At 36.9% G+C, this 144,179-nt stretch overlaps 3 protein-coding genes across 3 annotated transcripts; 1 reads left to right on the top strand and 2 right to left on the bottom strand.

Annotated features, from left to right (window-relative positions):
- Positions 1–34,743: 34,743 nt before the first annotated feature.
- Positions 34,744–45,739, top strand: LOC129274367 (sushi, von Willebrand factor type A, EGF and pentraxin domain-containing protein 1-like). Its single transcript, XM_054911190.2, has 6 exons — positions 34,744–35,080; positions 36,085–36,258; positions 36,709–36,900; positions 38,674–38,823; positions 39,585–39,767; positions 43,861–45,739. The coding sequence occupies exons 1-6, from the start codon at positions 34,981–34,983 to the stop codon at positions 44,049–44,051; spliced, it is 990 nt and encodes a 329-aa protein (XP_054767165.2). The 5' UTR covers positions 34,744–34,980; the 3' UTR covers positions 44,052–45,739.
- Positions 45,740–50,168: 4,429 nt separating this feature from the next.
- On the bottom strand, positions 50,169–106,821 carry LOC129274787 (formimidoyltransferase-cyclodeaminase-like). The gene is made up of 16 exons (XM_064108992.1): positions 106,665–106,821; positions 100,317–100,400; positions 99,755–99,938; positions 93,635–93,763; positions 91,170–91,258; positions 88,291–88,470; positions 86,511–86,648; positions 83,621–83,752; positions 83,278–83,339; positions 82,451–82,577; positions 80,058–80,219; positions 79,320–79,363; positions 77,543–77,681; positions 68,135–68,230; positions 55,494–55,549; positions 50,169–51,612 (listed from the first exon to the last, which is right to left on the bottom strand). Exons 2-15 carry the CDS (start codon positions 100,380–100,382, stop codon positions 55,514–55,516), a joined length of 1,584 nt encoding a protein of 527 aa, XP_063965062.1. The 5' UTR covers positions 100,383–100,400; positions 106,665–106,821; the 3' UTR covers positions 50,169–51,612; positions 55,494–55,513.
- An 18,451-nt stretch (positions 106,822–125,272) lies between these two features.
- Positions 125,273–142,030, bottom strand: LOC129274788 (cation-dependent mannose-6-phosphate receptor-like). Its single transcript, XM_064108885.1, has 8 exons — positions 141,828–142,030; positions 138,475–138,568; positions 133,460–133,575; positions 132,315–132,399; positions 131,364–131,461; positions 129,944–130,070; positions 129,070–129,152; positions 125,273–125,349 (listed from the first exon to the last, which is right to left on the bottom strand). Exons 1-7 carry the CDS (start codon positions 142,028–142,030, stop codon positions 129,078–129,080), a joined length of 798 nt encoding a protein of 265 aa, XP_063964955.1. The 3' UTR covers positions 125,273–125,349; positions 129,070–129,077.
- Between the last annotated feature and the right edge of the window lie 2,149 nt (positions 142,031–144,179).

The following is a 144,179-nucleotide window of genomic DNA, read 5'->3' as shown; positions in this document are numbered from 1 at the left end:
TTTATTATGTTTATTATTATTGAATGAAACCATTCCTTTCAGATAAAAACAGATGGATAGAATTATAAAGAAAAGATTCCAGAATGAAATAAAATAACATGTTCATGTTAAGTCGAAGGTTAAAGAAGTAGTTCAAGGAGATTCACCCATGCCTGAAGCCCATGGAATCTGTTTCCCCTTTTAATTTCGGAAAGTAATTTATTTTCTTGTACGTGGTGAGCACGTCTTGATTGTGCCAATTAATTCACAATTTACAAAGTAGTTAAAAGGGATTCACCCTTTATGCCAATTGCCCATAGAAGCTGTTTTCTTCTTTCTTTTTTTATATACCAGAGATGACTACATTATGAATAGGTTTTTCTTTGTTTGAATAAAGTTGAAGATTAAAGAAGATTTCGTTCAAGGACACTTACCCGTGCCAACTGTGCTTGGAATTATTCCAGTTTAATTTCAGAATTAATTATTTCCTTTGAACTCGTTATGGTCTAATGAGTTCTGAACAGGGGAGGAAACCAATCTGTCAAGAGCTTGATCTAATGATGATGATGATTATGATTATGATGATTATCAGTTTCTTGTATGCTGATGCTGTAAGATTTCTTATAAATACGAAGTGTTTGGTTCGTGAATCTTTAAGCTGTTCAGTTCTTCGAACAACGAATATCCACCAATATCAGGTAAGCATTTACTTTATCTAATAGAGCAGGGTATTTGTTCATTGCACAAAAAGATAAAGAACAAACTTTAGTGTTCACCAGCCTATGATCTGGTGTAGATATGAGCACACCAGGGATGCGTGCATAGATTTGGTTTTATTATCTGGTGTAGATATGAGCACACCAGGGATGCGTACATAGATTTGGTTTTATTATCTGGTGTAGATATGAGCACACCAGGGAAGTGTACATAGATTTGGTTTTATTATCCGGTGTAGATATGAGCACACCAGAGAAGCGTACATAGATTTGGTTTTATTATCTGGTGTAGATATGAGCACACCAGAGAAGCGTACATAGATTTGGTTTTATTATCTGGTGTAGATATGAGCACACCAGAGAAGCGTACATAGATTTGGTTTTATGATCTGGTGTAGATATGAGCACACCAGAAGAGAGTGCATAGATTTGGTTTTATGATCTGGTTTAGATATGAGCACACCAGAAGAGTGTGCATAGATTTGGTTTTATTATCTGGTGTAGATATGAGCACACCAGAAAAGTGTACATATATTTGGTTTTATTATCTGGTGTAGATATGAGCACACCAGAGAAGCGTACATAGATTTGGTTTTATTATCTGGTGTAGATATGAGCACACCAGAAAAGCGTACATAGATTTGGTTTTATGATCTGGTTTAGATATGAGCACACCAGAAGAGTGTGCATAGATTTGGTTTTATTATCTGGTGTAGATATGAGCACACCAGAGAAGCGTACATAGATTTGGTTTTATGATCTGGTGTAGATATGAGCACACCAGAAGAGAGTGCATAGATTTGGTTTTATGATCTGGTTTAGATATGAGCACACCAGAGACGTGTACGTAGATAATTGGGCTAATGACAGATTCATGTTTAAAGACTACCAGTCAGTCTTTAAACATCAGCGTGGTAATTTTGATTCTATACTATCATTTCTTTATCACGTTTATTTCTTCATCACTTTTATCACGTGGTCGAAAATATCAGTCTGTTTTATTTTACACAGGCGATCAATTTTTTTTTCAGAGAAAGAAGAATGTGGTTATTTATAAGATATACACTTTAGAAGGGTCGTGATTTAATGGCATGATTAACTGTTCATTTTTTCTTATATCGGGTAGCATTCATCAATAAAACAATATTTGTGTTCTTTTTGCCAGCCAGATATTTCAGTTTACAGAAGCAAATATCTGACAACCCCCCTCATCCACCCCCATCTTATCTTGTGGAGGGACATATTTGTGTACTTCATGATTTTTCAAATAACTACAATACTGTATATATTCTACGATCTGTGGAATACGTTTTCAGCTTTTTTGAAATGCAGATTTCTACAGATAAATTGTATTTTCTTTTACAGACAGAAACATTCCAGAATAAAGCAACCATGTCTAAGGTTTTCATCTTCGTTCTGGCTGCTGCCCTCATCGTCGCGGCCGTTGCCTTTGAATTTGAGGATGACTTTGAGAACGATGCCTTGGATGTGGAGTTTCTGAAGAGAGATCCTGAACTACAAGAATATCTTATGGCTGAGAAGAGAGGAAGAAACATTAAGAAATACAAGGGTAAGTTTGAACTAGAATACTTGTTAAATTATGTAAATATTTTTAGGTTTCGCATGCAAGGGGGTGGAAAGCGGCAACTCCTATGAGATTTTAGGTAGTGTAAGACGAAGTGTTACCCCCCCCCCCCGAAAACCATGACTTTGCCCCTAAATCCATGTTAAAGCATTAATTTATATCAATTCTGTAAGCCCTTTTATAGCTTTGATACAGGGTCGATATTGTCAATTATACTCAAGTATCATTTAAAAATGCAAGCCGTGACTGCGATTCAGTAACGTAAATACGGGGAGGGGGGCACGGAGGGCACGTGCTACCCCCCCCCCCCCCATTGGCTGGCCAAAAAAAAAACAGGAGAAGAGGAGAAAATGAGGGAGAAAGAAAGAGTTACGTAGTGGGAAAGAAGAAATTATTGTGCATTATGATATGTTACATTATATTATGTTATATTGCATAAGAAATACCTTTTTTCATAACTTTATGAAACATAATTTGCTCAGGGCCTACGTGATCATCGTTCTTGGTGCTCGCATTGTCTGTTTGACGAGATATATAATCCTGTTGTACTAAAACATCCCGTTTTCAAGTCAATATACACTAAATATATTACCTCGCACTTCGATTTATCAATGTTTTATGTAATGATATATGCTTCTTTTTCATGACTACTTAAAGTGATTGCCCCCTTTTAAAGACTGAATATAAAACATTTCCAGTCCGTGCTTACGTTCGCATTAGTGGATTGATGAGATATGTCTGCTCTTCATGAATTCCTAAAATCAGTCCTTAAAATGTCTTTTTTTTTCTGATCTGAATATCAAAAATTTGCAGCTCGCGCTTCGCGTTTGCATTATTTGATCAGTGAGATACATATCCATTTAATGGCACAGTCCTTCATATGTCTCTATTTAATAGGTCAGTATACCTGGCAATTAGCGCGCTTCGCGCGCCGACTAAGTGACGCCACTGCTGCGATATAACGTAAAAGGGAAGCCATAAAGGTGCATGCATATAAAACTCATTAGTACTTTTTTAATGAAAAATAAAGTGATTGGAAACACCTTTATAATTTGATTCCATATAATATTTTTATTACGAATAAGATCCCAAGCATCGAAATTAAATTATCATTTTTTATATGAGCAACTTAAGACACACCAATCTGCCAATGTTCATAAATGTTCATATTTTTTTTTAATCATCTTTTTGAATAATCTCTTGAATGACAGTCTGCGCTGGTGAAATGTTCCGGAACCAGAATTGCTGGTGTATGAGGAGGACCAATAAGCTTGTTTTCTGCAATGGTAAGTCTATCATGTTTTATTTCTTAAACACGCAAACCCTCAATGGAACAATCCCTTTTACTGCCCAAAATACTAGAACTCGCTCTGTAATGATGTGCACACAAAGCTCAATCAAGCTGTAAACATTTTTAATCATGATTATGCAGTAGGCCCATACAAATTACTCAATTCAAATTCAATGGTCAAGACCCAACTCCCTTTCTTTCTATATATATGTATCTCTCTCTCTCTTTCTCTTCCTCCCCACTTTCTTCATAATCTCCTAATTTGCATCTGCTTTTCTTTTTTCACCTTTCTTTTTGTAAACACGGATATACTTCTTTCTCTCCTTATTCTCTTATTCAGCATGTTCAGTGTTTCGTTTCTCTATCTCCATATTCGATATATCACATTTTGTCATTTTCTTGCTCTCTCCTAATTTTTGTTTACTCCCCTCCCCCACTTCCCCCCTCTCTCCCCCTCTCTCTCTCTCTCTCTCTCTTTCTCATTTATCCACTCCGCCCTCTCTTTTTTGTCTCTCTCTCTCTCTTTTCCTTTCTTTCTTTTAGTTTAAATGGATATACCCCTTCCTCTTTTTACACTGACTCATTTTCTCTATCTCCAGTGGCGTAACTACGGGGGGATGTGCCAGTAGGTGCATCGCGCTTCGCACTCGAAAAACTTGATTAATGAGATACGTATCATGTTCATTATCACAAAATGCTCTAACAATTTCCTGTGCATTGGTCTAAATCTAAAAAAAAATGGCACGCACTTCGTATATGCTCTTCATGAATTCCGTAAAAGGGTCCTTCGAAAGTCTCTTTTCAGGTTTGAATATAAAAAGGTTCAGCTCGGACTTTTTGCTAGCAAAATTTGATTTATGAGATCATAATCACTATTATAGAAAGTTCAAAAAATTTCCTGTATTTAGGCCTAAATGTAAAAAAAATCGGCACACGCTTCGCGCTTGCATTAGTTAGCCACGATTAGATAACATGCTCTTCATGAATTCCTAAAAACAGTCCTTAGAATATCACTTTTTATTAATATTTACAATTATTTCAGTTCGCGCTTAGCGCTCGCATGCTTATTGAGACACGGAGCACGATGTTAAAAAAGATACAAAAAATGCTTACACTGTCCCAGTTTCATGAATGAATGCACAAAAAATTCAGCTCGCGCTTCGCGCTCGCTTTAATTGATTAGTGAGATCTACATCCTTTTCATCAATTCATACCGAAAGTCCGTAAAATGTATCTTTTCAGGTAGGTATACCTATATAGCATTAACTATATAGGTATACTTATATAGCTATTAAGCGCGTTTCTCGCGCTCAGTATTTGTTGCCTAAACGTTTTGCTCGTGCCCATGTCATGAACCACGGTACGCCAATGTCTATCTCAATAATCCATTTATCATCTTCACACAATGTATTTTTTGCGATTTTCTTGCCCCCCCCCCCTCTCTCTCTCCCTTCATATCATTAAATTGAATTTGCGACAAGCACCTATTATAATGGTCTCATGCATGCAATCAACTTTAGCAAAGATATATCCCAAAACTGAATAAATATAATGTGTCCGATGGGATTGGAGATTAACTATAAGTTTATGAGTTTTTTTTCTGAAACAGGCGATATCCAATTCAACTGTTCCATTTTCCATCATATACCCCCTGTCTTTATTTCAATTAATTACAACAATTATATCAGCAAAACGCCCAGCCAGCGGCTTGGGCATCTAACATGGTGGATATGTGCACAATAAATACACTAAACTGTATTATCAGTAGTAGTAGACGAAATAAGCGGATCCCTGCATCTGCCCCCCCCAAAAAAAAAAAAAAAAAAAAAAAAAGATAAATGAATATTCTGCTACCCTGCTTCACATCTTCATCCGTAATGATTTTGTTTGTATTACATCCGGGATATTTCATCCATTTTAAAGTCTTCGACTGTGTAAAGATTTGCTTTGATGTTGTTGAGTCTTATGAATAAAGCTGAACCATGAAAATATCAAGATCAAAACTTTTTTAACATTTGGTGTAGACTTATGAGGCAATTCCATCCAAAAAAAAATTATTTGGATAAAAAGAAAAAAAATAACATTGAAAGTTTTATCAAAATAGGATATAGTTTCATTAATTTTGCAAAACAGTTACGCACATCATGATTGGTATGCGAATGAGCGAACCAATAACGTTCCTCACTTTTTCTTTTGAATCATATTATGAGGTGAAACGAAGCTCTATTTTTCCTTATCAAATATGTTTGATTGTTATTGCTGCAACCTACTGGGATTCAATAATAATTATCAAATTATCATATCTACAAAAAATGAAATTTTCTATATTTCGTATGATAAAATCAAAACAAAAAAGCAGTATGCGTCATCATCGTTTCTCTCCAAGGGGTTGTGCCTAAAACTGTTTTGAGAAGAAAAAAAATCAAAACTTTGAAAAACCATTACTTTAGTTATCACCATCTGATTTTGTTGAAATTAGCAGCTGCAGTATGCTTGGATGATTTTCATTTAGTTATTAAAGTCTGTTTTTTGTTTGGTATGGCATGCCCTTTAAAAAGCAAAATAAAGTAATATAATGCTTGTTTAAAGGAGAATGAAACCCTTGAAACCAGCTGAATCCATATCAAAGAGAAAAATCAAAGAAACATATTGTTGAAAGTTTGAGGAAGATTGAATGAATAATAAGAAAGTTATGAGCATTTGAATATTGAGATCACTAATGCCATATAGTTCCTCCCATTGACAATGCGACCAAGATCTGTGATGTCACACACGTACAACTCCCTCATTACTTTAGTACTTATTTCACTTATATTCTCACTTTTATAGAGTCTATCACAAGGTGAGGTGTTCTCTTTATGAGAGGACAAGTACAGAGGTTTCACAACATAATCATTGATGAATCGTTTGTCATATGATTAGAATGAGCAAAAAGAGATGTTTTGGGGTATATTTTCAGTGTCCAAAAGGGGAGAGTTGTTCATCAGTGACATCATAGATCTTGGTCGCATTGCCAATGGGAGGATCTCCATAGAATTAGTGATCTCGACATTCAAATGCTCATAACTCTTCTATTGCTAGTCCTATTTTACTCAAACTTTTGTTGATCTTATTCTTTGATTTTTCTGCTTTCACAAAAGCTAACTTGCTCCAAGAGTTTCATTCTCCTTTAAGTTACTCCCTTTTTCTCCCCAATCACCATACCTTTTTTAATTGATCGTAATCATCTCTTCTTGACTAATTACTTTGCAGGAGCTGGAACCGGTGACGCCGTTGCAGGAGTTTTATAAAGCAACAATCTCGATGACACCTACAAATGCTGACCTTTTTGATATCGACAACCAATCCATCTGAATATTAATAACATTTATGTTGTAAGCAACACCATTTGACAACATGTTGCTACAACATTATTAATTGTGATTTCGGTTCATTGCTCAGATAATACTGATACGGGATGAGACCATGGCTTAATAAATTCAACATATATGTATATATACTGCTATGGCTTGTTTCTGATGTTGCCTTAGTGTTATAGGTTTCCTTGATATGTTTCTAGAGATGTACATGTACATGGCTTGCACTCTTAAAGATAAGCTGAACTGAAGAAGAGGTCAGAGAAGATCAGAGAGGGGTAAAGTTACAAATAGACCAGGGGTTCGAGGGGAGGGCTGATCTCATGTATTCTTAAGAGTAAGAAGATTGAGAGAGAGATAGATAGAGAGAGAGAGAGAGAGATGAAATATGATAGAAATAGAGAGAGGGAGAGCATGGGGGTTAAAACAAATGATAGAATGAATTCATATTTCGTGAAATTGAGACAGCTGGTCGCATGTGACGTCACAAACCCCAAATTAAAAACAAAATCATGGATGTTTTCTTATTCGATGAAGTTTTCGTCACCTTTATCAATACGCCTCAACTTTTTTTTGCCTTTACTAATAATGCTATTTCAGGGATTCTGAAATTGTAGGAAATAGCATTGAACACGGACATGACTGAATCTTTTCAACTTCTCTCAGATGAGTGCATGTAGAAAAGCTTCAGAATGTACACTGTAAAAAATGAAGTGCTAATTTAGCACTTACTTACAGTGCTTTGTATAGGGACTGCACTTTTAGTGCTGATTTTCTAGTTCAAATTCAAACTAGAAAATCAACACTCGTAGTGCAGTCACTATACAAGCACTGTAAGTGCTAAATTAGCACTTCATTTTTTACAGTGTAGGCATTCTTTCTGATTTTGCAAAACAAAACACTAATTATGACATGGCTGTAATTGGAAGTGAAGTTGCAATCTAGTCCATGATAATATACGACGAACTTAAAATTAACATCACTTCTTGTAATATAAAGAAGAACGGAAAGACAACAAGAAAAATATTTCTGTAACTGTAGTGCATCATTTCTGAAATATTTTCGATTCAATATGTGACGATACTATGATAGCCTGTGGATATCAAAGACGTCAATAATTGACTTACAAATGATTAAGATCATCATCATCAAGTATAGGAAATTCCCCCCCAAAAATATGAAAATAATTCGACCTATAGCAATTTGCCACTGAAGGATGTCCCTAATGACCCAATACCGCAACAAATAAAGTTTCATTACTAAATCGTATCTCTTGAATCAGGGCACGTTTTTTTTTATTTGAATCGACGTTACATCTGTCACCCGATTTAGTTGATTAGATTTGATGATGATTATTCTTATTGATGATAGAAGTTATATCATAAATAGAAAGAGATTGGATTACGATTCATCAACTATTCTTCTCGTAGACTTAACATGATGTATCGCTTTTATTTTATTGAAAAGAAATCAAGAGTTCTTGTCCGTCATAGATATAGGTCCCGTCTCTTAAAGGGTTATCACATCAATCAACATCTAGAAATCATGTTGCCTGTCAGACTGTCAAAGGGAGTTCTTGTCCGTCATAGATATAGGTCCCGTCTCATAAAGGGTTATCACATCAATCAATATCTAGAAATCATGTTGCCTGTCAGACTGTCAAAGGGAGTTCTTGCCCGTCATAGGTCTCATAAAGGGTTATCACATCAATCAATATCTAGAAATCATGTTGCCTGTCAGACTGTCAAAGGGAGTTCTTGTCCGTCATAGATATGGATCCCGTCTCATAAAGGGTTATCACATCAATCAATATCTAGAAATCATGTTGCCTGTCAGACTGTCAAAGGGAGTTCTTGTCCGTCATAGATATAGGTCCCGTCTCATAAAGGGTTATCATATCAATCAACATCTAGAAATCATGTTGCCTGTCAGACTGTCAAAGGGAGTTCTTGTCCGTCATAGATATAGGTCCCGTCTCATAAAGGGTTATCACATCAATCAATATCTAGAAATCATGTTGCCTGTCAGACTGTCAAAGGGAGTTCTTGTCCGTCAGAGATATGGATCCCGTCTCATAAAGGGTTATCACATCAATCAACATCTAGAAATCATGTTGCCTGTCAGACTGTCAAAGGGAGTTCTTGTCCGTCATAGATATAGGTCCCGTCTCATAAAGGGTTATCACATCAATCAATATCTAGAAATCATGTTGCCTGTCAGACTGTCAAAGGGAGTTCTTGTCCGTCATAGATATGGATCCCGTCTCATAAAGGGTTATCACATCAATCAACATCTAGAAATCATGTTGCCTGTCAGACTGTCAAAGGGAGTTCTTGTCCGTCATAGATATAGGTCCCGTCTCATAAAGGGTTATCATATCAATCAATATCTAGAAATCATGTTGCCTGTCAGACTGTCAAAGGGAGTTCTTGTCCGTCATAGATATGGATCCCGTCTCATAAAGGGTTATCACATCAATCAACATCTAGAAATCATGTTGCCTGTCAGACTGTCAAAGGGAGTTCTTGTCCGTCATAGATATGGATCCCGTCTCATAAAGGGTTATCACATCAATCAACATCTAGAAATCATGTTGCCTGTCAGACTGTCAAAGGGAGTTCTTGTCCGTCATAGATATAGGTCCCGTCTCATAAAGGGTTATCATATCAATCAATATCTAGAAATCATGTTGCCTGTCAGACTGTCAAAGGGAGTTCTTGTCCGTCATAGATATGGATCCCGTCTCATAAAGGGTTATCACATCAATCAACATCTAGAAATCATGTTGCCTGTCAGACTGTCAAAGGGAGTTCTTGTCCGTCATAGATATGGATCCCGTCTCATAAAGGGTTATCACATCAATCAATATCTAGAATTCATGTTGCCTGTCAGACTGTCAAAGGGAGTTCTTGTCCGTCATAGATATGGGTCCCGTCTCATAAAGGGTTATCACATCAATCAATATCTAGAATTCATGTTGCCTGTCAAAGGGTGAAATTTAAAGTATATATTTCTGTGTTTGAAGATGGCGCTGTTGGATAGTTTGTTGTGTGCCATAGACGCCCTCTTCATTATGAAGATCATCGGTGTATACCGCTTCCAGGAGCTCGCTGGTCCCGGGGGGGGGGGGGGGGGCCACTTACATTGGCGAGTGGATACCATGCGTGACCAAAAAAAACACGTAAAAAGGATGTCTTTTTTAAGATAGGGCACGTTACGTACGTAACGTAATAAGGGTGTCAAAAATACTAAAATAATGAAAAAAGGGTATCTATTTTCGCTAGGAAAGCTACGTGTTTAGGGTCAAATTTGCGAGGGTGTAAAAAAATTAGACTAAAATGTTTTTATAAAGGATGTACTTTTTGCGCCAGAGTCAACACTACCGACTAAGTTACGTGTTTAGGGTACGATTTGCGCGAGATGTAGGAGGTGGGGTTGTACTAAACCCAATGATAGGTAAAGGTAAAACCGACGACCGACGTCCGTGACATAACAATAAAAATATCGCTGTACTTGTTTAGGGGGTCAATTTCGGGAATACTTGGCAAGAGTATCGTTTTGTTGCCAATAATTGTTAAGGGTAGGGTTTCACACGCCAATACTTGTTAAGGGGTGCATTTTCAGAATATGGAAAATACGTGTTTAGGGTGCTTTTCGAGACCCCATGGTCGAGCATAGTATCCACTCGTCAATGGAAGTGGCCCCCCGGGTCGCTGGTCTAGACCTTTCATGTGCTAAGCTGTAAATTTCTGCAAGTTTGTGAATGGCGCGTGCTGAAATAGTCTGTGCCATGCCCGGGCTATTTTGGGATATTTTGATGCTGCTTTTATCAGCACCGGGTATCAGCACCAGACCAGCGCCATCGTAAAAGCAGCTTAAAAAGTCTCTACTCCGGTCTCTTCCCCGAACCATTCAAGTCATCTCTACTCCTTCCTTCCTCAAGCCTACACTCGACCCAAATTTGCTAAATAACTCCCGTCCATTTCAAACCTTCCTTTCCTCGATAAGTCCTTGAGAAAATTGTATCGTCACAGCTCAAAGTTCATCTTGAGGGATTTGGCAAGTTTCCTGTGCATCAGTCTTTTTTCTGTTATGATATGAGTTAAGTTATTTATTTGTATATTTAATATGTTTTTAAATGTTTTCATACTTGTTTTTATCATGTATTCCTGGGCCCCATGGGAGAACAGTTTATCGCCGAGTGGGCTACCTTGGTTAAATATATTAAAATAAATAAAAAAATAATATAGGAACCATCACCTTAGCTGCCTTGGGGACATTAAGATTTGGTCTCAGATTAACAAACTCTGCCTTAATGAACGAAAATCTAAGATTATACATATACTGTATCTTCAAAATTCAGAAACGCTACTCCATTCCCTGACTTATCTACTGGTAATGTTTCCCTGAAGGGCAGTGAGTGTGTACGTGACCTTGGTGTAATGATTGACAACAATCTTACACTTCAAGATCATATCAAGCAAATTTGCAGGTCTGCGTCATATGGTATTTTAAAATTGGAAAGATTAGGAAATCACTTGACCTACAAACAACTGCCAAACTAACACATGCATTTGTTTCCTGTCACCTAGATTACTGCAATTCAATATTTTCCAACCTCCCTCATACATACTTTGTTCCACTGCTAGATCAGTCTCTCTCAGTAGGAAATCCGAGCACATAACCCCAATTCTGCGTTCTCTCAATTGGCTCCCCATACATCACCGTATCTCTTTCAAAGTTCTCCTTCTCACCTACGAAATTCTCAATGGCCAACCCAAAAAATATTTACAGATCTCATTTCCTTACGCTATAACAGTGCGTATAAAAAAGGGACACTTTTGAAATTTTTATCAAAATTTTGTTTCAAATTATGAAACAAATTATGATTTTGATCAAATTTTCAACATTTTGCTCTGTGAATTTGTACTATATTTATTGAGATATAAATATCTTCAGCCTGTGTGATCCCTTTAAAGACAGTTATATTCAAATGAAACAAAGTGGTTTGTGAATCATGAGCCTCGTCTGATTTCGCGATGAATTAAATGTGCAATATAATCTTTTGAACCCCATCATCCTCATGGATACTCATGCAGTATTACCCAAGTATCATATTTAGGCCTACCAAATATGAATATAATTGGTGCAGAAATAAAGAAATAAGAGCAAGTTGAGCAAACACTTCAAATAAGGATGGATCACATATCATTTGACTTTTTTTACCTATAGATGACATATGACCTCATCATTCTCATGAACACATATGTGGTATTACTCAATGATAATTTTTACCACGTATGAATATAAATGATTCAGAAATAACGAAATTAGATTAAGATGAACAAAAACTAGCAAGAAGTCTGATGATCAATATTTTATCATTTTCTGCCATTTGGCGCAAGCCTTTTTTTAACAACTGACAAAAACGTTTCGTGTTCGCTCAAGAATGAACAAAACTCATTTTGTTTAATGACATTTGAAAGATAAGACTTCAGAGCATCTATTAATATCAAAATATATGCATCATAATTTGAAACAAATTGTTGATAGTTTTTTTCAAATCTGTCCCGTTTTTTTTTTTATTGATACGCACTGGAGTATCAGGCGTAGTACCAAATGTGTGGAAAAGGGCCAATGTCAGTGCCGTACTCAAAAAAGGTGATCGTAAACTCCCTCCAAACTGCACACCAATAAGTCTTACATGTATTGTATGTAAAATTATGGAGTCTATCCTGAGGGATGATATATATGATCAAGTGAGGAGCAACAACCTTCTCAGTGCAAAACAATTTGGATTTGTATCAGGTCGATCAACAATGTTGCATTTACTCAATGTGTTAGATGATTGGACAAATATGTTGGAGGTTGGTGGTGCAGTTGATGTCATCTACCTAGACTTCATGAAAGCCTTTGATAAGGTCCCACACCAGATACTTTTAGCCAAAATTGAGGGATTTGGCATATCTAAGCTCATATGTGAGTGGGTCAGGTCATTTCTTGTTGGTTGACAGCACCGTGTTTGTGTGAATGGTGTGTTCTCTGACTGGGCTGATGTAACCAGGGGAATACCGCAAGGGAGTGTCCTCGGACCCCTGCTTTTTGTAATGTACATTAATGATCTGCCAGATCAGATTTTGTCAAATACTGTTCATTTATTTGCGGACGACACCAAGTTATACAAGCATGTAAAAAATGACAAAGATGCTGAGTTATTACAAGCGTCAAGCGGACTTAGATCGTCTTGTTTCATGGTCAGACAAGTGGCTATTAAAGTTCAACCCGGATAAATGTTGTGTACTTATACATTAGGTAAAAGAATGATGAATTCAATGTCTATACAAAAGACACATGATAATGCCTCACGTAATCTATCACAAGTTGAAACTAGTAAAGATTAAGGAGTGATTGTCGACACAAAGCTTAGTTTTGACCAGCACTTTCAGTTCTTACTCCCATACAAAGCATTGATTAGACCTCATTTGGAGTATGCTCATGCAGTATGGAGTCCATACTTAAAGAAACATATTCAAGCACTAGAAAATGTACAAAGAAGGGCCACTAAGTTGGTAAACTAAACTAAAACTTCCTGCATTAGCATATCACCGTGCGCGAGGAGATATGATCGAAACATACAAGTTATTTCACAGGTATGACCAGGAGGTAGTGCCAGATTTGGGTCAGGTGCATGGACCTACCAGAGGTCATGATAAAAAATTGTACATTCCGAGGTCAGTAACGGAGAAACGTAAGAATTCTCTTTACATAAAAATGAGGAAACCTTGGAATAGTCTAAGTAATGAATTAGTAAATGCACCCAGTGTCCACAGCTTCGAGAATGGACTGGATAAGTATTAATGGTTATGTGAACCAGTGAAGTTCAAGTTTGATGCTGACCCACCAGGACATAATTCGGCCAACCTAAAGAGGAGACAGAATTTGGAGCTGAATATAGTCCTAGACTGCGTTCAGAAGCATCCATAGGTATCCATAGGAGTACCTCATCAAGACCTCTCCGTTCATCGTCTACAATGCAGTTAACTCCTGGACCTCGAACCTCTACAAAGTATGGTGACCGCGCTTTTTCTTCAATTGCCCCTTCCCTCCTGAATAAGCTACCATCTTACATTCATAATGCCAAGTCTGTGAATCAAACCTACATGTTTAATAAAATTATTCACAGCTGTGGGTCTGTCAATTGGAGGTGCACACAGTCCAGTTTTGATTATTAGAAGTAATGCAGCTGTGCCACTTTCCCCCTCCTACATTGTTTTTCTTTGTTTTTCAATCCCAAGTATAATAATAATAATAATAATAGCGGTATATTTACCCAGGGTAGCCGCTTCAGTTCCGAAAACTGTTCTCCCAGCGGGCCCTGCTATTATTACCCCGGCTTTAGCTGGGCTGCCTAGGCGCTCAAGCATTCAAGGAATTAATCCTGCCGGGTACCCATTTACCTCACCTGGGTCGAGTGCAGCACAATGTGGATAAATTTCTTGCCGAAGGAAATTACACCATGGCTGGGATTCGAACCCACGACCCTCTGTTTCAAAGTCCGAAGACTAATCCACTGGGCCACAACGCTCCACGTATAAACCATAAACAGCACACAATCCGCTTAGAAACACCAATAGTAAGCGCCTTACAAATGTTGTGTTTTATTATTATTATTAAAAATAAAGTAACTGAACGCTTGTGGTGCGGACTATTCTAGTGCAGGCCGCCAGGCCCGGTGCGAACCAAAAATCACGAGTTACTGAAAACGGTAGTAGTTTGCTCGCAGCTTTTAATTATCAGTTATTCGCCCAGCACATAGGCTGACTTTGCGTTGCTTTTGGCTTCTTATCTAGACGGAGAGGGGGGAGAATTTTCGAATTGCGGAAGCTCCGACGTTTCTTTGAGTCGTTCCTTGCCTGCATCCGATCTTCTCACGTTTTCTGCCTTAAATGGGGAGGGGCACAGCCAAAAATTTCCCGTTAACTAAGTCTAAAATTAGTGGCGAAGCTAGGATTTAATTCAAGGGGGCGGTAGTCAGCACTCGAAGCGTGTGAAACAAGGGACACGGGAGCAGACAAGGAACAATTCGAAGAAAACGTCGGAGCTTCCGTGCTTTGCGCGGGAAGGGGAAATCTCCCCCCCCCCCTTATAGGGAGCGCCTTTCGCGTGATCACTATCGCCCCCTAAAATGAAATCCTAGCAAAATGATTCTGGACTTAGTTACCGGGAAATATTTGGCTCTGCCCCCTCCACCCCCCCCCCCTGATAACAGGCATACGCCGCTGCAACGAGGCGCCTTAAACCACTCGGCACCTGATGAAGGAAAAAAAGTCGGTCTCGCGGGCCTTCGGTCAAGTGGTCGGACCCCGGTAACCAGTCCCAAAGTATTTTTGACCCTTGAAACTCTCGTGTAGACACCAAAATGATATCCCCAAATTAACAACAGTCATTTAAAACACCAATTTTTTAAGCCCTCTTCGATTTTTGGACATACCACACACCTGACTGTCCTTTCAACTTAACCCAATATATTACTTGTCCTTTCAACTTAACCCAATATGTTACTTGACCCTTTACACTCTGGTGTATCTACACCAAAATCATACCTCAAACATTGTCTAAGGTGTATTTCTAATGAACGATGTATACTTTTAAGTATACATTTTGTAAAGCGCTGTGATACAATCACTGTGAAGAGCGCTTTATTAATACTTATATTATATTGTATTGTATTGTATTGTATTGTAACAACAGTCAATTTACACCCCATTTTTCTGAAGTCACCTTATAAGTAACATCGGACATTTTTTTTACTCCTTTTTTGGAAGCCATCTTGGAATTTTTAACATACTAGACCACTGACTGTCATTGTAACTTGTCCTGATCATGCTGATATATCATTTTCAGTCCTAAACCTCAAAAGAACTCCCGCTTCGATTTGCAATAATCTTTTGGTGGATATATATCTTGTTCTTTATTTAAAACGTCCATTAAACTGTTGTTTTTTTCAAATCGAAATATCAAAATTTTCAGCTCGCGCTTCGCGCTCGCATCTATTGTTTTTTTAGATACCCATCTTAATCATTGGTAAGTGGTACCAAAAATGCTTAGAATATCAAGCTTTCTGGTCAGAATATAAAGAAATTTCAGCTTGCTCTCGGCACTCACATTATCTGTGTAGTGACATACATGTATCTATCCTCCTCTCCTCATGAATTACTACAACCAGTCCTAAACAGGTACCTTTTTTGTTTTCATGTCAGTATACTAAAAAATTCAGCTCGCGCTTCGCGCTCGCATTAATTTGTTGGTGAGATATGTGTCTATTTCTCATGAGTCATATATATATATTTAGGTCTAGGCCTATGTGTGTGTGTGTGTAGGGGTGAGTTTGTTCGTTTTGTGTGATCGAGCGCCTTAGGAACGTTGATTCATGATTTTGCCCCACCCCCAATCTGAAAATGAATCGAGGCCCCTGTCATTTTGATGTATAAATATATCATTTGTGACTGTGCACTGTTAAAAAAAACAGGAGACTTACAGAAGAAAACTTTAAAAATATATTTTACAGACAAAAATAACCAATCATTCTGGAAATTGTTATAACAGGAAAGATTTTTTAAACAATTTTACAGAACAGATCTGTTTTAAAAAAGGGAAAACAATTTTCATACAATAAATTTGTAAGGTTACATACACCAAATACCAATTTATTGTATTTTTACACAATTGTATGTAAGATTATACAGCGCAGTAAGATTACAAGTGTTTTCGAGACTCTGCTGTAGGATTTTTTTTTTCAGTATAAATTTTCTAACAGTGTGATATTTTTCCCCCATGCATTTTTTTCTGTTGTAGAGTCTGTCGACAATTTTGTGTGTGTGTTTTTTTATCAAAAATGACATGGCAATAAAATGAAATGAATTGATTTTTTAAATAGATGAGGATGATTCGAATCTGTCTTTTTTTTTTCATGGAAAAAATAAAGGGGGTGCGCATCTACCCCCCCCCCCCCCCTCCCTCCCAGCCTATATCCGTCTATGTTGTCTGTTTCGAATTTCGGCTAGAATTTGTAATTGGCTCGTTGCCCTGTCCATCCACTTCGTTTCTTCTATATACACGTCGAGTGTGCAGTGCATCCGTCCCCCGGGCAGCTAACTAAGCACTCCTTTTCTCTATCACAGTTATTCATTCCGAGATAGAATGACGCAATGACACGTGCGTTTTTACGTAATAATATATGGTTGGCCACCGTGGTCATTATTCGCATGATAGATACGTATCCCCACATCAGATACGTATCCCAGTTGACGAATCACGAGCCTAAAGAGATAGAAACGTAACGTTATATTAGGACTTACGTTCTAGATACGTATCCAATGTTTGGGACACGCATCCCTTTATCATGTTTATTTTGGGATAGGTATATCTTGTTGGTTGGTGATGCGTATCCCTTTGTTAGTATGAGTATCCCGTCGTTTCGGAACCTCGTTCTCTGTTCAGACTCGATCCCTACGTGGGGAAATAAAGTTGACAATATCTGGCCTATTTAGAAAAAATAATGATTAAAAGAATTCAATTCAGATCTACATGAGCCAAGGTATATGATGAATAGTTGTAAATGGAAACTGACGTTTAAAAAAAATCAAGCATTTGCCCCCAAGAACAAGAGAAAATAGGCCAAACATTGCTAACTTTATTTCCCCACAGGGATCGGGTCCTAACAGAGAATAAGGTTCCGAAACGACGGCATACTCGTACCAACAAAGGAATACGTATCACTAAAGCCCCTTTCAAAATTGACGTACGACCTGTTTACGACCACCTGCAACAATTTTTTGTTGTTGTTGCACGATCGATCCCTTGGTGTCTTGCGAGCACTCGCAGTCGTTGTAGACGATCGCACAAACTCGAGGTGGTCGGAGGTGATCGTAACTGGTCGCATCTGAACTTTGAACATGTTCAAAATCCAAACGCGATCAAATACGATTGATTCACTCGCAACAGGTCGTACCATCGGTCGGGCGACCATCGTGTTAGTGTTGTTCAACGTTGTACGACTTGGTGCGAGAGGTGGCACAACTAAGTATAGTAGCATTTAGTCGACTGGAGGTCGTACAACACTTGCACATGTGCTGGATACCTACAGAGACCAGTCTTGTGACTGGGTGCGATAATATAAGACTGTTGCAAGATCGATCGAAATTACGGCTTACAACATTCCACTACCGTTGCATTCGCTTGCATGCGACCGTTCAGCCCCTTTCACAATTGATGTCCGACCAGTTTACGACCGCCTGCAACAGTTTTTTCTTGTTGTTGCACGATCGATCTCTTGGTGTCTTGCGAGCACTGGCAGTCGTTGTAGACGGTCGCACGAACTCGAGGTGGTCGTGACTGGTCACATCTGAACTTTGAACATGTTCAAAATCCGAACGCGATCAAATACGATCGATTCACTCGCATCAGGCCGTACCCAGGGTCGTACCATCGCTCGGGCGATCATCGTGCGAGTGTTGTTCAACGTTGTACGACTTGGTGCGAGAGGTTGCACAACTAAGTAGTCGCATTTACTTGACTGGAGGTCGTACAACACTTGCACATGTGAAAGCGACCTACATGTACAGAGACCTGTCTTGCGACTGGTTGCGATAATAATATGGGCCATAAGACTGTTGCAAGACCGATCGCAACGGCTTACAACATTGCACTACCGTTTCATTCGCATGTATGCGACCGTTCCACTCGCAATCCCTCGTGCAACACTCGCATGTGATCGCACGAGCACAATAAGAGCATATGCGACTTACTCGTGCAACGGGGTTTACTGGTTGTTTTTGTTGTACGAAAGCTGTTGCAACTGTGAAAGCCTCTGTGCGATATTATGAGATGACTAGCGATTGATGCCTGTTGCAGCCTGACGCACGACCAAAAGGTCGCAAATGGTCGTACGTCAATTGTGAAAGGGGCTTTTACCAACAAGATACGTATCCCAAAACAAAGGGATGCGTGTCCCAAACATTGGATACGTATCTAGAACGTAAATATACGTATCGTTAACACGACTGATAGTCTCATACTTTGAGCACTCTACAGAGTGGATTTGGCGCTTTAATTAAGTCACATTATTATTATTATTTTATTATTATTATCTATCTTTTTAGGCTCGTGATTGGTCAACTGGGATACGTATCTGGTGTGTGAATACGTATATATTATGCGAATTATGACCACGATGGCCAACCATACAATCATGCATATTTAACAAGGTTCTCACCTTACTGTCAGAATGAATTCAAGAGAATCTCTTATAAGTGAATCTCATCACGCATTTACGACAGATGCGCTTTTTAGTCAACAAAACTAATAGTTCGCATTGTAGATACTCTAAAAACTCAGCTATACATTCATCCTCTTTGATTTACTTCTCATCAAGAACACTTGCTCGAAGTGAATAGTCAAGAAAGGGAGAGAATGGAAGGCCTTATTAAAGATAACGTAAACAATTCAAATTCTAGTTTCTTTCCTTCTAATATTGACATGCAAAATTACAATGTCGGCCTATCCAGTGGCAAGAAAAACTTCTTTATTATCGGTTATTCTACAAATGCAGTTTTTTGCATTATTCTTAATATCATCAACATCATTGCCGTCCCGCAGGTTAAAAATTGTTTAAGTGAAAACACTAAACTCTGTCTCATGTTCCTTGCTGTCACCGATCTCGTTACTGGTTTGTTGTGTTCAACGTCTGGTGTGATATTTGTTTACGTACCAGTTACGAAAGGCGTTGCTGATACAATTGTTGTTCTTTGTACAGCGTTTGTTTGGCAATCAATGTGGATCTTGACTCTGGCTTCTGTTGATCGCTACATCGCCGTAACCAGACCGCTTCAGTACCATTATCTCATGTCACGTAAGAAGATGGTATACTCCTTGGTGACTGTCATGATTCTTGCACTTCTTAATTCTGGTGGATCCTATCTGCAAAGTGCCTTAACGGGTGTATGTCATCCATACGGTAATGAATGTGTATCGATTATGAAGCCTGATTTTATCGTCTACAGCTTCATCCCTTTTACCGCCTTGGTCGTCACCACTTCGGTAAATGTCCGCCTCGTTCTTATTTCGCGTCGTCACGCTCGCCAGATCGCCGCGCTTGAAGCAACAGTCAACGCCGGTAACATCGCTCTACCACCGCCAAGTGGAGCAGGAATGAAAGGACTTAAAACAGTACTGGTGATAACCATCGTGTTCTACATCGCTTGGATACCAAAGACCGTCCTAAATTTCTTGAGTCCCATTCCTGGTATACACGTTCCTCCAGTTCTCATGATATTTTGGAGGTACGCTATCATTTCTAATAGTTGGTGGAATGCTGTCGTTTACTGGATCATGAATAAGTCTTACCGCAATGTCCTTATTGGTTTAGTACGCCGCCAATTTGCTTTTGAAAGATCCAATGAAGTATTCGTTACTGAATACAATCAAAACGAAACGGATTGATAGCTATTCTTGGTCTCAATAAGATTGGGGCAGATCATCATCACCGTCGACATCATGAGCAGCGTCATCGTCGTTATCGTCGTTGTAATCGCTGTTACCATAACCATTGTCATCATATTCGAGGTACCTTAATATCCCTTATGATTACATCATTGTAAGCCTTTACAATGATGTAATCATAAGGGATATTAAGGTACATCAATTAAAATTACAGAATCGTCACATTGAGCATGCTTATGCCCACATCTCACTAGACAGTATATTGTTGGGCCTCATTCATCATATGCAACCAGATCAAAAGTAGATAGGAAACTGTTAGTCCTCGCACCAAACTTATTTTCACTACGCTTTTAAATATTGGTATATCCGTTGTGGACAGGTTTGAATATGTGATATTTTCCTCGATCGTATGAGGTTTACGATAAAAAATAAAAGGCAACATCCGTAAGGTAATTGATGGTAGAGATAATGACAGTAAAGCCAGTAGAAGAATGTACATTGATAAGAACAGAAATAGATATGCAAAAAAATTGTTGTGTTCAAGGCTTGAGCCGGAGTGAAATTGACAAATTGATATTATTTGAGCCTAATAAACTACAAAGCACAAAAATATAAGTTTTATGCATTTCAGTTGCAGCGGAGTATTTTACGAAAAAAACTCAGATCAGCGTGTTTAGAATATGTTTGTGCTTCTCAATGGCCGGAATTACATGACGTCATATAATGTGTCAGGAAAGTTGTGATGTTAGTTTGTGCGTAGAAAAAAAAAGTATTTTATTTTTCTTGTTTTTTTTTAAAAACAATTGGCAGAGAAAAATGACACGAACAGTCATATGGGTAAAGGTCTTCAGGCGCCTAACATCATGTTTTTGTGATGTTTCTTTTTATTATAAATCAGTTTTATTGATATTTTTCTGATTTCTTCAATTCGCTCTTATTTGACCTATATTACATGAATGCCAAATAAGCAGGAAACAAAACAGGGTTATAAACCAGTGTAGGTTCCATCAATAAAATCATGCAGGAGAGGCTAGACATGATATTCACATGTAATGCGTCATCTGAAAATCAACTAAATCTGCGTATATACCAATGGAATGGCAAATCATATTTTTGAAGCCCGCTAGTCTGACTCATTCTCATGCAAACTACTCAGCTGGCAAGCGTTGTAAATGCAATAACCTTGCATTGCTGTTTTTGTTGTTTACAAGCTTTTAATTTGTATATAGGATTTCTTAAGGTAACCATCACTTTTTGTGAAAGTTGATGATACATAAGAAAATACGACCGTGCTCATAGAAATAATTCGCTTTAGGTAAGCTAATGATACGTATAAGAAAATACGACCCGTGCTCATAGAAACGGTTTACTTTAGGAAAGCTGATGATACGAAAATACGACTGTGCTCATTAAAATGTTTGGCTTTGAGGAAACTTGTAGACAGCGGCGTAACAAGGGTTGGTGGCCAGGGGGGGGGGGGGCAAAAGCCAAAAATTTCCCGGTCATATCATGGTATGAACAGGCGTAATGGTGTAATGAGGCGACTATTTTGAGAAGGCCAGATATTGCGTATCGGGCAGAATTTATCTTTTTTAAAAAAGTTGCGAGCGAGCGAAGCGAACGAGCAAAAATTTGGACCTTTTTATACAAAAATCAAATTTTGTGATTGATTTTGACATGATATCCAGAGAATAATGTATTTCACTCTTCTCTCTTTAGATTCCTTTTTGTGGTCTAACAGGATTCTTTGCGGCAGTAGTGTGAAGAGTAAAATAAAAAACGAGGGGCGCAGTATAGCACATGTGCTAAAAAGCTGCTTTATATAAGTCCCGAGCGAGCGAAGCGAGCGAGAAAAAAAATCACATTTTCATGAGAATCTAACATTGAGCTATTTTTTTGACATTATATTCAGTAAATAAAATCCTACACTTTTCCTATGCTTTTCTTTCCTCCTTTTTTGTTCTTGTTTGTAGAACCACAAACCTTTTGGGGCCATAGCCCAACCCTTCTACACGCAGTGCTGTGCGGTTGGGGTCCGGGGTAGAGCCCCCGGAACTTTTTGATATCAAAGCCGTTTAAACCTCGCAGCATAGCCGCTATTTTAATCAAATCGCAGGCATATACAGAATATAGCTTTTACACCACACATGTATTCAACCCAGTTGCGTAATGAACCAAATATTTTGAGGGGGCAAAACATAGCAATGTGGGAAAAAAAATTAAAAGTCGCCAGCGTGCAAAGCGAGGTGGAAAAAATTGCCTATTGAAATTAAATTCTAATTATGTGACAAATTTTTCCATTATATTCAGCAAATAACACATTTCATTGATTCCATTCATTTCATTATATGTTGTCTCCTATAATTTCTTTTATTTCCTCCCGCGCCTGAATGCCAGTGATTGAACGTGATTGAACGGGGGGCTTTATAGAGCCATTTGAAGGTTAATGAAGAGCCCCTACTGCGTGGGGTCTGGGGCAAAGCCCCGGTAGCTTATTTGCATAAAATTTAGCAAGCTTATAGCACAATGTTGTATGCAGTCCATCTTTTTTCCCGCTTTTTAATTTCAATCATTGGCAGCCCGGTCGTGTTATTATTTTTTTTCTTGTCCCTTTTCTTTGTTTTTCCAATTTAGCTTTTTGACTAATTACATTTTACCTTCGTTTCCCGCTATTGTTTGCCATTTTAATTTATTTCCCACCGTGCTATTGCATTACATTGGCCTATTTCGGAATAATTTGTTCTTTCTCAAATGTTCTTCTTTCGTACATTTTCCCGCTTTCCTTCTTTTTCCATAAAAAAAATGTTTTTTCTTCGTTTTCTTTTCACTTTTCCCTTTCCTTTTCCTCCTTTCCTTTTCCTTTTTCCTTCCCCTTTCCCTTTCTTTCTCCCTCCTTTTTTTCTTTTTCCCGTTTTTCTTTTATTTTCCCGGTGAAATCCGCCAGGGGGGGCAACTTGCCCCCCCCCCCCCGCCTGTTACGCCACTGCTTGTAGATGTGGTTATTGATGCTGCTTGAGATCGACGGCTACGTGTTGGGAAGTAAAGAGGATCGCGCCCATCAATATTTGGCCCTCTTTGACATTTTTACGAACGTATGTGTTCTGTTTGAGCATTAGCCTACACTGTTAAAAAAAAAATGATTTTACAGAAAAAAAATAAGATTTTGCAGAAAGCAATAACAAAATCATTCTGTAAATTCATAAAACAGGAATTTTTCTACAATTTAATAGAACAGGTCTGTTTAAAAAGGGGAAAAGGGTGTTTTATTTAAGGTAATTTTTAAGGTTACATACACCAAATACCAATTTCCTGTAATTTTACATGATATAGTGTAAGATTACGCAATCTGGTAAGATTACAGGTGTTCTCGAGACTCTGCTGCAGGAATTTCTTTTATTTTAAGGATAAATTTTCTAACAGTGTAGGATGACTTGATTTAATTTAATATGGAGGAGCGCAGATCGCTAGGTCAAATGTTCGAAGCAAGCAGTTTCCACAAAACAATTTACAAATTGCTGCAAACTGGAATCAAGCCTGGTGCAAACGGGTATTAGCTTCGGTTTAAGATTTGTTTTTAGATGTTCCGGTATAGCTTAAAGGGATGGTCCGGGCTGAAAATATTTATATCTAAATAAATAGAGTAAAATTAACAGAGCAAAATGTTGAAAATTTCATCAAAATCGGATAACAAATAACGAAGTTATTGAATTTTTAAGTTTATCAATATTTTGTGAAAATAGTTGTATACACATCGTCATGAATATTCATTAGGTGGGCTGATGATGTCACATCCCCTTTTTCTTTTTTTCTTAAATTATTACATGAAATCATAAATGTTTCATTTTTCATGCATAATATGTAAATGATGTGTCTCCATTATGATGAAATAAGTTGCTGCAATAAATAACTAATGCACTTAATCAGTTGTCAATCCATTTGTTTTAGTTCTTGGTAGAAATTTTTTGAATAAACCTAATTTCATATAATAAAATACAAAAGAACAAGTGGGGATATGACATCATCAGCCCACCTGATGAATATTTATAAAGACAAGCCTAGAACTGAATCACCGGAATAATATAAATCTCTAAAATTCAATATCTTCGTCATTTGTGATCCGATTTTGATCAAATTTTCAGCATTTTGCTCTATGAATTTTACTCTATTTATTGAGATATAAATATTTCCAGCCCGGACCATCCCTTTAAGGGCTAAGCGACAGTGATTGTTCTTATTTTAACCAACGAAACTGTATCATTCTCCTATAGATGAATAACTTATTCTGGAGATTGGATATTATGGTCACCACACTGCAATAGTTAGTAAGAGTAAATATGGCGGTCAGCAAGGAACATTATTGTCACCATACTGCTTTTTACATTAACATGATTAAGAGGGTTTATGATTGATTTTTTTACATTTTGTTGATGATTATTATAAGATGATCTTATGATCTGGTCTACTAAAAGTTAGCCTAAATCACTTGATGTAAATAATTGTCGTTTTCTTGTTATGTGTTATTCACTGTAGTTTCGCAGAACTTAAAATGATATTAATTGATCTCACTTAAGTGTGCAATTATGATGTAAATGAACGAAACCATATCTTTAAAATGTTGCTTCAAAATGTTGCTTGTGAATTATTTCAGTTAACGTTAGTTGGTATTATAAGATGTTTGAAGTTGTGATGCTATTGACTATGATCGTTGTAAATATATTTATTATGTGTATTATATATATATTACAATATTATAATTATCAGATTCTACACCAAAGATTTTCTGTTATCTCAAACAAAAGAAACAAAACACTATGTTCAAAGTATAAAAAAGCATATTATGAAGGAGTGACCTCCACCCCATTTCATTTTCTTTGCACAATACGAACATGTATTATGTAATATTAAGCACTACCCGAGTTGTTGCCTTTTCTTAGATTGAAGCCTGTGTATCATATGTCTAATTGAGTCACTTATGGTTTTGGGTTCTACTTGAGCATGTTGAGTACATTATGGTTGTCATGGATAATATCGACTATTTACCAGAAGAAGATATTAAGTGTTATGATAGGTTCCCACTGGTTTATTTGATCAATCCATATCAAGATGATTTCAACCAGGTCGGCTGACTCTGTCACATCTCTAGGTGCAAGCCAGTGGCGTACCTGGGATTTTTCACAGGGGGGGGGCAAAACCGTCCGCCAAAAAATTTGACAAGCAAAAAAAAAAAAAAAAAAAAAAAGTCCTCAATCACAAATGAAGGATTTCGTACCAGAAAAAAATTTGACAAGCAAAAAAAAAGGGGGTCTTCAAGCTCGTCAGGGGGGGGGGCAAAAAAGGTCTTCAAGCTCGTCAGGGGGGGGCAGGGATACGCCCTTTGCATGGGTTGTGGCTCGTCAGGGGGGCAGACTGCCCCCTCTGTCCCCCCCCCCCCCCCGTAGGTACGCTAGTGGTGCAAGCCTTGCGGGTGACTTTGAGAATGAGGCTTTGGGATTTTGTTCTTGATAGCATGGAGCTATTTATTGCTCCATGTTGATAGCAGGGCTCCCCCCCCCCCTCTCTCTCTCTCTCTCTCTTTGTATTCCCTCCCGAGCTAACGTATCACCAAATAAGTATCCTCCATCAACTGCATTGATTAAGATCATGTTTAGAGAACATCTTTATTTCAGTCCCATTCGCTAATACGAATCGACCGATCATGCGATGATATGTCACTTAAACATTTGAACACAATTTGGCACGTGTGACAGTATAGTAAGTAAATTCTATACAATTATTTTATTTATTTTTTCATTTCGTTTATTTCCATTCCAACATTAACCATTTCTTTCGTACATTTTTCAATCCAATTTAAAGCAGGAAAATATAATAGCAAATTTCTCTTATTAAAAATATTCTTGTAGATTGTATAGACAAAAAATGACAACTTCAGCATAAAACTAGTCAAATGAAAAAATTGGAAATTGAAAATAGAAAGAGAAAAATTGAAAGAGAAGATAAAAGGCCTCCAGAAGCTTGCCCCGGCACTCACAATATCTCGCAGATCAACAGGATAACGAAGGGTATAAAAAGTGTGCGTATAAGAATATCCATGTCACAGTAAAAAGTATGAGAGTTGGAGTGATGAAGAGTTGAAACAGTTAGTGATTTTTTTAGAAGCTTTTTAAACTTAAATTTAAAAGAGTTCAGGCTTGGAGATTATTGATTGTGCCCCAGAGCCTAGGGCCTTCGAAAGTAAATATTGATTTTGCAATAATGACGTGTGGGATGTAATAGCCTTGTTTTTGTTAAATGGAGAATTCAAGATATGTGGTAACATATTATTGTTTAACTGATGCATGAATTGACATAAGTTATATTGGTATAGTGTTTTTATTTTCAAAATTTTATCGTAAAAAAATAAATGTATGTCATCTCCATGATAAGTTAAAAGTAACACGTAACGCCTTCTATATAAAAGCAATATTCTATCTTGGTAAGATGATTGGATATTTCCCCAGACTATCGCCCCGTAATTAAGAAAGGGTTTGATTAAAGGTCAATCCTAGAAAAATATGGATCTGAATAAATAGAGAAAAATCAAACTAGCATTTCGATGAAAATTTCATCAAAATCGGATGTAAAATAAGAAAGTTATGGCATTTTAAAGTTTCGCTTATTTTTCACAAAACAGTGATATGCACAACTCAGTGACATGCAAATGAGTCAGTCGATGATGTCCATCACTCACTACTTATCTTGTTTTTAATTGTTTGAATTATGCAATATTTCATTTTTTTTTACAGATTTGACAATAAGGACCAACTTGACTGAACCATATAGCATTAAACAATGCTAATTCCACATGTTCAGAGAGAAATTAATCGTTGTTTGACTTGACAATGAGGAGAAAATTAGAATATTTCATATTTCATATAATGAAATACAAAAGAAATAGTGAGTGGATGACGTCATCAATCTCCTTATTTGCATACCGACCAGGATGTGCATATAACTGTTTTGTAAAATTAAGCGAAACTTTAAAATGTGATAACTTTCTTTACATCCAATTTTGATGAAATTTTCAGTGTATGCTGGTTGAGTTTTTATCTTTTTATCAAAATTAACTTCTGGTAGACTTGTCCTTTAATGTTGAGTAAAGCATTATTAGGGAGGAAGTTGGGAGAAAAAAATGACTCTATTAATAACATCGATATTGCGTGATATTGTACGACATATAGAATCAATGTGTGTTTTCCAAGATAATTTGCTGTCTATTGTCAGACCTAAAGATGTTGTCATAGTAACAACGTCAATGTCTATTGTCCAATTCGATATTGAATGGTAAATGATAAAGAATTGCTAAAAAGCATGCATTTCGTTGTTTGTACATTAATTGGCAATTTGTTGGTCCTCATCCATTCTACCAACTTATCCTGTTCAGTGTTTAATAAATTAATTTAAATATCTGGATTGGGATGAGAATAGAGTATATTTAAATCGTCTGCAAAAAGGAGGTAAGATAACATTTTAGCGCATACATTCGTAATTCCGACGCTCCGTTATTCCGAAGGTTCGAGTGTTCCGAAGGTTCGTAATTCCGAAGGTTCGTTAGTCCGAAAACGAAATAAGGTTCGTAATTCCGAAGGTTCGTTAGTCCGAAAACAAAATGAGGTTCGTAATTCCGAAGGTTCGTTAGTCCGAAAACGAAATAAGGTTCGTAATTCCGAAGGTTCGTTAGTCCGAAAACAAAATGAGGTTCGTAATTCCGAAGGTTCGTTAGTCCGAAAACGAAATAAGGTCCGTAATTCCGAAGGTTCGTTAGTCCGAAAACGAAATGAGGTTCGTAATTCCGAAGGTTCGTTAGTCCGAAAACGAAATGAGGTTCGTAATTCCGAAGGTTCGTTAATCCGAAAATGTAGAATAAAAACCCAAAAAGGGGTCTTTATCACCCCTATTCTGGTTCAAACAATCAACCCCCACCCCGCGCGCAGAGCCATTTTTGGGAAAGGTTTATAAGTGGTAAACATTTAATCAAGAATGGTTCTTTTAGTAGACATTTTGAACTTTGACAAAACAATTTCAAAATGCATTAACGCGCCCCTATCGATATTTGATTTGGTAAGTTTTATCTGCTTTTATACTTGTTTTCGTTAATAGGGTAATAATAGTTTTCTCGTTGAATACATTTATATTTTATTTGTTTGATGTTCTGTAGTCTATGTTTTAAGTTGTACTTATCGTAAACATGTTCAGTTTGGTCCTTGTGCCTTTGTATCATGTACATTTATTTACTTTTAAACCGGATTAAAAAATGAACAATCAAATAAATTTGCAGGTCTAGCAATGAGAGAAAAACATGAACTAGCCTCATAAGAATATGATCATCCCTGCGTACGTAAACGCCCCTGGTAACGATAGTTCAGGCCCTTCCCACAGGGGCGGTGAAAGTGGGGGGCACGGAAACGGAAACGGTGAGTTTCCGTACCTTTAAGTACTTCGCGCTCCTGTTAATTCTTCGGGTAGATGCACTTTTTAATTAATGCAAAAACTGCTCAGAATGTTTTGTTTTCATTTCTTATTGAAATTTCAAAAAGTTTGAGCTTGCGATTCACGGTCGCAACCCCTTCCAATGATGCCCTATCGACAGTTGACCAAAGAACGAGTTTTACAACATCAGCTTTGAACATTTTTACAAAACGCTCGCTTGTTACACTATTTTGCGAAACATAAAGCCTAAATATATATCTTACCATAATAAGAAATCACTTCAAAAAGGCTTTGCTCTACTTAATTACTCTACTGTGCTCCGCCGCCCTTCCTTTTGCCTCCCCATCATCATAACAATTGAACAGCAATGGTGTTTCTATTCTACCCCCCTCCCCCTTCTCCACGCTTACCCTTGCGGTTTTCCTGGCTTCGCCACAGATTATTTCATTTTTCGGATTAACGAACCTTCGGAACAACGAACCTTATTTCGTTTTCGGATTAACGAACCTTATTTCGATTACGGATTAACGAACCTTCGAAATAACGAGCCTTATTTCGTTTTCGGACTGACGAACCTCCGGAATAACGAATCGTCGGAATAACGCCACAAATGTTCGGATTAACGAACCCTTTTTCGTTTTCGTATTAACGAACATCGAGGTATAGGCAATTTACGTGTTTCGGAATAACGAACCTTCGGAATAACGAATCTTCGGAATTACGAAGTGTAACCACATTTTAGAGAGATATTCCGATCTAAAGAACGGTCAATTGATGCACTATTTCAAGCACTGTGTAATAAAATTGTGAAACGGATATGGATCGGAATTAATAAATGGTGCGAGCGCGAGCTGATATATATTGAGCTAAGACCGATATATTTTAAAGACATAATGTCATCATATGAAAATGATAACTATCTTCTTATTCCTCTACCTAAGCTTGTAGATATTCCAATCTGAAAATGGGACAGTTTAATTATTTAGAATTCATTGATATGTTATCTTATTCATTTATCTAATAAGCCTGATGAGAGCGCGAAATTTGTTGATATTAAGGTCTGAAAACTTGACATTTTAAGCAATTTCGTTATTATGAATAGGATGCATGGGTTATTATATTTTGAACAATTGATGCGAGCGCAAAATTCGAGCCGAAATTTTGATCAACTGTCATGGAAAGCGGGGTCTTAAGTAGTTTGTTAGAATTAATACAGAGGTAAAACTCACGTGGATCCGCCTATGAAAAAAGGGGTTTGCCATTTTCTTGTTTTAATATTCAGTTGCAGAATTATATGCCTATATGATGAGATTCCTGCGTAAATGTAGGGCCTATACCTTAACAAAAGTTGCAATGATAGATGGAATCATTTCCCGAGCGGAGCGTGCGGAGAAATCATAATTTTGTACTGTACTATATAGATGTAGAAACTAAATTTCATATATTGTTTTGGGGTAATTTGCTGATTTCTGTGTAGCATTACAATTCTGTTTCATTGTTGCACTTACGGAATAATTGGCGGGCAAAACAATATGCTTGCCACCCCAATATTTTCATTGGTGGGGCGATGACCCCTCCCCCAGGATCGACGCCTTTGTGTCATTTATAAATATCATAAATAAAAATGGGCCCATTAGGCTACCTTGGGGAACACCCCAGTTGACATTTTGTAAAGATTTTTTTTTTCATTTATCCTTACATATTGTTTACGATTTGAGAGGTAGTTTCTAGACCACTCCAAGGCCTTGCCACGGACACCGTAATTTTCAAGTTTATGTACAAGTATCTCATGATTTATAATGTCAAACACACCTATTGTTTGTTCAAAGTTATCAATTGCTTTTGTGATTTTGTTTATAAATGAGAGAGTAGCATGCGATGTACTATATATTTGCCGAAATCCAAATTGAAAATCTGAATAATTTATTCAAGAAATTTAATAATCTTGTATAAATGACCCTTTCCACAACTTTACTTAAAGTAGGCAATAAAGATATCAGCCAGTCTATAGTTACATACATTATTCTTCTCGCCTTTTCGTGCACTGGTATTATCTGAGATATTTTCATATTGTCAGGCACGATGCCATTACTTAAAAAAGGTTAAATATGTATACTGTAATGGATCAACAATGTATTCTGCTGTATAATATTCTTTTATAAATTATTATCAATACCATCGCGACCACATCTCGTTTTAGTTTGTAAGTTGTTCACTATATCTATCATTTCATTTCTACATAATGTTTGGCAACATACTCTCCACACAACAATTGGTTTAAAAATGTATCCAACTCTGGGTAGTTTTCAACCAATACTGTGTAGTTTTCACCCACAGCACACAATATTGGTTTAAAACTACCCAGAATTTGATAAAGTCTTAACCAATTGTTGTGTGGATGTGCCCAACATTTTTAAGAGTGTGTGTACTGGAACTAGTAACAGAGAATTAAGATTTTGCTGATATATAAAGTCAGTGAATTCATTTTGTGTTAACGGTATATCGTCTGCAAATTTGTTCCAATCTGTGAAAAGAATTGATTAAATATATCAGCTATACGAAAAACAATAATGAATTTCGACATTGACGTGTTTTATTAAGAATAAGTGAAAGGATATGACATCCCCTGTGTCTCTAATCGCATATTCATGAAGACACAAACTGAACTGTCCCCCATTTAATGCAATTCTTTGAAATGGCAGGTTTTTTTCATTATTATCCATTTAATTTTGATGTTTTTTCCGCTCGTCTGCTTTAATCTATCTACTGTCACCCTGATGTACCCATTTAATATTATGATAAAGGTATTTGTGCCATACAAATTAGATATAAGACTAAAGAGAACTGGGCAAATAGAAAGGCATATGCTAAAAATAGAAAGATTTTAGTGTTACCTATTAGTACATACATAGTTTCACCCCGGGCCGGATCTAGGATTTTCCAAGGAGGAGGCATGTTTTCCAAAGAAAAAATTGACAACCAGCAAAAAATGGTTTATAAACAAAAATTTTGGATATTTCGTCCACAGAAAAAAATCGACAAGCAAAAAAAAAAGGATTCACTTTAACGGCATTTTTACATTCCAAATTTAATTGTGCCTCTCAAGGGGGGGGGGGGCACGGGCCGCCCCCCCCCCCCCTTGGATCCGCCAATGGTTTCACCAAACAAGTGACACATTCTCTTCTACCAACATTCTGATCTTTCTTTATTAAATGGGTGGAACAGGTATACCGTCTCCATGATCGTATTTTTATTTATGAAAAAATGAAAATGGATGTCATTTTATAAATGTTGAATACTATACTACTTGTCACATTAGAATGTATACTCATCACCACGCTCACGTACTGCTAATAAATCTTGGATTAATTTATGTCGTGAAACGGTTATAGAGGGGAAGGGAGAGAGGGAGAGAAGTGGCAGATCTAGATTAAAGGTCAGCACATTTTCCCTGCATTTTTATTTTTTTCATTTTCTACAACCAAATGGAAAAGGAAAAGGGGTCATTGCTTCATCATTACCCCCTCCCCCTCTGACGCCATGCAGAAATGCCAAAATTATTGTTACCTACTTTTAATATATATGTGCACATTTTTTTCACATTATTTTTCCTCCTGGAGCCATACGCCCCCCCCCCCCCCCCCCCGGTCACCGGCTTCTTTGAAGACAATGAAGTGAAGATCAATATTATGTCTACACAATGACGCAGTTCATTTGAAGGATTTGGTTGTATTTGCTGAAGAAATGTCATCATGTTCATGAAATAGGCACTTAGTCTGTGTTCTCACCAATCCATCATCGCCTGCAAGCATACCAGGTCCACATATTGATATAATTACTTAAGGGGAGTTACTTTTATTTTTTTTCTCAAATCGTTCTTGGTGTACCCCACTCTAAAATATCGGTTCATGTTTGCTTTATGTCTATCTTTAAAGGTCAAGTCCACCCCAGAAAAATGTTGACTTGAATCAATAGAGAAAAATCCAACATGCATAACACTGAAAATTTCATCAAAATCGGATGTAAAATAAGAAAGTAATGCCATTATAAATTTCCGCTTATTTTACACAAAACAGTTATACACAACTCAGTTATATGCAAATGAGACAGTCGATGGTGTCCATCACTCACTATTTCTTTTGTTTTTTTCATTGTTTGAATTATACAATATTTTTCTATTTTTACAGATTTGACAATGATGACCAACTTGACAAAACCACAAAATGTTTAAACCGTGGTAATTCCACAAAATTCAGGGAGGAATAAATCTTTATTTCACATGGCAATAATGACAAAATTAAAGATATTTCATACTTCATATAATAAAAAAGTTGATGGACTTTTTAATCAGCCATTGTGACATTTTAAAGATTTATGTTACGTTATGAATATGAAATACTTCCTGTTTGAAGCACGTTTAGCTCAGGTTTCGTAAGGAGATAGGATCATAGCGGGTTTGGGAAGGCTAAAAATTTCGAGTTGGAGATGCTGTCATTTATAAGAAAAAAAATAAATCGTGCATTTAGTTTTTATTCTATTTTTAGAGTTAAGTGTGAGGTGGGTCGATCAGGCCTTCTAAATAATTCAGACCAATACCATGGATGTGAGACTTCTCTTTGTCACTGCAAGTTCAACTAATTCATTCATAATTACAAAAGTTTGACTCAGTGGTTTATTATATAATTATGGTTGTCATGATTATTTAGGTTTTACGTTGTTGGAAATGTGTAGAATATATATCTTCGCCTAATAGTATGAATCTTATCAATAACCCTAATTAACGATGGGAAAATTTATGATGATGAGATGATGTTAATGATAATGGTGATGATGATGATTGATGATGATCACGATGATGATAACGACGATGATATAGATAATGACGATGTCGATGATAATGATGATGATGATGATAATGATTATGATGATGATAGTGATGATGATGATAATGATGATGACAATAATAAAGATGATGATGATGATGATGGTGATGATGACGATGATAATGAGTAAGATCATGATTACGATGATGATTACAATGATGATGATAATGATTATGATGATGATAGTGATGATGATGACGATGATGACGATGATGATGATGATGATTATGATGATGATGATGATGATTAGGGTGATGGTGATAATGATTATGATGATGATGATGAAGATGATGATGATTATTATGATGACGACATAACGGGACCATGTCTGGCTTTATTAATTTCTTAAGTTTAACAGTTGAATCTCAAAGATTCCCTTTTTAGTGAAGGTCTATTTTCTTTAAGTTTAGAATAAGGAAACTTGTCAAGAGGCTGAACAAAGTTTTCATTATTATGCCATTCTTTGCCTTCTCAAACATTATAATTTTGCATCGAGTCTAGACCTTCATTCCATTTCATGGCGGCTTGCTTTTGTATGAAATGTAAATTGTTAACTTGAAAGATTTGTTTGTAGTGTACTGGTTTCTTTATATTATTTGAGATAATATGTTCATTTCCATTCATAATGGTAGTAGATTTAGAATAATGTCTATTTGCTGTCATCTTTAAAGCTCTCAATTTGTAGACTTGAATGCTTGTACATCATTTTAAAAAGCAAATTTGCTCAGAGCTTATTAAAACTTTGATGTTATATTTTAAAGGAAAATCGAAAGAATTGGTGCTCTAAGCCCTCACGTTTTCTGGAGTTTCTATGACACAATGCCCAGTCACACGAGTCAAACCAAGGAGCTTCCTCCTTGGTCAAACCGATTCTAGACCAATCAAAACGATTGCTTAATTTCTGAGGTCATACCATTGGTCGAGTTGAAATGTGGTTCGTTTGTCTGACTGAGCATAAGTCAGTCTCCTAATTCGATTATTAAACGTATTTGGAATCGGTAAATGAACGGGTGTATTTCCCATATCAGATATCAGTATAGAGCTTACCTCAACAAACGACGAGGAGATCCGTTTGAGCTGAATTATTACTGAACATATAATATTTGTTTTAAATAAGTTCAGCTAACGAAGACGAAAACCAGCCGTGGGTAGTCAAATAATAAATATATATAGGCTTAGCACAATTGGGAGAAAAAGATTGTAAATGATGAAGTATATCACAATATTCCCATATTTACAGAAAATGAGGAACTTGTGCGTTGCGTTAATTTTTACAGCGTTGACATTGGATTTCTGCAGGTCACGTAAGTGAAGACTGATTTGGTTTGAAATCTTTTTGTTATGGACGTTCATGTATATGCTCCATTGACCTTTTGATGAATTAATAGATAGATACATCGATATATAGAAAGATATATAGATAGATAGACAGACAGATAGATATATAGTTAGATAGATGCAGGTAATTCCTCTTATACTCAGAAGGTGAATGCAATACGGGATTAGAGACATACCACCTAATCAGAAAGTGAATCAACCAAATGATAATAACAATCTTTGTGCACTGAGCGCAACCCGAAAGTTGCATCCATGAATTTTCGTCATGTATATCATTTTGTAATATAGAATTTAGGAAACAAATACCAAAATGACACAAGTTCACCTCTTGGCCAATTGAGATAATGTACATTTTAAATAGTTGCTTGTATAGGCCTACATCAGCCGATTTGTGCAGCGTAATCCCGGAACTGCACCAGAAGTGTCCAAAATAAATGAATTACTATATTAATCGACAGTTCAATAGGTAAAAATTGCCAATTCGTCTACTGGCAACTCCTCCACTCACCACATGGTCTACTTTCATTTAGTCTAATGCCATTCCGTCAATCAACATTTCGTCTAACAACCATTTGGTCCAATAACCATTTGGTCCAATCATCAATTCGTCTAATCACCATTCCGTCTATTGGTGTGATGACCATTTCATTTTCATTCATTTTGTACAATTAACACATTTACCGTTTACTATATGTTTCAGTTACTGTTGCATTATATTTTACTGCCGTAAATTTGATTTGTCATTGAAAAGGTTAATATATATATATCATCTTTATTCGCCAAATAATATACATGTAACATATATGTGGCACGTCTATAAAAAGAGAGAGAGAAAACAATTGTACACAATAATAATAAAATCTCTGTGGAGGGGATTTTTTTTCTTCAATAATTGGTTCGATATACACAGAAACGACGCCATTGACTTGGATCGTTTGATAATCAATTCAATCAAATCGCCATCTTCTAGAATGCATGAAGCCGGATAATTTGGATCCGTTGTTATCTGTACCCGATGATCCGTATTACGAGGGCCAGTTTATATCGATCTCTTGTCCCAGCGGAACATCGTTATCAGGGGCTGTTTTCACAGTATGTAGTGGAGGAATGTTAACCAATCCACTAGAAGACATCACGTGTGATCGTAAGTTTGCCACAAATATAATAACAAAACGGAGTTTAGGGATGGGGGGGGGGGGGTAATCGTATATTTCTCATAATGCAATATTTCAAAAGTTAATCACATAATCTTAAATTCAAAGTTTAAAGGGAAAAGAATTTCCTTACTTTGCCATACAGTCTTATATCAACCCACTGATCGGCTGCCGGAGTCCCACGCCGTGAGAGCGCGGGTGAATATTTTCCATTAAAGATTTTTAAACTCTCAATTACCTTTAGATTTGAACCTTGCGGGTTTAAATATAAAGCTAAAACATTTGAATTTGAATCTTTTGAGATTTAAGATTCAATCCTTAAAATCAATAACGATTTCCATATTCGGCTGGTCAATATTCATAGCCGATCTTGATTCAATTTATATCCTTGAATTTGGAGTGTAACAAATTCTATTGATTTTTATCATTTCATTGATCAGTCGATTGCGAGTCTCCTACAACAGTTCATGAATCACTTCGCCTTGTGGGAGGAAATAAAGCATCCTATACACACTATGATGTGGTAACCTTTGAATGTGCTAATGATTACTCGGAACCTTTAGAAGGACCACCTTCAACAACATGTAATAATGGAACTTGGGAACCAGATCCCACCAAGACAAAATGTCAAGGTATGCAAAACATCACATACATAGTTACGTACCTGAGGACTGGGGACCCCCCCCCCCCCCCGAATCGCTAGTCTGCTAGCACATACTAAGATTTTACACTTTAACAAAACCATGTCTGGAGTTAAGACTAGACTCCAAATTCAAATAAAAGCCAGCTGCATTGTGATTCTAGTCTCACTACTTCAGACTCTGCATTATGCACTATGCAAATTACGAAAACCAGTGGTCTGTACCTGCAGACTACCTCATCCCACTGACCAGGGGCGGCGGAGCGAAGTTCAAAGTGGGGGGTGGGGGCACCTTTTCTTTCGAAAAGGGAACTATTTTAAAACAAAAACAAAAAAGACTTATCTATATAGTGGTTTAATGACTAATGAGCCAAAAACGTTGAGGGGGCTAGATATGCCGTATCATGTAAATTTTATAACAAGCTGCGAGCGAGCAAAAATTTTGACATTTTAACAAAAGAAAATCCAATTGTATGATAGATTTTGACATAATATTTAGATAATAATATGATATTGAACCCTTCTCTCGTTCAATTTATTTCCTTTTCTCTTTTTGTCATGGAAGAGCCCCCAAGCCCCCCTCCCATCTATACGCCACTGCTTATCTACCTCACTCACATGATTATTCTTACAAGTTTTTTCCCCCTTCATACATGTATTAAGTAGTAACATCAAGTAGTAACATCTAAAAATGAGAATATTGTTTTCTTGTTTCAAAGTGGCACTTGTTAACATATAAAACATATCCTTCTCAGGTGAAAGGGGCAAAAAACACGTTCGTGAAGCGCACTTTTCTTTGGTATAAAGGGTTCGAGAAACACTTACAAGATGACAAGGAGGTACTTGCTCACTCATAAAAGGGATCCTTTTCAGGTGAAAGGGGCACAGAGCACGTTTGTGAATGGCACTTTTGTTGGGCAAAAAGGGGCACTGATTCCAAAAGGGCACTTACAAGAAGGCAAGGGGCACTTGCTCCCAAATAAACGGGCCATTCTCGGGCACAGTACACGTTACTTCGTAAGGGGACATTTTTCTTGGTTAAAAAGGGCACTTTATCAGGGTTTCAAAAAGTGGGGGCATTGTGCCCCCCCCCCATGATCGCCGCCCCTGCCACTGACAGATTTTTGGCTTTTTAGAAAGAACTTGCCCCTCATTGATATTTTCAAATATCAACTCTCATTTCAGATCTTAAAACAAAGATCGCTACGCAATCCACAAACAAATAGTTGAGTTGTTGAGTTGTATAAACATCTAATTCGAGAGTTACACCGGGGAAATTTATGACAAACCATAGTTAGGTTTGGAGGCTGTTTCAATATTGTGTGAACTTAAAATTACTCTTTGATAATTATATCAGATTTCTTACAGTTCTCGATTTTTAATGACGATTTGCCTCAGTTTTAACTTGAAGTCACTTTGTCTTTATTGCTTGGTGGAATGTGGTAAAACCTCGGACAAATCTGCACCCAAATCACTCTGACAATTTTTTTGGAGTTTGTTTAATGTGTTAAGTGTCAATCGCATAATTTTGTTTGCAATTGGTCCCAGGAAAGCGTTTTATCAACGTTTTTCTCCGATATGTTGTCATATCCGACACCTATCCTCTATCATGATTGGGTAAGAACTAAGAAGCGCAGTTCCTTTATGGTAACTGTCGGATAAATCACACTTTGTTTGGGGGGGGGGGATCCGACAAGTCATTTTATGAAACGCTCCCCAGCTTTTCAAGAAAGATAGTATGATGACCCTACTAACCTCTCCACAGCTCCATGTTTAGCTCCTCTGGGTGCGTACCAAGAAGGTACATCATCTATGCATGGCTCAGGGAATAACATTACGTGTCGTCTGAACAGCAACAATGCAATACTTGAATGTCAAGATGGACTCTGGTCTGACACGAATTTCAGATGTCCAGGTATTTCATTATTTTATTTTCATAAACCCAATTTTTATGCGGCTAATAGCAGCATAATTTGGTCGTAAAATCGGAGGAGGACCAGAGTTATCCGCATTATTTTGATGCTGCAATTATCCGCATAATAGCGGCATCGGGACCAGATTTTGACTTTATGAACGCATTTTCAAATAATGCGGATAATTGCCATGGTGCGGTCACAAGGTCACCCTTTTCCAACACAACCGCATCAGAGGGGGCGTGTGCAGTTGTCATGACGATTATCCGCCTTTTTCAGGACGGGCGCTCGTAAAAATAGTGCGGATTATTTTCGGAGTTTATGAACGCAATTTTTATTGAATTATCCGCATTACTCTTAGGCGGCTAATTGGAGGATGGGTTTATGAAAGGGGTATAAGTTGTGACTTAAATTGAATTAAATGCCTTAATATTACTTTTTACGAGGCACGGCGGACAATCATAAAACAGAGGACAATGAACATTGTGGTTCGCAGTTATATTGTTTCACGGAAATAATTAATCTAGATAATAGATATCTCAGCCTCTCAGGACTTTGCAAGAACTTTGACATCATAATTCTAATACTCCATTTATCTCTCTGTTTTGTTATTGCAAATTCCATGGTTCAATACCGTGGCCATGGTGGCAGGTATTGTTATAAGTCTCCTTTTAATCTAATTATTCCGATTTCAAAATGTTGTCGTTTTTTTCTTTGAATCCTTCCTTATAATATCGATAATTATTTTTCTTACATTATTTAGCTTGTGTGAGAGCGGTTGGTATGGACGCCAATGTTTTATTGAACTCAGGTGCCATTGAGTTCTATAACGGTGACTTCGTTAGTATAACCTGCAAAGAAGGCTCATCATTAAGTGGTATACCCTTCACATTCTGTTTGCAAGATGGTTCTTTCCAATTCCCTTTATCAGATGTCACATGCAAATGTAAGTGGTCGTTTCCTCGTAATATTTTGTTAAGCCAATCATTGCATAAGATCAGGGTGACCAGGACCCCGTCTTGCAAAGAGTTACGATTGATCCGATCAATCGTATGTATATGGAAATCCATTGACGTCATAATTTTTATCTTCAGGAAATTTGAACAATGTCCTTTGTAAACAAATAGAAGCACCCTGCCATTTACAAATAAACAGTAAATGCGCTATTATACATCATAGTTAGAAATATTTTGAACAAATAGGCATAATAGATGTTGACGTTGCTGGATTTCCATAGTTGTGATTGATTGGATCAATCATAACTATTTGTAAGACGGGTGCCAGATGTCCCGGATGTCAAGGGAAAGTCCAGTATTTCACCCATTTGACATCAACTTATTGTTCAAACATTTATTATAATGTAATTTGGTTTTATTGTTGTGCTCTGAAGCACCACCTTGAGCATCTAATCAAGATGGAAAGTGCGCTATGTAAGTCTCATGTGATCATATTATTTGTCCTGCGTCCCGTACGATTTACATGGACGCCGTTTTGTCCCCTATTTCAAAATTTCTAACACATTTATGTACGATTATTCAAGCATTACAAATATTCTAACATGCTAGTACACTAATAAAATCTATACAAAAGGGAAACTCACTATGATTTTTTTTTCAAATCTTCATATATGGCTTATTGGGCAGAATTTGTAGAAAGTTGCGAAGGAGGGAAGCGAGCGAGCAAAAATTCGACATTTTTATATTACAAAAACCCAATTTTGTGAAAGATTTATAATATGATATTTCGCCCTTCTCCATTTCCTTTTCTCTATTTTTCTTGGTCGTTAAAATTGGACTGGGGGGGGGGGGGCTTGGGGGCAAGTGCCCCAAGCCCCTTCTGTACGCCACTGCATAGAAGATAGGAAACGTATTGTAAATACAGAGAGGATAGGAAAACGCATTGTAAGCACTGGGGAAAATCCCGGGTAGGGATGTGAAAATACAACTCCCCCCCCCCCCTCTCCCCGCCCCGCGCGCCTAATTTTCAAGAAAGAAATTTTACAAATATATATGTATATAAAAATAACTGATATGATGGAGTCATTTTTCTAAATGTAAATCATTATAACCTACCGAAAGATTTCTTCACTGCATTCATCTGCTTTCTCATAAACATATATATAAACAAACCTACAAGAATCACTTTAGCCTCAGCGACTTTGATAGATAACATTACTTTCTAATATTCATAATGAAACAATTATCGGCGGCTTGCTTTACTCAGAAGTATCAGATCACTTACCAATATTCACCATTTCCGAAACCAACGCATCTAAAAATAAATTAAATCTCCCAGCTATAGATTAGAATCTCCTTGAAAAATTGATTCATTTAAAGAGGACCTTATTGAAGAATGTTGGAAAGTTGATGTTTACAGTGAAAATAACGTGCGTATTGCTTATGAGAAATTTAATCTTAAATTACAGCATTTTTACGATAAAAAAATTCCCACTTGTAAGAAAGCGCAAAAAACCAAGAGAGGCTCCAAACCCGTGGATCACTAAGGGGATTCTACAATCAATTCATACTAGAAACAGTCATTACAAACACGCAAAAATATAAGAAATATCGTAACAAACTTACAAACTTAATACGAATATCTCGAGAGATGTATTATTCAGACAAATTATCTAAAGTTAGTTCTAATTCTAAGGCCACGTAGCGGGTTATAAATAATATTATTAGGCAAAAATTCTCCATTACCTGAGGATTAACTAACTTTACACGGTGATAAAATCCCAGATCAATCCATTTATGCTTCATCCTTTAACTATTATTTTAGTAACATCGGCCCCCAACTAGCAAATCAATTAGGTAATTGCCACAACGGCCATTTTACTGATTTCATTTCAACGCCATTCGAAAATTATCTTTTTCTCAATCCCACCAACCCTACTGAAATAATTAATATCACGAAATCGTTGAACTCTAGTAGGTCACAAGGACATGATAGGATAAGTACATTCATGCTTATAGACAATTTTCATACTATTGTTGATCCATTAACTTATATTTTTAATCGATCTATTTCATCAGGTATTTGTCCGAAAAGATTACCACAATCTACAAAAAAGGTGATTCTCATGAAATAAGTAATTACCGCCCAATTCTATGTAGCATATCAAAAATCTTAGAAAAAACAACATACACAAGATTATACAATTTTTAAAACTTGCATAATTTATTGAATCCAAATCAATACGGTTTTAGAAAAAATCACTCGACAGACTTAGCACTATCAAATATTTATGACGAAATTACAAAAGCGGTTTCTAACAGAGAACATATAATTGGAATATTTTTGGACTTAAGCAAAGCTTTCGATACACTTAATCACAAAATATTCATAAACTACATTAATACGGAATAATAGACAACAATATGTTACATTTAATGGAATAGATTCAACCTTCAAAAACTGTAGAATAGCACCCTATATTCAGGGGTCAATTTTGGGGCCGCTCCTTTTCCTATTATACGTCAATTATATATAAAATACTTCCCCATTATTATCTGTTATCCAATTTGCAGATGATACTGATATTTTTTATTCTCACCCAAAACTAGAAGTTGTAATATTTACTTTAAATGATGAATTATGTAAAGTGTCTACCTGGTTGAATGCATCAAATTGTCTTTAAACATAAACAAAACACATTTCATGCACTTTAACTTTAAAATACCCATGCAGTTAACGATGAAATAACGATTATGACACGTAACCTTAAATAAAAACAACATTCAAAGATTCTAGGAGTAACTATTGATGAAAATTTATCTTGGAATAATCATTTACGCCAAACCACCACTTCCGTATCCAGGTGTTGGGAAAATTTACAAATTAAAATACTTCTTTATGTCTTGGTACTCTCTCACATATCATATTGCAACATAGTTTGGGGGTAAATTTTGGTAATATTTGCACAGGATCACAATATTTTGCTAGATCCAGTCCTTTATCTTTCAAATTAAGAACATTAAAAATTTCAGATGTAAATACATTTCAAGCTGCAATCTTCATGTTCATATACAAAAAGGGAATACTTCCCCCTTCCTTTCAAAATATGTTCACAATCAACAACACCATCCACTATTATCCAACACGAAACTCTGGCAAATTTCATCTGACAAATCCAAAACTAATAATAGCACACAAATCAATTAGACATTACGGTGCGGATTTATGGAATAATTTATCAAAGCTGTTTTGCAGAGAAATACACTGTTAAAATATAATACTTAAAATATCTGTGTGTTTCGTACCAACTGAAAATACAACACCCCCCGCCCCCGCACATGCACTCTCGCACACTTGCAATTGCACTTTCACTTTTATCAGCATTATGATTATAACTTTCTCATTTGAATTTTTCTTTCCCTGTCTACTTTTTTTGTATTATTCCTGTAATTTTGTGCAATAAAAGATAAGTCTCTTTTATTGCACTGTTCATGCTGTTAGTCTGGGTTTCTATCCGCTTTCCTTTCGAGGCCTTTATCAATTTCAAACTCTAAGCTTAAGATGGAGGTCTCCCACATTTCAAAATGTATTATGTCGATATATGTATATGATTTGTCTTTAACTTGAAAATTAAAGAACATTTCCTTGATTGATGGTGATCCACAAGAAGTATGAGAAAGAGAACAAGACTTAACTTGACGTGAATACATATCGTTTACAATTGAAATAATAAATAGTCACGTGTCAACTGGGACACAGAAATATCAACCCCCCCCCCCTTGACCCTGGGAAGTGGGGTGCTGCGTGCATTATTCTCCATAGGCAACACCACAGGAAAAACAAAAATGACCTTCATTTTTTTGCTTGTCAAATTTCTCTCGACCCAAAAGACTTTCGATCATTGTGTATTGAAACTCTTTTTTTTTGGGGGGGGGGGGTGTCAATTTACATCAGCACCTCCTGTAAAAAAAATCGTTCCCAGGGCCCTGTACCCCTCTTCCCAAATTAAAACATACAAACAAACATGAAATTGCTCTAATCATTTCTAATGGAAAATTCTCATATTGGATTTTTTTTTTCAGTGGACTGCAACGACCCTGCCATAGACCAACCTACTTTGCTCTCTACTCGTGATATATACTCTCACCATTCGATCGCTTCGCTCTCTTGTGCTGATGGATACAGTATCTTAGAGGGTGCTAATCAGATCACATGCAACAATGGAGTGTGGAACCCGAGCCCAAATTTAACTACTTGTGAGGTTATATTATAGGCATGTTACCAATACTGATGATGTATATCAGTTCAATTAAAAGGGATGAAATATGGATAGTTGATTACTTGAACTGGATGTATAAAGTAGGTAATAAAACAATATTTTGTGAAAGATTAAGTTCTACATTATGTTACATACGAATAATACAAAATATATCTTTTCATTAAGATATAATTCTCAGCTTCGATATTAGGTAATTGCAATAGTGGATTATAAATCTCATACTACTAGGTAGGCCCTAGCAAATCTATGTATTTTCAATAGATAAATTCGTAAAAGGGATGCAGAATTTTTTATTTTTTTTTTACATTTTTAGCTTGAGCCATTTCCCCTTCCTTATTTTCTATTTTATCGCGCTTATTTTTGCTTTCTCTCTTTCTCTCTCTGCTAATCTCAATTAATGGATTTGTGTGCATGATGATTTTCTGATAATCTTTTAATGGCTCGGAAGCTGCTCAGATCGTATATTCAGGTTAGATTAATCCTGGGGGCAGTTTCATAAAGCTGTTCGTAAGATAAGAGCGACTTTAAGAGCGACTGGAGAACCTTACGCGCACATTAGAGAAATTATAATTGATACCAAGTAGGGATAAAAACTTCAGAGGTGATCAATAAGGAAACAAAATGTTACAGCAAAGGTAATTCCACAGGAATCAAACAATGTTTTTTTCATTATAAAGAGGGCAATTTTTCACATTTCACGAAAGAAATAGAGGGGTGGGTAATCCGATCATTTGCACACTGAACATGAAAAATATGAAACTACTGTATATATGTTTATTTGTAGAAGTAAGGCAAACTTAACATTCTCATTTCAAATCCGATTAAGAGAATTTCTTAGTGTATAGATTGCACGAATTCCATTTATTGAGATGCACTTATTGGTGGGAATGGCTTTGCGTTAAGATGCAAGCTGAGGAAGAATTATGCACGAGGCTTTCACTAAACTTAAAGTCGATCATCTAACCAAACTATTTAAAAAGGCCCAAGGATGAACATTATTTCATGACGAGGACTTTCATCTGAAATTGTCTCCATTTTAATGATCTAAAGGCAAAGTAGGATTTGCTTTACTTAGTGTTTTTCAAGTCTAAATTCTCAAATTTCTGTATCTATCCATTCCTTTATGCGATCTGCTATAAAATCTGTCTAACGTTATCAAAACTCATTTTCAACGCTTTCCATTTTTTCTCTTAAATATAACCGATGAAAGTATCCAGGTGTTATCAACAGATAAGCTTAATGCACAGGATAATACCAATTGACGACACTGAAATATCAAAGTATTACAATCACATCAAATTCAGTTTGAAGGAATATTCAACTTTATTCAAACAAGCTGCACACGATTGCAACGTTAACACTATGGCAGTTACAGCAAATATTTCAGAATACAAAATAGAAATAAAGGTATAAGATTTTAATGGAATGCATTATCAGTATACAAACTATAAAAAGAAACGTCAGTTACAATGCAGTAAAAAGAATTGCGCTATCGTATATGACAAAAGCAATATAAACAGTTTATATCGATTTTTAGACTCCCCCCCCCCCCCCCCTGGAAAAAGGGGAAAATATACCAACTCAAATTAACAAACAAATAAAGGGACAATAAATGGATTAGGAAAAAAAATAGGGAAAAAATGTGTCATACTGAGTCAGAGAAACTAGAACAAAATGGTCGCAATAAAAGGGGAAAAAATGATAGGAACAAGAAATAATGATTACAGGTACATGTACAGGGTGTATCGAAAAAAAGGAAACCCAAATTTGATCAATAATAATTTCAAAAATATAACTCTGGTAATAGTGGGGTTTATATCAACAGATAGATCAACTCATTACCTTTCTTATGATAGCACTCTTGGCTCGTCATGCTCATGCATCACTGAACACCATTGTTCTAAAAAAGTGTTACAAAATTTCAAGTGGTTCACTCTCACGCATCTTTCATTTTCAAAATTAAACTTTTTTAGGATGAAGACAAAATGATGATACATATCAACAATTATTCATTTTCAAACTTTGTTTATTTTTCTTCACTTCTTGGTCATTTCTTTTTTTAAATGTCTGTAACAAATAAGAATAAGTCTCTGAACTCTTCAAGCAAATGCTGATGAAATGAGAAAGAAAAGGTGAGTGTGATGAAACCAGATTTTTTTGCTTTTGCTTTTTTGACTTCTTCCTGATCTTCCTTTGTTGAGATTATGGCTCGTTCCCTCTGCTTCATACTTGCGCACATTAAGCCATATTGTCTTCTTGGTAGGGGGGTCCCAATCCGGAAACATTAAATGAAATGCTTCTTGAGTCTGGAGATAACTCCTTGTCTCATGATACTTTTTTACCAAGAAAGATCTCTGTGCAGTTGTGAGTTGCACCATGTTGGAAATCATGGAGTAGAAGCCTTGTTTAGTTAAATGAATAGACATTTCTAATTCATTCACCAAATTCATTTAATTAAAAGTAATTGGAATGCTTAACTGAAATCATTTGAATTGCTAATCATTTTGGGGCACATTCAAAGAAGCCACTCAATAGGCAATGAAAGTGAACCACCGTGTCTTTTGTATAAATATTTCAAAAGGATGGTATTTAGTGAAGCGTGGACCCTGTAAGCTATGTTAGGTGTCATTGGAAAGGGAAAGAGTTGTAGTTTTTAGTGATATGACTATTATAATAAAAAAATCCATATTTTTAAAATTATACTCAATCAAACTTGGGTTTCCTTTTATTCGATACACCCTGTATTACCTTTTGTAAGCACGTTTCGCATAATTGCACACATTTCATCAACATCACTGCAATTCTATTACAAGCAATATCAAATATTTCAAAGTTTCTCCTCAAATGAAGTAGAATGTTTGAATCCTTAAAAATGAATTCTGTGATCTGTTGATTATCCTTTAATTTACTTTGTAAAAGAAATAAAGTTTTGATATATTTCATATAATTAAGTATAAAAAAGAATGATTTTGATATAAAACAGGCAAATACATATCAAAATTTGATTTGGTCCAATAATGAACTGTACACTACTGCAAAAAATAATATGCAATTAATCATGGCATTGCACATTCCAGTTTTATTATTATATTAAAAGTTACTATCAAAATACCTACGCATACAGGCAGGCATTGTAGGGACATTTAGTACACTTTCATATATAGGACAAAAAAATGATAAAAATGATTCGAAACAGAAGATCATAACATCAGAGCATACAAGACCAATTAATATAATAGGAATGTTCATGATAGAATTTTCAAATGTAAACAAAAACAAAGCACATTGCGTGCACAATATATGCATTAATACATAAGGCATTCAGAAGTTCTTTTATATATAATTATTTCTTCAAGATAGAGAAAACACATTTAAGAATTAAATGTTCCCTCAGAAAGCAGAAGACATGATTTTTATGCCAATGTAATTTCTTTTTATTTTGAGCATGACAATAAATTTTGAATATCTGAATATCTGAATCCTTCCGAACTATTAAAAAAAACAATAGTAAGGCTAAAGACACACTTGCAAAAAAACATTTCCAGGCCAACAAAAGATGTTATGCTATTTCCAATGAAATAACATTAGTTGTTTTGGAGTTACTAGGTGTAACTACAATACAAGGCAAATCAAATAGTGGAAAATCTACTACTTGGTATACAATTATACCGCATACATTCGTATTTCCGAAGCTTCGTTATTCCGAAGGTTCGGATATTCCGAAGGTTCGTTATTCCGAAGGTTCGTATTTCCGAAGGTTCGTAATTCCGAAGGTTCGTTAGTCCGAAAACGAAATGAGGTTCGTAATTCCGAAGGTTCGTTAGTCCGAAAAAGAAGTGAGGTTCGTAATTCCGAAGGTTCGTTAATCCGAAAACGAAATGATTAACGAACCTTATTTCGTTTTCGGACTAACGAACCTTCGGAACAACGAACCTTATTTCGTTTTCGGATAAACGAACCTTCGGAACAACGTACCTTATTTCGTTTTCAGATTAACGAGCCTTCGGAACATCGAACCTTATTTCGTTTTCGCATTATCGAACCTTCGGAATAACGCCACAAATGTTCGGATTAACGAACCCTTTTACGTTTTCGGATTAACGAACATCGAGGTATAGGCAATTTACGTGTTTCTGAATTACGAACCTTCGGAATAAAGAACCTTCGGAATTACGAAGTGTAACCCAATTATACATACACATTGTCTACTTTTTATCCAACACAGTCTAAATCATCCATAGTTGTATTCATTTCATTATCAATTTCATGAAGTATGTAAACACATGAAAAAAATAACCACTTGGTCTTACACACACTGTCTCTACTTTCCTTTTGGTACCATCCCACGACCCACATGGTCTAAGTTTTGTTAGATTTAATAAAAGGAATTTAACAGTTGTACTCATTTCATTACACACATCAATGTCATGCAGTGCTGGCAAAATAAAAAAGAAATGACCATAGCCTACTTTGGTCTCATCCCACGTGAACTAATCCTACGTCATCTACTACCAGTTCACCTTTCATCTAATTGTCATTTAGCTTTATTACCGTTTGGTTATATCCATTTCATCTAAGACACCGTTCTCACTACGTTCCTAAAACTACTTTCTTTACTGGAAACAAGTTTAGTGGAAACTAGTTTAATGCGTAGTGAGAACAGCTGAAGCGGTCTTGGAAGTGATCTTTCAAACCAGTTTGGAAAACCACCTCGCTATGTAGTTTTCAAGATCGCTTCACCTCAGTAAACTGGTTTTAGCGCGAGGACACAACCGTTCTTCGTGAAGCGATCTTCGCACATGTTGAACGCGCTACTCCACACGACAGGAGTAGAATGCCTACGCTGCGGTTTCGAATTTCGCGCGAAATGTGTCGCCCAACTGAGAGTATTTCCATAGAAACAAGATCGCTTAATGTGAAGTGATTTTGAAAACCACTTTCTTGTGATCAAGTGGGAACACTAGCAATGCGATCTTCCAAACTGGTTTCCTGAACTGGTTTCCAGTAAACTAGTTTTAGAAAGCATGAGAACGATGTCTAATATCCACTTGGTCTAATACCATTTAGACCCAAATTCTTAAAGGTGGGCTAACTTAGGCTGGGCTAAAATTTTCCCATGGACTAACTTAGCCTACCTTCAAGAAATGCAAAATTTAGCCTCCGTGGGCCAATGACGTCAAATGACACGTTTTAGCCCAAGGGCTAAGTTAGCCCACCTTCAAGAATTTGGGCCTTAGTGTACAGTATATGATGAGATGAAAAGTGTATGAACCAAGTTATTCAATGGCAAAGTACAAGAAAAACACACACAAAGTATTACAGGTAGACTAGGTGATGATTGGGCTAAATAGTAATTAGACCAAACTGATACTAGACCTAGTGATTTTTGTCATAATGGTATAGGACAATTTGAGATTTAGACCATATGCTAGTGCACCAAGTAAATACATGTAGATGTACATGTACATAAAGCAAGGATTTTTTAATTAAAGAACTAGCTGTATTCAGGATATATTGCAAAAACATACAAAATATTTCAGCACTATATTATATTACTGCAGAAAGTGAAAGACATTTTTGTACACTAAGTACAACACTAAGGCACAATGACTAGGCAGGATGGAGTGGATTAAAGTCTTTGAATAAAAAATATCTTTCACTGAATTTATTTGATATATACTACACTCAATAAACTATGAAAAATCATGTATTTTCAGTTAACTAATTATCAATAATTTTCTTGCTCAATATGAATTTTCAGAGAATGAGCGATATCTCATAGCAGCCATAGCTAATTAATCTACTTAGCCTACTGTTAAAAAAATCAACTAGACACTATTAAATAAAAGAAGTCATTATTATCATCTTCCACGTACTCATACAGCTTTTTCACATAAAACAATTATTGTCACAGGTCCATTATTTTGGAATGATCTACTAACCGACTTTAAAGATTGCAATTCTATATATACTTTTAAACGTAAATTGAAAACTTATATTCTAAACAAATATCTAAATGACAATTCCTCGGCTCCCTAGTGTTCCTCTTAACTATTGTCAGTCCACCTCCCTCTGTTTTTTTTCTGTTTTTTTTTCTTCTTTCTCTTGTTTATAGGAAATATTTTTTTTCTCTCTCTTTCTTTTCTTGTAACATATTGATATTAAAACAAGATGACAATTACTTATAATTTTATTAATAGGAAACTATAAATCACAAGCTCTGCTTTTTAATAGTTTGCCCTACATATCATCATCTTATTAATATATCTGTCTCCAATCTGAACGTTCAATTGTATAACATTTGTCTTATTATGAATATTGTATTATCTTATTATTAATGATTTACTGTCTTTTGATGGACGTTACATTGTATTTGATATTTTTTGAGATATGAAAATAAACCAAAACCAAACTGAAACCAAGAAATTTGTTGGCAGCTGACTCAGAATACTTGAAAGGACCAATTTCATTGACTTAGATATTATTAGCAAAATATAATACAATTAGAAAATTAGAAATATTCAACATGTCATATTGCATCTCTGCGCATTTCTCTCTTAATACTCACTTATTTCAGCAGATGTGTATTAATTTAGCTTAATTGGATGAGCCTGCGCCTATGAATGTTTTTGTCAGAAATATGGCACAATATAAATCCTGTGGATTATCATCACATATTTTTTTTTAATTGATAAATAATCTTGCTGGGTCTTACAAGCTATGGTTACACTGGGCGAGAAGAAAGAGACAATGCAGCTTCTTGATGACATACATGTAGCATATTACATGAGAAGAACACATCTAGGGGGTGCATTTCAAGGTGTTTCATAGCGCTCTTATCAAAACTCACTGCATATCAGTGGGATGTGTAATTCACATTAAACCTAGTGAGAAAGATCAGCCTCTTGACCGTATATTGAATAGTTTGGAGATGGACCTAGGACTACTGGACCTTGGGAGCATTTCATGAATGGTTTGATGTTTCATCTAACAGTTACAGTCAAATCACTTGTGCTTCTTACCATATCAAATCAAGGAAAGCTGTAAGATCTGATTTTTTCAGTTGACAAATGTTGATGAAATGCTGTCATGAAAGAATATAAACTTTCCAAACCTACAATTCAAGGTGGAGCTATATGAGAAACAGCTGACAAAATAAGTCTTGTATAAGTCAAGAAAGCTACATCAGTTTACAAAATTACATTTTGTAAAATTCAAACTCAATTCCACACTTCAAAAAATAGCTTTTGCAAGGCAGATGATGATTATTACGAGCTACATGTGACCTTCATCAGTCCATTTAATAAATCTTTAATACTACATCAGAAAACTGCAAGCTGAAATTCCCCAGAATGGGTATGAGGGTAAATTCATCACGATGACATTGGTCTAAACCTATGAAAAGGGCACATCAATAACTCATCATAACACTGGTTCAATCCTGTCACAGTTGAGCATCATCATTAATTCACTCTGTGCGATCTGCTATGATTTCCAAAACATCACTGGTGCCATCTTGTGCCACCTTCAGGAAAGTCTCAATGTCTTCTTTAGCCTGGAAGATATAAATGAATGGATTATTTTCAATACTTGATTTCAATACGATTTTTCATTTTTGATAAAAAAATGGCCTAATAATTTAGAAAGTAATATATCTTGCAATAATTATCTAAAAAACTATCAAATGAAGAGCTTGATTCCAAAAGGAGCTAAATCCACTTTTGATCAAAATTGATTATATATGTATCTTTATAGACGTGGGAATCAAATGCAATATATCGCATTTGAAACAAAAATATTTGGAGAGGTTGGTAAAAATTGATTGCAAATTTGAGTTTTGTTCCAAAAGGAGCTAAATTTAAAACAGTTTTGTTCCAAAAGGAGCTAGATCCATCAAACGGTCATTTAAAATTTGTTATTTTTCCTATTTTACATAAAGTTATGCATTCACTCTTTTAGGTAAATGTTGTGGATACAAGTTTTATATGGTTACAGCCCGATAGACCGCGGGTCCGATAGACCGCGGGTCCGATAGTCCGCGGGTCCGATAGTCCGCGGTGTGTGTAAAACTATGATCAGGATATACTTTATCTTGCCATGTCGACTAATACCCCTTTCATAGTGCCCTCTTCATTTTTCACTGGCGAACTTCGCCGGCGAACCTCTCCGCCTCGCATTCCTCACTTCCCCGGCGAAGAAAAAAATGTACCCTTTCGCACTGACATTTCTTCCCCGGCGAAAGTCAACGGGCGATTGCAGAACAAACGAAAGAAAATTGTAAACATTACTTCTTACCTATTACAAAAAGGTATCAAAAAAATTAATTACAACATATTTTGGAAGTATTACGATAAAAACAAACAATATCACCTTGTTTTTATATCATAACGCATTTTAATACATGTAAAAAGTGCTTTTTAATAAATATTGTTAGTAAAAAAAAAAAAAATGTTCGAGGGTATCTACTTGGCCATAGCATTCAGCTGAGCTTGCAACTATCGCGCGCGGAATCTCGGTGCAGGGGACTTTGAGAGAGAAAAAAATTGACCTCTGACGTCATTAAAGAGGAGAAGTTCTCCGGTTTGCTTTCATACTGGCCTTTTCACCGGCGAACTTCACCGGTGAAACAGTTTCGCCGGCGAAGTTCTCCACCTCTAGAGGTGGAGAAGTTCACCGGCGAACTTCACCGGTGAAGTTCTCCTGTGTACCTTTCATACTGGACACTTTCCCCTTCGCTGGCGAACTTCGCCGGTGAAGTTCGCCGGTGAAAGGCGCAATATGAAAGGGGTATAAATAAGCTTATTATGTCCGCATGGCGAGATACGTTATCCTGCCAAGTCCACATATAAAAAGTTATAAGTCAACATGGTGAGATATTTTATCTTGCCAAGTCGACTTGTAACAAGTTATATGTCAACATGGCAATATATCGGGATTCTCGCCGGGACTTGTACACTTCATATCTCGCCATGTCGACATATCGACTTGACAAGATAGAATATATCGCCATGTCGAAATAATAAGCTTATTAATTATACATGGCAAGATAAAGTTTCACGCCATATCGTCACGTCGATGGCATTTTAAAGGCTCCGTACTAAGGGTAATTATCCGGGGTAATTGTCTGGAGGGTAAATTTCCGGGGGTAACAGTCCCCGGCGGTAAAAATATGGGGATCATATTTTCCTCAAAGTAGTTGTCAGGGGATGATTGCCTTAATTGGGTTATTGTTATAGAACCCAGGCGCGGATCCAGGATTTCGTGAGAAGGGGGGCCCAAATTTGACCTGATTCTTGGCGCCCATGTGTACTTTTCGAAAAATGGCGCCCACTCCCTCCCAGCCAGGCTAACTTAAGTGCCTTGAATGGATTTTGAATTATCTTATAATCACATTAAATAGGGCAATTAAAGACCACTCTTTTAATGTGTGCTTGAAAAAAAATCCATGAATATATAATGAAATATCAATGGGATCGCGAAGCGCGAGCGATTTTTGGGGTTTCAATTTGGTTTAACTTCTCACCAGAGAAGGCCCTACTAGAATATTGTGTGAACGGGAGCTGTAGTCTCTTTACTAGTTGTTTTAGAATATAGCCTTCAATAATATTAATGATAACTTCTTGGGAATAATGCAATCTCGAAGCAATCGACTCATTCTCCTCATTAGTGGCGCATTTATTCAGCATGGGTGCACGGGGGGGGGGGGGGGTGGGGGGGGGCCTTGTTGAACTTTTGTAGAGGGCACCAAGATAAAAAAATCAATGAAATGGGGGGGGGGTAGAAGTTAAAGAATATCTGAGATTTTATTTTAAAAACACATTGAGGTATTTCACAAGGCCTAAATAAATAATGAGAACGCGAAGCGCGCGATCTGATTTATTATTTTATTTTTCATGTATTTTATCCTGAAAGCCTAATTCCGGGGGCGGACCCAGCTTCCGCAAATAAGGAGGGGGGCGAATTTTTTCACCCATATTTTCCCCGGTCGGCCGCTCAATGTTGATTTTTATTTTTTTTATCTTTGAAGGGGTTGTTCCAGTGGCGTAATGAGCCAACAATTTTGAGGGGGCTCGATATGGCGTATCGCATAAAATCAATAAGAAGTGTCCAGTGAGCGAAGCGAGCAAGCAAATATGCTGACATTTTTATTACAAAAAAAAAGGTTGTGATAGATTTTGACATAATATTTGGAAAATAATATCATATTTCATCCTAATCCCTTTCCTTTTCTCTCTTTTTTTTCTTGGTCGTGATTCTTTTTTTTTTTTGGGGGGGGGGGGGTGGCAAAACGCCCATGTCCTAACAGTCATTTCCTAGCTTTACTTTATAATCAACATGAATGTGTAATTATCTCATAAGCCCTATGCAGGCTAAAAAAAAATGAAATTTCATGTATTTTGTCCTGAAAATTGAAAATTCTGGGCAATGTTTGTGAACCTGAACAGAACGCGTTATGTAACTAGATAATTACCATGAGCGCGAAGCGCGATCAGAAGTGTTAAATATGCATTCTGGCCTAGTCGAAAAGGGACCTGTTAAGGACGTTTTGCAGTTAGCCATTAAGACGTTACATATTTCAACGATTAAATAATGTGAACGCGAAGCGCGAGCAGAACATTTTTGATATTCCATCCTAAAAAGGTGAGATTTCAAACCCCCCAACGGGACACTCGAGTCATGTTTTGTCAATCATGAAAAAGGATGGGTAATTTTTGGTATCTTCATAATGCGAGCGCAAAGCGCGAGCAGAAAATTTTTGATATTCTGATCTGAAACTGGATAATTTTAATACGTTTTGAATAAGATCAAGCTGTGTATCTCAAAAAACATGCGTGCGCGTGTTTTAGAGTTGGACAGAATCTGCATTCTGAATACATTTCATTTTTCATCATAAAAATCAATAATGCGACGAGTTGAAAATAATATTTGAAATTCCAATATGAAATGAGTCAATTTAAGCACTATTTACAGCACTGTGTATATAGGGAAACTGTGACGTCGATGTGGATAGTACTAAATAAATGATGCGAGCGAGAAGCGTGAGCTGATATTTTATTATTATTTTAACCTAGGATCGAGACATTTTAGGCCTAAGGATATTTTGTCATCATATAAGAATGATGACTATCTTCTATTTCTTTTTCTAAAAACGTGTCGATATTTATTTATGAAAAAGGGACAATTTAGTTATTATGGATTCATAAAATTTTATTTCATATTTATTAATCTAATAAGCCTAATGAGTGTGTGAAATTTGTTGACGGTGAATGTGGCCTGAAAACTGGAAATTTTAAGTATTTTTGTAATCATGAATAGGATTCATTGGTTGATATATTTTTAGCAAATAACGCGGGCGCAAATCGCGATCCGAAATTTTAAATGGGGGGAATTTAAGTAGTTTGTTATAGGATTAATATATAGGTGTACATAACTCACCAAAATGCGAGAGCACAGGGTTAGCATAGGCCTTCATTTTTTTTAGAATCGAGACACTGAAAAGGAATATTTAGATAATCTTATATGAAATACAAAAAGACAATAGGTAGGCCTACTTAGCAAATAATGCGAGCGCACAAAATGTTGCAAATGTTGATTCACACCATAAAACTGACATTTTCCAGAGCACTTAAAAAAATAAATTGGTAAATAAAAAAAAAATGAAAGATCGATGTCCGAGCTGAATTATGTTTTGTATATTGACTTAAAAACTTGATATTTTGAACTATATATCAGCTTATATTGACCGAGATGTGTATCTTATCGAACAGGCAATGCGAGCGTGATGCGCGAGCGAAATTTTAATATAGTGACATTAAATATTTCAAAAATTATTTTCCAAGTCTTCTCCTGACCTTATTTTATTCACTCGTCTTCCTCCTTTTATGTTTCGTCTTCTTTTTTTCTCCTATCTTTCCCCTTCTTTTTTTTTTCTGTCTTTCCCCGTTTTTCCCCATTTATTTGCTCCGTCAATAGGGGGAGGGGCCCTCGGGCCCCTTGGATCCGCCTATGTTAGTAGTTGTTATGATGAACACGATGCATATCTATTAAGAAATGAATGCGAGCGCGAAGCGCTAGCTGAAAACTTTTATAATGATGAAATGAAAAATACATTTTCAGTTGTCAGGTTAGAATATCAAATATTTTCAGCTTGTGCTTCTCGTTCGCATAAAAAACCTGTCAGGTCGGGATGCGTATATAACTAAACAATTTATTGATGCCAGCGCGAAGCGCGAGCTCAATTTTTTTATATACTGACTTAAGAAGGACTAAGGTATAATTCCTATTCTAATTGCTTGTGCTTTTTCTCTTCTTTTTTCTGTTTCTTACCCCTTTTTTGCGCCAACATGGGGGGGGGGGGCAAAATCTTTGCCCCTTGGATCGGCCTATGTATGTTGACTTGAAAAACACTAACACTTACATGTGGGATTGATGCAGAGGATGCATACCTCATTGATGAAATATTGCGAGCGCGTAGCACGAGCTGAATTTGATAATAACCCTTTTTTGTGACCCTGAACAGGATATCTATCTCGCTAAACAGACTTAAAACTCGAAAACATTGTTTTTGTCTATTATCGTAAAAAAGAGGTATTTTAATTCAGCCGCATTAATTTAAGCTTTTTGGGCAGGACATATATTTCACTATATAAACAGGCAATACGCGAGCAGAAAATTTTTGATATTCTGATCTGAAACTGGATAATTTTAATACGTTTTGAATAAGATCAAGCTGCGTATCTCAAAAAACATGCGTGCGCGTGTTTTAGAGTTGGACAGAATCTGCATTCTGAATACATTTCATTTTTCATCATAAAAATCAATAATGCGACGAGTTGAAAATAATATTTGAAATTCCAATATGAAATGAGTCAATTTAAGCACTATTTACAGCACTGTGTATATAGGGAAACTGTGACGTCGATGTGGATAGTACTAAATAAATGATGCGAGCGAGAAGCGTGAGCTGATATTTTATTATTATTTTAACCTAGGATCGAGACATTTTAGGCCTAAGGATATTTTGTCATCATATAAGAATGATGACTATCTTCTATTTCTTTTTCTAAAAACGTGTCGATATTTATTTATGAAAAAGGGACAATTTAGTTATTATGGATTCATAAAATTTTATTTCATATTTATTAATCTAATAAGCCTAATGAGTGTGTGAAATTTGTTGACGGTGAATGTGGCCTGAAAACTGGAAATTTTAAGTATTTTTGTAATCATGAATAGGATTCATTGGTTGATATATTTTTAGCAAATAACGCGGGCGCAAATCGCGATCCGAAATTTTAAATGGGGGGAATTTAAGTAGTTTGTTATAGGATTAATATATAGGTGTACATAACTCACCAAAATGCGAGAGCACAGGGTTAGCATAGGCCTTCATTTTTTTTAGAATCGAGACACTGAAAAGGAATATTTAGATAATCTTATATGAAATACAAAAAGACAATAGGTAGGCCTACTTAGCAAATAATGCGAGCGCACAAAATGTTGCAAATGTTGATTCACACCATAAAACTGACATTTTCCAGAGCACTTAAAAAAATAAATTGGTAAATAAAAAAAAATGAAAGATCGATGTCCGAGCTGAATTATGTTTTGTATATTGACTTAAAAACTTGATATTTTGAACTATATATCAGCTTATATTGACCGAGATGTGTATCTTATCGAACAGGCAATGCGAGCGTGATGCGCGAGCGAAATTTTAATATAGTGACATTAAATATTTCAAAAATTATTTTCCAAGTCTTCTCCTGACCTTATTTTATTCACTCGTCTTCCTCCTTTTATGTTTCGTCTTCTTTTTTTCTCCTATCTTTCCCCTTCTTTTTTTTTTCTGTCTTTCCCCGTTTTTCCCCATTTATTTGCTCCGTCAATAGGGGGAAGGGCCCTCGGGCCCCTTGGATCCGCCTATGTTAGTAGTTGTTATGATGAACACGATGCATATCTATTAAGAAATGAATGCGAGCGCGAAGCGCTAGCTGAAAACTTTTATAATGATGAAATGAAAAATACATTTTCAGTTGTCAGGTTAGAATATCAAATATTTTCAGCTTGTGCTTCTCGTTCGCATAAAAAACCTGTCAGGTCGGGATGCGTATATAACTAAACAATTTATTGATGCCAGCGCGAAGCGCGAGCTCAATTTTTTTATATACTGACTTAAGAAGGACTAAGGTATAATTCCTATTCTAATTGCTTGTGCTTTTTCTCTTCTTTTTTCTGTTTCTTACCCCTTTTTTGCGCCAACATGGGGGGGGGGGCAAAATCTTTGCCCCTTGGATCGGCCTATGTATGTTGACTTGAAAAACACTAACACTTACATGTGGGATTGATGCAGAGGATGCATACCTCATTGATGAAATATTGCGAGCGCGTAGCACGAGCTGAATTTGATAATAACCCTTTTTTGTGACCCTGAACAGGATATCTATCTCGCTAAACAGACTTAAAACTCGAAAACATTGTTTTTGTCTATTATCGTAAAAAAGAGGTATTTTAATTCAGCCGCATTAATTTAAGCTTTTTGGGCAGGACATATATTTCACTATATAAACAGGCAATACGCGAGCAGAAAATTTTTGATATTCTGATCTGAAACTGGATAATTTTAATACGTTTTGAATAAGATCAAGCTGCGTATCTCAAAAAACATGCGTGCGCGTGTTTTAGAGTTGGACAGAATCTGCATTCTGAATACATTTCATTTTTCATCATAAAAATCAATAATGCGACGAGTTGAAAATAATATTTGAAATTCCGATATGAAATGAGTCAATTTAAGCACTATTTACAGCACTGTGTATATAGGGAAACTGTGACGTCGATGTGGATAGTACTAAATAAATGATGCGAGCGAGAAGCGTGAGCTGATATTTTATTATTATTTTAACCTAGGATCGAGACATTTTAGGCCTAAGGATATTTTGTCATCATATAAGAATGATGACTATCTTCTATTTCTTTTTCTAAAAACGTGTCGATATTTATTTATGAAAAAGGGACAATTTAGTTATTATGGATTCATAAAATTTTATTTCATATTTATTAATCTAATAAGCCTAATGAGTGTGTGAAATTTGTTGACGGTGAATGTGGCCTGAAAACTGGAAATTTTAAGTATTTTTGTAATCATGAATAGGATTCATTGGTTGATATATTTTTAGCAAATAACGCGGGCGCAAATCGCGATCCGAAATTTTAAATGGGGGGAATTTAAGTAGTTTGTTATAGTATTAATATATAGGTGTACATAACTCACCAAAATGCGAGAGCACAGGGTTAGCATAGGCCTTCATTTTTTTTAGAATCGAGACACTGAAAAGGAATATTTAGATAATCTTATATGAAATACAAAAAGACAATAGGTAGGCCTACTTAGCAAATAATGCGAGCGCACAAAATGTTGCAAATGTTGATTCACACCATAAAACTGACATTTTCCAGAGCACTTAAAAAAATAAATTGGTAAAAAAAAAAAAAATGAAAGATCGATGTCCGAGCTGAATTATGTTTTGTATATTGACTTAAAAACTTGATATTTTGAACTATATATCAGCTTATATTGACCGAGATGTGTATCTTATCGAACAGGCAATGCGAGCGTGATGCGCGAGCGAAATTTTAATATAGTGACATTAAATATTTCAAAAATTATTTTCCAAGTCTTCTCCTGACCTTATTTTATTCACTCGTCTTCCTCCTTTTATGTTTCGTCTTCTTTTTTTCTCCTATCTTTCCCCTTCTTTTTTTTTTCTGTCTTTCCCCGTTTTTCCCCATTTATTTGCTCCGTCAATAGGGGGAAGGGCCCTCGGGCCCCTTGGATCCGCCTATGTTAGTAGTTGTTATGATGAACACGATGCATATCTATTAAGAAATGAATGCGAGCGCGAAGCGCTAGCTGAAAACTTTTATAATGATGAAATGAAAAATACATTTTCAGTTGTCAGGTTAGAATATCAAATATTTTCAGCTTGTGCTTCTCGTTCGCATAAAAAACCTGTCAGGTCGGGATGCGTATATAACTAAACAATTTATTGATGCCAGCGCGAAGCGCGAGCTCAATTTTTTTATATACTGACTTAAGAAGGACTAAGGTATAATTCCTATTCTAATTGCTTGTGCTTTTTCTCTTCTTTTTTCTGTTTCTTACCCCTTTTTTGCGCCAACATGGGGGGGGGGCAAAATCTTTGCCCCTTGGATCGGCCTATGTATGTTGACTTGAAATACACTAACACTTACATGTGGGATTGATGCAGAGGATGCATACCTCATTGATGAAATATTGCGAGCGCGTAGCACGAGCTGAATTTGATAATAACCCTTTTTTGTGACCCTGAACAGGATATCTATCTCGCTAAACAGACTTAAAACTCGAAAACATTGTTTTTGTCTATTATCGTAAAAAAGAGGTATTTTAATTCAGCCGCATTAATTTAAGCTTTTTGGGCAGGACATATATTTCACTATATAAACAGGCAATACGAGCAATGTTGCGCCCCCGGTCTAAAATGAATTAGCATGAAGCCCCCTAAGTTCAAGGTCAATTTGGCGCCCTCGGTTGAACATAAACTTGGCGCCCCCATGTGAAATATAACTTTGCCCTTCCCCCCCCCCCCCCCCCTCTGAAACTACCTATTCCAAAGATTTCACTCCCCTTTAACATTGGAAGAGCTTTTTATACATTCTCTTGAAGGAGTTTATTGAAGGTAGATTTTGAAGAAAATGTGGTAAATTATTCCAGATTTTTGATCCTGAAAATAAAAAAGACCTCTTAAAACATTCCAAATTCGGTTTGGGTGGTATAACATTGAGTGTATCACAATTTCTAGTTCTTACGTCATGCCTATCAACTACCAACTCAATATTATTACATAATCTGATAAGAGCCATTCCATGTATACACCTAAACATAATATTGGCTAAAAAATAATCACGTCTTTGCTCAATAGTAGGCCATTTGAGTTCCTTCATGAGATCTTCACCACGGCTGTTAACGTAATCAAAATTACCTGTAACGTAGCGTGCTGCTCTTTTTTGTAATCGTGTTAAGTGATCTAGTTCCTTTTTACCAATATAATTTCCCCAAACAGAAATGGCATAATCTAAAGTTGGCAAAACATTTGTCATATAAAAATTGTCTCAGTTTACCGAGTGAAAATATCTTGTAGGCTAATGTTTTGGATATTTGATTAACGTGCGAACCCCAATTCAAATTTTCATCAATTTTAACACCGAGGTATCTAATGGATTTCACCTGTTCCACCAAATTATTATCAATAAAAATATTAATCTTATCGCATGAATAAGACCTATTTCTCAACAGCATTACCTTTGTCTTACTGACGTTTTTACTTGAGTGGTTTTTATCATACCATTTTTTAACATTGTCGATATTCTTTTGCATTTTTAAAGTAACTTCATTGACATCGGAACCATAATCATAAATTACCACGTCATCAGCAAAAATATTACATTCACCACTGTTGAGACAAGTAGAAATATCATTAATTATTAAGAGAAAAAGAGCCAGGCCAAGCCCACTCCCTTGCGGAATTCCGATATCTACATCTTTATATGATTACATTTCACCATGGCAACAGACCATTTGCTTTCTGTTACTTAAATAACATTCAAACCATTTCAATGAAGTACGAGTAATGCTGTATTTTTCTAATTTGAATAGTAATAGCTTGTGATCGATTGAATCGAAGCATTTAGAAATGTCAAGGAAGCATGCCCCGACAACTTCACGTTCATTGAATGCCCCATACCAATCGTCAATAACACTATGCAAGAAGGTTACAGTTGAGTGGTTAGGAATGAAAGCAAACTGATCAATATTGATAAGATCAAACTTTTGTAAATAAACGAGAAGTTGTTTTTGAACAGTTTTTTCAATTAATTTGGAAATATGACAAACGACTGAAATTGGTCTATAGTTTGACTTATCTGATTTTGATCCTTTACCCTTATATATAGGTGTTGTTCTTGACTTTTTCCAGTCGTCCGGGATTATATCTGACAATAAACTTAAATTGAAAATTTGACTTAGTGAATTATAAATAAGAGGTGCAGCTAAACGTAGAAGTTTAGAATCAAAATTCATAACATCTAGGTTACTTGTGGATGACAGACTCAGGAGCAGTTTTAACACTTCATCAGGTTTAGCATGCTCAAAATCAAATTCATATATACACTGTGGTTGGTTCCAGTTAATATCCTTTTCTTTGTAATTAAAATTTTTGCCTACATTAATAAAATAATCATTCATTGTTTTACAGTCTAATTCAGCTGGAACATAATTTTTGTTTTTTGTATTTCCAGTCATCAAAGTAAGTTCATTCCATAATTTCTTTGGATCATGTTTATATTTAGTGGAAATCTCGGAAAAGTATTGACGTTTAGATTTTCTTATTAATTTAGTAATTTGATTTCTTACAATACGATATTCTTTAACATGATGAAGATTATCTACCGCTTTGGATTTACAATATTTTCTTTTCAAGAAATCACGCCGGTACATAAGATCAATAATTTCACCAGTTATCCACGGAGAGTAACGTTCTTTAACTCTGATAACTTTAAGGGGAGCATGTTTATGACATATATCAAGGAAAATATTTTTCCAACTCTTCCATACGGTATTTATGTCATCGTTGCACGAAAATTATCATTGCATATTGAACTTTTGGATAAATCATCAAGAAATAACTTTTGGTCAATTTTTTTATAATTCCTGAAACGCACTGTTTTATGGCAAGTAGACTAATTTCTAAAATTAAGACATGTATAAGTCAAGTAGTGGTCGCTGAGAAAAATCGGTGCAACATTTGTTATTAAATGATCATTAGGATTAGTTGAAAAAATATGGTCAATACATTTGGATGTTGTCAGAGTTACCCTTGTGGGTTTATTTACCAGTTGAGTTAGAAGAAAAAGGTTCTCCATGTCATCAATATTTTTTTCCCACTACATTTGGTATCAAAATAATCAATATTAATATCACCAAGTATACACAATTTCTTATTGTCAATTGATGCCAATTCTAAGACATTGAATATATGATCAAAGAATTCGGACTGAGAATTTGGAGGTCTATATAAGCAGCTTATAATCAAACTTTCGTGTTTTAATTTTAATTCTATCCATAATGCTTCTAAGGAATCATGCTCTAAATCATGCCGTCGACAGAAAGATAAAGTACTACGAATATACATACATACTCCACCTCCACGTTTACTACTTCTATCTAATCTTAATAAACTGTAATTATCGATATTAATCATACCATCTTTTATTGCATTGCTCAACCACGTTTCGGATATACATAAGATATCAAGTTCTAGTTTTTTTAATAGAAAGCTAATTTCATCAAGTTTACCAAAAATACTTCGAACATTCATATGGGCAATTTTAAGACTATTATATTTCCGAAGAATATCAGCATGAATTTCATAAGCACAGTTATTTGATTGATAACTATCAGTTGAAAAACTATCATCATGACGTGAAACAGAGTTAATTTCAGTTGTTGGAGACGTATAATTACATTGGTTAATTGAAGAGTCATGCGGAGCAAGATATGGGTTACAGTGAAAAGAGTTGAATTCGGCTCTCTCATCTTGGCCGAAGACCTAATATTCTAACAAACAGGACTTTGCTTTATGTCCTAACCTAAGGCAACGGCGACATTGGAGCCGAAAACTATAACGGCATCGAGAACTGTTATGATTGTATTCACCACAGTTATAACAACCTGAGTAATCCTTCAGATTGATCAGGATCAGCAAAGGAACGGGTCTGTGGACCAGAAGACATGTATGCCTGTTGACGTTGAAATATAGCATCATCATTTCTAAGATCGTTTCTATGGTCATCCTTGAAGTGGTTACGCTGATCGTCTTGGTGCGACTGTCGCGATGTAACTGAAGGCGTGTAAGCATTATGGTAAGACCTGACATTGCTTCTGTTAGAGATGCTTTGAAGTCCTTGTTCATTTCTTGTCGAAGTATAAAATGACGGGTTAGTGGATGTATTTGACCGTATAAGACGGAAACGCTCATTTCTTAGTTGATCATTAGCTGGTTTCGTCGTTAACTCGAGTGGAAATCCGTTCCATCAAAAGGAGTTGTTTGGGTGCCATGGCTACGTACGTCATTACTCAGTGGAACATCAGATGTTTTGTTGCTGACTCAAGCTTCTCATTGACAGGTAGGTGTGTATCACTATATTCACTATCAGTATCAAAAGGTGTTTGGGTACCATGACTACGAAGATCAGACGATTCTTTGCTCGTGGTTAGAATTCCAATCTGATTCCGAAGATCATCAATGTCATGCGTCCGGGTCAACATCTCCCTCTTTCATTTCCCATCTCCTTTTCTTTTTCTTTCTCTTATCCTCATTCCCCTTTCTTTCTCTCTTTCTTTCCCCCTCTTCCTCTCCCCCTTTTCTTCTACTCTTCTTTTCCTTCCTCCTCTCTCTTTTTCTTCTCTTTATTTTCCCCTTTTCTTCTCTTTTTCTTGTATTCCTTTCCCCCTTTTCTTCTCTTTTTCGCCATCTTTTCTTTTCCCCTTTTCTTCTCCTTTTTCCCGTCTTTTCCTCTCTCTTTTCTTCTCTTCCTCCCCCCCTTACTCTCTCTTTTTTTCTTCTCTTTTCCTCTATTCCCCCCTCTCTCTCTTTTCTTATCTTTCTTCCCATCTTCCTCTCTTTTTTTTATATATCATTCTCTTCCTTCCTCTTTTTTTCTTCTTTTTTTCCCCTTTTCCTTTCTCCTTTCTTTTCTTCTCTTCCTTTTCCCTCTCTTTTTTTCTCTTCTTTCCCCTTTTCTTCTCCCTTTTTCTTTGTCTTTCCTTTCCCCCTTTTTCTTCTTTTTTTTGTCTTCTCTTCCTTTCTCCCTCTTACTCTCTTTTCCCTCTTCCTCTTTTTTTCTCTTTCCCCCTTTTTCTTTCCTTTCCCCCTTTTTCTCTTTTAATCTTTTTTTTCTTCTCTCCCTCTCTCTTTTTCTTCTCTTCTTTTCCCCTCTTCCCCTCTCTCTCTCTTTTTCTTATCTTTCTTCCCATCTTCCTCTCTATTTAAATATTCTTCTCTTCCTTCCTCTTTTTTTCTTCTTCGTTTTCCTCCTTTTCCTTTCTCCTTTCTTTTCTTCTCTTCCTTTTCCCTCCTCTCTTTTTTCTCTTCTTTCCCCCTTTCTTCTCCCTTTTTCTTTGTCTTTCCTTGCCCCTTTTTCTTCTTCTCTTCCTTTCTCCCTCTTACTCTCTTTTCGATTCTCTTCTTTTCCCATATTCCTCTCTCTCGTTTTATTCTCTCTCTCTCGTTTTATTCTCTCCCTTTTCCCCTCTTCCCCCCTCTTTTTTTTGAGCTGGGGTGGGGGGGGGGGTGCATGAGGCAGTTCCTCCTCGGCCCCCCATGGATCCGCACCTGATAGAACCCCATGGTCTCGTATCATTTGACCTTTGGACCTCTCGATGACATTTGATATATCTGATCATAATTTTACACACACTGCGGACTATCGGACCCGCGGTCTATCGGACCTGCGGACTAACAGACCCGCGGTCTATCGGACCCGCGGACTATCGGACCCGCGGTCTATCGGACCCGCGGTCTATCGGACCCGCGGACTATCGGACCCGCGGTCTATCGGACCCGCGGTCTATCGGGATGTCCCCTTTTATATCATCAGTGAAAATTTTGCTGAAAATAACAGAATTTTACAATTTTTATGAATATTTTTGGATTTAGCTCCTTTTGGAATTAGATATTGAAAAGTTGCCGTCCTTTAAGCTAGCCATATTTATGTGTTTCGTGTTCAATTTCCAAATTCAAACATGTTCAAATTGGCAAAAAATTACATTTTACTAAGGTTTTGTTCCAAAAGGAGCTAAATCCATGAAAAATTAAATTTTAAAAATTCTTTAAAATCAATACTAAATGCTAGATTGATAAAAATCATGATTTAATTAATATAAGATGATAGTACTATCATATATATCAAAATAAATCAGCAGTGGTTAACCCTATCTTAACTGGGCTATGTCGGATCAGTATATACGGGGGGGGGGTCAATTTGACCCCCCCCCCTCAGATCTCGGCCGCTGATTGTGCAATCGCCGCGAAAATTTGCAAGCGCATAGAGCCGAATTTAAACTACAAGAGTGTATAGTAAAAAAAAAAATCATAATATTTTTTATTGATTAATTATGCAAATAAGCATATGAAATTTGCCATAAATTTGTTTTTTTGTGTATGTATTTGCCTTTAACCCAATTTATATAGCTAGTAGAATGCTAATTTTTGGTGGGAGTATCAATTATTACATTTCTAACAAATATCTACAAAAAATAGCAAAAATATAATTAATTTCTTATGTATTTTATTGTTTTTTGAATTCTTTTGTATGTCTTTGTTTTTTCAAACCTTTGTTTTTTATTGTTTTTCCCGATGAACTTTGTCGAGGACCCTTTTGCGATCATAAATAGCATAAAATAAATCAATTTAAACCAACAAAACTAAAAATAATCATACATTTATGATTTTTGGTTGAAAAACACAATTTGCATTGACTTTTACACGGAATCACGTTTTTGAGCAATTTCTGGTCTGACATGCACTTACAAAACGTTGCTTAATTTTGGAACCGCGTACCCAAGCGTCGCAAATTTGGTCTCAAAAGATGCGCAAGACTTTAAAGTAAAGTCAGTGAGCGGCGCAGTAAAAAAAATGAGTGCGACGGCGGAGTGACAAAATTTGTTGAGGGGGGTCAAATTGACCCCCCCCCCCCCAGTTTAATAAGGGAAAGTGGTGAATAAAAAAAAAACTTGATTTACAGAAAAATACCAAAAGTGGATTTAGCTCCTTTTGGAACAAAACTCATCAAATACACATTACAAAACAATGTTAAATTATAATAATTTCATAAGACAGAGAGAGATAGAGAGTTAAAAGAATGGATAGAAGAAGGAAAGAGTAAGATGAATAGAAAGACAAACAAAGCCCGAGACATAGAGAAAAATATGAGGAGAAAAAAAGAAAGACAGAAAGAAAGAAAGAAAAGAGAAAAGAAGGGAAGAAAGAGAAGAAAGAAAAGAAAGAAAGAAAGATAGAAAGACAGAAAGAAAGAAAGAAAGAAAGAAAGAAAAGAGAAAATAGAGAAGAAAGTAAGCAAAGACAGAAAGCGAGGAAGAGAGAAAGCATGGGGGTGGAGTGATATAAAATGAAATCCCAAGCCAAAACATGAAATGAATAAATGTTTTTTTTCATGTGATGAATCAACAAAACTGATCAATTCCCAATATATCAGTATACAAATAGTGAATAGGCATGAGTGCGATGGTGCGAGATTTCGCATGAGGTGAAAGAAAGATGCTCTATTCAACGAGGCGTTAGCCGAGTTGAATAGAGCGTCTCTTTCTTTCACCGAATGCAAATCTCGCACCATTGCATGAATAAGAATATTCGCTATTTCGCTATCAGATTTTAGCGAAAATATGAAAAAAAACAGTGTTTTACCCTGCAGTAATCTATGAAAAGGGGTGAAAAGGGAGCAAAAAAATTGAAAGCGAAAAGCAAAATCCCACAAGCGCACATGACCTCGGGCAGCATTGCGCATTTAGCCAGCAAGCTATTCACCTCCTAAAGCCGTGCAACGGTACATTTTGGATGGTACGTCTTTTGTGCAACGGTACGAATGTTTCACATTCAGCCTCCCATTTGCTCGTATACAACAAGCTAAGTAGGCGTTGTACAATATGTCACATAACAAATAATTCACTAGTTGAGTAAAAGTGAGAAGATTGATAAACATATGCCAGAACATGGAGGCAGAAGTGTCAAGAGAATACCTACAATATCTTATCTGAAGCTCTTGTATATATAACTGCACATATTTTAAAACCCATTTGCAATGCATTTGCATCTGAGACATGATATACATGTAGTTTAGGAATGAATATCAAAAAAACAGTGACAACATTTGATGAATGATGTTTGAAATGGAAAAATATTTATCCAATAATGGAACTCTGAGGAAAGGAAAAAAAAGAAGAATTAAAGAAGACCTACCTTATCCCTGTACTCCTGATCTGCTATGTTAGGCAGATTTATCATCACATTATAATAAGCTCCCCAAACAGCTAGCTCCATGGCCTTAGAACCAACCTGTATAATAATGAAAATATTATCAATTTTAAGCTCATTATTATGTACACCAGCAAGTGCTGCTGTGCAACATCTACTTTTCATTTGATTGCAGTTTGTCTGAGTTTCTCAACATGTTTAACTTCAGATCAACTTATTTTTTGTTAGAATCATCTGTAAATAAAGAATATGTGAAGATGCAAAATGCTATACGTGTCAGGTACGTGCCTTGATTACTGTGTATATCAACGTTATTGGGTATATACTTGTTTCATCCATTCGTTATTAATGTTGATGTTTTATGAAAAAAATATACATAGACAATTGAACTATATATGTATCAATTTTGATTAGATATTATATTAAGGGTGTTGACAAAATAGAATTAATTTGATTTCTTCGTATCTGCATTTGTTTTGGATTAGGGGCTACACATTAACATAAACTTAAAGTGTAACCCTTTAGTTATTTTTAAAGTCTTATTTGAATATCTTTTTGGTGTTTTGATGTAAATGTGAAATAAAAAATATACATGCAGTTGACTAATGCTATTGAAAGAAAAGTACTCATTGTATCTGTTTTTCAAGAGATTGTGGTATACAGAAAGTAAGGATAAACTAGCAGACCTGGTGGGTGTTTCATTAAGCTGTTCGTAAAGTTACGCACAACTTTACGCACGACTGGAACATGTTCTTAGGTCCTAAATCAATTAAATAGGGATGTCACAGAGAACAAGAAAGGATCACCAGTCGTGCGTAAAGTCATTTGTATCTTACGAACAGCTTTATGAAACACCCACCTGTCGGTGTGACAGGGATTATAAGGAGTTATCAAACTACAATTGTATTGTGGCGCAGTTCCGTGTATGAATGGAAAACAAGAGCAATTCAAAAATTATACAATGTACAACAGGTAACCAGTGAAGAGCTATGAGTATAGGGGTTATGTGATTTCTCTTAGGGGACATGGTGACTATACTGGCAACATTATGTTGTAGTTTTCTTAAAAGGCAATCTAACAGAGACTGTGAAACGTTATATACATTAGTAGAGCTTCTTCTTAACGTGGAAGGAAGTGTTTCGTGTGAGCTCGTAAGAATTTTGGGGGGATTTTTGGCCCTTCTGGTCCTATTTGTTGTTATGAATAGTATTTAGTGTTTTTTAAGGCAAAGCATTATTTTGGTCCACCATTGTTGAGCTCTCATTTTCTGTAAAATTGTGTAATATTCAAGTGTTCTTTTTCTTGTTGTGAGTGAAGTGGCCATGGCGGCTGAGGCTGGGTGGGAGGCCCAGGACCTTCCTGGGACTTCAGTTCAACAACCCTCGGGTGTTCTACCTACCTGAGTCAGTCGCCGGAAAGAATGGTATCTCTTTTGTTTCGTCTCCAACTGTTTCAATTCATGAATATGTAAAGGAATTTGCTAACGCATGTGTACCAGCTGACTGTTCTGTCTCGGCATCTCGCATAAGCCAAAAGAGAATTGCAATTTATTTAAAGGGATTGTTTAACTTTGTGAGCAGCTGATTTAAAAAATTCTCAAACTGAGTTGAAACGTGCGTATGAGTGCCTGTATTTGTCCTCAAAAACCCTGAAACAGACCACAATATAGGATGAAAAACTCTAATTTAGAGACAAGTAGCAATTTATTAGCCTGATTTTGAGAACCGTCTAGTAGACGGGTTCAGCTTATGACCAGTTTTCTCCAATTCAAAAAGTCCGTTGGCTATTTTGACTGCCTTGTGTTGTGTGTATCTTCTATACACACACTATTAACTGCACTGTACATTCAGTGAATACCTTGTACACACTGTATGTAGGTCATGCTGTGTTCATCTAGAATTAATGTGTTGTGGTGCACAGATTCCCTGTATACACATAGTCATTGAAACCAACTCCCAATAATTTTCAAACTTTGGTTTACATCTCCAAGGTTTTAAAATTGATCCTGTAAATATAATACTTTGAAACTTTTGGGATGGTATTTTTACACTATAGGCCTAATGTTTAGCCCATTTTCAGGAACCAAAAGGAGAATTTTTTAAATCAGAACAAAGTGAAATGATCACTTTAAATTCTCGCACGGCAGTGCTGGATGCCATACACAAAGGCTTTACTTTTCAGAACTCGTTTATTGAGTTGTCACCGCTTTATGATAACATAATTTTAATAAGGGACATTATTCATTATGCAAATCCTGCCGATGTCCCTCTCGCCATGGTGAATCATGATCAAAAGAAAGCGTTTGATAATATATCTCGTGAATATCTTTGGATAAAATGGCAATGGGGTTCGGAAACTCTTTCATTTCGAGTGTTAAGTTGTTGTATTGTCATGCAGAAATCTTTGTTAAATTATGTGGTTCATTAACCGCACCGTTCTGTTTCCAAAAAGGGATTCGGCAAGGATGCCCTCTTTTGGGCATGCTATACTCATTAGCAATTGAACCCTTTCTCAATTTACTTAGACAAGGTTTGGCACAGTGTAACTTTAAAATACCCGATGTCAATTTGAATGTATCTGTATCAGCCTACGCAGACGATGTAACCATATTTTTATCTTCTGAAAATCGTTTTAACATTATTCAGAATGTTTATAATACATACAGTAATTCGTCTAATGCTTGTTAAGTGAAACGGCCTTTGGGCTGGTTCGTGGTGTAGGCAAAATGATAAACCACTTGTTTGTCAATGGAGTACTGAAGGATTAACTTTTCTTGGAGTTCACTTAGGTAACACCAATACTTATTACCAGCAAAACTGGGTGATTTGTAAGGATAGACTGAATAAAACACTTTCGGCGGACCCCTCTATCTAATTTAATTATTTGTCATTTAAAGGCAAGATTCTCATAGCTAACCAACTAGCTGCCACAAAAGTTTTTCATTTTTTGGAGACACTATCGGTCCCCAATCACACACACAATGAACTCCAAGATATGTTGGTCAATTTTGTTTGGTCTAATAAACAGCATCTCATTAAGAAACAAATATTGTCTTGTGAACCCAACAATGGTGGACTTGGTTTAGTTACTCTTCAAGCACAAGTCTACACTCGGTTTTTGTTTTTACTACGCTTTCTTAATTTTTGCTCTCACCCAGCTAACCTATTGTGTTCTCTCAATCTTAAAAAAATATAGGGGTCTAAACTTTGATTGCCAACTGTGTTTTAATGATTTAGACCCAAAATTTCTCACTAATCTCCAATGTTTTTGCTCAGAATTATTAGTTGCTTGGAGGGCCTCGGTAGCTCACATTGACACTACTTCCCTCTCTGTTAATCATGTCTTAAACATGCCGCTCAATTATTTTGCTCTAATTCCCCCATTGCTAGAAGGCAGCACGGTCTTCCCTGCACGGCTCTTTGTGTTTCGAATCACGCTCATTAAGCCCATCATTGACCACATCAATAGCAAGTGGTACACAGTTGACAGTCTTCATCTCCATCCATCCTACCATGCAAGTCGTCAACACCTATCTCCACATTTCATTGGATAAGAACTTTGCACCCTAAAAATTACCTATCTGCCATCTTCCCCACTATATTTACTTTAGCTGGACTCAAAGCCCCACTTCGTCCACATTGCAGCTCACCCACCCCCTTAGTGATTAAACTGGTGAGAGGAGCAGCTACAGCTGAACTATCTACCAAATCTATTTATCGTGCATTGAAAAGCCGATTGAACAGTTATGATTCATCATTTCCTTCATACTGGCATGAAAATGGAATTATCTCAAGCAGCAAGAAAATAAACTGGACAGAAATATATGCCCCACCAACAATAAAAAAAGGACGGAGACACACAGTACAAGCTACTCCACAATGTTTTGCCGTCATTACAAATTCTTCACCATTTTAACAAGGACATTCCGATACAGTGCGGATGGTGCGGTAAGACAAGGACTATGAATAGACTACCGCAGGGGTTCTCAAACTTCGGCCCGCAGGCTGGATCCGGCCCGCGGAGCTTCTCTATCCGGCCCGCGAGACTCTGCTGGTTTTTTTTTTAATCACTTTTAAGTCACAATATGAAACATATGCTCAATATGATTACATTGTGTATCCATGAAACCGTAATAAGAGAAGTGGCAGTCAAATTAATTTGAATTTTAAACAAAGTTTAGTGGAGTCTTTTCTGTCTGTTCTACTTTCTTATTAGATGACCAGCGCTGCGCTACATTGAAAAAAGAAGTTTCACGTCAAATGTTGCATTTGAAAAAAACACGCGTGCGCACACATTCTAACACGCGATCAATTTGGTTAAAACAAAAACTTAATTGCCGGTTCAGTTCTCCGGATTTTCTCAGGAGTACATTAGTCATTAATTGTTAGCCAGGTCAAGATGGCATCAAGTTCTGCAAAGAAAAGAAAGGTGGATGCTGAAAATCGTGTTTTCTATGAAGAATGGACAGACAAGTATGCATTCATTTTGCCGCAATCGAGCACAAGGCCAATCTACTTTGACTACAAAAAATATTGATAGGCCTACTACAAAACATCTGTCTATTCAATTCCAGGTATTTGTTAAAATTGACATAAATACAATCTACATTCCTTTTAACAAAGTACAATTTTGTTGTCATTACTATTGACTCTTGCTGTATTTTGAAATCTTTTCTAATTTTGCCTGTGTTCCATATGAAACTGCAATAATTTTTTTTGATTAAATTCTCCCAAAATAAGGGCCAGATTGCACCAGAGAGCATCTACGACCCCGGCCGTAAGGGTCTTCACGCTTTGCGCACATTTTTTTTTCTAAGTATCCACTTGACCCTGGTCCTTTCAGGTTTATTTCGAGTCTCATCTGGCCCTTCAAAGAAAAAGTTTGAGAACCCCTGGACTACCGGTATCCCTCAACATTTTGCATCGTCTGATTCACCAACTCATTCCAAACATTAATATTGACTTTGATTTATACTGGGCACTGGTTCCTCATGCTTTGGGCCGCTGCAAGGAAACCGTGCATTTGTGTAACTTTTTGTTCATTAGTTTCAAAAGGACCATTTATTGGCTTTATCGTATTTTGAATCTTTCAGATCCCCTATTGGTTTGGAAATCCAAATTGAAAAGCAGGATTTTTCTTGATTATGAGTTTTTCAAGCTACAAAATAACGTTACTGCCTTCACAAAGCGATGGTGCGTGAACAATGCCCTTTGTTCTGTCAGCACTTCTTTTGAGCTAGTTTGGTCATTTTTAGTATAGGCCTACTTTGACTGGTTTGTTATGAGTCCTTTTCTGTACTTAGGAAGTATATTATTCTGATATTTCATTTGTATATGTTATAGTTTGATTGTACATAAAGCGTCATTTTGAAAAGTAAAAAAGTCTTCTTCTTCTTCATCATCATCATCATCTCCTTCTTATCTTCCTTCTTCTTTCTCCCCATATCATTGAAATTATTACTATCATTTTACTCTTATTATTTTATAAGGTATTCAAATTGGGCACATATCCTACTTGTTAGGTGCTCAAGGTACATGTACTCCAACATTTTTATTACTCCAGTGCATGTATGTAAACGATTGAACTGCATGATTAAACAACCTGGGGCCCGTTGCAGTAAACTTTTGCCATTAAAGAATGCTGGCAAACAAAATTTTGTCATTGTCACTTAAACATTAAAAAAAATCTCAAAAAATGCTAAATTTTCTTCAACATAGGCCTACTGTATGTCAACCAAACATCACTGCCTCAATCTACTGCATCTGTTCCTGTGTAATACGTCATCAACAATTAATAATGTTCATTGACCCTAAATGACCTTTGACCATGGTCATGTGACTTGAAACTTGGGCAAGATAATCAGTGATACTTTATTACCATTATGTCAGTTTCATAAACTAGGTCCACATACAGTATTGCTTCTAAGTTATGACATTTCAAAAACTTATCCTGGTTAAGATTTTAATGTTTACGACGCCGCAGTTGCCGTTGGAAAATCAGTGCCTATTGCAGGCGAGACAATAAAACCTAGGCTAGCTCTTAAAAAGTTCAAGAAAATAGGATTTGTTTTATTTTTAAGCCAGGAATCTAAAAAACAAAATCGTAAAAAGCAGTTGTACATTTACATATATAAAGAGCTTAGTTGCAAAAGGGGTTAGATCCATTTTTCATCAAATTGGATTCTTCTTTTGTCTAATAATGTATATAGACTTTTAGTAGAGCTCTCTATAAGATGATACCTAAGAAAATTTGAATTTCCCATTAAAAAGTGAACAAAACTGGCACAGAAAAATCACCTTTTTTCAAAAGGGGTTACATCCATTTCAGTTTGGTTGCAAAAAGTGGTTAGTTCGAACTGTCAAAGAAAACTTATTCTTGCATACTCACTGTGGGTTATCAGCTAGGTATAGAATAGTATTTTTCAATGCATTCCATGAATTACATGACTAACAATTTATCTCATGTTATTAAGCTCCCTGCACTTAAAGATTTATAAGCTTGTTTTATAATATGTAGGTACATGTCGGTACTTATGTTCTCATGATAACTTTTAACAGGGCTATTTCAGACCAGAATATACTACTGGGGGGGGTCAATTGGACCCCCCCCCCCCCATATCTCAGCCACTGATCTCCGCGAAAATGTGTACGCACATAGAGCCGGATAAAAACTGCAAGACTGTTTGGTAAAATTTTCAAGAAAAAATACATTTTTTACATCTTTTTATCAATTAACTATGAAAATAAGGGTATGAAATTTGCCTTAAATTTGTTTTTGGGGGTATGTTTTTGCCTATAACTCAGTTTATATAGCTAGGAGAATGCTAAATTTTGGCGAGTTTTAAATCTTTACATTTCTATTAAAAAAAAAAATATTGACCAAAAATTGCCAAAATATAATTAATTCTTATCTATTTTGTTTTTTATATTCTTATTAGGTATTTCTTTGTTTTTTCAAACCTTTGTTTTTTGTTTTTTTCTAATGAAATTTGTCAGGGACCCTTTTGCCTAGGCAGCTCAGCTAAAGCTGGGGTAATAATAATAGCAGGGCCCGCTGGTAGAACAGTTTTCGAAACTGAAGTGGCTACCCTGGGTAAATATACCTATATTATTATTATTATTATTATATATATATAGCATAAAATAAATCAATTTAATCCAACAAAAGTAAAAATGATCATACATTTATGATTTTTGGTTGAAAAACACAATTTGCATAGACTTTGTACACGAAATCATGTTTTTGAGCAAGTGGGTCCGACATGCACTTACAAACTGTTGCGCTATTTCAAAACCATGCACCAGGGAGTCGCAAATTTGGTCCCAAAAGATTTTGCACGACGGTAAATAAGGGGTAAAACTATCAAGATTACCTCATGTTTAGGCCTTACATACATTTACACTCAAAGTTTAGCACTATAAGCTGAAAATCAACTTATATTTATGACTGATATGTTGTACAGTACCAATGGAACACAAGGGGTTCAAACTCAAGGTCACATAGACACAATTATCTCAAAAGTTATGTGTGAACACTCCCTTGACTCGGAGCAACTAGGTTCTTCACAATGTAAAAAAGCTCTGTGATTTGATCGATTAGGAGTCTCTCAAAAGTTGAATCTAAAAGATCAGGAGTCATGTTGGAGGATCATTGTTTAATGTATAAGCTTTTATGATAAATGATTATATAAAATCATATAAAATAATCTACCAATTGATAAGAATGAAACCCTTCATTGATTGTAGACACACTGTAGGGAGGTATTAATGATATCTGATTATAACTGAATAATTCATATTAAATTGATCACATACAGGATAGGGGATGAATTGAATCAAACAAAGTGAAGGGAGAGATGGGCATGTAATAGGGTAATTGAAACAATATCACTACAACCTATTCAATGAGAGGAAACCAGATTATTTAAAACTTTGCATTATACTTGAGTAAGAAGTCCGTGTACCATCGGAGAACATTTTTAACCAACTTTTTGTATCATACCTAAAGTGTCTAGTTTGAAAGTGAATTTAGATGTCCCCCTTGCCAATTCATGTCTCTTATGGTTCAAAATTGGCAAGCTGGTGCAATGGAAAAAAGCCTATGTGAGATTTCTAAACTAACCCAGCCCTCTCTCATATCTTGACTATATAAATATCTCATATTTTGACTATATAAATATATCATATTTTTAAAGCCTAATTAGAAGAAAAGGGCATTTCTACTATACTTCTACTACATAACAGATGACAGCTATTGGCTGCTTATTCTCTCAAACATTGTGCTTACGATAGCTGGCCACTGCATTTTGTTTTATTTGTTATTGCTTACATGTATATCTATGTAAATTATTCTTCTATTATGTAATTGTCACAATTTGTAATTCTATCATTCATGTATGTATTTGTTTATATATATATGCATTATCATTACTGTGATTCATGGATTGAAATATCAATAAAGGCAGAAACACCTGCAAAAAAAAAGATTACATTATGGGAATTTCAGTCCATAAAAATAATCAATGATTTCTGAGAGAGAAGTTGGCGGAGTACAACAAGCCTACATATGCCGACTTTTGAAACCAAGAAAAGACAAGAGAAATTCTTCTTGTATTTTTTTTCAAAGTTCAAGCTGTCTACAGGTAAATGAAAAAAACAAGTGGAATGCCTCTGGCGGTCTCACCTGCATCACGCAATTCGATATAGCAGCAGTGCTGACTTTGAAAACTACTATGAAATAATTATTCACAAAAAACACTATTCATATAATGATACAATACTACGTTCATTGATATTTGACCTTGATCATGTGACCTAAATCTTGTCAGTGATACTTGATTACCCCTACATGTATATCCACATTTTATACACTATATCTATAGACTTTGAAAGTTATGACAGCAATCTAATAATTACCTCTAAAATTGCCAAAGTTCAATGACCTCAAATGACCTTTGACTTTCGTAATGTGACCTGAAACTCGCATGAGATGTTCAGTGATACTTGATGACTCTTATGTACAAGTTTTATGAACTAGACCAATAAACTTTCAAAGTTATGACGGTAATTCAACAAATACCCCCAACTTGGCCAAAGTTCATTGACCCTAAATGACCTTTGAACTTAAATCATGTGACCTGAAACTTGCACAGGATGTTCAGTAATACTTGATTAACCTTATGGCCAAGTTTCATGAACTAGGTCCATGTACTTTCTAAGTTATGCTGTCATTTCAAAAACTTAACCTTCGGTTAAGATTTGGTGTTGACGCCACCACCACCACCGTCGGAAAAGCGGCGCCTAAAGTCTCACTCTGCTTCGCTGGTGAGACAAAAATAATGAGATAAAGAAGAGTCTTTGAGACAATTATAAAACAGTTTATTGTTCAACATACCTGAAGGTCCGACTTGCATTGTATGTTGCCATAGCGAGCCATTTCCTTCATGGTATCCCAGCATGCATTCACAGTGATGGCTACATTCATTGGGACGGCTACAGCATCTTTCATTGCAGATTTCATGCTTTCATCTCGACTACACACAAGATAAAACAGACAGTCTTTTAAAGATGGTTACACAACAATTTGTGACATCTGGTAAACACCAGTAACACAGGTAAATTTTTATTTTCTTTTAAAACAAAACTATGCCAAGAAAATCTCAGGTATTTAGCTACCTGACTTTACTATCAAATTTTGACCAAATTACCATAATTGACTTTTAGGACCAAATGTAAATATTCTGATGCTACATGGACATTGTGTAGGTGTAACAGCAGTATACACTGATTTACTCAATAACTTCCTAAAAAATGGAGGGTACATAACACAAATTTTTCAGTAAATGTATGGTCTCAATACAAATCTAAAAACAACAAATATTCAGTATAATTAGTATTGAGTAATGCAGAAAAGTAATAATTCCTGACTCAACTTTGTGGAGAAACAAAGATAATAATCACACTTTTTTGGTTAATTTATTGTAATATAGTCATATAAACTAATAAAACTCAATGTATGTCCGATCTACATTTTTATATATCCTTACTTTAGTTCATGGACTGCTTAAAGATAAATGAAAGAGGTTGCAGTGAACACCCATTTAATGAAAAGGTTTAATTAAAGGTCAAATCCACCTCAGAAAAATGTTGATTTGAATCAATAGAGAAAAGTCAGACAAGCACAATGCTGAAAATTTCATCAAAATCGGATGTAAAATAAGAAAGTTATGACATTTCAAATTTCGCTTATTTTTAACAAAATAGTATTATGAACGAGCCAGTTACATCCAAATGAGAGAGCCGATGATGTCACTCACTCACTATTTCTTTTGTTTTTTATTGTTTGAATTATACAATATTTCAATTTTTACGAATTTGATGATTAGGACCTCCTTGCCTGAAGTACAAAATGTTAAAATAATGGAATTTCACGTGTTCAGGGAGGAATGAAGCTTCATTATTTCACATGACAATGACCAGAAAATCAAAAAAATTCATATTTCATATAATAAAATACAAAAGAAATAGTGAGTGAGTGATGTCATCAGTTCCCTCATTTGCATACCGACCGAGATGTGCATATAACTGTTTTGTGAAATGAAACGAAACTTGAAAATGTCATAACTTTCTTATTTTACATCCGATTTTGATGAAATTTTCAGTGTTATGCTTGTTGAATTTTTCTCTTTTTATTCAAATCAAGTTTTTGTTGGGGTGGACTTGTCCTTTAACTAAAGTAAGGATACTAAAGTCAATTATTGTCACTATATCATCATAGATGTAGATCTGGTAAACTGAATTATCATGAAATCTAAGCTGAAAGACAATCACACTGAAGATTACCAAAACAGATAAGCACATGGGAAAGAAACAGCTTAACAGTATATTATTATTACTATTGCTTGGAAAATTCCAGTTATAGTGCTCAAATTTCATAGTTATTTTGGTAATATCTCAGCAATTACACAACATCTTCCAGAAGTCTTTGGTACATTTTTTATTTATACATTACAGACACCTGTGTGGTCAATTCATCGTTCTTGATGTCACTTCATTGGACTAATGGGGGAAATCAGTGTGGTAAAAGACACCAAATCAAAATGATAATAATAATACTACTTATTCAATATTTATATAGTGCCTATCAAAATTTTTATAAGCGCTTTACTTACATAACTTTTTCTTCATCACTGCCTTTTGGAAGCTTCATAGCGCTCTAAAAAAAAATACATAATCAGAAGTCATATTCAGTAAATGAAAAAGAGAACTTCAATATTATATCAATGTACATACCTGTACAAACAATGCAACATTTACTTTCTTCCATTGGTGGTGGGAGGGGGTGATTATGACTGTAATGTATTTTAGATAATATTCCTATCTGGAGCCCAAGTTTCTTTACACTGTGATCTTATTCCAACCTCTAGTAATAGTAGTACTTGGATATGATGACACACTTCGATCTCTCCAGATTATATGCACCAGTCAGTTTCATAAGTAGGACTTTGGCGAAGGAAAGCCCATTAGACATCAAACCATTTGGCGACGATTCTCTATATCTTCTTATTCTTGCCTTGTGATGGCGCCGTTTCATTTAGTATATGTAGTATCATTGATGCTAGTGGGTGTTAATCAAATTCTTTTCATAATTATTGAGAAGAAAAAAAAAAGATCCACTGAAAAGGCTTTCTCTTAAAAAAGTCCTCACATTAAAAAAATATTGCAAGTGGCTGAATTTTTGTTGTTTGAGTTTTTGCGCTGGCAATTTGGAGGTAGTCCCAAACATGCTTTTCTGTGTGTGCATAATGACCTTCAGAAGAATCATTGAGTATGATAAATCTGTTATCATTTGGGATAATATATATCAATACTTTTATGTGATTATTCTGGAGCTGAGGTTACAAACTCACCATGTAAGCAGAGAATGCTGCTGTATCAGCATCTATCATGGGGAGGAGGTCGTGCATGGCATCTCTCAATGGGGGTATTAGTTTTCTCATAGTACTGTCCAGAGCTTCAAATTTCTTGTTTCCATATGACATCCAGCCTACCATGGACCCAAGCGCAGCTCCCTGATAATTATATAATAAATAAATAATGTATTAGGTGCTCATATTGCAGAGCAGTCATGGCTCTATTAGTCATTATTACCTATACAAGGCATTTTAGCAGATGAATAAATGTCATATTTCACTTGCTACTTTCAATCCAAGACCAATGGGGTAAACAATTGCCATGTTGCCCTCTCCGGGCTTTGCCCATAGAAATACTGTACAAAAACAGAGGGCAATATTGGCCATATTTCTGCTAGTGCGCTTGCGCAGTAGGAGCCGATTTTGATTGCTAATTTCAGTATTTGCGGAATTGGGTTGGAACCAGTTTGTGAAAGCATTATAGATAATGCGCGGAACAGCTAGTGCATATGCATTCCAAGCTACTCAAATCCAAGCGCAAGACTTTACGTGTTGATTGTATGTGCGCGACTGCGCGAAAACAATTACATAATTGCTTAACAAGGAAAACTTTGTCAAATTTGTGAATATCAGAGGAAGTGAGAAGCCAACAGGCATATGTAACAAATTGGTCTAAAATAATAGCTTGAATTACACATTATACAGCTGTAGGTACATGTAACGATAATAATATTGACTGGCTCTTCTTTCGGGAAACATCAAATACATTGCCCTTTAAAGAATCATATTGCCCTCGTCTAATGACTCGGGCCAATATGATTCTGTTGAGGGGAACATATTTGATGTTCCCCTCAAGGCCAGTCGATATTATATAATTATCACTTTGGTCACCATCGAGGTACATGTACATGATGAATATAACTCAGGTAACCTTTTCAGTAATACAAATATTTTGTTTTATTATTTTATAGCAACTCAAAGTCTAAAGCTTTTGGTTGTCTTGCAAATTCCTTCAAAATACAATCAACTTTCTTCAGCTTTCAACCCTATATACATATGTATGCACCTTTATTATTGGTTTCCCTTGGATATTATTCCCCTTGAATCATGAATTACCCAAATTTGTTCAAATATACATGTACTACTTCATTGTGCATTTCAATGAGTGATAATATTGCTTTTTTCTTCAATAATTAATCAATACAGAAAAACAATTCACTATATCAATCAAAATGAATGACAATTCTGTTTCATTAACCATAAAAGGAATGGGGGCCATGAAGGCCCATGATGCCCCCCCTCACGCTTTGCGCGATAGTTTAGCCGTGTTTTAGTTCAAAACACGGCTGCGTCCATGCTTGTTTTCATTTACAAGACGTTTCAGAACACCGATCTTAAACTTACAAAAAAGGTACATTTCAAAACGAAGTATAAACAAGACCAAGATCGTAAATGTGTTTAAATTGGGAAATGCTTCCGATGCGATTAACATCTGCGCACATACATTCACATGGGTATAACAGGGAATTACCTCCAAACTCCTAGGTTCCAACAATTTGCATGTGTGATTATTAAATATCACTGTTCATACTCCTCTTATCTCAACGGATGTAAAGGGATCAAACTAACGGAACATGAGTTATTATGACGAGGAGACATCCCTGAGCCATAAATATAACACAATCAAAAATTATTACTGATATCTTATTATTTTATTATGTATACTAATATACTTCATTTTGTCTACTCTTACCCTTGACCTACGATTATCCTCACAATAGTGAAAATTATATGGGTATACCAAGAAGCTCCATGCAAGTAACTATCAGAAGTTGTTCAAAGTTTAAATAATAGTCAACCATAACAGCACTCGCACACAATCACACACCCAATTTGACCTCGCTTTCCTGCTAAAATAAATTATGATGCGAAGTCAGCCTATGAAAAGTGAAGTATAAACAGCACTCCAAGAACCATGTTTGCGATTGGCGTTCTGAAACAACGTCTGAAAACACTGATTCTGTCTTCGAAAAGGAAACATCAACACACGCTAAGATCAGCAGAAACATGTCAAAAAGGTGTCTAAAATTTCTTTTGTTTTCAATCTTATTTTTGTAAGGACAAACATTCGTGTAATCAATATAAATAACCTCCATTGCATTCTCCTATACCAATTCAAATTAACAGCAAGCTTCCCAACCCCTTAAAATTAATCAATTTTTTTATTTGTTCACTGTTTAAGAACATATTACTGTTCAGCTATTTACAGATGACCTTCCCTGGCAATGTATAATTGATTTTGGAGCAGCTGGTCACAAATGGAATTAAACACCAAGGAAGACAATTCCTGAATTAAAAGTTACATTGAAAATTGATAGGGAGCATCTTACCATAGCTCCAATAGCAGCAGAGACTGAGCCTCCACCAGGAGCAGATGACCTAGCTCCAACATTCAGGATGAAAGATTTCAGTGTCATAGAGGAAAGAGGTCCATCACTAACACTATCAACCATATACCTGTATCAAAGGAAGAACAAGTCTAGGTGTTTGCATTGTATGGACAGAACATGGATGAATTTCTGACTGTTTACATAGTAACTGATGGATAATGACAATTTGTTAATCCTGATAACTTGCATGGAGCAGGTCTGAGGGGATTATTGTTATCTTTTTCTAGTCAGATTCAGAAAAAGAATGGGGTGCAGAAGGATAATGGTTCTTTCATGAAATACACTAGGGACTTGTCAAAATCAAGAGACATGCACGTGAGTGTTTCATTAAGAGGTTTAACTTTATGCAAGAATGTTGACACGCTCTTGTGCTTATTGAGTTCAATTTGAACTAGAGTTCAGAATAAGGGCCCCTGTGTTTGTTAGGGATAGTTCTGCTACTTTGCTGATGGTAGCTGTCTTTTCTTTCACTATTTTGGCTGTCAATCTTTTATAAGAATTTATACAGGGTCTATCTACAAAAAGTTCTACTTCACTTAACGTCACTCCACTATGAATTCAAAGCTTTAAAATGTTATTTTTGCATATACATCCATTGTAACTATTAGTGATTTTAAAGTAGGTTGCACGATTCCCATTCTTGCTTTGTGGGGAAAATGAACGCAATGTGATGCAACACAATGCAATGCAATGCAATGCAGTGAAAAGGAATGGAATGGAATGAAATGACATGTTTGAGGAATATGATTATGAAGGAGATTACTTACTCAATGATCTTTTCTCTTGGATTAAAAGGTTCTAATGAACTCAAACCAAGACGATCAACAACCTAAATAAAGACATAATGAAACAACTCCATTAGAACCTTATTATTGGTAAGTTTTGCTAGATTTGATGAATTACATATGAATTGTGGTATTGATTGTGGTAGCAACTACATTAAAAGAGAATAAAAAAGAATGACTAACAAGCATTTGTATGTATATAATAATGAATAATGAAAATCAGTATTATAATTCAATTATCACATAAACATCAGAATGTCTTCAGAAAAAAGCAAAGGAAACAAAAAGATTCTGTGGAAAATAATGAATTGAATTAATTCTTTACCAATCTGACTCTTTGTGAGTCTTCCATGATGAAAAGATTTTCTTTCTTGCAGTAGTAGTCAGCAGCCTCCATAATAGCTCTCAATGGGATGAGACCAACAAGTTGGGCACCACATAGACCTACATTAATCGTCTGTAACAAGATAATAAGACCAACAAGTTGGGCACCACATAGACCTACATTAATCGTCTGTAACAAGATAATAAGACCAACAAGTTGGGCACCACATTCTCCTACATTAATCGTCTGTAACAAGATAATAAGACCAACAAGTTGGGCACCAAATACTCCTACATTAATCGTCTGTAACAAGATAATAAGTACAAAATAGTAATAATTGGATTTATAAAGGAAACAAGAATACTTTTTAAGGCCTAAATAAAAAAGATAATTTTTAAATATAGAAGTATTTCAAAATCTATTTCAGTTGGTCACTTGATGTATTGATGTCTTATATTGGTAGGAGATTGCTCTGACAATGTCCGATGAGCAAGTCAAACCTACTCATATTAAAGGACACTCTTGATTTGGTAATTATGAGGGATAATGATCACTCAATTAGGGACATTGTGGTAACCCAGACTTTGCCATCAGATCATTCTGCAATCATCTTTTCACTCCCCTTTGTGAGACCACCGCTAACATCTGTCATTCACGTCCGTATGTTACGTGAACATGACATTGATCAATTCAAGTTAGATATCATCGAGTCCTTCGAAGCAGTTACAAACTTAGAGGAAATGGAAATTGACCAGAAGGTAGATGTTTTCAATGACTCCCTTGCTTCTAATCTAGATCGCCACGCACCAATCAAGAAAAGGAAAGTGAGAGTGCGTCCCTATGCTCCTTGGTACAACTACGCAATCCGCAAGGCTAAACAGACCTTCGTGCAAGGGAAAGGAGATCGAGAAAAACCAAGCGTTCATCTACAACAGTAGTATCTGATGACATGAAGAAAGCAACGAGAGAATATTACCAACTTGTCAATAACTTTAAGCATCAGCATCTTCAAGAACTTATATCCACTAGCAACAGCAAACAACTGTTTCATGTGATTGACAAGATGACTGCTGAAAAGCCTGATAAATCATTGCCATCACATCAGTCAAGTGCTGAGATTGCCCAGAAGTTCTCAGTTTTTTACGGTAAAATTCAACATTTGAGATCTTCATTTTCTTCCTCTTCTATTGTCGTGAAGGGGGAAGCCTGTGATCATCGTATTGAGAAGTTTGCGCCAGTCTCCCAAGCAGATGTACTAAAGACTATCAGGTCACATAAAATAAAATCATGTGACCTAGATCTTCTTCCAGCGCTAATTCTTAGCCAGTGTGTAGGGCTCCTGGTACCGGCCATCACAGACATTACCAAAGATTCACTCGAATGCGGAGTCTTCCCTTCGGTGCTCAAATCGGCTTTGGTCATTCCCACCCTAAAGAGACCGTCACTGGATGCAGAAAGTTTAAGGAACTACAGACCAATTTCAAATTTACCTTTTTTGGGGTAAGGTAATAGAACGAGTTGTCTCAAATCAATTTACTGAATACCTTACTGCAAACTCCCTTCTCGCATCCCGACAGTCTGCATATCGAAAAGATCATAGTGTGGAAACTGCGCTACTGCGTTTTCAAGATGATAGTCTACAAGCTTTGGATACCGGAGATGATGCTATCCTCATACTTTTGGACCTAACATCAGCCTTCGACACAGTTGAATAAAATGTTCTTCATTCCAGGCTGAAAACACGATTCGGTGTCTCTGGGACTGTAGCAAAGTGGTTTAACTCTTACATCACGATCTGATCCTACTCTACTTAAATGGGGGGTGCCGCAAGGTTCGGTCATCGGGCCTGTACTCTTTACATGCTGCACGACACCGTTGGAAGATCTTATTCATTCCTATGGTTTCTTGCCTATGATATATGATGATGACACACAATTTTATATCTCATTCAAGTCTGGACAAGCTCTCCGAATGTTGCAGAAATTGGAAGATTGTCTTGGTGCCATTCATTCCTGGATGACTGTGAACTATCCACTCCTTAACGATAACAAGATGGAAGTCCTGCATATCTCCTCCATCGTAGACATACATGTACCTCTGAGCTACATGTACCTCCAATTCAAATTGCAAATGTTCATATATATATCCCTCTAAAATGGTTACTAACTTAGGTGTTTTGTTTGATAAATACTTTTCAATGCGTCCCCATGTCAACAGCATCTTTCGTAAAGCATCCTTCGCCTAAGAAAAATTGGTAAAATTCGTAAATATCTCTCTAAGTCATCTACTGAAGTCCTCATTCATGCATTTATTAGTTTACTTCTTGACAGTTGCAATAGCCTGCTCCATGGAATTCCAGAAAAGGATATTTCTAAGCTGCAGAGAATTCAAAAGTCTGCAGCCCGTCTAGTTTCCCTCACTAAAAAACGTGACCATGTAACACCTACTCTTTAACAATTGCACTGGCTCAAATATCACATCGTTTCGATCCAATTTAAAGACGTACCTCATGAAGAAAGCATATTCAACATAGCCCCATTTACAGTGTCCTTGATATTTTTTTTACTTTTTAGTTATATGATTTCTTATTTCACTTTTGTTTGTATATTTCGTATGTTCTACATTGTAAAGCACTTTGATATGGATTTCATGAAAAGCGCTATATAAGACTAAGTTATTATTATTATTATTATTAAAGCCAGTTTGTTTTCTGGACTTGACATTGGAAGGAGCAGATTAAGCACAGAAAGAGTATGTTGTTTGTTTGTTGCTGAAATATTGGAGAGACATTAGGGCAAATTATGGTTGAAAAAATATCCAGTATTGTATTTTTTTATATTAAAGAATCAAGGAGAAATAATGGAAAGAGCCAAGTCTGTATTACATGTACCTTAGATCTGGTCACACATTCTTCATATGCTACATGCATTGGAGTCTGGTCAATATCCGTCAGATTCATAGAAACCTGTGCAAGGTTATACTCATCTAACCACCAACCGATCGCTTGGACAGATTTCAGAGGGCCAGGCTAAATTTAAAGATAAATATTAATTAAATGAAAAGAAAGAAAACATATGGTTTTCCCAAGGAGAATCAAGACATGATTCCCTTTGAGTAAAAATCAATTCTCAAAAGAATACAATTAAAAAAATGGGCAAATATCTCTCCAGGCTCTCTCTCATGTCTACTCAACCCATACCTATCTGATCTTGACCTCTCCCCTGCTCTGATGTCCACTCAGCCCTGATCCACCTGATCTTGATCTCTCCCCTGCTCTCTAATGTCTACTCAGCCTTGACCCACCTGATCTTGACCTCTCCCTGCTCTCTATTGTCCACTCGGCCTTGACCCATCTGATCTTGACCTCTCCCCTGCTCTCTAATGTCTACTCAGCCTTGATCCATCTGATCTTGATCTCTCCCCTGCTCTCTAATGTCTACTCAGCCTTGACCCACCTGATCTTGACCTCTCCCTGCTCTCTATTGTCCACTCGGCCTTGACCCATCTGATCTTGACCTCTTCCCTGCTCTCTAATATCTACTCAGCCTTGATCCATCTGATCTTGACCTCTTTCCTGCTCTCTGATGTCCACTCAGCCCTGATCCACCTGATCTTGATCTCTCCCCTGCTCTCTAATGTCTACTCAATCTTGACCCACCTGATCTTGACCTCTCCCCTGCTCTCTAATGTCTACTCAGCCTTGACCCACCTGATCTTGAGCTCTCCCCTGCTCTCTAATGTCTACTCAGCCTTGATCCACCTGATCTTGATCTCTCCCCTGCTCTCTATTGTCCACTCGGCCTTGACCCACCTGATCTTGACCTCTCCCCTGCTCTCTAATGTCTACTCAGCCTTGATCCATCTGATCTTGACCTCTCCACTGCTCTCTAATGTCTACTCAGCCTTGACCCACCTGATCTTGACCTCTCCCCTGCTCTCTAATGTCTACTCAGCCTTGACCCACCTGATCTTGACCTCTCCCCTGCTAATGTCCACTCAGCCCTGACCCATCTGATCTTGACCTCTCCCCTGCTCTCTAATGTCTACTCAGCCTTGACCCACCTGATCTTGACCTCTCCCCTGCTCTCTAATGTCCACTCAGCCCTGATCCACCTGATCTTGACCTCTCCCCTGCTCTCTAATGTCTACTCAGCCTTGACCCACCTGATCTTGACCTCTCCCCTGCTCTCTCATGTCCACTCAGCCCTGATCCACCTGATCTTGATCTCTCCCCTGCTCTCTAATGTCTACTCAGCCTTGATCCACCTGATCTTGATCTCTCCCCTGCTCTCTATTGTCCACTCGGCCTTGACCCACCTGATCTTGACCTCTCCCCTGCTCTCTAATGTCTACTCAGCCTTGATCCATCTGATCTTGACCTCTCCACTGCTCTCTAATGTCTACTCAGCCTTGACCCACCTGATCTTGACCTCTCCCCTGCTCTCTAATGTCTACTCAGCCTTGACGCACCTGATCTTGACCTCTCCCCTGCTAATGTCCACTCAGCCCTGACCCATCTGATCTTGACCTCTCCCCTGCTCTCTTATGTCTACTCAGCCTTGATCCATCTGATCTTGACCTCTCTCCTGCTCTCTAATGTCTACTCAGCCTTGACCCACCTGATCTTGACCTCTCCCCTGCTCTCTTATGTCCACTCAGCCCTGACCCACCTGATCTTGACCTCTCCCCTGCTCTCTTATGTCCAGGGCAATACGATGAGACTGTTCCTTGGTTCCAAGTACATTCACATTCATTGCAATCAGGAATTTACGAGCTCCGGTTGCTGTGGCACCCCAAGTAGGCACAAACTCAGTTGGACCAAAGTCTGGCTTCCATTCTGGGTCTGCCAGCTATTAAAAGAAATTCATGAAAAGAAAATAACTTCAAGGCTACCAACAAAACATTAGTGGAAATATTTCAAAAGTCAGTAATAAATGGATATCATTACATCTCCTTCACAAACCAATAATCTGAAAGCTGCAAAAAATTGAAAGAATGTCACACATTGGTTACCAACAAATTTTGTATCACCAAGAAAAAATTGAAAATCAGTAATTTATGATAAAATATATTGTTTTTCAAACATTGGCTCAAATTTTAGACAATTTGAATTTGTTTCCTGCACAGGCACATTTTAAATTGACTTTTTTTTAATATAACTCAAAAGTAAAAAGCATTTTCAAGTATGTACAAAATCACCTGAATATCATGGTAATTTGTTCAACTGATTAAAAAAAACTACAAAAACAGGAAGATGTGCATCACTTTCAGTAAGAAAAAAAAGAGTAATAATTGATTTGCAGTTGTTATCTAAGCACTTGAAACAGGGTTGTACATATGTAGAACATACTATTAAAATTCACACCAAATTCTTTTGCAAGACGTAGTTTGCTGGTGGGGTAACAAACGATCGTATTGTTTCAAACAGGTGCACTGTTCAGGAAGTGATGATGAACAAATAATTACTGTTGGTGAAATTAATTAATGGAACAATATTTATCAATATCAAGGCAATTTGTATATCTTTCTGGAGTGGAGATGAGGACAGAGATCATCTTCTTTCATATCATTGAGGATTCGATAGTTTGCCTCAATTACTTAAAGGTCAAGTCCACCCCAGGAAAATGCTGACTTGAATAAATAGAGAAAAAATCAAACTATATAGCATAGTGCTGAAAATTTCGTCAAAATCGGATGCAAAATAAGAAAGTAATGACATTTCAAAGTTTCGCTTATTTTTCACAAAACAGTGATATGCACAACTACATGTAGGTGACTCAGTCGATGATGTTCATCACTCACTATTTCATTTGTTTTTTATTGTTTGAATTATACAATATTTCATTTTTTTATAGATTTGACAAGAGTACCAACTTGACTGAACCATATAGTATTAAACAATGCTAATTCCACATGTTCAGGGAGGAATTAATCATTGTATCACTCGACAATGAGGAGAAAATTAGAATATTTCATAATAAAATACAAAAGAAATAGTCTCCTCATTTGCATATCAGCCAGGATATGCATATAACTGATTTGTGAAATTAAGCGAAACTTTAAAATGTCATAACGTTCTGATTTTACATCCGATTTTGATGAAATTTTCAGCGTTATGCTCGTTGGATTTTTATCTTTTTATTCAAATCAACTTTTTGTTGGGGTGGACTTGACCTTTAAAACCAAACCTGAGTATCATCTTTTTATTCTACACCAGAAGATGATTTAATCATAAATAAAAGAGAATATTTTCTCGAAAAAAATTACATGCAGACTGAAAACATATGACTGCATTCAGCCTTTTAAAACTACATGCTTGTAATGAGATTCATCTGATGGCTATTAAATGTCCTAATAACATCTTTTCATCTTTTCACAATATCTTGTCACACTGCCTATACTCTTTGTGCCCCATCTACGATGAGTCAACACTAGTCTGAAGAGACCTGTAGAAAGCAGTAGGCAGAAGCTAGGAAGGTAAACACAGAAGTGGATGTGAAAAGATTATGAAAAGTTTTTTTAGCTACATGTTTTTGAATTTTCCCTGCCCCTGTTAGCTGAAAGTGCATGCTTGCGTTTGACTCAAATCACAAGCATGGGTAATACTACTAATATCTGGGTATTATATCCACCTTGTTAGCTGCTCAAGGTGTATTGTCTACCAATCCTGGTCCACTACTTACCAGTACCCATTTATCTCACCTGGGTTGAGTGCAGCAGATTGCAGATCAATTTCATGCTGAATGAAGTTACGCCATAGCTGTGATTAGAACAAGCAACCCTCTGTTTCAAAGTACGGAGACTTATCCATAACGCTCCACGTGGCACATTTATTAAGACTGAAGTCCGACATACATGTAAGTCTCATGCTTTAGGCATGAGGCCCCTGCCTTTGGGACTCTTGCTCATCCCCCACATTTCTTTCTCAGCCTATCCTCATAAATTGTACAAAATGCCTGCGATATCACACCAAGACACTGAAAATCTCGCGCAAAAATAGTTGAAGTTTTTGTGATCAATTCGAAAATATGGAGGAGCCATGGTGTAGAGGTTCTGACTTTCGCCTTGTAAACAGAGGGTCGTGTGTTCGAATCCCACCGCGGTCTGGCGTCCTTTGGCAAGGCGCTAATCCACACTTTGCCAATCTCGACCCAGGTGCTAAATGGGTACCCCGTAGGATGTGAAAGTCATTGTAGCTTGTCCAGTGCTGTGTGCGCCTCACTGGCGACTGACTGGAATACTCCCCAGGGAGTGGAGGATGTGCATACATTGTATGCGGGAATGACTGATTGAATCCGATGACCGGGGTAATAATATATCTGTAAAGCGCTTAGACACGTCTTCCGATGTATTAAGCGCTATATAAAAGCGGATTACTATTATTTATAATTTTCGTTGTCACTCTACTGATCAAAGCTGTTTTAAGGAGAGATCAGCTAAAGGAATGATACCTCTTGTTTGATGGGCAAATCTCATCACATGATTTAGTTCCATGATACAGGGATATGCTGAACGTATAACAAATAATGGTAAAATTATTGGTGCATACCTTGGCCTCCAATCCTTCATACTCTCCTGCTCTAATGGAAGGCAACTTTCGTCTCTTCTCCTGCCGCGCTGAGAATGCATACAGGTACACTGATATACACAAGCAAAAATATTAAAGGCACTTTACATCTAACATTAATTTTTTTTCTCTTAGATTCAAAATCAAACTCACTTCAACCTTCATTTTTATCATAATTAAAAACCTTTTGGCCAGACAGGTTACACCTAAGCTCTACAGACATTCATATTATGTACAGCCTTACCATTAAAGGTCAAGTCCACACCAGGGGGCCGTTTCATAAAGCTGTTCGTAAGTTAAGAGCGACTTTAAAAACAACTGTGATCCTTTCTCCCACACTTAACACTGGAGCGTCGTGGCCCAGTGGATTAGTCTCCGGACTTTGAAACAGAGGGTCGTGGGTTCAAATCCTAGCCATGGCGTAATTTCCTTCAGCAAGGAATTCATCTACAGTGTGCTGCACTCGACCCAGGTGAGGTAAATGGGTACCGGCAGGAAATAATTCCTCAAAAAGCTGTGTGCACCGAAAAGGTAGCCTAGCTTAGCCGGGTAATAATAGCAGGGCCCGCTGGGAGAACAGTTTTCGGAACTTTACTTTACCCTGGGTAAATATACCTATATTATTATTATTATTATTACTTAATAATCAACAATGAAATTAATGGTGAATATCATTTACCACAAGAAAGGATCACCAGTCATTCTTAGTCGCTCTTAACTTACGAACAGCTTTATGAAACACCCACCAGAAAAATGCTGACTTGAATAAATAGAGAAAAATCAAACTAGCATAGTGCTGAAAAATTCATCAAAATTGGATGTAAAATATGAAAGTTAATGACATTTTAAATTTTCCTTATATTTCACAAAACAGTGATAAGTATGCAAAATTAGGTGAGTCAGTCGATGATGTCCATCACTCACTATACATGTATTTCTTTGTTTGAATTATACAATATTTCATTTTGTATAGATTTGACAATAAGAACCAAATTGACTGATCCATATGGTATTATACAATGCTTATTCTACATGTTCAGGGAGGAATTAATCTTTGTATCACTTGACAATAAAGAGAAAATTAGAATACATGTATTTCATATAATAAAATAGTGAGTGGATGACGTCATATTCTCCTCATTAACATACCAGCCAGGATGTGCCTAAAACTGTTTTGTAATATTAAGAAAAAATCGAAAATGTCATAACTTTCTTATTTTACATCAGATTTCGATGAAATTTTCAGTGTTATGCTTGTTGGATTTTTCTCTCTTTATTCATATCAACTTTTTGTTGGGGTGGACTTGTTCTTTAAAGATACTATTCTGGGCCCCGTCTTACAAAGGGTTGCCATTGATTCGATCAACCACAACTAAGGACAACCAGCAACTTCAGCATCTAAAATGCAAATTTGTTCAAAATATTTTCTAGATATGATGTATATTCATACATTCATCATTCTCTCGAAGATTCAGTGTGATTCTCTTTTTACTAAGGAGATTTTCCTGAAAAAATAAATTATGGTATGGATGGATTTCCATACAGTTGAGATCGATTGGATCAATCGTAACTCTTTGTATTAAAGGCGGGACCCTGGTATACCTAATGGGGTGTTGTGAAAAACTTGCAAATCGATTGCAAGTCAATCTGCTGTTCACTGTTCTGCTTCTTATATGAAAGTGATTTGTTTTATTCAAAATTGATCTATAGCTTGTAAATTTGCAACTGAAATTTGCAATTGATTGCAAATATTTTCTTGCAACACCCCCTACCCACACACATTCTGGCAATCATGCAATAAATCAGCAACAAATAAAGAGCATGCTCATTTTCATACCTATATTCTGTTTGTTACTTGCTTAAGGCCCGTATTCTTACTCTGTGCTAAAGTTATGGGAGGCAAAACATGTCAAAATCTGTTTGCATTGTATGCCTCTAAGTGTGTACTGTGCTCTTTCAAAATTCTTTGATGGTAACGACAACTACAACTGCTGTATCATATTTATTCTTCCCGGAAAGTTAAGAATAATTCAAGAGTCAAATGAGCTGATCATACACTGGACCTCTATTGCTGGAGATGTCACAGTTGGCTAACCATAATCAAAACACAACTTTAGACCAGTCTTAACATTAAACCTGACTTTAGAATACAGGCCTATGTGTCCAGTATTGAAAGAGACAAAAAGTCAATCCACAAAAGACACCATTTCAACATTCAATTGAAGCTTTCAGAACTCTTCACCTACATAGAAGATAATCAGCCTAAAAAATTATGAAAATATCAGGCCAAGATTAAATATTTTTCTGGTAGATACATCATCATAATATATTTGTTCAAAAAGTTCCAAAACCATCCTGGAAACTACTGGGATTTCATGCCATTACTAGAGAAGCTAAAAACACATGTTTTAATCATCCAATTACAGAAAGGTATTCTTCAAGCTTACCTGGAACTTGAAGCTCCTCTCCCAATCTTCTTCCAAACTGTACAGCGCACTGATTACAGTCTTCCATAGTAACACCACTTATTGGAATAAATGGACACACATCCAATGCACCCATACGAGGATGCTCACCTACAGAGAGAGAGAGGGTTAAATACACAGGCTAGTTTTGATAGTCTCAAAATTAACTTGTACAGAATCCAATAAAATGAGCACTCAATTGTTTGTATGTATAACAAAATGTTCCAAAAGATTTAGGTCAGAAATGTTTTAATCGCCAAGAAATTAGCAAATAAACAGATGTTGGGTCTTTTTCCAAGAAATAATAATATTCTATTCCACATTTGCATATCTGTGTTGGCAATCTTCAGTGTGATTGTTTATCGGGATTCAACTTAGAGATTATTTCACAAAATTAGCTTTATGTTTAATAATGCACCAGGTGGGTGTTTCATAAAGCTGTTCGTAAGTTAAGAGCGACTTTAAGAACGACCTGATAAACCTTTCTTACACGCTTAACCATCGTCAATGAATATACCAATTATCACAAGAAAGGATCACCAGTCATTCTCAAAGTTGCTCTTAACTTATGAACAGCTTTATGAAACACCAACCAGTTCTAGATCTACAATGACATGGTGGCTTTTGACCTTGAGTTTAAAGATTTTCATTGAATTCTTGCTTGCTACAACTTCTTTATTTTACTATCAAATTTGCGTACAAGATTATATATAGTGAAAGCAATTCAAGTTGTCAACTATTTGGTCCTATACAATGATGCTCCCGAAACATATTAAGACAGATAAATGAGAGAGAAAGAAAATTAGGTTAGCACACAGGAGATGATAGGATACTTAAAAACAGTTCACTATTAAAAGCTTTTCATAATAAAATTGCAAAAAAAGGGGGAATGTAAAAGCTATTTTGTCAGTAGCTGTAAAATTGTTCCTGCAGTCATATCTGATGAATTCTCATATCAATCAGACTCCACACCCCTGACCACACTCACACTGATGGATTCTCATTTCAATCAGACTCCACACTCCTGACCACACTCACCCTGATGGATTCTCATATTAATCAGACTCCACACTCCCGACCACACTCACCCTGATGGATTCTCATATCAATCAGACTCCACACTCACCCTGATGGATTCTCATATCAATCAGACTCCACACCCCTGACCACACTCACCCTTATCGATTCTCATATCAATCAGACTCCACACTCACCCTGATGGATTCTCATATCAATCAGACTCCACACCCCTGACCACACTCACCCTGATGAATTCTCATATCAATCAGACTCCACACTACGGACCACACTAACCCTGATGGATTCTCATATCAATCAGACTCCACACCCCTGACCACACTCACCCTGATGAATTCTCATATCAATCAGACTCCACACTCCCGACCACACTCACCCTGATGGATTCTCATATCAATCAGACTCCACACCCCTGACCACACTCACCCTGATGAATTCTCATATCAATCAGACTCCACACTAACCCTAATGGATTCTCATATCAATCAGACTCCACACTCCTGACCACACTCACCCTGATGAATTCTCATATCAATCAGACTCCACACTCCTGACCACACTCACCCTGATGAATTCTCATATCAATCAGACTCCACACTCCTGACCACACTCACCCTGATGAATTCTCATATCAATCAGACTCCACACTCCTGACCACACTCACCCTGATGGATTCTCATATTAATCAGACTCCACACTCCCGACCACACTCACCTTGATGGATTCTCATATCAATCAGACTCCACACTCACCCTGATGGATTCTAATATCAATCAGACTCCACACTCACCCTGATGGATTCTCATATCAATCAGACTCCACACTCACCCTGATGGATTCTCATATCAATCAGACTCCACACTCACCCTGATGGATTCTCATATCAATCAGACTCCACACTCACCCTGATGGATTCTCATATCAATCAGACTCCACACTCACTCTGATGGATTCTCATATCAATCAGACTCCACTCACCCTGATGGATTCTCATATCAATCAGACTCCACACTCCCGACCACACTCACCCTGATGGATTCTCATATCAATCAGACTCCACTCACCCTGATGGATTATCATATCAATCAGACTCCACACTCCTGACCACACTCACCCTGATGGATTCTCATATCAATCAGACTCCACACTCACCCTGATGGATTCTCATATCAATCAGACTCCACACTCTCGACCACACTCACCCTGATGAATTCTCATATCAGTCAGACTCCACACTCCTGACCACACTCACCCTGATGGATTCTCATATCAATCAGACTCCACACTCACCCTGATGGATTCTCATATCAATCAGACTCCACACTCCCGACCACACTCACCCTGATGAATTCTCATATCAATCAGACTCCACACTCACCCTGATGGATTCTCATATCAATCAGACTCCACACTCCTGACCACACTCACCCTGATGAATTCTCATATCAATCAGACTCCACACTCATGACCACACTCACCCTGATGGATTCTCATATCAATCAGACTCCACACCCCTGACCAAACTAACCCTGATGAATTCTCATATCAGTCAGACTCCACACTCCTGACCACACTCACCCTGATGGATTCTCATATCAATCAGACTCCACACTCCCGACCACACTCACCCTGATGAATTCTCATATCAATCAGACTCCACACTCACCCTGATGGATTCTCATATCAATCAGACTCCACACTCTCGACCACACTCACCCTGATGAATTCTCATATCAATCAGACTCCACACTCACCCTGATGGATTCTCATATCAATCAGACTCCACACTCTCGACCACACTCACCCTGATGAATTCTCATATCAGTCAGACTCCACACTCCTGACCACACTCACCCTGATGGATTCTCATATCAATCAGACTCCACACTCACCCTAATGGATTCTCATATCAATCAGACTCCACACTCATGACCACACTCACCCTGATGGATTATCATATCAATCAGACTCCACACTCTCGACCACACTCACCCTGATGAATTATCATATCAGTCAGACTCCACACTCACCCTGATGGATTCTCATATCAATCAGACTCCACACTCACCCTGATGGATTCTCATATCAATCAGACTCCACACTCCTGACCACACTCACCCTGATGAATTCTCATATCAATCAGACTCCACACTCCTGACCACACTCACCCTGATGAATTCTCATATCAATCAGACTCCACACTCATGACCACACTCACCCTGATGGATTCTCATATCAATCAGACTCCACACTCACCCTGATGGATTCTCATATCAATCAGACTCCACACTCATGACCACACTCACCCTGATGGATTCTCATATCAATCAGACTCCACACTCCCGACCACACTAACCCTGATGGATTCTCATATCAATCAGACTCCACACTCCTGACCACACTCACCCTGATGGATTCTCATATCAATCAGACTCCACACTCACCCTGATGGATTCTCATATCAATCAGACTCCACACTCATGACCACACTCACCCTGATGGATTCTCATATCAATCAGACTCCACACTCCCGACCACACTAACCCTGATGAATTCTCATATCAATCAGACTCCACACTCCTGACCACACTCACCCTGATGAATTCTCATATCAATCAGACTCCACACTCATGACCACACTCACCCTGATGGATTCTCATATCAATCAGACTCCACACTCACCCTGATGGATTCTCATATCAATCAGACTCCACACTCATGACCACACTCACCCTGATGGATTCTCATATCAATCAGACTCCACACTCCCGACCACACTAACCCTGATGAATTCTCATATCAATCAGACTCCACACTCCTGACCACACTCACCCTGATGAATTCTCATATCAATCAGACTCCACACTCATGACCACACTCACCCTGATGGATTCTCATATCAATCAGACTCCACACTCACCCTGATGGATTCTCATATCAATCAGACTCCACACTCATCACCACACTCACCCTGATGGATTCTCATATCAATCAGACTCCACACCCCTGACCAAACTAACCCTGATGAATTCTCATATCAGTCAGACTCCACACTCCTGACCACACTCACCCTGATGGATTCTCATATCAATCAGACTCCACACTCCCGACCACACTCACCCTGATGAATTCTCATATCAATCAGACTCCACACTCACCCTGATGGATTCTCATATCAATCAGACTCCACACTCTCGACCACACTCACCCTGATGAATTCTCATATCAGTCAGACTCCACACTCCTGACCACACTCACCCTGATGGATTCTCATATCAATCAGACTCCACACTCACCCTGATGGATTCTCATATCAATCAGACTCCACACTCATGACCACACTCACCCTGATGGATTATCATATCAATCAGACTCCACACTCTCGACCACACTCACCCTGATGAATTATCATATCAGTCAGACTCCACACTCACCCTGATGGATTCTCATATCAATCAGACTCCACACTCACCCTGATGGATTCTCATATCAATCAGACTCCACACTCCTGACCACACTCACCCTGACGAATTCTCATATCAATCAGACTCCACACTCCTGACCACACTCACCCTGATGAATTCTCATATCAATCAGACTCCACACTCATGACCACACTCACCCTGATGGATTCTCATATCAATCAGACTCCACACTCACCCTGATGGATTCTCATATCAATCAGACTCCACACTCATGACCACACTCACCCTGATGGATTCTCATATCAATCAGACTCCACACTCCCGACCACACTAACCCTGATGGATTCTCATATCAATCAGACTCCACACTCACCCTGATGGATTCTCATATCAATCAGACTCCACACTCACCCTGATGGATTCTAATATCAATCAGACTCCACACTCACCCTGATGGATTCTCATATCAATCAGACTCCACACTCCCGACCACACTAACCCTGATGAATTCTCATATCAATCAGACTCCACACTCCTGACCACACTCACCCTGATGAATTCTCATATCAATCAGACTCCACACTCATGACCACACTCACCCTGATGGATTCTCATATCAATCAGACTCCACACTCACCCTGATGGATTCTCATATCAATCAGACTCCACACTCATGACCACACTCACCCTGATGGATTCTCATATCAATCAGACTCCACACTCCCGACCACACTAACCCTGATGAATTCTCATATCAATCAGACTCCACACTCCTGACCACACTCACCCTGATGAATTCTCATATCAATCAGACTCCACACTCATGACCACACTCACCCTGATGGATTCTCATATCAATCAGACTCCACACTCACCCTGATGGATTCTCATATCAATCAGACTCCACACTCACCCTGATGGATTCTCATATCAATCAGACTCCACACTCCCGACCACACTAACCCTGATGGATTCTCATATCAATCAGACTCCACACTCCTGACCACACTCACCCTGATGGATTCTCATATCAATCAGACTCCACACTCCCGACCACATTAACCCTGATGGATTCTCATATCAATCGGACTCTACACTCCCGACCACACTAACCCTGATGGATTCTCATATCAATCAGACTCCACACCCCTGACCACACTCACCCTTATCGATTCTCATATCAATCAGACTCCACACTCACCCTGATGGATTCTAATATCAATCAGACTCCACACTCACCCTGATGGATTCTCATATCAATCAGACTCCACACTACGGACCACACTAACCCTGATGAATTCTCATATCAATCAGACTCCACACTCCTGACCACACTCACCCTGATGAATTCTCATATTAATCAGACTCCACATTACGGACCACACTAACCCTGATGAATTCTCATATCAATCAGACTCCACATCCATGACCACACTCACCCCGATGAATTCTCATATCAATCAGACTCCACACTCCCGACCACACTCAACCTGATGGATTCTCATGTCAATCAGACTCCACACCCCTGACCACACTAACCCTGATGGATTCTCATATCAATCAGACTCCACACTCCCGACCACACTAACCCTGATGGATTCTCATATCAATCAGACTCCACACTCCGGACCACACTCACCCTGATGGATTCTCATATCAATCAGACTCCTAGCAACCCGTGCCATGTTTAGAGCTCCCTCTACGACAGCTGCAGGTGAGCCTACGAAGGTATAGACTGTACGGTTGGTTGATGGACCAGGATCTACATCAAGGAGTTGACATCCTGGTGTTTGTGCTACAGTACTACTGATGGCATCTACGATCTGAAATTATCCACATCAACAGATAAAATAAATCAGTAGGATTTAGTTAATACACCTGTACACAAAGAATAAAACAAACTCAAGAATCAACCTATTCTAGGGATTTGAATGCACATGTAAGCAAGTTTAATCTTGGCCCTAGTCTATTGTTTCTCCTCCAGGTAAAAAAGAAAATAGTAATCAGAATTCTAAGCTCTGATTTGGCATTAAATCTGATTACAGATATTTAGTTTTAAGATTGCTCCAGACTAAAGATGTGAACCATCTCAATACACAGAACTCTAATATTCTATTCTAATGTGGGTTCAGCAATGATGGTGTAAGACCATCTGAGAATAGACCCACTGATGGTAGGCCTATAAGATTACACGTACATACCTCTTTAGACTGGCCTTCTGAAAAATTTGGCACACATTCCACCAGACGAGCTACAACAGGAGACATCTTGATGGATGTAATGTTCTATTAAAAAAGATAAACAAGTATTAAGCATTAAGCATAGTAAAATAAAGTAATTGTAGCAAACAATCATTTCATGAGAAAGCCTTTATCAAGGTTAATTACCATTATATTATCATACTAGGTCTAATAGATACTACTCATCTTTGTGAAATCATGAAATCTTATCTGAAAACCAATAATTCTGATAACACAAAAAGGCACACGTGGGACAATGTATAACATAACTGGTACGTGGAAAAATCCCGTCATTTTATGAAATTCCGTGATTATACTGCTCATTTCTCAGCAATTACATATTTTTTCCAAGAGTCATTTGGCACATATTTTTTTGGATTCTATTGGATTCTGTTTGAACTCATTTTGAGATCGTTACCACAACTGGTATTTATTTATCTTTAACTTTGATACAATAATCACAGTTTTGAATACTCAATCCATACCTCTTGTTTACATCAGGGCATGCCATTCATGTAAAATGGATAGGGGAGAAAAAGAAAGAAAGAATCGAAAGAAAGAAAGAAAGACAGAAAGAAAGAATCGAAAGAAAGAAAGAAAAAAAGAAAGAAAGAAAGAAAGCCTGATAGAGGTACTACATGAAGAATGTTACCGAATGTGTAGAATAAAGACTAATTCAAGTCCATGTATAGGCAAGCCCTACCAGTCATCAAAATACAAAGGACAAAATGTAGCTATAAGATACAAAGTAAGCTAAAAAAAAAAAAAAGCTTTCTTGAGTTTGCAAATTATACATGTACCACAATTGTTGACAATTTGACATACACACTAGTTTTGCAAAATAAGGAGAGGCAGGACTGGGTTAAAGAATATGGCATGGGGTGAATTTCCAAAGTTGAAGAATTAAAGCCATAGTATAGTTGGCAAATTATGGAGTGGGCCTTTTAAAGTGGCAAAACACTATAGGATCTACCAGTCGGTAAAGTGCTGTACAATTACAGCCCAGTTGGCAAAATTCTGATCTGAAAAGAATAGAATGGAAGATTTAAAGACTGGTAACTCATGTTCAGCTTTCTGCAGTTGGCAAATTCATGATGCAGAGTCATCAAGTTTGCAGTTGGAAAAAAACACAAAAATGTTTAGGCCTACAAATAATGTACAAATTTTTTTTATATGAAACATATTTTGTTTAGGTCCTAGGTGTTCATCACTCCTGGTGCTCGCATATTGTCTGTTTAAAAAACAATCCTGTTCAAAGGGATTAAATGGCACTAAAACATCCCGTTTTCAAGTCAATATACACCATATATATTTCCTCGCACTTCAAGCTTTTATTATTTTATGTAGTAAAATATGCTTCTTTTTCCATGACTACTTGAAGTGATTGCCCCCCTTTTAAGGTCTGAATATTAACATTTCTAGTTCGTGCTTACGTTTGCATTAATTGGTGGATTGGTGAGATATATCTGCTAATGAATTCCTAAAAACAGTCCGTAGAATGCCCCTTTCTTTCGGTCTGAATATCAAAAAGATTCAGCTGGTGCATCACGCTTGCATCATTTGGTTAGTGAAATATGTATGATCTTAATGAATTCCTACAAAAAAGTCCTAGAATGCCCCTATTCAGGTCTGAATATAGAAAATTTTCAGCTTGCGCTTTGTGCTCGCAATATTTGATTGGAGAGATACGTTCCATGTTCATGATTACCATGACTTCATGTGTTTACATGTAGGTGTAATTCTATTTAAAAAAAACTCAGCATGCGCTTGCATTAGATGACTGGTGAGATATGTATGCTCTTCATGAATTCCTTAAAAAATAGTATAAAATGTCGGTTTGTGGTCAATATATACAAAAAATTTCAGCTCGCGCTTCACGCTCGCATTGTTTAGTGAGACAGGTATGCATCATGATTACAAAAGATGCTTATTAAGTCCCTTTTTTAGGTCTGAATATTAAAAGTTATTAAGCTCGAACTTTGTGCTTGCATCATTTTATCAGCGAGATACACTTTTAATTGCAGTCCTTAAAATGTCTTTATTAGATCAGAATACCTAAGAAGCGTGCCCACTCAAAAATTTTGCTGGTGCCCCCCCCCATGCAGTGACACACGATACGCCACTGGGGGCACATCCCCAATCAGGCTCCCCCCTCCTGTGTGCGCAAGCACACACGTTGGCGCTGTCGTGCCAAATTTAGTTGGCAAATTTAGCTGGTACACCCCCCAAAAAAAAAAATTATTCTGGCTACGGCCCTGTACATGATACTCTTTTTTTACAGCACACTTTTTCTTTTGGCAATAACACGAGCAGCTGCACTAACCATTCTTTACTTCCCCCACATGAACAAAAATGTACCTTGTGTCCTGTTGTATCCAAAAATCTCCTTGTTCTGATCATACATGTGGTTGTTTTATGAAAGCTGGGGGGGTTTAGGTCTAAACTTCTGTAAAATTTTCTGGCATAGTAGTAAAAAAGGAAGTTGTTCATCGTCTCCTTGTCATACATGTAGCTGCTTTTAAATCAAACTCATTGCAATATGGATTCTTCTAAGAATCGTACTCAATGTACATGTAATTACTAATAAGTCATTTCTCCAATGTTGCTGAGTTCTCAAAGCTTCCCCTACATAATGACAAATTAGGGGCCACAAAAATGTAACCACTGCAAGAGTATTATTTGTTTGAGGTGGGGCAAAAAGACTTTAGAAAAGAGCACGTCGGCAATCCGAAGAGAGCCTGAGGCTATTTTTCCATTAAAGAATATTGACGAGCATCATGTCAACCATAATATATCTCCATAACTAGTAAATTTAGCTAGCTTTTAATTTTGTCATATTGGGGGAAATACAGTCCTTGGCAAATCGGGCTTTTGAGTTTAATCATTACAAGATCTATAAAGTTTGAGAGGGGGGGGGGTGAGAATCAAGGATCGAGCGGCCGTAGAGACCAAATACAAAGTATATTAAAAATAAGCTAGTATATATGTACATATATATGTATATAATATATGCATATTAAGAAATATAGGCCTATGACATGCAGAATAAAGATTGAATAAATCCCTGAATTAAAAACATTTCACATGATGCCATATAGGCCCTAGTCTTCGATCTTCATGGTCTCACTCTAACCTCTCTGTAGTTTTATTTCATCTGAAGCAGCTGATGGATATTTAATTCATATAAATGGTATATATTCCATTCTTTTAATAAAACAAATATTATTTCAAAAGTTGCATCTTCAATTAATTTCATCGCATTCAGTCACTAATTATTTCTCTCATAGATCACCTTCCTCATTTCATATTTTTTTACTAATTTTTCTCTCATCATACCTTCATGTTTTCTCACATTTTTATTCTATTTAATTCATTATTTTGTCTTTGGTCATTTTCAAACGTGAGTGACACGACAATCGGAACTTTAGCAGTTAATTTAAGCTTTACCTTAACACATTGGACCAAGTTACTTTATATACAATAAGGTATGGGAAAACTGTATTTGCTCCTGTACCGGATAAATTAATTTTCAGAATACAGAAAACTTTTTGTATAATTTAAAGCATGACACAAAAACCAGTTTTGAAGTCCTATTTTTTTCAGAAAAACACTTCAGATAATTTTTTTTGCTATTCATGAGTTAGATACAATACACAGCTTGTATCTTGCCAACAAAATACGCTTCTAATACAAATTTTATATTGTGATAGGCAATATGTGAATTTTAATGCAAAAATCAACATTTTGTAACATTAAATTTCCCTTGCACTAAATTCTTTGTATTTAAAGACATAAGGATTTTATGTTATGTAACTAAAATGGAAAAATATACTTTAAGATGTATAGTTTCAAAAAACGTTAAAGCCTAATGACTTCTAGCAAGTTTTAATTTTCACCCCATGTCCACTTTAGTTTGAAAATTACCCTTTGCAGTATTATAAAATCTCGGGACCAGGCCACTAATAAAACCAGAATGTCCGGCCATGATCCTCAATTACATGCAATAATTATGTATCTGTGGAGAGAAAAAGAAAACACAGCTACCGGTATATCTGAATAAAATCAGGATTGAGATAATTATTCATGAAACATGTATTCTTGACAAGCGATTCATATACCGGTATTACTAAAATATATAACTAGAATAAAGTAATCAAATATACTGCAGTGTTTGTTTTTATATTGATCATCATTTGATTATTTTCTTTGGAATTCCGGGACTTTCCTCCACCTCGCCGACGTACACCGTCCCTGGGCCGACTCGGAGAGCGCCCGCAGTTCGTGCATACAAGCGCACTTTGCACAGTCACAGCTGCACAGCTCAGAATACGCAGACAGTGCACAAAAATGAAACAAAATTGCACTTGTCTTCATAAAATCTGTGGTAATTCTTGCAGCTATAGATTATGTGATTTATGTAATATGATTATAAATAATTATTATTGTAATAATTATTTCTAATCACGTATTAAATTTTAGTATAATTTGTTAAATAATAATTTGTATAGATGTAGCATACAGAAGACAAAGGGCAGAAGTTGTCCAGATCTTCAAGATTATGAGAGGGATAGACAATGTTGATGCTGATCTGGGGCCCGTTGCAGAAAGAGTTTCAATCAATCGCAAGTCAAAAAATCATGCGCAACTTGATTTTCAACCAATCAACAGCGCGCATTTTGGACTTGCGATTGATTTTCTGACTTGCGTTTAAACGCAACTCTTTCTGCAACGGACCCCTGTGTTCTTTGAACGAATCCATGACTCTCGTACAAGAGGACATAGCATGAAACTAAAGAAGCAGAGATGCAGATCTGCCGTTCGCCAAAATTCATTCTCATTGAGGAGCTGTAATAATTGGAATTCCCTGCCTGAGTCAGCTGTAAGTGCAACTAGTCTAAATCAGTTTAAATCCAGACTTGAAAAATTTTGGCACAACCATCCTCTGAAGTACAGACCTTACCAAACATAAGAAACTCAATGAGGGGCACATAAGCATATAGACCAAAAGCTTCGGTCTCTGTTATGTTGGTTGTTCAGCTTAACTCCGTTGGCTTCACTCACCAAATACAGAGACCGAAGTTCTAGCGCGATCTGTACAGGGGACTCAATGGCCATATGTTTATGTGTATTAAGTTCAGATAAAACAGGGCAGTGAAGTTGCGCGACAGCCGAGGTAAGTCACTGTTTTTGTTCCTTTTAACTTGATTTTCCCCGTTTTTTGGCAATTGATGCCAAGAGGGAATATTAATTTGCATTTTGGTCGCGTTAATTTTCAAAAGTTTGATTTATTATAGACAAAAATTGAAGAGCCCCGACGGGGGGATTTTGCATTGTAAGTCCCCTAATGGTGGCTGCACGATAGCGAGCCGTCTGTGTATGAGGAGAAATTTAAAAATTAAAAAAATGTTTAAAAACTCCTCGAAACAGACGGCTGCCAGCTGTCTAATAAGCATATTGCTTTACGTCTCAACATCCAAGTAAGTAAGTAAATCTTTAAATTGTTCTTCAAAACGGCATTTTGTAACATCGCTAATCGAATGTACGTCATAACGAAGCGGTTCAAGGGTCAGACCTATTGTATTTGCTTTGTTAACAAACGGATCGAGGGATCTACATGAGATCGGTCTGGTAAGAAACTTTAAAATTTTCACCTTTTTATTAACCAATTATTGGAAGTTCTGGAACCTTCATACGCATATTAGGCGTTTGAAGGTTCAAATATCAATAAAATACACACTTACAAACCGATTTCACCCTGTAAATATGGATTTCCTGGGGAAATCCATCCGGGTGTGGAGGTCTCGCTTATGCATATAATATGGCAGGCGGTTCAACTTCAAGGCTCCATGTCCATGATGAAGAAGTACTAGTACTACTAGATCTAACGTTATACCGGTACCGGTATGTCAAAATATTAAAAAAACATCATCATGGAGTCATCAAGGCTAGCTCAGAACATTACATTTACAGACCACATGCAAAGACGTAACGTATCTAGTTCTAACGTTAATCAATTTCACACATGACCTCGAATCGACCGAGGCAGCCATGCCCATTTTGCCATGGCAGACCTCGTAAACAAACTAGTGATAATTCGCATAAATGCTCGCACGCTGTATACGCCGTAGCCGTAGGGTCGGGGTCGCTTGACGATAAGATTCGCTCATCCATCCACACAAGGGAACGGGCAACGAGTTCCAGAATTAATTTTACTTCCACTCATTGTTTGACTCAATTAAAATGAAAATTCAACAAATGGCCTATAAAGTATTTAATTCTCTATCACGAAAAGAAGATGAAAATGCTTACGTTAATTCAGTTCGGATGGTTTTCCAGTAATCCAAAGTGTTTTCCTCTGCTCTTCGTGCCTGTCTTAGGAATTTACCAGGTACGGTACTCGGTCGTCGATCGGAGCGCGCGCACTGCATGCTGGTGGCCGGCTGAGTCTGAGTCGAGTGTACGTGTCGTATGTAAACGTGGTACGAGTACTAAGTGGGGGTGTGTCGAGGGGCAAGTTGGGGGTGTGTCCCGGGCAAAACAAGGGGTTATCACAATTCTTTGATATGATTGATTGATAGTTTGATTGATTGAATTGTTTGTATAAAATATTTTCAAATATCCATTGACTTGTCGACATCATATTGTTATTCAACGTTTGTTTCTTTTCAATTCAATTCAATAATGTAGTATCCCTAAATTAGACCCCAAAATAGCCAATCTGGAATAAAATTATTGGAAATGGTTTTTCAACTGATTTGAGTAGGTATGGGTGTCAACATTTACCCAAAAAAAGTTAGGAGGAATACGGGTTGGGGAAAGTGGTTTTTTTCAAGGTCAAAGGTCTATACTGTATAATGGTATCTCTGAGATGGAAAGGCGCAGGTTGGTGATAATGGTGTCAAAGTGCACAAATTCTTACCAGAATATCAAATAAAATGTTGTAATGTGAAAATGGCTACCCCCATCGGGTTGCATCAGGCTATTTAAATTTGCTGTAGTTTGGTGAACAATGGCTATTGTTCAAAGTGTATTCAGGTATGCATTTAAGCATCCCTGGATATACTTGGCTGGGTTGATCTCTTGACCAATCAAGAGTCAGTTGGGGGTAGCAATAATGTACCCCCAATAGCTGTAGGAGGTTTTCTTTTGAAGCCAGCTAGAGCACAAATTTGGCGGGAAGAGGGCAGAAGAGATTGAGCTTTTGAAGAAGAAGGTTGTCTTCCCGTGTTAGTTTCAGTCAAAGTACAAGTGAGTTAATTATTATTGTTATTATACTACTGTATACTTGTAAACTTTGTGTGATCATGTATTTTACTCTTACTAAATAATTATTGATGCCTATGGGATTACTTTATATGAATTTTTAATATGTAAACTGACATATTTTATGCCTCTGAAGTTAAGATTTTTATAAATGTTTTTACACTAATATGCGACTGTAACCACTTACCGTCAGATCTGTTTCATGATGTTGATTGTAGTTTGTTTTATTTTCCCTTTAGCTCAACATAACAATACTGTAATTACCAGAGTGCATTAAACCAGAGATACTGAGAGGTGTGGGCGGTGAGTTATTTTAATTGGATCGTATTGCAATAAAACCTGTCTTTTTATTATGTAATATGCAGGAATTGTTTTTTTGCATTTTTTATCCAAACTGCAGTTTAGTTATGGATGATATATATGTATATTTTTATCAACCCTTATGTGTGAAGCAAGAATAAAGAAATGTCATATTGAGACTTATAATCATAATATTGTATAAACTATTTATTGAAATAATTGTAAATTATCACATGGAATAAATGTTTTACATGGGTCATATGATGTTATTTTATCAATATGTATTTACATTGTATTTTTATTATTTATGTCTCTGCAGCGAGGCTGTCTTTCATGGATTAAAATACCTTTACCACTGCAAACCAGTCTGAAATTGGCTTTCTTTCATTGGTGTCAGGAGTGGGATTGATGCTTTGTCCACCAAGTTCATCAAAGGATCTACGCAATACCAAGACTGTTGCGATGGGGTATTAAGATCAGGAGCTAATGTGGAATCAAAGGATAAAAACTTTAGGACTTTGTGTAGCGAAAGTGAAGAGACAGCCTCGGTTCACTGGAAACTAACGGCGGGTTTGAACTTTGAGTATTCTGAATTATATAACTCTGTTGTGACAATTAAGCTAATCTTTCAGTTGTATCAATACCTATTACTTTCAAACTGTGCCTTTAATTTGTATTAGTGCCTTACTTTCACTATGAATGCTACGTCAGGACAAACCCTTGACACAAATATGATGACTCAATTCTTTCGTCGATCAATGGGACTGCAAGGAATCTCGCAGAGCCACCTATCAAAGTTTAAGGGGCATCCTGAACGTGTGGGTGAGCTTTCACTTCCAGAATGGCTTGAAGAGTTTGAGGAAGTCACAGCTCAATTCAATTTGTCAAACATCGAGAAGGCTAGATTACTTCTTGATCATCTCGAAGGCTCAGCACGAGAGGAAGTTATGTGCTTACAGGATGAAAAACGACATGATTTCGACGAAGTTGTGACTGCCCTTAAACTGTGTTTTGGATATCAAGAGACAACCCAAACTCTTAGCAGTGAATTTCACAATCGCAAGCAATACGATGGAGAATCTCTTTGCGACTTTAGTAGATCGCTTTTGCGAACCTATTGCAGGATGGTGAAATCTACAGAAAAGGAAGATCGAGCTGCCCTTACACAGTTGAAGGATCATGCGTTGTGTGACCAATTTGTTAATGGAGCACGCGATGCCTCTGTTAGGCGTGAACTTCGACGTATCCAGCTTGACCATGGAAAATCTGGTTTCAGTGCAGTGCGTAGTGAAGCTCTACGGTTGTTTCAAGAAGCACCAATGTCCTTTGTAAAACCTAGAGCTAGAGAGGTGGAGTCAGAGTTTGTCCATACAGCAACAACCACAGCAAAGTCTGAACAAAGCACCCTTAAGGAGATACTAGAACAACAGAACGCAACTTTGTCTGAAGTTGAAAGACTAAAGACAGATGTGACATCACTAAATGAAACAGTGCGCAGATTAAAAACTGGTAAGAAGAGATCATTGAACAATGACGCATGTTACAAGTGCCATAAAATGGGACATTACATAAGGAATTGTCCGCAAATGTCTGCTGGGACAACAGTCATTGAAGATTCGGGAAACTAACTGGCTCCATTGTTGAGGGCGAAACGGTGGGGTTCAGGAACCAAAAGCCCATGGCCAGTGACCACTTCATGTGTGCCAACACAGGGACTGAAAGCCCGGGAAAAGGGACAGATGGAAAGGCTAAGGAGAAGGGCACCAATTTGAATATCAAGGACCTTTTGGTGTCATCCAGCCCCACAGTAATAGCCAATGTTGCTGGTGTTAATGTTGGATGCATCTTAGACACTGGGTCAGAAGTGTCAATCATCCCTTCTGATGTGTTCCATTCTCAGTTCACAACAGCAATTGGGTGCCCTGAAAAGCTAGAAACCTTAGTAAAAATCACTGGAATCTCGGGAACTGAAGTGCCAGTTGAAGGGTATGTACGTGCCCGAGTGTGCATCGATGATCATGAAGCTGTGGTTGGATTTCTGATTGGACAGAAGATGTCAACTTATGGCAAACGACAAGAGTTTCCAATACTTATTGGCAGCAATGGATTAAGACCACTTCTAGGTGAGGAAATGGATGACCTTGAGTTAACGAAGGCTTGTCTAAATCTTGCGAGTGAGACGAAACAGATAAGGACACAGCATGTTGTGAGTGGGTCACAACAGGTGGTGATTGCACCAAGGACAGTCCGACATATGCAGTGTCATTTGGATCGTTCCCAGGTCGAGAACAAGGGAGACAAGTCAGATGATGTGTGGCTTGTGAAACAAGCTAACTCGGAAGCATCAATACCTTTCCTTGAAGTGATAGAAGGTTGCATCTCTGGGGATCACACAGTGGATATTCTTGTTGCTAATGTTGGAGAAGTTGAAGTAACCATACCACCTCACTCGAATTTGGCATCTGCGTCTTTGATGGAATCACGCAAAGAAGTATGTGTAAAGTTGGTAGAGAGCTCAATCGAAGTGGACATTCATGAGATTATAACCTCTACTGCTAATGATAACGTGGCTTGTGACGCCGTTGAGCATGAAGAGGTGATACGGGAACAGATATCAACTAACCAGTACAGAGGAGTATCTGAATTCAGATTCAAAGATGGAGGCGTAGCAAGATTGCCAGCTGGCATAAGCTTGGAAGGAATGCCATATGAGGAAGCCAGCCAAATAGCAGTACTCCTTTCACAGAACATTGGTGCCTTCTCAAACGGGGAATTTGATCTAGGGTACTGTGATCTCATCCCTCATGAGATCAAAACGATTGCTGACAAATCCATACGCATGCCTTATAGGAGGATTTCTCCTGGGGAAACCGAAGAAGTTCGAAAGTTGCTGCAAGACATGCTAGATAGAAAAATCATCAAACGCTCATCAAGTCCCTATGCCAGTCCTGTAGTACTGGTGAGAAAGAAGTCGGGGGCCATTCGTCTTTGCATAGACTATCGCCAGCTTAATGCAATAACTGTAAAGGATTCCTTTCCCTTGCCTCGGATAGATGAGTCCTTGGAAGCAATGGAAGGTGCAAAGTACTTCACATCACTTGATCTCTCTCATGGTTATTATCAAGTGGCCATGCATCCTGATTCAATCCCCCTAACTGCTTTTCGGGTGCCCTGGGGGCTTTTCGAATTTGGAAGGATGCCTCAAGGCCTCTGTAACAGTCCCTGCACCTTTCAACGCATAATGGAACTGATATTTGGAGACCTGAACTTTAGACAGCTTATCTTGTATCTTGACGACATTCTTGTCTTCTCGAAAACACTTGAGGAGCACTTGGCAAGATTGGAGGAAGTGTTCGACAGACTCAATAAACATGGCCTCAAATTGAGGGGAGAGAAATGCCAGTTCTTTCAGAAAGAATTAACACACCTGGGACACATCGTCAGTGACAAGGGAGTAATGGTGGATCCAAGGAAGGTAGAACGTGTCGCAAATTGGCCAACTCCCAAGACTTCATCTGAACTCCGATCGTTCTTAGGACTTGCGTCTTATTATCGGAGATTTGTTCCCGAGTTTGCTAAAATTGCTGCCCCTCTCCATTCTCTGATTGGAGCCAAGACATCCTCAAAAGCGGGAAAGAGACACTCGAGCAGCAAATGTCAAGATGATATGAAGTTTGAGTGGACTGAGGAGGCTGATGATTCATTTCAAGTGATGAAGGACAAACTAACGACAACCCCTATCCTTGCTTATCCACGATTTGGTCAAGAATTCACCTTAGAGGTGGATGCTTCTTCAAAGGGCCTCGGAGCCTGCCTATCGCAGACTGGAGAGGATGGTCAACGGCATCCAATAGCATTTGCTAGTCGTAGTCTACGGGGAGCAGAAGTGAGGTATCCAGATTTTTCTAGCTTCAAAATTGAACTCTTGGCCCTTAAGTGGGCAGTAGCTGAAAAATTCAAAGGTTATCTGATGGGATCCAGATGCATTGTGCTCACCGATAACAACCCCCTTGCTCACCTACAGACAGCACAACTTGGCGCTACGGAGCAGAGATGGGCTGCGCAGCTTGCCCCCTTCAACCTCGAGATCAGGTACAGACCAGGGAGACTAAATCGCTGTGCAGATGCACTGAGTAGGTATCCTGGAAAGAATGAGGAAGAGGTCAAGGGTATCATTGGTGAGGTAACTGTTAGCACTATCCTCCCGGAAGAAGTAGTTGACAAAGATGGGGAACAGGACTTATCTCCCAAACCAGTCCCATGTGTGTTTCCTTCGTACTCACCGCAGCAGTTAGCATCTATGCAACAAGAAGATGACACACTATCTGTTCTTTGCAAGAGTTGGCAATCAGGATGGAAACCTGGAGACATTCTGAACACAGAAAATTCAGAAGTGAAATCCTGGTTCAAGGAATATACTCACATAGTGGAGGAGAATGGTATACTGTATCGTCGATCCCCACAGGCTAATGAGACATCAACCAAGCAATTTCTCACTCCAAAGAAGTTGAGGAAACGGATGCTGGAGATGGCTCATGACGAATGGGGTCACCAAGGAGTAGATAGGACTATCGGAGTGCTACGCAACCGATGCTTCTGGCCTGGACTATATCAAGATGTGAAAGAACATGTACGAAAGTGCTTTGCGTGTATCAAATCGAAAGCACCAACTCCTACAATCCGCACCCCAAGACGTCATCTTCTCGCATTCAAACCAATGGAGCTTGTGGCCATTGATTTCTTGAAACTTGACAAAGGGAAGGGTGGCTATGAAGATGTATTGATAGTCACAGACGCATTTACGAAGTATGCACAGGCTATACCATGTAAGGATCAGACAGCAATTACTGTTGCCAAGGCTCTTCAGACCCACTGGTTTGCACACTATGGTGTTCCCCTGAGGATCCATTCCGATCAGGGGAGAAACTTTGAGAGTGCTATCATACGTGAATTGTGCCAGTTGTATGGAATCACTAAATCAAGAACGACCCCGTATCACCCTCAAGGGAACGGTCAGACTGAGAGGTTCAATCGAACTCTCTGTGCAATGATCCGATCCCTTCCCTCATCAGAGCGACGACAGTGGCCAGATGTTATAGGCCATCTAGTGTCACTTTACAACTACACTCCACATAAAGTGACACGTTTTTCACCCTTTCATCTGTTGTATGGCAGAGAGCCATACACACCTCTTGATCAACTACTAGGAAATACGCATGGAGACTGGAATGAAGAGTATGTCAAGGAGCAATCCATATCTCTTCAACAGGCGCATGAGGCTGCTAAGAGTAATATTTCTTCAACACTCCAGACTGAGAAGCTAAGACATGATGCACTGCCAATGAGTGACCCCTTGAAAGTTGGCACTAGAGTCCTCCTAAAAAAGTGTGCATTCACCGGAAGGCATAAACTGGCCGATAAATTTGACAACAACCCCTATGTCATTACCAAGGTAAACATGTCAGATGACGTGTATGAAATCCGCCCATTGTTGGGTGGTCGCATGATGAGAGTGAATCGAAAACTCCTCGTCAAGGACCCCAGGGATGATGGAATGCCTTGCGGATTTGAGGACTCTTCCCTTCAGCATGAAAAGTGCGAAGACCCAATAACGGTCCAATCCAAAGATGCTGGTAATGAGGAACAACTCCCATTGATCTTTGTTTGGGATTCAACACACCCAGGTGACCAGTCAGTCGTACAGTCACCAGATGCACATGCATGTGATGGTCCTCGGCGTTCGAGCCGAATAAATAAAGGGATCCATAGTAACCTGAATCATCTCCCTCGTTCTGTGCTAAAGTCGTAAGAGGAAGTCGTCTTCCCCATAAGGGGGGAACAACAAGAAGCTCATTTTGTTTTTTTTGACCGGTTATCGTCAAAAGTTATTAATTTGGTTGACAACAAACAAATGTTTCTATTTATTTTGATATTTGTGATTCGCTACATGTATTTTGATTTTTCTATTGCCTTATCTACCAGGTTACTACCAGTTATTGTCATAATTACCATAATTGACTGCAAACAGATGTTATCATACATGTATATTTTTTTATATTTTGTCATTTTGTGATTGGCGGTTTGAATTATTTATTGCTTAATTAATGTATTGCCAGGCAATTTCATTAATTGGGGGGAAATTTGTTGTAATGTGAAAATGGCTACCCCCATCGGGTTGCATCAGGCTATTTAAATTTGCTGTAGTTTGGTGAACAATGGCTATTGTTCAAAGTGTATTCAGGTATGCATTTAAGCATCCCTGGATATACTTGGCTGGGTTGATCTCTTGACCAATCAAGAGTCAGTTGGGGGTAGCAATAATGTACCCCCAATAGCTGTAGGAGGTTTTCTTTTGAAGCCAGCTAGAGCACAAATTTGGCGGGAAGAGGGCAGAAGAGATTGAGCTTTTGAAGAAGAAGGTTGTCTTCCCGTGTTAGTTTCAGTCAAAGTACAAGTGAGTTAATTATTATTGTTATTATACTACTGTATACTTGTAAACTTTGTGTGATCATGTATTTTACTCTTACTAAATAATTATTGATGCCTATGGGATTACTTTATATGAATTTTTAATATGTAAACTGACATATTTTATGCCTCTGAAGTTAAGATTTTTATAAATGTTTTTACACTAATATGCGACTGTAACCACTTACCGTCAGATCTGTTTCATGATGTTGATTGTAATTTGTTTTATTTTCCCTTTAGCTCAACATAACAATACTGTAATTACCAGAGTGCATTAAACCAGAGATACTGAGAGGTGTGGGCGGTGAGTTATTTTAATTGGATCGTATTGCAATAAAACCTGTCTTTTTATTATGTAATATGCAGGAATTGTTTTTTTGCATTTTTTATCCAAACTGCAGTTTAGTTATGGATGATTTATATGTATATTTTTATCAACCCTTATGTGTGAAGCAAGAATAAAGAAATGTCATATTGAGACTTATAATCATAATATTGTATAAACTATTTATTGAAATAATTGTAAATTATCACATGGAATAAATGTTTTACATGGGTCATATGATGTTATTTTATCAATATGTATTTACATTGTATTTTTATTATTTATGTCTCTGCAGCGAGGCTGTCTTTCATGGATTAAAATACCTTTACCACTGCAAACCAGTCTGAAATTGGCTTTCTTTCAAAAATAAAATTAAGTACCTATAATGCACATTCACCGATAAAATTCAAGGTCAAAGCCTTTCAAAGGTCAATGAAATTTCTTTACATTATATACCATACTGTATAATGGTATCTCTGAGATGATAAGGTACAGGCTGGTGATCATGGTGTCAAAATGTACAGAATCTTACATGAAGATTAAATAAAATGAATTTAAGTACCTTGAATGGACATTTAACAATAAAATTCAAGGTCAAAGCTTTTCAAAGGTCAATGACCTTTTTACATTATATACCATACTGTATAATGGTATCGCTGAGATGAAAAGAAGCAGGTTGGTGATCATGGTGTCAAAATGCACATATTCTTACCAGAAGATCAAATAAAATAAAATAAATTACCTAGAATGCACATTCACCCATAAAATTTAAGGCCAAAGGTCAATGACCTTTTATACATTACAAACCATATAATATAATGGTATCTCTAAGATAAAACGGCGCAGGTTGGTGTTCTTGGCGTCAAAATACACAGATTCTTACAGGAAGATTAAATAAAATAAAATTAAGCATCGAGAATGCACATTCACCCATAAAATTCAAGGACAAAGGTCAATGTCCCTTTTAACATAAGATAATAATAATGGTTTCTGTGAGATAAAACACCGCAGGTTGGTGATCTTGGTGTCAAAATGCAAAGATTTGTACAAGAAGATTGAACAACACCAAAATAAGTATAAAGAATAAACTTTCACCCTTGAAATCCAAGATCAGAGGAAATATATATATATATATATATGTACATGTATATGTACATGTATATGCATTTAATGCATCATAATATCTAAATCAAGGTTGTCGTGTCTTTTTCTCTCCAGCGATAGGCCATTCACCTCAATGCTATAATGAATACTATAAACTATTAGCTTAATCTTCTGAAAATGTATAGGATATGTCTAACTCTCATGTCACAGCTAGCATCATCTGAGAGCATTTCCAAAAAGCAGAGGGATGATCATGAAGATAAAAAGGAAGGCCATCATTAGAGCTGCAGCTTCTGTCATAGTAAATGGCATGTATCTTAACTTCAACGAAGATGAATTCCCGTATTTTTCTCAATTACCTCTCATTGCGAGCTGCCATAATTCTAATGCTGCAGGACAAAACTTCATATCTGCTCTCTGCCGTACGTCACCCATGATGCTATTTCTACTAGGTATCAGTTTGTACAAGGATCATGTATTTGGTCCAGATCAACTGATTGTTATCATGCACAAATTAGGCATATAATATTGAAATTCAAAAGGAGATAATAGCTTACAAGTACACATCCATCGACCTAACAAAACTCCTACAGCACCACTTCCAGTTCTTGAGAATCAAGCTTTGCAACATATCAGTAATAATATAGATCCCGGTCTAATATCCCTTGACAGAACGTTAGGCTTTCATTGAATGGGCCAGATCAAAGTCCTGAAAATGTCAGAAGGTTTTCAAGAGTTTAATTACTCTTTGCTGAAGTTGAGACACTTAACTTCAGTTACTATGACAAAAGCTACAGCTGTAATGATTGCCTTATTTTAATTCTTCATCATTGTCCCTGGCTATATGAAAATGTTCTCGGATGATGCATGCCATAAGGGTTAGGCCCATCCTTTCCATTTACAGATTAAGTTATAGTTTATAGTATTGATTGTAGCATTTGAGGTTAGTGACCTATTGCTACAGAGAAATTAGTACCTTGATTTAGATTTATAAAATGCATATCTAAATGCTGCTACTTTAGGCAACTTCACCATTTCAAATTATATCATACATTATATTTTTACACTTTTGGCAATGCATTACTACAATATTAAAAAGTGCTATTTGATCTCAATTTCACCTCGAACGTGTATTTTGACATCATCATTGGTCAAGGATTCAACTATTACACTTGAGTCCTACATGCCACAATCAAGTTATCGACCTATTTACTTAAATTCCCTGACGTTATTGACATAGTTGATTGACCTCTAACCCCTAAATATATTTTTTATGGCCGTTATTTATCCTTATTTCAGAGTGAATTTATTTAACATCCAAGTTTTAATTACAAATAGCTACCTTTCTATTATTCACAAATTAAACATTTGTTAAATGTGAATATAATGGATTAATTTCTTTTGGGGGGAATCATGCATGGATATATAAATATTTATTCACTTTTGACCTTTGAATTTGGATATCAAAGGTGAAGGATTATTCCTTATGATTATTTTGTGCCTTTATATCTTCTTGCAAAAATTGTTTTTTGACACCAAAATCACCAACATGCAGCGTTTTATCTCAGTGATACCATTATAATATCATTAACCTTTGACCTTGAACTTTATGGATTAATATGCATTCTAGGTGATTGACTTTATCTTATTTGACCTTCATGTAAGAATCTGTGCATTTTGACACAACGATCACCAACCTGTGCCGTTTCATCTCAGAGATACTATTGTACAGTATGATACATAATGTATAAAAAGAGGTCATTGACCTTTGAAAGGCTTTTACCTTGAATGTTATTGTTTAATGTGCATTCTGGGTACTTAATTTTATTTTATTTGATCTTCCTGTAAGAACCTCTGCATTTTGACACCAAGATCACCAACCTGCGCCTTTTCATCTCAGAGATACCATTGATACCGTATATGGTATAATGTAAAAAGGTCATTGACCTTTGAAAGGCTTTGACCTTGAATTTTATTGTTTAAAGTGCATTCTGGGTACTTAATTTTATTTTATTTGATCTTCCTGTAAGAACCTCTGCATTTTGACACCAAGATCACCAACCTGCGCCTTTTCATCTCAGAGATACCATTATACCGTATATAGTATATAATGTAAAAAAGGTCATTGACCTTTGAAAGGCTTTGATCTTGAATTTCATGGGTGAATGAGCATTGTAGGTACTTGATTTGATCTTCTTGTAAGAATCTGTGCATTTTGAAACCATGATCACCTACCTGTAATATTTTATCTGGAAGATACCATGATACAGTATATTTAAAAAGGTCATTGACCTTTGACCTTGAAAAAAAGCACTTTCCCTAACCCGTATTCCTCCTAACTTTTTTTTGGTAAATGTTGACACCCATACCTACTCAAATCAGTCAAAAAACCATTTCCAATAATTTTATTCCAGATGGTTACTAATTACGGGATACTAAATGGTATTTATTTGACAAGTTCAATTGCATACATGGTAGCCAAAATAAATTTTAGCATGCTTATAATTGTCCAACATATTACATTTCAAGTTAAAAGACAGTATACAGATAATTATGGCATGATACCATTATATACATAAAAAGATTATGAGGAAAATAAATTCCATCATAAATTCTAAAAATCAAATTAATTCATTAAAAAAATTGCATATAATAATTATCAAACTGAATTACCAACCCTAAAATTTAACACATTAATTAAAAAACATCTGAACAAAAAAGCATAGATTACATTAAAATAATGAAGTCAAGTAAGATTTAAGGTGAAAGAATGGTAAAAGGTATTACACAGACAAACATATTGAGAATGAAATTAATACATTATTGTGAATTTAAAAGATTGATCATAAAGGGTATTGCACTATTTTGGAATCTCTTTGTTTTGTACCCAACTTGTTCATATTTCAGTTCTTTCCTCAGCATGTATCTACTTTGTTTTCTTTTCTTGAACCAATCATTGGTGTTGACATTTTTTTACTAAGGATAGAGCAAAAAAACATAATCTTACAAGCTCTCTTCTGTATTTGCTCAATTTAAAAAATGTGGTTTCTTGTAAGTGAGCCAGTAAAAACTGGCCCACCATAATCCAGGACACTGAGGCCGGATGTATCCGCAGAACACTGTTGTTAAGTCGTTTTTGGTGAGATTGAACTCACTCATACGTAGCATGTATAATTTCCTGTTGCATCTTTTGATCAAATCGACAATATGAGAGTCTCATTTCAAGTTACTTTGGATTGTTAATCCCAGAACCTTATATAGCTTCTGTAACAATCTTCAACTCATCATTACCTATATCAACAAATGTGATTGTTGGTACTGTTCTTTCATAAAGGAGACATGCATCACAAAACACTTAATTGGGTTAAGAAGCATATCATTTTGCTGTGACCAGGTTCTTAGCTTGTCAAGATCATCTTGTATATATAGGATGGCGAGATTAACATGCGACTTTCAACAAGGGATAAGTCATAAAGGTAATTTTTAGTTATTACAAATGGCGTTACTCATTACAAGAAATAGAACAGGTCGAAGAGTTGTTCCCTGAGGGACACCTGCGTGGATAACACTGCAATCCGACAAGGACCCTTGGTACTTCACACATTGTCGACAGTTCTCTAAAAATCTCAAAATAAGATCAATGCAACATTCATGGCAATCAATTTATAAGCAACAATGCTATGGTTTATTCGGTCGAACGCTTTCCAAGTTAATTTCTACAATTGTTCTTATTACTCGCGAGTAATCAGTAAGAACAATTGAAGAAATTGACTTGGGCTTCTCTGCATTCTGGAGGACCTGGTGGATTAATCTAATAAGGTAATGATTTGTAGAAAAAAAACCTGACGGTTGCCATGCTGATTTTGGTCGATTTGCTTTGATATGTCTTGTAACAGCCACATCACAATGAACGATTCTGCAATCTTCGAAAGATAACTGGTAAGTGCAATGGGTCGAAGGTTCTTCAGAGTTGCAGGCTGGCATTTGGGAATCGGGACCACTTCTGCAAACTTCCACTGTCGAGGAAATTCTGATCACTGAAAGGCTAAGATGTTTAAGATATGGGTTATAGTGGCTCTGCAAATTCGTTTACGAACTCTTTAATGATATACGCGGAGGTAAGTCAGCACAAATTCCGGATTTTCGTTGATTTAGGGTATATCTAGGGAGGCGCGATAGCTCAGTCGGTAGAGCGGGGGTTTCGGATTCTGGTGACCCGGGTTCGATTCCCAAGTGGTGCGCTAGTGCCCTTTGGTAAGGCATTTATCCTCATTACCAGGTCCCTCGGAGATGACCTTAAGCCGTTGGTCCCCTGGTTGCTTGCTCACAGGCATTCGTGCTTTCTTAGCAGTCAGGTAAAACAACCTCGGTATAACATACGTAGGCATTCAAAGACTTGCCCATGCAGGAAAGGGCAAGTACATCGAGCTGGAAGGAATGCAGGTAACCAGTCGGGGTAATTCTGCTGCGATAGAACAAAAATGTTCGTTTATACGATTAGCGACTTCTTTTGTTGAGAGAGAATCTAGATCTGCTGATTCAGAATCTGGAATCACGATGGGAATATGACTTTGCTGGCTACCTGTCATAATCTTAATCCATTTATACCATGCAGCAGTGTCACTCGACTTGAAATTACTAACTCTTGTAGGGTAATACAATTTTCCCAGACATCCATGGCTTATCAGAATCATTAAAACGCAAGATCAAGTCGAAATTGAATCAAATCCTGTAAAATATCACACTTAATCGATGCATCTGGAGATTGAAGTTCTTCCCATGTAAAATGTGTCAACCAGTTACCAAAAGACCGGACTCCACTATCGGTGAGGGGTCTAAATTCATTCATTCATAATCCATTTTGTCAATGTTTTGTTTATTCTTTTTCTATAAATTTTCTTAATAATTCATATTGAAATGAAATGAATTGAATAGAATTTATTTATGACATATCACTGTCAAGAGCATTTACATGAAACAACACATCACATGCACAATTACTAGAGCTAACATAATAACAAAATACTAATCGAGGTTAGCTGTAAATGATGTCATTTATAGTTTAATCAACAATAATATTTTACCTATATCGTAATATTTGTTAATAAAATCCAGTCTGAATGAGATAAGTCATCTTGAATATATTTCATAATTCACAAAATCTTCATGAAAAAAAATATTTGTTTAGGAAGAATACACAAATTTTCTTGCTATCTATATTCTTTTAGCAGCATTTTTTGTAACATTTTGTTAAATATTTTATACTCTACAGTTTCTCAAATCACTTTGCACATTATTTTATACAGTAGGACCAGAAAATGAAATTGATTGTTAATTTGTGTTATCTATGTCAAGATTCACATACCGTTTTTCTCCGTTTCTTGTGTAGTAGGCATGGTCGATAAATGAAAAATAATCAACAAAATTATGCGCCAACTGATTATTGATTAAATCGTGCATACGCCTATCACTTTGCACATTATTTTATACAGTAGGACCAGAAAATGAAATTGATTGTTAATTTGTGTTAAGATTGACATTCCGTTTTTCTCCGTTTCTTGTGTTTTTATAGGCATGGTCGATAAATAAAAAATAATCAACAAAACTATGCGCCAACTGATTATTGATTAAATCGTGCATACACGCCTATATCAAATAGTGGTATATTGTCAGAAAATATCTAGAATATTTAGATCATATAAACTAAAGGAACTGAGTGATAACGGCATAACGTCATTACTCATCGGGTTCAGCATTGCTTTGTATGCCCAAACGCAAACTTGCAGGCTATGTGTATGCGGTAAAAATAAATGAATCGTATACATGACTATATAATAACATGACTTTTAACGTGCAAAATAATGGTATACGCAAATGAAAACACTGTTAGGAAGATAAAAACTTAGACGACATGTTACTCCATCTTTTTTGACAATTTGTTCTCAATTTCGTTTGATGTATCGATGTTAAGTTACTCTCAACCACAACACCAAGAAACCTTCCTTTTTTAAATCTGGGAAGAACCTGACTATATAGTCAGCTTAACTTTTATGATTAAAATTGAAATACCTTATGAAATATCAAATAATCCTTTATTAATCATAATTGATTGTAAGGTTTTGCACATTATCAATTCAATATTAACGGTTTCACACAACTAATATATATATATATATATATATATATATATATATATATATATATATATATATTGTTAGAATGTAAAATATTTTTGTCATCAGAGTACATGATAAAGGAAAGGAGGTTTAAAGAACGATATATTTCGGATAAATAAACAGAAGTGGCTACTATTATACTACAATACTACTACTATACTACTACTACTATACTACTTCTACTACTACTACTACTCCTACTACTACTACTACTATAATAATACAACTACTACTGCTACTACTAGTATTACTACTACTACTACTACTATTAATGCTACTACTACTACTACTACTACCAGGGGCGGAAATCTCTCCCAAAAGGTAGGGGGGACACAGGGGCGGATCCAGCCTTCGCCAATAGGGGGGGGGGAGGGGGCGGCGGAATTTTTTTTCAGCCATAATTTCCCCGATCGGCAGCTCGAAGATGATTTTTTTTTCTTTGAAGGGGTAGTCCTCTTTAGTCACTTCTTAGCTTTATTCTTATAAATTAATACATAATATCATAATCCCTATTTATATGATGCGAACGCGAAGCGCGAGCAAATTTTTTGGAAATTTTATGTTTTTTCCTAAAATTTGAACATTCTGGGCAATGTTTGTTATCCTGAAAAAGATGTGTATGCAACTTAATAATTACTACGAACGCAAAGCGCGAGCACAAATGAACTGATGGAAAAGATACCTGTTAAAGTAGCATTTAACTATCAAATAATGCGAGCGCGAAGCGCTAGCTAAATTTTTTTTGACTTTTTCACCTAAAGAATGGAAATTTTAAGCACTTTTTGTAACTCAAGCAGAATAAGTATATAAGTAAACAATTGATGCGAGCGCGAAGCGCGAGCGGAAAATTTCGAGATTTAGTCCTATAATATTTACTGAACGAGACACTCTATTCATGTTTTGTAAATCATGAAAAGGATGAGTATTAATAATGCTAGCGCAAAGCGCAAGCAGAAAATTCTTATATACGTTTTGAACTGGCACCTGTTGAAAAGGTAACTGTTAAGGACTGCTTGCACTTAGCCATGAAGGCGTTACATATTTCAACAATGAAAAAATGCGAGTGCGAAGCGCGAGCTGAAAAATTTTGAACTTTCTAAAGAAAGAATGGAAAATTTTAATAATCAGTTTTTGTAATCGTGAACAGGATAGCTATATAATTTAATAATTGATGCGAGCGCGAAGCGCGAGCAGAAAAAAATCGAGATTTAGACCTAAAAATGGGCCACTCTGTTCATGAAAAGGATGAGTAATATGAGGTCTTCCTACATTAATAATGCGAGCACAAAGCGCGAGCAGAAAAATTTTGATATTGTGATCTGAAACTGGATAATGATTTAAATAGAGAACAAGTCGAGTATCTGAATAAACATGCGCGCGCGTGTTTCATATTTAGACCTAGAATCTAGGCATTCTAAATAAATCTTTAATCATGAAATCATGAAACTTTGATATTCCGTTCTGAAAAGAGTCAATTTCAGCTTTATATTTCAAGCACTTTGTAGAAAAATTGTAAGGTGGATATGGATCGCGCTTAAAAAAGAGCTGATATTTTCATTATTATTACTCTGAGTTTTGACATTGGACCGGGACATCCTTACGACATGTCATCATATGAAAATGATGACTATCTTCCTATTCCTCTTGCTAAGCGAGATGAAACAAAAGGGACAATTTGATTATTAAATTAATATATTTATTAATGCCTAATAAGGGCGCGAAATCTGATGATATTATAGCATAAAAACTGGACATTTCACTTTGTAATTATGAATAGGATGCATCAGTTAATATATTTTTAACCATTAATGCGAGCGCAAATCGCGAGCTAAAATGTTTGATAAACTGTCATGAAAAGGGGATTTTAAGTAGTTCGTTGTATAATCAATATTGAAAAATATATAACTCGCCAATCAAAATGCGAGCGTGCAGTGCGCTAGCTGATACGTCTTAACAATCAGACCTGAAAAGGGATATTTTGAAAGCTTTATGAAATACACGAAAATAATAGGTACCTGATAAATCAAAATTTGCGAGCGCACAGCGCAAGCAGCAAATGTTAATATTCAGACCATAAAACTGACATTTTTACAGAGCACTTTTGAAAATCTATTTGTAAATCACACAAAATAATGAAAGTTCGATTTCCGAGGTGAAATATGTTTTGTATATTGACTTCCAAACTTGACATTCGAGCTCCATACTGAACAAGATATGTAAGTCATCTAACAGGCAATGCGAGCGCGAAGTGCGAGCGAAAATTTTATATAGGGGCACGAAAGATTCTTTTTATTTTCCAAGTCTTCCTCTCATCTTATTTTATGCACTCGTCGTCCTTCTCTTCTTTTTCTTCTCTTGTTTTCCCTCCTTTATTCCTTCTTTCTTTCCTTTTTTTCCTTCTTTTGCTCCGCCAAGAGGGGGGGGGGGGGTGGGCCCCTCGGCCCTCTGGTCCGCCTACGGGGACAAGGGGCGGGCAAATTTGACAAGCAAAAAAAAGGTTATCATCCGAAAAGTAAGGTCATCTCGTCCCAAAATACATGTTTTATTTCGATTTAGAATGATGTATTTCTTACCATCATAAAAGACCAAAAATAGTAGGGGGGACATTTGATATTGTGTCCCCCCTACTATTTTGAGTAGGGGGGACACGTCCCCCCTGTCCCCCCTGGGATTTCCGCCCATGACTACTACTACTACTACTACTACTATACTACTACTGCTACTACTGCTACTCCTACTACTACTACTATACCACTACCACCACCACCACCATTACTATTAAAACGACTTAACAGGATATTTCGACAAAAATGAATAGATCAGTTTGTATATATACTTGGCATGTAGTTGACCAGACCGTGCAAGCTCTTTCAAGGGCCATTCAACCAAAAAATACGATCCCATAAATTCCATACATTGTATAATCAATCATAACTATTATTCAGTTCGTCAAGCTATGAACAAAAAGTTTTGTCTGTTATCATCTCCCGCCGAATACATCATGTTAAATACGAAAGTGATCAAGGACATAGAGGATTTTTTTTCAGGACAAAACATGTTAAAAGCTGTGAAGACAGAGACAGAATAGATTTAATAGTGATATGAATTATATTCACATACTAGATTTGAGATTTGACTGGCAGGCCCTGGATAGATTAAAACAAGATTAAATATCAACTCAGTTCAACATCTATAGGAATCCATTACAAATATAACTAAGATGTGATAAAATTCTGAAGGCAAGCCCACCCCCCCCCCCCCACCTCTATGGGATGATGACCGTGATGATGATGATGAGTGTCTACTCTGAAAGCTGGATGTTGTCTCGTCGATTGCACCAATTCCATGAGTCAAGCCGCTGAAATGTAAATAAATTGTACTGCATTGATAAATTTCATAACAAATAAAATGTTGTACTTTTGTCCTACCAGCGAAATCTTCTCCTCACCGGCCAACCTGTGGATTGTTCATTAGTATTAATGTATAAAATATAACTTATGTTGGGACTCTGGAGTCAGTTATCAATCTCACGACTGCAGGGGCGGCGGAGCGAAGTTGAAAGTGGGAGGGCACAGGGAAGAAAGGCACCTTTTCTTTCGAAAAGGGCAATATCTTAAAACAAATAAAAAAATGACTTATCTACAGGGCGTAATGAGCCAAAAAATTTGAGAGGGCTATAGATATGTCGTATCACGTAAATTCATAAGTTTTTTTAATGACGAAAATCCAATTTTGTGATAGATTTTGACAACTAATATTCAGGAAATAATATCATATTTCACCCTTCTCTCTTTCTCTTTCTCTTTTTATCTTGGTCGTGAAAACTTTGGGGAGGGGGCAAGAGCCTCCCAAGCCCTCCCCCATAATTATGTACGCCACTGCTTATCTACCCCCACTCACATGACTCGTGAAACTTTAATAAGGCACGTAGGATTTTCCTTACAAGTTTTTACTCCTTCATAAGTAGTTACATATAAAAAATAGAATATTGTTTTCTTGTTTCAAAGGGGCAATCGTTAACACATAAAATGGGTCCTTCTCATGTGAAAATATGAGAAAGGGCACCCATAAGAAGGCAAAGGGGCACTTACAAAGGCATAAAACGGGTCCTTCTCAAGTATGAAAGAGGCACAGAACACGTTCGTGAGGGGCACTTTTCTTGGCCAAAAAAGGGCACTGATTCGAGAAAGGGCACTTACAAGAAGGCAAGGAGGCACTTGCTCACACATAAGACGGGTCCTTCTCAGGTGAAAGGGGCAATTTACACGTTCGTGAGGGGCATTTTTGGTAAAATTGGCAGATACGAGAAATGGCACTTGCTAACACATAAATCGGGTCCTTTTTCAGGTGAAAGGGGCACAAAACACGTTTGAGGGGGGGAGGGCATTTTTTGGAGTTGGTACTTAAACGAGAGAGGGCATTTGGTAACACCTAAAACGAATCATCATCCCCCCGGATCGCCGCCCCTGCACGTTTATTCACCTGTCGTCGATCATTATACGGACATGTTCGGCAGACGCAATTCGAGACCAACATTAGGGGGGCTGGTATTCCTGTCTAAATTCCAATGGTTAAAAATAAATCCAGATCAGCTGTAAATAGGGACCAGCCGAATGTTGAATTTATTCTAAATCTTAAGGATTAACTTTTAAATCTCAAAATATCTAAATTAAATTTTTTTTGAGGGTGCAGAGGGCTTGAGCCCCAAAAGCATCACACCCCCCCCCCCCCCTCACTAGAACCACGCCTGATGAAAAGATCGATGGGTCAGCAGAAGAAGAAAGGGTATACTCTCAAAAAACGAATTTGATTTCAGAGCTAAAGATCTTCATTTCAATCTTTTAGATTTAAAAGTTAATCCTTAGCATTAAAAATGAATCCAATGATCGGCTGGTCACTCGTTACAGTCGATATGCATTTATTTCAAATAATTGAAGTTTAGAGTGACATGATCGGTGTTTCATAAAGTTGTCGACTGGTGAACCTTTACGCGCTATAATATAATCACCAGTGAACATTTAAATAGTGGATATCATTTAACACAAGAAAGGATCACCAGTCGTTCTTAAAGTCACTCTTATCTTACAAACAATTTAATGAAAGGGTCCCCTGCACTGTACTGTATACCAGGGGTGGATCCTGCTTCCGCCAAAAGGGGGGCCCCAAATTTTTTAACGCATATTTTCCCCGATCGGCCGCTCAAAAATTTTGAGGGGGCTCGATGCGGCATATTGCGCAAAATTAATAATAAGTTGCGAGCGAACGAAGCGAGCGAGCAAATATTTTGAAATTTTTATTAGAAAAATCAAAGGTTGTGATAGATTTTTACATAACACTTGGAAAATATAGGCCTATATTTCACCCTCATCCATTTCCTTTTCTCTTTTGTTTCTTGGTCGTAAAAAATTGGGGGGGGGGGGGCAAAACGCCCATGTCCTAACAGTCATTTCTCAGCTTTATTCTTATAAAGCAACTTAAAGGGTAATAATCTCATAATCCCTATTTAAATAGTGCGAGCGCGAAGCGCGAGCTAAACATTTTGGGAGTTTCATGTAATTTGTCCTGAAAATTGAACATCTGGGCAATGTTTGTAAACCTGAACAAGGTGCGTATATGTAACTAGATAATTACTGTGAGCGCGAAGCGCGAGCAGAAATTTTTAATATGGGTTCCGGCTTGATCGAAAAGGGACCTGTTAAGGACGTTTTGCAGTTAGCCATTAAGACGATGCATATTTCAACTATTAAATAATGCGAGCGCGAAGCGCGAGCTGAAAATTTTTGACATTCCGACCTGAAAAATTGACATTTGGATAAGCACTTTTTGTAATCATTAACGATTTAGGTAAATAACCAAACGATCGATGCGAGCGCGGAGCGCGAGCGGGAAAAAAATGAGATTTCAGACCTAAAAATGGGACACCCTATTACGTGTTGTAAATCATGAAAAGGATGGGTAATTTGGTATTTCCCAACATTAATAATGCATGCGCAAAGCGCGAGCAGAAAATTTTTGATGTTCTGATCTGAAACTGGATACTATTAGCACGTTTTGAATAAAGATCAAGCTGCGTATTTAAAGAAAAACATATGTGCACGTGTTTTTAGTGTTAAACAGAATCTGGGCATTCTGAATACATTTTATTTTTTATCATGAAAATCAATAATGCGAGCGAACAGGCAATGCGAGCGCGGAGCGCGAGCAAAAATCTAATATAGGGACATAAAATATTTTTAAAATCATTTGTCAAGCCTTCCCCTGACCATATTTTATTTTACTTGTCTCCCTCTTAATTTTTCCTCTTCTTTTTCCTCCTTTCTTTCCCCTTCTTTTTCTTTTTTTTTCTTTCTTTCCTCTTTTTTTCATTTTTTTTGCTCCGCCAATAGGGGGGCCCGGGCCCCTCGCCCCCTGGATCCGCCTATGCATACTATGAATGTAATGTGACAGTAGGTTATATAGGCCTAATATGAAAGCTTATTACTGTGCGTAGGACCTATATGGTATTAAGGACAATGTTACATTTTTATCGTCGCTGCACTATACCCCCACTTGTAGTATATATTGTCCAATTTACATGAATCGTTGATAACTTTTTTTTCTATTCTTGTTGGTAAATGGACTTTCCCTGTTGTTGCGGCGTTTTTTTCTGTATCATTCAAAATGTGGGCGTATGAAAAGGAAAATGAATACCGCAGACTGTCTTTCTCAAAGCATACAGTCAAGTGGCGTTAAGATAGGGGAAGCTAAGGGGCGCTTGTCCATCCCCCCCCCCTCCAATATTTCAAGACCAAGACAAAAAAGGGGAAGAGAGAAAGGTGAAATAGAATTTGGTTTTTGTAATAAATGTCGAAATTTTTGCTTGCTCGCTCGCTAATAACCTTTTTATGAATGGTGTCCAATGTATTATAAATTATCTGGCCCCCTCAAAATGTTTGGCCCATTACGCCACTGACACAGTATAAATGGAAATTTATTACTTTACATGTCATAAATTATGATAATGGGACAATAAGGCAAGTGTTGAGGATATACATTTTCTAATCATTATACCCGGTGTTTATAGGCCTATTATTATTACCTTATTCTTCAGTCGAACGTTTCATAGTTAGATCTACTGCTGCTTCTTCTTCTGCATGAGTTTATAGGATACATGAATCCATCCTGAAAAAGAGGAATATAATTTTGCTGGCATTAGGGTATTTTCATATAAGAAGAGCAAGATGACCATACACCTTATTGACGAGTATAGGGCCTACATAATAATTTGGAAAACGATAATTATGTCCCATAAGCTATATGTTGATGAATAATGTGTCTGACAACGTTACTGATCAAGATTACCCAAAATTCTAACGTAAACTTCAACCAATGATTCGGTGACAGTGAATTTTGACCGCGGGGGGGGGGGGGGCGGTCAACAAAATTTCAACAGCACGTATATCCACATGAACAATATCTTTCAGAGCAAAAAGATTCCTATCTTCAGATAGATTTACTCTTCATACAATCGTGGATTGGTTAAAATATGAAATATGGTATTGCATATTAAACAAAACTAGCCTTATTTTTAGCCTTAGATTAAAGTATATCAGTCCAGACATTATTAAGTCCATACATAATGTACAGGGGCGGATCCAGGATTTTCCAAAAAGGGGGCACATTTTCCTATATGAAAATTTGACAAGCCGAAAGGGGGGGGTCCCTACAAAATGAAGGTAATTTTCCGTAAAATTTGACAAGCCCCCCAAAAAAGGGTCTCGATTTACCGTGTATATCCCCAAAGAAAAATTGGTCGTAATAATCCAGTATATTGGGGAATATTGGGGAATAAAGGTCGATTTTAAGCATGATAAGTGTATCTCTAAGACAAACACATAAAATGAAACACATTATTTACTAATTTAGATAAAATGTCTCAGTATTCCCTAAACACAATAATTACTCCAACCAACCTTGATCAAAGCAGGAAGATCAGACCAGAATGTATAGTTTGGAATCAGTTCTTTACCCGTTGCACCTCGACCAAACTTTTGGAACAACATACCACCAATGAGGTAGACAAGGACAAGTACTGCAAAACTGTATCACGAGAGTACAATATATTAGCATTAGTCATGTCTTTGCAGTCGTGGAGCCATCAAAGGATTTAACCATAGAATGATTAATAAAGAAATAATAATAATAATAACAATAATAATAATAAAGATTCAGTTTCAAACTGTATTTTGATCTTATTACTTCGGTTTGTAATGCCATTGTTTATGTACATCATTATTAGTATTTTATCCCCCTTGGAAGAACAAAGCCATTTTGCTCATAATATAATTATTCATTTAATTATTGTTGTGCAAGTTGCTGTTATATTGCGAGGACTGCGTATGTATGTGCCCACTCGTAAAACCCCCATTCCTCTGAAAGACTGCTGTAAGACCATGAAACTTGTTTGATCTTTCATAGGTCCTTCAGCGAACTTACAAAGATCTCTGAGGTCTTTCACGATTCCTGATGGATCTTTCAATGGTCTTCGTGGTCCTCGTGTGTCCCAAAACTTTTTGAACGGTTCAAAACAGTCTTTCAACGGTCTTTCAAGAAAATGGTCTTTTGATGATCCTTCGGCAGTCTTTCAGTGGTCTTTCGATTAACTTTCAAAGTTCTTAATGGTCTTTCCATGATCTTTCGACAGCCTCTCAATATTTTTGCGGAGATCGCTGAAAGACTCAAGGGGGGTCAGAGAAAGATCATTGGAAGAACAGAAAAATCCATGGAAAGAACTCCGAAAGATTAATTGTTGCATACAAGATCTCTGAAAGACTATTGAAAGATATCTAAAGGACTTTTCCAAGTCCTGTAAGTCAAGAAATATCAATCAGTCTTTAAAAGTTCTTTCAGGGATCTTTCTGAGCCTTTCCACAGAGATGAAAAATTTCAGTGATCTTGGAAACTGCTGTAACCTGTAAGACCTAGCCAACTTTTGGTCTTTCAAAGGTCCTTCAAAGGTCTCCCCTCTGTGGAATTGATAATGGTGAAGAGTTTGATATGAATCGATTCCTCTCATGAGGCAAATCGATAAAAATAAAGGATTCGGAGTAAAGTTCGTGATAGAAAATTTAAAAAGGGCCAGAAAATTCGCGAAGGTGAACAATGAAAATCATTCTCATGATATTAAGTGCTCGAAGAAACCCTATTCTGTCTTATATCCTACTCATTGCCACATTGCAGCCAAATGTCTATCAGCCAGAATATAAGTCATTTATTTTCTTCTATCATCAGTCTGGTGACGTATATAGGCCTAGAATCGATTCTAATCATAATTATCAAGTACCCATGTGAAAATGTAAAAATGTGGTTTAGAAGTATAAAAAAAATACTTACACGATACATAAGATTGCTCCAGGTGTAATGCCACCTTTATCAGAATAGCAGTTTGGTATGTCTTCTAAACATGCAAGGCATGTACTGATGTCAAAATGCTTCGTTAAACAAGAAAGAAAATGAGATTTAAACGATTATATTGTTCCATTACCGATGGCGTATTGAGCCCCTCTCCCCCAACAGAACGTGGCGTAAAGGGTTAAATTTTAAGAAGTTGTGAGCGAGTAAAAAATTAATTGGTGACTTTAATATAACATTCTGAAAACATTTCTTATTCTTCCCCTCTCCCTTTCCTTTTCTTTTATAATTCTCTTTTTTTTACATTTTCATTATTTTGTAAATCAATTAGCAATCTGAGGGCTTTAGTAAAGCCCTCATATGGTGAGTCCAATTGACCAGGAAAGGGGTCCTCGGTGGAAATTTTTACCCCCTTGTTTACCGTATACCCCCTACGTAGTTTCAAATTAATCCACTTAAAATTTGAAAATATATATATACACTGTACGAGGGGAATTATATAGACTTCTGAATAAAATATAATGGTATAATCTAAATAGCAATATTGTATTAGAAAAGAAAAGAATCGTTTTCATTTCGCATGTTCCGTATCAAATAATAAGCTATTATGATCATCTTGAATATAACTCTAAAAATCATGTGCGTCTCTGATTATCTATTTAAATTTGAGAAGATTTCATTGACAGCGTATGTCAGCTATCTCATTTAAAAGAATAAGACAGGGGCCGCGGAACGGTTTTCAAAGTGGGGGGGGGGGGGCTGAGCCAAAAGTGGGGGGCTGACCATGCTAAAAATCACAATCATATAAGGTAATTTTTACGTTTTTGTACACGGTTTTGGAAAAAAGTGGGGGGCTGAAGCCCCCCCAGCCCCCCCCCCCCCCGGTTCCGCGGCCCCTGTAAGATACCTGGATAACTTTATCTGGATACTCACATATCCTTCTGCCTGTTCACCAAGTGGTCTGTATGTTGCCCTTGACAATGCCTTCTTATCACAATGAAAATGAACAACTGCCAATCTGTAGGGGGCGCCATACAAGATTTAAGTTTGATCCGTTTGAATTTACTCTTCTCACTTTCTCCGTCAAGATCCATGGATAAAGCATTATTATGTCATCATGGCTATACGAATGCAATAGGTGACAGTCACCTTATAACAATATTATGGCAAATTCAACCAAAATGAAAAAAAGTTTTAAGAAATCAAAAAAATAATAGTTAAATAAACATTACATCGAGCAGGGGCCTCGAAGCGATTTTTTTTTTCAAGAGGGTCTGTTTATTAGGAAAAATTGACAAGCAAAAAAAAGTTATCGCTCCAAATTAAAGCGATTTACAAGAAATATTTGACAAGCAACAACAACAAAAAACAGCAACAATGATTTTCACTGCTAAAAAAAAGGTTACTTTGGGCCAAATCTCTATTGCATAAGCTATTAACAAAAACTTCAGAGCACCCCCGCCTCCCAGGGCCATTATCGAGACCCTGGATCTAGACAACTAATCTTACAAGATAAACACCGTGATCATGATGGGGTTCTTTTTCACTGTCAGGTGATGTACGTGCATGTGTACAGTGAAAATAGTATCGAAATTGTCAATCAGGAAAAAGGGGGTATATACTATACGTATAACGGTATATATTTCTTCCAATATCAGGACCTTGTAAGTAGAATTTTGGAGGCGTTGAATATGTTGAAGGGGAAATGGAAAAAAGATATTTAGGTTACTTGGAGCGGAAACCCCTTTTTCAATCTTTTTTAAATTTATTTATTTATTATCTTTTTTTTGGGGGGGGGATACCCCCACTCCAAAAATTGTTCCCATGCCCCTGATGACGTAGTATACTGTGTCAGGAAAATAATGTCATGCAAACAACTAAAAGTTTCTTGGAGGGGGAAGAGGCTAACGGTTCACCAGTATCATGAGTATCAAAATGGAGAAATGAAAAGCGAAAAACTGAAAAGAGAGGCTAACTTTGCAAAATACGTCAACTTTTAAATATCATATAACCAAAAGTCAGTGACGTTTTGGAGAAGCAAATTAAAGTTTGCCTAATTAAGGACAAGCATCACATACCTTCCTGCAACTTCTGCATACGTTAATACTATGTCAGAATCTCTCACTTCAAAGGCAACTACATCCGGGTCACCTATTGGCCAAGAAACCGTTTCATCCTTTGACACTTGACATGCCTATAAAAAACAATCGTCGAAAGTAACTAATCCCACACTCTAAAAAATATTGGGTAAAAATGCTCCATGAGGGTAATTATGTGTCCAACCAACGTTGGGCATTTTTATTTATCCAGTGTTATGAATTTTTGTGCCCATTCTAAAGTAATTGCTGCTTATTTTTTTAACCTAACTGGAAAATATGCTTCCCGCATTGGGTAGAATACTGCCCCAAATTAGTAGGACACATAATTACCCTCGTGCTGGTTAAAATTATACCCAATATGCAGTGGTTCCGGACCTAAATATCTAAGATTTGGTAAATCACAATTTGGATTGTAAATCATTGGCGTAAAGGCTAAATGAATTAAAAGGGCCGTTACAAAGATAGTCTTTTCTAAATCAGAGAATAAGCAATTTGGTACCTTTAATGGAAGTTCACCCTGACAAAAAGTTTATTGTAAAATAGCAAAAAAATGATAGAACATATTGCCGAAGGTTTGAAAGAAATCAATCAAAAGAATAAAAAAGTTATCAGAATTTTAATTATTTGATTTGTGACGTCATATCCGACCAGCTTATTAAAAAAATCAGTGAAATTTCATTTCTTCAGAAATGGTTTTTACTATATCTACAATAGATCATTAGACATATCATTTGTTCACACCCGTTTCTAAAACGAAAAAATAAGTCATCACGGTCCAATAAAAAAATTGAAATTTATGCATTTTATATTGCATAACATTATGAGGCAGCTGCCATTTTATGACGTCACCATACCAAATCTTTAAATTTTAATAACTTACTTAATCTTTAATGGATTTTCCTCAAACCTTCATCAATACTTTTTTTTCTGCTATCTTTACAACACACTTTCTTCCCCTCTATGTGACTCTTTATAATTATGCAGAGCAGGAAATTTCCCTTTTTGAGGATTGATTCTGATAATAATGGCGATATATCCTTTTCCTAATCTTCTTTATTTATTAGATCATTAAGCAATAGACCGCCGGTGATGAAGAAGTGCAAAAATAACGACCTTTTATACACTGTTAGAAAAAATATAAGATTTTAAAGAAGAAAAAAAAAAAGATTTTATATTTTTACATATATATATTACACATTAATGTCGATTTAAATTTATATTCACTAGCATATCATATTTTGATGCATTAGAGTGTGACGTCATTAATATCTAAATGTGGAGATATATTAGGCAAGGCCCGGTAGCTGGGCAGTGACATTATCCCGCGCACAACATAAAACGAAGTCGTCGCGGCTTGTGACTCTTTTAGAAGCTGCACATTAGCTTTTGACTGTAGATTTGCAGTTGTTATTTACCAGCCGCTGATATAGAGGCTGATGATTAAACATGGCTGCTGACCATGGGCGCAGCTGACCAGGAGATATACATGTATAATCCTGGTACCTTATTATACTAGGGGGTTATTCCGGTTTTTTCCCCTCTGTTTATGATTAAACACTACACACCACATTATCTGCCTGTCCCTTCACTCTCATCTGTTCTTGTCACCCTTGATTAGTGAATGGTTGCGGCCGACATCGGCCCCAACGTTTCTTTGAAGGGGATGGTCTTAATTAACAGTCACTTATTAGCTTTACAAAACAACATAAATGTGTACTAATCTCATATAAGCCTATTTAATTAATGCGAAGCGCGAGCTGGAAATTTTTGATATTCCGACCTAAAAAAATTGACATTCTAAGCACTTTTTGTAATCATTCAAATTTCAAATTCGAATTTATTTATTTCACTTCCATCAATTGTACATACATGAATTGTATACCATATATAAACATAAATATTTGTATACGTTGCAAAAAAAAAGAAAATAATGATACATATGTTGTGAAAAAAAAAAACACTTAGACAATTTGGGCAACACATTGTAGGTTTTAAATAAGTATACTATGTTTCAATAGAAATTAAATTAAGATGGAAATGGAGGGACCCACTAAAAAGCAATGCTTGTACAATGTGGGCCCCTCAGAAAAAATCATGAATGGAATAGGTATATAACAATTGATGCGAACGGAAAAAATTGAGATATCAGACCTAAAAACTGGACACTCTATTCGTGTTTTGTAAATCCTGAAGAAAAAAAATTGGAATGTTTCTACATTAATAATGTGAGCGCAAAGCCCGAGCAGAATTTTTTTGATATTCTGATCTGAAACTGGATAATTTAAGGACGTTTTGAATAAAGAACAAGCTGCGTATCTCAATAAACATGCGTGCGCGTGTTTTAGATTTAGCCAGAATCTGGGCATTCTGAATACATTCTTTTTATCATGAAAATCACTAAATGCAAGCGCAAAGCGCGAGCTGAAAATATTTGATCTTCGATCTGAAAAGGGTCAGTTAGTATGCACTAGGATCAGTTAGTATGCACTATTCAAGGCACTGTGTAGAAACATTGTGACGTGAAAGTGAACGCACTTAATAAAATTATGCGAGTGCGAAGCGCGAGCTGATGATTTTTATCATTACTTTGACCTAGGACCGGGACATTCTAAGGATATTTTGTTATCATATGAAAATGATGATGATGAGACGAAACTTTTCGATATTCCATCCTGAAAAAGGGACAATTTAGTTATTATGAATTCAGGAGAATTTAATTATCTTATTCATTAATCTAATAAGCCTAATGTGAGCGTGTATTTTTTATATTGATGCCTGAATATATATTTATATTTATGTATATATATATATATATATATATATAAATATATAAATATATATATATATATATATATAAATGTGTATAGTTATACATGTACAACAGCTTTGGCAACTCTTTTATTTAAATATTGTAAAGAAATGGATGAAGAGAACAATGGTAGGCGTAGCTTAAATCAAGGTTCCCCAGAGCTATCTACCCTTTGGAAAAATTGGTGATGCCGAAAAAATGTCTCTGCCGGGAATCGAACCCGGGCCCCCAGCTTTGAACGCCGGTGCCTTAACCACTAGACCACAGAGACGGGTTAGTGGCTAGGGCGACCCCGATCCGATTGACCGTCAGATAGACAGATTTTCGACACTATACCAATTATAATTTCCTTTGTCGGGTGAAGGTGGGTTTCGAACAATGACAAGCCGCCATGCTTCAGCTGGATCAAAGCTATCGCTTTGATACAGTACACGTATGGGAGAAAGTATACAAATGTGTATAGTTATACATGTACAACAGCTTTGGCAACTCTTTTATTTAAATATTGTAAAGAAATGGATGAAGAGAACAATGGTATATATATATATATATATATATATATATATATATATATATATACAGAGCCTCCCCCAATAATCGAAACCGAGATTTAATGATGATTTATCATAATTTGATCATAAATACAATAGACAAATGACCTACCAATGTAAAGCTTAGAATCTCCTCTTTCATGATGATGATGATCATGATGCACAGCATTTGTATAGCGCCATATATCTGTCAAAGACATTCAAAGGCGCATTGGAGTAGCCAGCCAATCTGGGTCGCCTAGAAGGGCGCGACACAGAACTGTGACCCGCAGGTCTCTCCTCCCTCTTTCATCTGATTATTCCTCAATCATGCATGAGTGAGCAAAAACAATTTCAAGAAAGGATACCAAAAAACTCATTTGGCGGGGGTATCTGAATTTCAAAAAGAGAATCACATGCCTAAAAGGTTCAATATCTGCTCTTTTATTTGATACCCTAATCGCATAAACTTAAAGGACAAGTCAACCCCAACACAATGTTGATTCGAATAAAAAAAGAAAAATCCAACAAGCATAACTCTGAAAATTTCATCCAAATCGGATGTAAAATAAGAAAGTTACGGCATTTTGATGTTTCGCTTAATTTTACAAAATAGTTATATGCACATCCGGTTGGTATGCAAATGAGGGAACGGGTGACATCACTCACTCACTATTTCTGTTGTATTTCATTATATGAAATATTCTAATTTTCTCATCATTGTCCTTGAAACAAAGTTTTATTTCTACTGGAACATGTGGCATTACCATTGTTTAACATGTTATGGTTCAGTCAAGTTGGTCCTCATTGTCGAATCTGTAAAAATTGAAATATTATATAATTCAAACAATAAAAAACAAAAGAAATAGTGAGTGAGGGACATCATCGATTCTCTCATTTGCATGTGGCTAAATTGAAAAATGAGCGAAACTTTAAATTGTCATAACTTTCTTATTTCACATCCGATTTGATGAAATTTTCAGCATTATGCTTGTCTGATTTTTCTCTATTGATTCAAATCAAACATTTTCTGAGGTGGACTTGACCTTTAAATGGTCAAGAAATACAAAAAGTTATGTTCCCTCGAAACAATGCTTGTATTTCCATAATTTCATTAAATAAACGTGTCTCACTAGGAAGGCACGGTTGCCAAAAGACTCAATGCATTGCTGATCGTCAACAAAACGGAGTATCGAGTGAGTTTGAACGCTATAATAGCCTGTAAAACTTCTTCATTGTAGGAAATTATTGAAATTCAAACCTTATTTCAAATAACCAGAACTTTATTATTTGTTGACCATTTTCTGTAATTGAGGTATCATATTAAAGAGCAGATATTGAACTTTTTAAAAATTTAGTTTTCTTTTTGAAACCCAGATACAGCCCGCCTGACTTTTTGGTATCCTCTCTTCAAATTGTTTTTGCTCACTCATGCGTGTATGAGAAATAATCTAAGTAATTTCAGATGAAAGAGAAGATTCATATAAGCTTTACAATGGTAGGTCATTGTCTATTGTATTTGTGATTAAGTTATGATAAATCATCACTAAATCTCGGTTTCGTTTTTTGTGGGACGCACTGTATATACATGGGTTATATAAGTATACATACGTGTACCACAACTACAAGATTTACCTATTTGATTATTTTCTTACCGCTGTATTGGTGGTACAGAACTCATCTTTGAATGGATGACATGGGTTATATGCATACTTGTAATCATCGTTTGGATTCTCTTTGTAGGCAAACCTGGAAAATGAAATACACTTTTGAAAATGACTTTCAAATCAGTGTGAATTACCACATCACTTGGCATAATGATCAATATTAATCTGAATTCATTTCAAAACTTTAAACATAATTTATCAAATGAAAACCCAATTAAAAACAGCAACATACACAGAATAAACGCAAAATATATATAGGCTTATATTGCGTAAAAAGATAAGGCAATAGTGAATTAAGCGGGGATCGAAGGGACACACGTTTTCTGTGACCCCACCCCTATCCTTTCCTTCCTTTCATATCAGGTTGCATGAGCCTAATTACAACAGGAAGGCATAAGATATTCATTCGACCCAACCCATTCAAATTTTTTTTATTTGATATCGCTGATTGACAAAAGTGCATGATTATGATTGGAAATCTAACGCTGATTCTTGGGATGGTAACTACTGAACTTCCTTTGCCCAAATTGGGAAGATATCCCGGGGGGGGGGGGCACTTCCATTGACGAATGGATACCATGCGCGACCATGGGGTCTCGAAAAGCACCCTAAACACGTATTTTCCATATTCTGAAAAATACACCCCTTAACACGTATTGGCGTGTGAAACCCTACCCTTAACAAGTATTGGAAACAAAACGATACTCTTGGCAAGTATTCCCTGAAATGAACCCCTAAACAAGCACATGAATATTTTGTCACGGGTCCTTCGGTCGTTGGTTTTACCTTTCAATACACATCATTTGGTTTAGTACGACCCCACCTTTCACACCTCGTGCAAATCGGACTCTAAACACGTAGTGTTGGGGGAAAAGGACATCCTTTATAAAACATTTTAATTTTGTTTTATCATTCCCGAAAATTTGACCCTAAACACGTAACTTTCCTAGCAAAATAGATACCCTTTTTTCATTATTTTTGTGTTTTTGACACCCTTATCACGTTACGTACGTAACGTGCCCTATCTTGAAAAAGACATCCTTTTTACGTGTTTTTTTTTGGTCGCACATGGTATCCACTCGTCAATGTAAGTGCCCCCCCCCCCCCCGGGGAAGATATATAAGTGACTTGGAACTATTATTGACTGGCGGAAGAACTAGGGCTATTTTACTGTTTCAGTTGATGAATTTGATCCATACATAGTTATCTTCATAACAATGGCGATTTATTTTTAAAATGAGCTGGCTACGGTACCCTTTCCTGGTCAGATATGGAATGTCAGATATCCTAGCCAATGGTAGTAAACATTCCACCCTCTAATTTCACATTTATTTTTTATGAATTTTTCAAAAGTGCCATTTTAACACACAAGTCTATGGGGAATGTTTTATGCGCGTGACACCATCAGACTGGACTGTTTTTCATTTTCCTTATTCAAGATATTACAAGGTAAGTTTAAAGTCCAATGTCTATTTCAATCGTTTCCCTTATGTGATCTTTGAAGCTAAATGGTGGATATAATATGGCTTTGAATAAACAGATACAGAAACAGAACCGCTGCTTGAAGTAAATCAGGGGCGATACAGTAAGCGAACGACCCCCTCCCCCACCCTCCCCTTCATCGACGATTTTTTTTTTAAAGTGATAAAAATGCGGACGAGCAGAAAAGGAGTGAGGAGAGAGAGAGAGATGAAATCTTTTCTGAAGAATATGATTTTGTTTGTATCTAATAAAGAAAAGTTTCTACATCGGTGTTTATATAATGGAACTGTTTTGAGAGGTAAATACATGAATACAATATGTATAGTACAAAGACACGTCTATTTGACGTGTTTCTTTTTTTCTGGGAGGGGGGGGGGGGGTGTCATCGTATCACCTGACCAGGGGCCTGTTGCAGAAAGAGTTGCGTTTAAACGCAAGTCAAAATTTCAAGCACAAGTCCCGAATACGGGTGCTTCATTGGCTGAAAGTCCAGTTGCGCAAGATTTTTTGAGTTGCGATTGATCGCAACTCTTTCTGCAACGGGCCCCTGGTAATGCAGAGGCGTAACAGGGGTCAGTGGCGAGAGGGGGGGGGGTGTGATTGTACACGAGCCAAGCTCTATACGGAGCAGTAGCTTGATGAATAAAGAGAAATTAGGGGTACATCATGGCGCGTGTGGCAAAGTTTCGTAATAAACTTCCCGAGCGAGTGAAGCTACCCCCTTTTTTTGCTTGCTCCAAAACTTTTACTCTTTCATTTTGTACGCCAGCTAGTGCCATGTGGGTGGGTCCGGGGTGGAGCCCCCGGAACTTCTCGAGATTCAGTCATTTTAAACCTAAAGATGGCCGCTATTTTCAATCAAGCGTATATGTTTTACAATTACTTCAATGCAGTTTCGTAATAAACCAAACATTTTGAGTGGCTACAGCATGGGAAATGTAAGACAATGTATAAAACGGCACGAGCGAGCGAAGCGAACGAAGTTGGCCTTATGAAAATGAAATTCTAATTATGTATTTAAGGGGGCAAGTCTAACCCCTGGCGAGGGACCTAAGCAACGCTTGAGCGGTACCTCCGGAACCTCTCGAAGTTGAGTATTCTTTTGCGGTGCCGTGGCGGGGGGGGGGGGGGGGGGGGCTCTTCAACTCGATCCCTCCCCATACATTTTTTTAGCGAACGTACGTCTATAAGAAACATAAATAATTTGGGGCGAGCTTTCGTCCACTTCTGTGGATTTTCTCAAGCCAATTGATCAGTCACACGCAGTATGCTGCCTGCGGTCTGTAGGCCTATACCTCCGTGTCTCTGGATTTTAGTATACTGGATTAAAAAATTTTATCTATGATTTCTTTCACCTGTCTTTTTTAGAAGTTCCTTTCAAAGTCAATTATACTTGGGCATCATCCCATCCAATATTGTAAGTAAGGATGGTTGAAGCTTAAACATTATTTAATTTATCATTCCCAACTGATAAAAGTTTTCTGTACCATCGATTGTGTTTGTTTCTTGCATGATCAGCAATCTCCTTCCAACTTTCGGCGGCTCATTCCCCAATGTTCAAATCCGTTCGGCGGCCCCTGACTACCATCAGTCACACCATGCAACGAAAACCCCTGGAACGAAACCGATTCCAATACCGACTATCGGTTTGGAGTCTTAACCGTTTTTTTTCGTTAGGAGGGGGTAGGAATTTTGACATTTTTTTATAACGACACAAAGGAACAACTATGACTATTGTCACCCGGGTATTGTCACCCCCCCCCCCCTCTTCTGATCCGAATCTGCCTACCGCACTCCCACCCCCACCCCCATGCGATTCCATTTCTCATACGTTTAAAAAGAAGCACAAATGAACTTACGCTGGTTTGCCATCATTTCTGCCGAGTGGGCTAAAGTCAATGTCCCGATAAGTTGGTGGGTCTCTCCCATCGCTGTACCGACAATGACAGTTGTTGAGCGGTCCAACTAATTTATCACAAGAAGGTTCGCTCTTAACATATCTAAAGACATCAAAGAGGACAATTATAGCTATAAGTGTGGAATGGACACCCGTAACCTTCATTGCTGGGTAAATATTGATCAAAACTACTGGCAAGCAATGAATATAGCTGGAGCACTGAAATAACAAACCGAAATAGGCCTATTGATATCTATATGCATGTCATGGGAATTTTTTTAAGACTCTTAATTGCTCCGTTTCAATCGTCTTTCGTAGATTCACCCCTACACCAGGGGCGGATCCCGGTGGATTGGTGATATGGTTATTAATGCAATTCTAATTTCAAAAATCACAAAACACAGTCAAAATGTGCACAAAATTTGTCAGTTTAACTGTAGAATATGCGTTGATCCACACTTTGCCATGCAGTCTCGACTCATTGTGGATCAACGCATATTCACTGTAAAATATGCGTTGATCCACGTGCACTTTTCCAGTCTCGACCCAGGAGCTAAATGGGTACCCGGCACTGGCGGGGGGGGGGGGGGGGGTTACATCCTCCCCCCTTCGAGTCACTATCATTTTTAATGTAAATATGCAATTTTTAGCCAAGTGTGCCCCCCTCTTTGAAAGCGAGAATCTTTTTTTTTTTGATCGGGAAAATGTGCCCCCCCCCCCTTTTGGAAAATCCTGGATCCGACCCTGGTACCCAGTATAAGATGTGATTTGCAAGTCATTGTAGCTCGTCTATACTGGAATACTCCACCCCCAGGGGCGGATCTAGCTTCCCCCAACTATAGGGGAGGAGGGCCGAATTTTTTTTCACCTATATTTTCCCCGATCGGCCGCTCAAAGTTGATTTTGTTTGTTTCTTTGAAGGGGTAATCCCAGCAGTGGCGTAATGAGCCAAACAATATGAGAGGACTCGATATAGGCCTGTACGAAGTATTGCGCAAATTAATACGAAGTTGCGAGAAAGCGAAGCGAACGAGCAAAATTTTTGACATTTTTATTACAAAAATCAAAGTTTGTGATATATTTGTACATAACACTTGGAAAAAATAGGCCTATATTTTACCCTTGTCCCTTTCCTTTTCTCTTTTTTTTTGGCCAAAATAAGCCTATATTCCCCCTTGTCCCTTTCCTTTTCTCTTGTTTTCTGGGGGGGGGGGGGCAAAACGCCATGGCATGTCCTAATAGTCATCAAAACTTTTGATCCGATATGAAAAGGGTGAATTTAAGCACTATCTTAAGCACTGTGTATAGGGAATTGTGGAAGTGGATGTGAATAACACTTAACATGCTTAATAAATTATGCGGGTGCGAAGCGCGAGCTGATATTTTTATTATTATTTTGACCTAGGACGGTAAGACTGGACCTGGACATTTTAGACTTAAGGACATTTTGTCATATGAAAATGATGACTATCTTCCTATCTTCTTCCTAAGCGCGATATGAAACTTGTCGATATTCCTTTCTGAAAAGGGACAATTTAGTTATTAGAAATTCATGAACATTTTATCATCATATTTTGATGTAATAAGCCTAATGAGCGAGTGAAATTTGTTGACACTGAGGCCTGAAAACTAGATATTTTAAGCACTATTCAATCCATGAATAGAATTCATGAGTTGATATATTTGTAAAAATTAATGCGAGCGCAAATCGCGAGACGAAATTTTTGATAAGCTGTCATTGTAAAAAAAATTAGTTGAAATTACTAAATAAAATTGTGGCAAAAAATTGCCTTAATTTTTAAAAGTATTTATGAGTTTAGCAGTTTTAAGTAAAATTTACTTATTTCTTTACATCCATTTTACTCAAGAAAATTAAGTTACAATAACTTAATTCAATTCAGTAAAACAATTACTAAAATATTTGAAAATATCAAATGGGGGAGTGGACTTTCGTAATTCGAAAGTCCGCTCCCCATCGTCCCACTTTTGGTGGCATTATTTTCATCTTAGACATGTTTTATCCATATATTAGACTTTGTGCATTGTCACTTACCAGTACATGTATATAGGTACTGACATTGATATTTATATTTTTTACGCGATCGTTTCATTCTTACAAATAAAACAGTGAGAATAATTAAGCATTTTCTGAAAACCTAAAAAGAAATCTGAAATTTTCTGCTAAATGACTATTTAATGTCGCCCTTTCTTTGATTCAACAAAAGAATAAAATAGTTAGCACACCCTTATCCAAAACAATTTCAAACACAAATAGATGTGACAGTTATTAAAAAAAAACATTTACTTGCTCTAA

This window comes from Lytechinus pictus, chromosome 13 (genome assembly GCF_037042905.1).
Source record: "Lytechinus pictus isolate F3 Inbred chromosome 13, Lp3.0, whole genome shotgun sequence".
NCBI lineage: Eukaryota > Metazoa > Echinodermata > Echinoidea > Temnopleuroida > Toxopneustidae > Lytechinus > Lytechinus pictus.
Note: the sequence above shows the minus strand (reverse complement) of the source record. Positions and strands in the feature narration are given on the sequence as shown.

What these genes read in the sequence shown, in the direction of transcription:
- LOC129274788 (XM_064108885.1), bottom strand. Translation starts at nt 142,030, where the DNA reads ATGAAGGTTACGGGTGTCCATTCCACACTTATAGCTATAATTGTCCTC. An exon ending in TATGCAGAAGTTGCAGGAAG is followed by an intron (nt 132,400 to 133,459) that starts GTATGTGATGCT and finishes CGCCCCCTACAG; the next exon opens with ATTGGCAGTTGTTCATTTTC. An exon ending in ATCTTCCTGCTTTGATCAAG is followed by an intron (nt 129,153 to 129,943) that starts GTTGGTTGGAGT and finishes CCTCTTTTTCAG; the next exon opens with GATGGATTCATGTATCCTAT.
- LOC129274367 (XM_054911190.2), top strand. Translation starts at nt 34,981, where the DNA reads ATGATGAAGTATATCACAATATTCCCATATTTACAGAAAATGAGGAAC. An exon ending in CACGAATTTCAGATGTCCAG is followed by an intron (nt 38,824 to 39,584) that starts GTATTTCATTAT and finishes TACATTATTTAG; the next exon opens with CTTGTGTGAGAGCGGTTGGT. An exon ending in ATCAGATGTCACATGCAAAT is followed by an intron (nt 39,768 to 43,860) that starts GTAAGTGGTCGT and finishes TTTTTTTTTCAG; the next exon opens with TGGACTGCAACGACCCTGCC.
- LOC129274787 (XM_064108992.1), bottom strand. Translation starts at nt 100,382, where the DNA reads ATGTCTCCTGTTGTAGCTCGTCTGGTGGAATGTGTGCCAAATTTTTCA. An exon ending in AGGGGAGAGGTCAAGATCAG is followed by an intron (nt 86,649 to 88,290) that starts GTGGGTCAGGGC and finishes CTTTAAATTTAG; the next exon opens with CCTGGCCCTCTGAAATCTGT. An exon ending in CCAAGAGAAAAGATCATTGA is followed by an intron (nt 82,578 to 83,277) that starts GTAAGTAATCTC and finishes CCTTTGATACAG; the next exon opens with GTATATGGTTGATAGTGTTA.